The 121,896-nt window shown below is 42.9% G+C and overlaps 6 protein-coding genes across 8 annotated transcripts in view; 3 read left to right on the top strand and 3 right to left on the bottom strand.

Moving 5' to 3' along the window:
• The first annotated feature begins 1,585 nt into the window (after positions 1–1,585).
• si:ch211-156l18.8 (probable G-protein coupled receptor 179) lies at positions 1,586–20,923 on the top strand. The gene is made up of 12 exons (XM_034187686.1): positions 1,586–2,582; positions 3,550–3,658; positions 8,146–8,242; positions 9,069–9,289; positions 10,172–10,240; positions 11,167–11,276; positions 12,052–12,290; positions 13,279–13,417; positions 14,380–14,482; positions 15,308–15,454; positions 16,738–19,126; positions 19,250–20,923. The coding sequence occupies exons 1-12, from the start codon at positions 1,681–1,683 to the stop codon at positions 20,608–20,610; spliced, it is 5,886 nt and encodes a 1,961-aa protein (XP_034043577.1). The 5' UTR covers positions 1,586–1,680; the 3' UTR covers positions 20,611–20,923.
• A 1,493-nt stretch (positions 20,924–22,416) lies between these two features.
• mrpl45 (mitochondrial ribosomal protein L45) lies at positions 22,417–34,360 on the bottom strand. Its single transcript, XM_034187946.1, has 8 exons — positions 34,278–34,360; positions 29,942–30,137; positions 28,405–28,522; positions 27,663–27,761; positions 26,326–26,374; positions 26,098–26,247; positions 24,710–24,883; positions 22,417–22,807 (listed from the first exon to the last, which is right to left on the bottom strand). The coding sequence occupies exons 1-8, from the start codon at positions 34,338–34,340 to the stop codon at positions 22,709–22,711; spliced, it is 948 nt and encodes a 315-aa protein (XP_034043837.1). The 5' UTR covers positions 34,341–34,360; the 3' UTR covers positions 22,417–22,708.
• A 1,100-nt stretch (positions 34,361–35,460) lies between these two features.
• npepps (aminopeptidase puromycin sensitive) lies at positions 35,461–77,115 on the bottom strand. 2 transcript variants are annotated; one of them, XM_034187897.1, is made up of 23 exons: positions 76,778–77,115; positions 71,499–71,583; positions 71,240–71,317; positions 71,020–71,141; positions 61,543–61,650; positions 55,946–56,146; positions 55,752–55,848; positions 55,630–55,663; positions 53,509–53,623; positions 53,106–53,270; positions 51,773–51,877; positions 51,639–51,699; positions 51,445–51,554; positions 51,109–51,172; positions 50,379–50,515; positions 49,056–49,190; positions 44,922–45,141; positions 44,638–44,780; positions 44,468–44,524; positions 44,254–44,361; positions 40,865–41,020; positions 40,725–40,772; positions 35,461–39,091 (listed from the first exon to the last, which is right to left on the bottom strand). In XM_034187897.1, the coding sequence occupies exons 1-23, from the start codon at positions 77,066–77,068 to the stop codon at positions 38,945–38,947; spliced, it is 2,787 nt and encodes a 928-aa protein (XP_034043788.1). In that variant the 5' UTR covers positions 77,069–77,115; the 3' UTR covers positions 35,461–38,944. The 2 variants fall into 2 exon arrangements, with proteins under 2 accessions (XP_034043788.1, XP_034043789.1); XM_034187898.1 differs by having other exon boundaries at positions 51,109–51,176; positions 51,449–51,554.
• A 7,373-nt stretch (positions 77,116–84,488) lies between these two features.
• mrpl21 (mitochondrial ribosomal protein L21) lies at positions 84,489–85,221 on the top strand. Its single transcript, XM_034187875.1, has one exon. The coding sequence runs from the start codon at positions 84,521–84,523 to the stop codon at positions 85,109–85,111; it is 591 nt and encodes a 196-aa protein (XP_034043766.1). The 5' UTR covers positions 84,489–84,520; the 3' UTR covers positions 85,112–85,221.
• A 2,076-nt stretch (positions 85,222–87,297) lies between these two features.
• On the bottom strand, positions 87,298–93,202 carry c15h6orf120 (chromosome 15 C6orf120 homolog). Of its 2 annotated transcripts, none has more exons than XM_034189041.1 (2): positions 93,133–93,202; positions 87,298–88,315 (listed from the first exon to the last, which is right to left on the bottom strand). In XM_034189041.1, the coding sequence occupies exon 2, from the start codon at positions 88,266–88,268 to the stop codon at positions 87,711–87,713; it is 558 nt and encodes a 185-aa protein (XP_034044932.1). In that variant the 5' UTR covers positions 88,269–88,315; positions 93,133–93,202; the 3' UTR covers positions 87,298–87,710. The 2 variants fall into 2 exon arrangements, with proteins under 2 accessions (XP_034044932.1, XP_034044933.1); XM_034189042.1 differs by lacking the exon at positions 93,133–93,202 and adding an exon at positions 92,883–93,106.
• Positions 93,203–110,046: 16,844 nt separating this feature from the next.
• Positions 110,047–121,896, top strand: part of wipf2a (WAS/WASL interacting protein family, member 2a) — a 30,639-nt gene continuing 18,789 nt past the window's right edge. The window contains exon 1 of the mRNA XM_034188001.1: positions 110,047–110,458. The gene's annotated coding sequence lies outside the window, so the exon portion shown is untranslated. The remainder of the gene's footprint in view (positions 110,459–121,896) is intronic.

Genomic DNA, 121,896 nt, shown 5'->3' with positions numbered 1-121,896 from the left:
ACACACACACACACACACACACACACACACACACACACACACACACACACACACACACACTTCGTCATTGCCAGTGCACTCTCTGACCTCGAACCTAAAGCCATTTATGAAACCTGAAAATGCTTCCTGAAAAAGTGACGACCAGCCGCAATGTCCCCACTTGAGACAACTCGGTCCCCATAAAGACGTATAAATGAGCAGACACACACACACACACACTTGTCCAACTATCTTTGTGAGGACTTTAATTCATTCTCTGAGTTTATCTGTTGATTGCACATGCCGACTGCTGAATGCTGCTGCCACACTTTGGTTTTGGTCTTGAGTTTAACGGTTGTGTAATCGCGGTGCTGGCAGCTAGCAGCATCTTGCAAAATCTCTCAGATCTATTGTTACTAAGGAATTATCAAATGTCACAACTGTAAGGTTAAATTAATAAGTGAAAAAAATGAATACACCAATAGCAGTCTGGGAGATTTTCAGCTCACAGAGAAGCTCAAAAACCATTTTTATCTGTGTGCACAAGTAGCCAAGCTAGCCTGGGGCTCGGCTAGTTAGCCTTTTTAGTTAGCACTCACAGTCACTACCCAAACAGCCAATACCCAAAGCTAAGAATGATGTAACAGATGTGTATTTGTTGGGTCCAGGCTTTTGTTATGACAGTTTATGCTCCGGTTGGTAAGAATTTTATATCTATATAATACCATTTTATTTGTGCTGCCTCTCTGGTTAGCGGTAGCAGGATGGGTTGTGAACACTTACTGATGTGAAATGGTGATTAAAACTTCAAAGCTGAACCTGAGGTGAGAAGTTCACGTGGATCACCCAAATGTACAGAGCACTACCTAGGAAAACTCAGGGTGAATCCACAGAAAGTTACACCGAAATCTTTTTAAATATGGTCCTCATAAAGATGTGAAAACAGGTGTACACACACACACACACACACACACACACACACACACACACACACACACAGCGTGCTGCGGCGGGATGGTGTTGGGGGAGGGAGGGAGGATGGCGAGCATCACAAGCCACCGTCAGATGAGCTGGAAGCTCTTTGGAGCAACAGACTGCAGTGTCGGAGACAGAAGGACAAGAAGACCACGAGAGTAACAAATGTCTCTTTTTTCACTTTTGTTTCTTCTTTCTTGGATATCAAACTTTCTGGTTTCTCCTCCTCCTCCTGTCCTACTTGTTGGACACTCTGCTCTTGCTTGGATGCACCTTCTCTCACCCTTGCTGTCCCTTTTTGTGGCTCTGGTACCCCGGGCTGCTCTGGGTCCGAGGAGCCGGTCCAACACCACCTCTACATTGCTCAGTGAGTAAACAAAACCTGCTGGAGAGGTTCAGAAGAGAACCGCTGTCTCCATCCGTCACCACAACCTCCCACCTGCAGGTTTAATGATGTCACTGTTTGCATGTGTGCGTGAGTGCAGTCGGGTGCGTTCGTGCGGTGCACAGATGGAGCTGTGTGGCCATGTGCTGGAGTTGTGAGGGAACTCGCTTCTCCACCTGCTGCTGGGGAAATCTCAGACGAAAGACCACGTCTCCAAAAGCATGTGATGTTTTCTGTCGTTGGGCGAACTGTAAAGGGGTGGAGAGCCAAAAAAAAAAAAGTGACAGCATTGTTAGTTGAAGTCATTCCATCTCGTCATTGTTGTCTCCAGTGAATCCAGGATGGGTCCTGTTGGGTTTCTTCTTCTGCTTGTCCCGTCTGTCCTCAGAGCACAGGTGAACACAGAATTCTCATCAGGAGTCATGGTAGAGATGGACAACAGCACTGACTCCTTAACAAACAGCACTAGAACCTCAGGAATGCCCAGCGTTCCATCCAACCCCTCTAAGACTTCTGGGTTTGTAGTGACACCTTCAGAAGAGGACGACTGGTCAACAGCAGAGACCTTCCTTTACAGCGGAGATCCCTCTGATGTGGAAGGGGCCCGGTGCTCTCGGCCATACAGTCCACCAGGGAAACATGGACCTCTTCCTAAGACTTTTAGTGACCCACTCCGCCCAGCTCTGGATGCACTGGCCAACACCGCCAACTTCCTCAACATGATCTTCCAGGCTAGTGACTTGCGAGAAAGCACCGTGCAGGAAGACATGGAGTGGTACCATGCACTGGTCCGGGCCCTCTTGGAGGCCGACATACTCATCCAGCGGGCCCTACTCACCTTTGACGCTGATCCAACTGCCCCAGTGCCACAACTGGTGCTTTGTGCAACCCGGAACCTGACGGCTAAGGTTCAGACAGTGGTGCTTCAGGATTTATCCAAAGCCTGGGAGAGTCTCCATCCTCCAATTCCAGCTCCAGATGATAGCTGGTTCAGCAGCTTCAAATTCCCTCCATCTAACCAGCCACCAGCCGTCCTGTCCAAGAGGGTATTGCTCAATGACTTAAGCACCTTGGAAACACCGAAGTGGGCACATGGAGATGGGTACGTGACCAATCGTAGTGGGGTTCGCTGGGCCAGTGCCCCTTTTCTGGACTGTAAGGACACACGCTTTGTGCCAGGATGGCAGCTCACTTTGTCCACGTCATTCTACGGCCTCAAACCAGATCTGACACCAGAATTCAGGTTAGGACCATACAAACACAAACACACAAAACCAAACAGGTTTCAACAAACAGGTGGCAAGAAATGTTTGGTTGATGCTAAGAGACAGGTGGTCATTGTTTGAGGGCAAAGGTCAGTGCATTATGAGAGAAATCCAGCTCTGACTCAAATTCTGTTATCTGTTTCTTGATATGTCAGAACTTTCGTCAAGAATTGCAAAAGTCCATATATGACCTCAGAATTTGAATTAAAATCTCAGCCTGCCTTATAAAACATCCACTGTGTCTCAAACTCTGCCAATCACGATTTGCAAAGGAGATCTGGAACTTATGGAGTTTGTATCTGAAGCACTTATTTTTGTCTTCTTGGTTTCAGAGAAAGACTTACGCAGATTTATTGTGCTAGCAGTGTCAACTGTCATACGCGAATATCCGTCACCAAAACAGCAGGTCACTAAATTCGCCAACTGGATAAAAGGTTGATGTTACCTGAGAAGCACATGTTAAAAGAATAGATTGTTTGTTCGCAAATAGAGGTGTGTTAACTGACCAAGCTAGCATGGTGGTCCATTGTAGCGACTAGGCCAGCTGGGTAGCAAACTAACTACAATGATAATAACAGTTGGTTGAACATAATTTCTACTATACAGTCTGGTCTTCAACAGCTACAAACTCTAACTGACTGGTCTCTGGCACACTTTGTGGTTTAATAGAGCAGAATTTTATAAAATCTAGCTAGCAATTAATACGGTTCCTTCTGTTTTGGACATGGTTCAACATTCATAAGTGGCAGGACAACTTTTGACTGGACAGTGATGCAAAGTTAACATTCATCAATTGAATGTCATGAACTAGTTAAACATGTCAGCAGGAGATTACCAAATAGAAGAGAGAACAAGAAACAGATTGTTGAGATTCACCTTTGGAGCCTTAAAAATGGTCGACTTCTTTCACCACTGTACACATCTAATATTGTTTGTCTCCGGTAGGGGTGTGATCCGTGTGGACGTCAGGATCCAGGATATCGACGTGAACCAGTGTGCAGCAGGAGACAGCTGGTTTGCCGACACTCATCAGTGCAACCGCACCTCCATGGAGGTAACAAAAAAACAGTCTCAGTTCTTACTGCACAGTTCCTCACACTATGAGGCTTAGAGGTTGCTTCCTAAAAGACACCAGGTCTGGTCTGGGAGCAGTCACTGGTGCCGAGCGTCACAGCATCCACCACACAACACCATCACTTTGGCTCCCACCATGAGTTATATGGACTAAGATTATCTTAATCTAGGAAAAGCAAGTTCTTGGTCACAGTGGAAGGTCAGGTTGATAGCTGGATGAGGTTATGACTTTTTCGCAGTCCTGCTGCAGGTATCGTGTCATCAGTGTGGAGCTAATCATCACATAAATACGTCTGAAGACACACCGCAACATTCTGTAAAATCATTAACTCTGTAGGGGGTCATGGACTGGTGCTGCAGTCCTTGGAACCTCTTTGGGTCCTTGGTCCCATCCAGTGATGGGCATCCTAGTCTCACAAACATACAGTAAGACAGGAAGCAACGAGACACTCGGACCTTCTTTCTCCTGCAAAGTTATCAACATCAACACTAACCTCGGACCAGGGACCGAGAAAAGTTAAACATTTTAGTCACATCCTGTTGGCCAAGTACAGGAGGCCAATGAAAGCCCAGATCTTAGATCTTGATCTCGGTCACACACACACATATTAGTAAAATGCATCATTTGCTTGCGAACAACTGTAACAAGCTCATTTTTGAGTTAGCCACATGCTAACTAGCTAAGTGTAGTGGCTTGGCTAAGCTAGCTCAGTCACTACGCTTTTTTTCCTCCATCAGATAATAAATTCACAATTTAGCGGAAGAGAATTTTTTTTTTTACTATTATAACTGATGGCCAACTATATTAATCTGTTTTTGTAACACTTTAAATAACATAAAGTGAGAGAGGAACAATTCTGAGGTTGATTTTTAAAATCAAAACTGGTTCAGTATTTCTTGGGCGACCCAGTTTGTTAAAACTCTGCAACTATTTCTGACATTTGGTGGTCACATGACCTCGGCCCTCCTCGGACAGGTGGTGGGTTTCATTAAAGTCAAACAGGAAAACCCTCACATATCCATTTCCTCCTCGTTTTATATCTTCTGGCTTTGGTTTGTCTAAAAACACTCTGAACTCTGTCGTCACTCATAAAGTCAATCCCGTCTGCTCCGACTTTTTGTTCCCACTTTCAGTCACTTGTCCCCTTTTGTCCCGTTGCCTCCTAACTCAATCCTCGGCCTGCTATTTAGAGATGGCTCTGCTTGGTGGCGGCTTGCGGGATGATTTGATGGATTATGGAGATAATCCGCCCCACTGACATACACAAGAGGAGCAGCCAGTGAAAATCCTTTTGTCCCGCCTCGCACTACCTGGCTGACCGGATCGAGAGCTTCTGGTTGACTGGAGCGTGTTCCAGGTCACTCAGTGTCATTTTCCCTCTGGTCTTCAAAGATCACGTCCTTACAAATGACATCATGGATGGATCAGGAACTCCTGGATCTGTATCCGGATCTTGTTCCAATGTTGCCGACAAGCTCCATAAAAGTCAGTTTGTAACCAGTAAACTCGCCAACAGACAGTCAACGGATCTTATGTCTGATAAAAGATACAGGATGAGATTTGGATGAAAATGTTGATAAACACAACAGGTGAGGATCGACTTTTATACAATCATTATTTAGTTGTCAAATTTAAACTAGAGTGGCACTCGGTAGAATGTATTCTTTAACTTGAGACCCAAACCTAATGCCAATCTTTAGTCCACTCTGTTGGACCACACCCAGATGTTTCCACCAGATCTGGAAAAGGGGGCCAAGAATCAACAATCATGGATCCTGAACACTAACCTTTGATCCTGATCAATGAGTGTGATTAGCTGAACTGCAGAGTCATTTTAACATTTAAACCAGAGTGGCTCTGGGACAGGTCCAGCATCCTGGAAGTACCGTATTTGCTCATCGGAGATTAGACATTTTATGGTCATTCTGATGTTCATGATATTGGCCATGCTCGTGCATCGGCCCACCCCCTCTTCAGGCAGAATTTTACGTGGAGAACCCTGGGCCCTCTGATGGGAGAATGGGGGTAGTGTTGTAATTACTACATAGCAACAAAATGATAATATATGAATATGTACAGAAACCTTTTCTGGAACAAAATGAACCCAAATACAATATTTCAAAGACACAGCAATCACGACTGAAATCCAGTGAACGCACAGCTTAGCCTCTGGGCGAAAATCTAGCACCTTCAATTCCTGATGACATCACTTGTGGAGGGCTTCAAATTTTAAAGTCTTTCTATTCGAACTTGACAGTGGACTTGCAGAACTGTTGATGACCCTTTCAGCTTTTGTTTAGCCATGGCAAGAGGCACACTTTTTCTATGTAATATATGGATTACCATAATAATAATAATAATAATAATAATCAGTTTACTGAATAATTTCTTTGTTTTAACGTTTAGAATTTACACACTTAGCAACTTTATGAACATGTTTTTAAGACATTTAATTTTGTTCCTTAAATAATGAAAAATGTATAACTAGAAATCAACCCTTGTTTTCATTTATAATTTCTGCAAACGCAGTGGTCAAGTGGTTAGTGTGGTTGGTTTCAGTGTGGAAGGTTCCTGGTTCGAATACCACCCCTGCTGCATTTCTCCGTGTGATGTGGAGTTGTGTCAGGAAGGACATCCGGTGTAAAACTTGTGCCAAATCAACATGCAGATCCACCAAATGAAAACAAGGGAGCAGCTGAAGGGACTTACTTAATTTTTTTCCAGTACATTTTCCTGAAATATTTGAAAGCTTTTCTGTCCGTTTGCAGCACAGTGGCTTAGTGGTTAGCCATATTGCCTCACAGCAAGAAGGTCATGGGTTTGATTCCCACCTGCGGCTTTTCTCTGTGGACTTCGCATGTTCTCTCCGTGTTTGTGTGGGTTTCCGTCCACATTTAAAAGACATGCAGGTTAGGTGGAATGGAAGCTATTAAACTTTCCAGGTCTCCCTTGCAAAAGAGATCTCGATCTCAATGGAACTAACCTGGTTAAATAAAGTCAATCTTTTTTTTTTTTTTTTTTTAAATCATACATTGAAGAGTGTTAAGTCTTTCATTTTGGGTTTCCTCATAATGAGTTTTTTTTTTTTTGAGTATAATTTAATTTGTACTATATTCTGGTTTTAGATTCTGGTTTGTTCAAATGTTTCATGAGCTGGATGGTTTCAGTACTCCTTCCCACAATCCTTTGGGGCCTTTTTTGTTTTTGAGTAAACAACACACTGTAAATCTTTGAAAGTGGCCATTGTGTTCGTCTGCATGCTGACTTATACTATGACCAAACCGAGAAGAGAATTAAAGCCGTGCCGTCTGCTGGTTGGTGTCTGTGTGCGTGCATGTGCACTCAGCATGTGCACGACTGCAGGACATCCCCCGAAAAGGATCAAGCGCTCAGCTGAGGCATTATGTATCCATTTAGGTTTTAACTTATTAATGCCGAGAGCATCCGAGTGTACTGACGGGCTAAAGTCGAGCTAGCATCGTAGTGAGGCGGGAATAACGTGACCCCAATTTTAACCTTTGTTCACGTTAGCGTCACAGCGCTGCACGCCGCCGCGTTGAGCCTCGGCTCCAAAAAGCAGCTTAAAAGAGTCATAATGTGCAAAAAACAGCTTTTATATTTAAAAATGTCTGATTGCTAAACATCCTCAAAACGTCACTGAAACATGTTTTAGATGGAACGTTTTCTGTACCTGCCTCATCGTTTGAAGTGTGGACGTGTATTATTGTGTCTTTCAGTTTGTCAGCTTTGGATCCAATTTCAGCTGAAGAAGTGAACATTTGGTCAAACTTCAAGGATCATTTTCCTACAATAACATTTCTATAAATTCTCAGATTGATGTCAGTCATTTTGTACTTTGATGAAACAGCACCCCTACTGGTACTTCAAAGTGCTGCATCAATAGGGCAGATCTCCCAGGAAACAAACACAAACAAGATACAAAACATGTGGGTTTAAAATGTCAAAAAGACAAAGAATCAAAAGACTTTTTGTTTTGTTTTGTGTATTTTTAATTTCCAGTGTTTAAAAGGTCCTGATACGCGGGAGAGGCGGGTCTGTGATTATGAAGCAGGTAATTTAATTAAATTTTAATTTCATTTCATGTAATTTCAATTTATTTTCATTCATATAGCTCAAATCACAACAAAGTTGCCTCAAGGTGCTTCACACAAGTCAGGTCTAACCTGACCAACCCCGAGGGCAAGAACACGGGCGACAGTGGGAAGAAAAACCCTCTCTGATGATTTTAAAGGTACTGCAGAGTTACGAAGGTGCTGAAACATTAAAATTAAACGATCTGAGAATCCGCAGAGACGGCGCCTGTTACCAGCATCCTCTAGTTCTGGGATGGATGTAAAGGTTGTCGCACTTTGACCTTTACGTCCTTCACACTCTGTTCAAACTCGATGGATTCCAACTGAAAAAGAGCATTGTTACATCAGGCCTTGTTTGTTTGTTTTTTGCAGTGTGTACCAATTCCGGGTCGTGGCTTTCGACTGGGTCAATACTGTTGCCACTGCAAACAAGGCTACTACAACCCGGGCATGGCCGCTCAGGATTATGGTGAGTTAAGAACTAAGTACTAACCCTAACTTGTACCCAGAGCCGTCCTGAACAAAGTACCATAGAGCCCAGAGCGGCAATCACCCAAACATATTCCACGATATCTCCAAGACCTTTGGACCCAAACAAACTACATTTAGTACAAGGGTCATTCAAGTAGGGGGTGAACAGTAACCATAGCAACAGTCACCTGATTTGCATAATAATTAACTCATGGAGCCACTGAATGCAAAGTCACATTTTACGGCACAGTGGCCAAAGACCAAACTCTGGGTTCCAGTTTAAGACATAGAACTTATTGTAGCTTCATGTTTGCAAAGAAAACCAGCGGGTGCAGCTTTACTCAGCTCGTGTTTAATTTGAAATGCAGCCCCCCCCAACCACCACTTTTAAATATTCAGGAAACACATCACGAACAAAAACAACATATTCAAAGAGGACGGAATATTTCAGAAAGAGACAAACTGAAACACAGTGATTGACTGATCAGGAGACCATCATGAAAAAACAGGACGCAGGTGTGTGATTACAAATCTACTGCAGCTGTGCAAACAGTCTCACACACAGACACTAGAGGGAGACAGAGAGACACATCACAGTGATAGAACACACCAAAAGCCCACAATAAGTCCAAAAACAACCTAAAAATTTTACTAACAGACATAAACAGAGTGAGAAAACCTTGACTTTTTCTGATTTTAAACGACAAAAGATCATTTTTAAACAAATTGTTTTACGGACAATAAATGATGATTTTCCCAAATGGAGCTACGCGTTGTGTTTTTGGTGACGTGTCGTGACTTGGATTTGTCTCTTTGTGATGCAGATGGCGACTCGGTGAATGCAAGTGATGGCGACAGAACGTGTTTTCCCATCATGCCCGTGTGTCTGCCGTGCTGGCCGGGCTGTGCCAGCTGTCAGGATGCCACGCCCTGCTCAGTCCAGGAGGACTGGTTCCTGAGGAGCAGCGTGCTCACCGTCCAGGGCATCTTCATGCTTCTCACCTTTGTCAGCATGCTGGCGGCCTACTGCCACCGCCAAAACCGCGTGAGTCCGGCCTCCTGGCCAGTCAGGATGAGCTGGTTGGATGACGGGGTCGTGACATGGGGCACAACCTGCGGGAAAAGCAGTCCAACTGGAGTCATTGCACGTGTCGTGCACAGTATGCCTCTTCTGAGGACATTATTCCATCTCTCAAGCTTCTATTTTATCCAACTGAAGTTTTCCTGAAAATGACCAGAAATCCCTGTTTTGACCTTTGACCCCATGAATTCGTCCACTTAACTGATAAAGAAAAAGAAAACCATCTTTCTGGTTTGGACACTTTCCTCCCAACCCGCTGTGTGTGCGTAGGTTGACCCCAGAGTTACCCTTAAGGGGTTTGTTTTAACAAATATCAAGGTCATTGAGGTCAGAGGTCAAAATTTTGGTTGGCCTGTCAGGTGGTTACCCTGTTTCTTTCATGGCCTTTTGGCTTATTTCCAACAAACTTGATATGTGGATGACCTTCAACTTCAGAACCGCCATTAAAGGGTTTTTTTTTTTTTTTTTTGCAAAGGTCAAGGCCATTGGGGTCAAACATCAATATTGTGATTTTTAAAAAAAAAAAATTATTTTCTGATTTTCCTGATTTGGCACACATATGTAGATGGGTCCTGGAATTGCCCAGGTAACATCAAATTTACTAAAATAAGTCATTGGGTCAAAGGTCAGACAGCCATAGCTCTTCCCTAATGGTTTGAAATGAAGTTTTGAATGGTTTGAAAGAATTTGACAACACAGTTAAGCTGAAACAGTCAGTCTGAAATGATGCCTGACCTGCACGTTGTGGACCACAAGAACACTTCTGCCTGATGTGAAACGGGAGAGGACTAAATGTGTTGTTTTGTTGTTGTTTTTCTGTTCCTTTTCCGTGCCGTTGTTCCTCAGAGGATCCGAGCGTCGGGACTCATGCTGCTGGAGACCATCCTGTTCGGATCCCTGCTCCTGTATTTCCCGGTGAGATTAGCGCCCGTCACAGATCACTGCACATTATTTCATAACGGGCTGTCTGTGGGACGGCGGAGTGGGCGGGGTCACAGCCAAGGCCGCTGGTTTCATAACCCTTCTGCAATCAAGCTTCTCCTTCATTTGACCAATTAAACAGCTTTTTGTCCATCTGGCAGCAGTGAATAAGAATTCAGTGTCACAGCTCTGCGTGCGCAGGAAACGTGCACGCTCCCTGAAGGAGCCAGTTTATAAGATCCATTTAAACGCACATTAAATCCAGTTTTAATAATTACAATATTAATTTATATTGAGTGGGGGTGGTGACCAAGTGGTTAGTGTGTTTGGTTTCAGTGTGGAAAGTTCCTGGTTCAAACCCCTCCCCTGGCACGTTTCTCCATGTAATGTGGAGTTGCGTCAGGAAGGGCATCCGGTGTAAAACCTGTGCCAATTCAACATGCAGAACCACCTCAGATCTGCTGTGGCGACCCCGAGTGCAAACGGGGGAGCAGCCAAAGTGTCTTACTGTTGAGTGTCAATGAAATATTTGATTTTTCTCAGAGTGCTGCTTTGATCTGCCCGTTTATTTTCACATTGGGGCCGTATGAGGACTTTTTGATGGGGGCGGAGCTCTGCGCACTAACAGGCGGGGCTTAAAGCATTTTATGACACTTCACTTTCACACACCGAATTAGGGAGCTGGAAAAGCATCCAGCTGCAGACTGGGAGCAGGGGTGTGTCTATATTCAGGTGAAGAGGGGCTGGGGGGTTGAGGCGGTTCCTCCTCCCAACTCCAGATCTGCCACTGAGGAGCAAAACTTGTTCAAGGGCATAAAACCTATGACCCTCTGGTGCAGCACAGATCATTTCAACAGACGCATTTTGAAACGAAGCACAAACCACTAACGTGCTCTTACGTCCACGTTTTTCCTCTGCAGGTCTTCATCATGTACTTCAAACCCAGCACCTTCAGGTGTATCCTGCTGCGCTGGGTGCGAATGCTGGGCTTCTTCATCGTTTACGGCACCATCACACTGAAGATGTACCGGTCAGTCCATCCATTTTTAAGTAACTCCTCCCACTGCCACATCATAAAGGGTTTGCTGTTCGTCTTTCCGCTGAGTTTGTTTTGTGCATTAAGCAGCTCCAGGAGTTCCTAAACCAGATCTAAAACCACCTTCTGTGAGCATAACCTGAAGCCTAACCCCAGGTGTGTGCAAACTGACTTGTACACTCACTGGCCACTTCATTAGGAACACCTGCTCAACTGCTCGTTAAAAGCAAATGTCTAATTGGCCAATCACACGGCAGAAACTCGAGGCCTTTGGACATCTGGACACGGTGAAGATCTGCTGAGGTTTCAAACCTACGTGTTGATGGCAGAAGTCAGAGAAGAATGGCCAGATAAGTTAAAGTTCAAAGAGCACCAAGAACTCAACTAACCTCTGAAACAATGTCTGCAGAGGATCTTCTCCAAACAGCTTCAGACCACATCAGGTACCACAGAGTCACCAAAAACTGGACCATGTTACATTGGAGTCTAGAATTCTGTTGCCACATTCAGATGGTCAGAATTTGAAAGCCTGGATCCATTCAGGGTTTAATGAACAGTTCAGGCTGCAGATGGAGGAACTGTGCAGCATCATCATGTCAGTATGGACCAAAACCTCTGAGGAACACTTCCAGCACCTTGTTGACATTTAAGACCTTTCTGAAGGCAAAGGGGGTCAAAAGGGGGTACCAGCAAGGTGTACCTAATGAAGTGGCCGGTGTGTGTTTGTGTAGCACATTAGCTGGAATAAGAATCTGGATTTTTCCTGCAGGGTTCTGAAGGTGTTCCTTTCCCGCACGGCACAGAGAGCGCCCTACATGTCCAGCCTCCACTTGCTGAGGATTCTGGGAGTGATGCTGTTGACAGTCAGCTGGTTCCTGTGCGCATGGACCGTGGCCGTCCTGCAGAACCGAGACCGGAACATCCCAATATTCATCACGTCCACCACGACGGACGGCCAGGGGTTCAACGCCTGTTACCTGGACCGCTGGGACTACATGATGGCTGTGGGTGAGCAATGACGCTCACACTGACAGAGTCCACCTTCTGAAACTGTTTCCACTCGTTTCACGTAGGAAACCGGCTTGTCAATCCATCCCGTTTGTAGTGGAACGATCACGAGACAGTCAAGCTTTTTATTCTGTACCACTAGATGGTCAAAAGAGGTTTTGGGTGATGGTTGACTTCTTCAGCAGTCAAGCGTGATGGGAACAAACGGAAGCATCATGGGTAGTCATCAGGTTCTCTAGGACTCAGTCAGGGGGAGACACTGTACAAAACTAAGGGTATAATGAGAGCTGCACAAAGTGGAGCGTACGCCCGTGCTCGCGTGCTAAAGATGGCATTTGGTTTTACGGAAGACATGAAAATTAGGTCTGAAAGTTATTTCTATAGCAAAGGTCTGGTGCTTTAGAGATGATAAATGGTGGACACACCATATATCAGAAGAGACGTTCTTTAGTTACCGTGTGGAAACACAAAGTCTACAGACACCCTGGAGTCTGGACCAACGCAGTGAAAACGTAAATGATCCTGGATCTGCATCTGCCCCAAAAATAAGTCAACGGTTCATCAACATCGCTGCAACATCTCACTTTCAGCTGTCAGCAGTGATCACATGAGCTTGTTGGTGAAGATCAGAAGCACCTAAAGTGTCTTCATATTTGCAGGTCACCTAATTTTGGGCTCTGAAAAAAAAAATAGACAAAGACCTTAACTGCAGTCAGCAGGTTGAGAAAATGGATGAATCTGAACCTTAAGATGTTTCACCACACAGCCAATAAGAACCAAACACTACACGTGGACATGGAGTCAAACATCTTTAAGACCACCAACAAGTCCACATACTGGAATGAGCTTCTCCCTGGATGACTGAGAAGAACCTTCAGACCTGGACGAGAGAGAGAGAGAGAGAGAGAGAGAAAGAAACACGAAGTCCCGTCTGAACCTGTGACAGCTTCACTTTCTAATTGGTCCTTTTCTGTTTCTTCTCCCCCAGCTGAGCTTCTGTTCCTGTGCTGGGGCAGCTCTCTCTGGACCGCCGTCAGACCCGTCCCGTCGGCATTCCATGAGCCTCGTTACATGGGCATCGCCATCCACAACGAACTCCTCCTCTCCTTAATGTTCCATCTACTCCGGTAAACACTGAACATAAACAGGATTCTGTTTAAACCCCATCCACAGTCAAACGTGTGTAGACACGTTCTTACCAACTTATTAAAATAATTTTTTTAAAAACTTAAAGTTGTTGTCAGACTCAAAAATCAGTGGAACTATTCTGATTCAGTATATCGTATTTTCTGGATGATAAATTAGTGGAGGTGATGATCTAGTGGTTAAAGCGTTGGGCTTGAGATCAGAGGATCCTCGGTTCAAATCCCAGCCTGACTGGAATCGGGGTGAATGTGAGGCATTACTGTAAAGCGCTTTGAGTGTCTGATGCAGATGGAAAAGCGCTATATAAATGCAGTCCATTTACCTTTTATAAATTAAATGTCTCTTGAAGAAGAAAAACATACATACTGGAGTATAAATCACACTTTTTTTTTCCTGTATGTGGAACTCACTTTAACACAGCGTTTCTGAGTGTGAGTGTAACACCGGACAGGAGCTCAGTGTAGCACTTGTGCACACCATAGCATGTGCTGCTACGCAACATAAGGACTTTTAAATTCCAAAAGATGGATGAATAAAAATGCAGTGGACAACACTGGATGCTACGTGATGCGGATGCTGATCCACAGTGTTGGAAACACCTAAAAAAAAAAAAAAAAAATAGACTCCATTTGATTTTTTTTCCACCAGCTCTTTCATTTGGGATTTATGTGCATCATTTAGAGGCCTTTTATTATTGGAGTCTCTTTTGTTTTGTGCATTGATTCCTGGGAAAACCCAATATTAAAATGTCTGACTTTTCAGTATGTAATTCACACAAGCTGCAGGACCTCACAAACTAGTCAAAACATACAAACAAACAAAAAACTTTTGAGACCTCTACTACGGAAAATACGAGACCTCTGTGTACAGGGTTAGCAAAAATAACATGATAATGAAGCATTAAAAAGTACAAACGGAACCTGTTGTGTTTCCTGTCAATCAGGTTCACGTTCCCTCATCTCCATCCTGATTGGATGTTGCTGCTGTCCTTCATACACACCCACCTGACCATCACCATGACGCTGGCCCTGATCTTCATCCCCAAGGTACAATGCATCTGGGTTCACTTTACTACCTTTTTGTTCAGTTTTAAAGAGATCCTGCAGGACACTGAGGTAGAAGCAGGAAGCTGACCTCCTGGTGCTACCAGAGGAGATCAGGTGATCACGAAAACTGTGAGGGTTGACCCTTTGGGTGCCTGTGATGTATCAGGATTGGCTGGAGAAGCAGGCTGGGCACAAATGCAGGATGCAGGTACACAGCTCAGTGGAGTAACAGCGTTTACTTTGTTCGTTAGCTGGGGTCGGTACACAGATGGGCAGTCCAAAAGAAGCAGCAGTAACAAAATCATCAGGCTTAGGAGTGGTCGAGGTACACAGGCAGGTAATCAGAAAACACAATGAAGCAATCAAGGCAAGGCAAAAAACACAAGGAGCTGTGCTGGAAAGAGGCACAAGGCACATCGATCTGACAAGGGACAAAGACAAACAGTGAGGCTTATAAAGCACCCAGGTAATTAACTGCAATTCAAGAACAGATGTGTGGAGAAGCTCCCAGAACCAGGGTGTGGTCAGACAGAGAGGAACGCCCACCACCAAGAGCCAAGAGAGAAAAAAGAAAGAGCAGGACAGAGAAAACCTCAGCAGAAAGACAGAGCAAGAGAAAGACAGATCACAAAGACAAATCAATCCAGACAGTAAAACAGAACACATCCAAAACGGTTCCAAAACCTGACACGATGTCCGCACATTGATGTTTTAATGATAAATTAAAAGCCGACTGAGCAGATGGCTGTTTGAAGAAGATACTTCAGGCTACCATGAAATGCGTTTACGGATCCTGAACACTAACTTATTGTGTACTTTCCACAGTTCCTCTCTGTATCTGTGCCAGTGAAAGAAACGATTGCAGCAGAAGTGTACGAAGATGAAGTGGACCTGCGGCGCTCTGGCTCATGCCTCAACAGCAGTTTTCGCTCAGTTTGGAGTGACCACAGTACCGCCGCAGACGACCTTCGGGTATATTCGCTGAACTCCTCAGTGTACATTTCTAAATTTCCATAATTGCATATGTCATATCTCTGCAGATACATTTGCGTTTCTGAGTCTTTTTGAAATCGGGAGATGCATAGGAAGAATGGCGCCATGAGGTCACTGCACACAGGTGTTTGGTGATGATGACATCTTTGCAGGAGAACAAAGGTCCATGTCTTCAGGGTCCTGGTGCTTCCCATCTTACTTTATGGTCACCAGTCTTGGACTCTATCCAGTGACCTAAGACGATGACTGAATGTCTTTGGTACCAGGTCTCTTTGGAGGATCCTGGGGTACTGCTGGACGGACTTTGCGTCAAACAAGCGGTTACTTTGAGAGATGAGGAGTTTGAGACATGTGAAGTCTGGGGGAGTCGTAGACTGGCATTCATTTCATGCTGCAGAAGCAGAGATTAGCACCGACACCAATGGGCCTTAGACTCTTCACCTTTTGAGGCACCGGTTGCTGCGATTACTGGACTCTGTCTCGCTGTCTATATGTTTGCTTAGTAGCAATATTTCTGTCTTTGCATATTTCACGTTTCTTTGCTATGCTTTGTTATTGGTAGTTTGGCCAAATCACATGGTCACCCCGCTGAGTCTGGTCTGCCAGAGGTTTCTTCCTGTAATCAAGTAGTTTTTTCTGACCACTGGGCCAATGCGCTTACTCGAGGGGTGGGTAAGGTTTGACTTTACTCACGTAAAGCAACCTGGGGCAATTTATGTTGTGATTAGGTGCAGTATAAATGAACTAAATTGAAATCATTTATTGAAATTGCATTTCTCTGGGGACTGAGAACCCCAGAGACTGGAAAAACCCAAGGACCAGTTCCATTTTAAGCCTGGTTGTAGCTGACTGATCACCTGTTTCTGGATTGGCCAAAGCCTTGACCTGGAGCATTTTAGACTATAGTGCTGCTTTTTTTAACTGAACAATTTAACCTTGTAGTTGCCACAACAGATATTTGTGTCACATTACCAACACGTGACATCAAATTTAATCCCTAAACCACCTACCCGACCCTGCCCTGCAAATTCCTGTTGTGACCACAGCATTTCTCAAACAGATCTTAAATCATAACTTGTACTTCTGGACAATGAATGGACATTCTCAGCTGTAGAATGAATCCATCTTATATGATCACTCACATTTTATTATTCTGAATAAGTTTTCTAACAAACACACATGCCTTTTCCTCTACATGTCTTTTGTTATTAATCACTCCAACAGCTTCTTTCACCAAATGTCTCATCTCTTTTGTACACCAGGATGAACTGAAGAAGTTATACACCCAGTTAGAAATCCACAAGACCAAGAAGATGACTGCAAACAACCCTCATCTCTCAAAGAAGCGGAGTTCTAGATGCACATTGGGAAGATCACTTATTCAACGCATTGCTGAGATCCCAGAATCCATGAGCCGGCGGTGCAGTCGTGATGACAGAGAAGGTTCCATGTTCAGTAGAAGAGTCAGCCAATGTGACTCTTATAAAGCCCCTGACACCATTAGTATAAGCTACAGAAGTTCAGTGAAATCTCCTTCACCGGTGATGCGAAAGTCGCAAAGTGATCATCACTACATCAGAGAACAAGAATCTTCTGTACGCGACTCACTGTTGAGGGCTAATTCAGTGAAGAGATCCTCCCAACGATCAGAGACAGACTCCTTAGACATCACACCAGGGGTCTGCAAGTCAGTCAGTGCTCAAAATCTCACCATTGACACCAATCTCCTACATCCTGACCACACTAGGCTTCACAAGTCCTTGAGTTTAACCTCCACTAATGCCCATACGATGGAACATATACCCAAGGTCAACAGAGCCAACACAGTCCGGTCAAGGTCTAAGCAGAGTATCTCCATCAGTGACCAGATTATGAGCGCTCTCCATTCAGAGTCATTTGACAAGGCTGAAGTTTGTCCTTGGGAGGTGGCGCGAGAACAACTGGTGGATAAGAACCAGAAGCATGTCACCTATGCACCTTCTCAGGATGATGAATCAACAGGTCCACCAGCAATAGCACTTATCTGTCCTTGGGACCATTTACCAGCAGTAGAGAGGAAACAATCTGGAGAAAAAGGAACGGAAGCTGAATGTGAATCTCCCAAACTGCAAGCTCCTGTGTCTGCAAGTGCACCAGGTTCTCCAAGACCAAAGGTTACAAAAGATCAGCGCGTCTTCTCCTTCCACAACAGCAACAAATGGCTTTCTGTCAAAGCAATTACTCGTATGGCATCTGTGGATACAGGGAGTAAGGATAAGTCCAATAAGGAGAGACATTTTAGTAAAGAGGATTCGATTTCACAAAAAAGTAAAGAAAGTGCTTCCACAATGTTCAGGTCAACAACAGTTGGTAGAAATAGAAGTATTGAAAAGAAGACCATACAGAAAAGAAGTTGGACCACAACAGAGGGGAAACCATGTCTAGTAAAGCAACAAGCTATCAGGTTGTCCTCTGGAGATTCATCTGACAGAAGCCCCATAAGGCTTCGGATTGGAAAGTCTGTCATTTACCCAGGGGATGTGGAAGACATACAAAAAGACGGCACATATGAGAATGTAGTTTTATCGAGACAAAACAGCAAACGTAGTAGTATATGTTCTTGGGACACATTAAGCAGCAGTTCTAGAACTCCTTCAACTCACAGAAGAGGTAGTTATCGGATTACACAAGACCGCAATGTTTCTCATACAGATGCAGGTCCTAGGGATGGAACTGGGTCTTTACTCAAAGCTGAAGGATCAAATACGCAGCAATGCCTTGCAGCAGGCGTATATCTGAGGGAATGGCAGGAGAAAGGGAACGTAAAGGAGCAAGAAACTGCTCATGCTGGAGCGCATCCCTTGGAATCACAAGATGGGATTTCTAAACCAGCTCTGGCCAAAGATGCACAAATGGAACAACCTGTGAAGTTTGCAATAGAAATATGTCCTTGGGAATCAGAGGAAACGCCCCGATCTTCAAAAACACAAGATAATGACTATGCTAATATTTGTCCATGGGACGTTTCCAACAAGACTGAAGCTGTATATGAAAACCTAACTCCTTCAGATAAAGGATCACTGATGGTGCCAACGCGACAAGAAAATATGAAAGCTGCCCTCTATCCCAGTGTGTCTAAAGAGATTTCAAGCAATAAGCAACAAAACTTTGAAAAAACAACTGCCCTCCGTTTGGCTGGTTCCAAGACCAAGGGATCAGAAAGCTGTCCATGGGATTTCCCTGATCCCCCCAACATCACGGAAGTCATTTGTCCTTGGGAACAGAATGTCACTGATGAATCGGTGACTAAAATGAACACAGTGTCACAGACCACCATTAAAATCACCATCTGTCCCTGGGAAGCCGAAGATAAAGACAAATCAGAGAACTTGCCAACAACTGCCTTCCCTTTGGAAGTTGCAACAAAGACCCAGATGAAGACCAACTTGGCCCTTCCAAATGTCTGTCCATGGGACATGGTGGAAGCAGAGTCAGTCAAGTCTGAAGCCTCAAAAGGACCAGAGAACCTCCAAAAACAAAGTAATTTGGCCAAAGATATTTGTCCTTGGGAGACGACCAATGTTGCTAAACTACAAGACATACCTGAGAGCATTCGAGATGATGTTTGTCCATGGGAAACCAAAGAACTAAAAGTTATACCACATAAAGAAAGTACTGTGGCAGATGTTACTCCATGGGAGATAAAAAAGCCAAAACATGTCCAAAAGACAGACAGTACTTTGGCAGATTTTTGCCAACAAGAAACAAAAGAGTCAAATGTTGTCCAAAACAAAGGGAGCATTCGGCCAGATGTTTGTCCGTGGGAAAAAGAGAAGCCAGTAGGTCTTCAAAAGAAAGATAGCATTCGCTCATATGTTTGTCCGTGGGACGCAGAGGAGCCACAAGGTGTCCCAAAGAAAGACAGCATTCTGTCAGGTGTTTGTTCACAGGTGAAAGAGTCACCTAAAGCCATTACAAAGAAACACAACACTCGCTCAGACATTTGTCCATGGAATGCAGAGGAGACCAAATGTTCATCAAAGCGAGACAGTATTCAGTCAGGTGTTTGTCCATGGGAGTCAGAGGAGCCAAAAGGTGTCCAAAAGAGAGATGGCAATCAGTCAAGCATTTGTTCACAGGTGAAATATTCTCCAAAAGTATTCCAAAAGAAAGATGTTTGTCCTTGGGAGTCAGAAGATCCAAAAGATGCCCAAGAGGGAAAGAGTATTCGGTCAGATGTTTGTCCTTGGGAGTCAGAAGATCCAAAAGATGCCCAAGAGGGAGAGAGCATTCAGTCAGATGTATGTCCTTGGGAGTCAGAAGATCCAAAAGATGCCCAAGAGGGAGAGAGTATTCAGTCAGATGTATGTCCTTGGGAGTCAGAAGGTTCCCAGAAGAAAGATATTATTCGGTCAAACATTTCTTCACAGGTGAAAGATTCACCAAAAATCCAAAACAAAGACATTTGTCCTTGGGATTCAGAAGAGCCAAACGGTGTCCAGAAGAGAGAGCGTATTCAGTCAGACACTTGTCCTTGGGAGTCAGAAGATCCAAAACATGCCCAAAAGAAAGATGGATCCTGGGCAGATGTTTGTCCTTGGGATTCAGAGGATCCAAAAAATGTCCAGAAGAAAGATAGCATTCGGTCAAACATTTCTTCACAGGTGAAAGATTCATCAAAAATCCACAACAAAGACATTTGTCCTTGGGATTCAGAGGAGCCAAATGGTGTCCAAAATAAAGATGGTATTTGTCAACAACCAGATGTCCAAATTTGGGAGACCCAAGAGCCAGGAGTCATCAAAAACCAAGACCACACTGACAGAGAGAATCCACAAAAATCAGCTGAAATAATGGTTGATATGAGCAGCACTGATCAAAAGGGCGTCACTGAGAATCAGGAATCGGTGAACGTTGGAGCAGCTGCAGCAGATATCAGCACACAACTGTGTGTTGATGGCGATTTTAAATCAAATGTCACCCTGAGCCGGCGTGACGCTTTGTGTTCCTGGGAGATGATAAGGAGCAGATCTAGTTCATTCACGGACAATGTCTCAGATGTTTTCATGTGGGAACCTGAGAACATTCCAGAGGAAGATGAAGACGATGATGCAGAATGTGCTGCCGAGGCGCTCATATTCCCACCTGACTTATGAACCACATCTAGACTCCATCATCTGCTGCAGTATAGACACTAGAGAAAAAGTGATAGCTTGTGGAAAGATTCACAATCCTGCAGTCCACCAGCTGGTCAGAATTTACCATCAACTCTAAAACAGCTCCCCCTGCTGCTGGTCAAGAAGACAGGCCTTTGTGATGGACAAGACAGGGCCAATGGACATTCAGGCTCTCCAAAACTGGTTTTGGTCACCTCAGTGAAGCTGAATGAGTTGAACACTTGAATCACAGATTTATTTAAGAATCAGGTGGACGTCTCTTTCAGGGCAATAAATGACTCCTTCAGATTTGCTTGAATTTGTTTTTGTAGTGGCTTTTGTGGAAGTCTTGTGTGTAGATAGAAAGATCCCAAGTTTTGCAGTAACTCTGAATACCTGTTTCAAACTGGCAGTCATGTCTGGGCTTTGGGATCGCCCACATTATTAGCAGACCGACCAAAAGCCTGTTGCCACCCCCTGAAGACTTCCTAAGAAGTCCTCTTAAAACCTGTGGCGACCCCGTGCTATGCATGCAGTCACATCCTTGAATCAGCTCACCTTTTATGTCCAATGTAACTGGAAAAACAATATAAATAAATAAATAAAAATCTATAATTAGGATTATTTGAGTGCATCCTAGTTCAGCCAATTAGTAGTAATTTTGTGAATCCAGGCACAGGCGTCGCTTTTCTCCAGAAGGAATTGAGAGAATTAATAATACCACGAGTGTTGCCGGAACCTTAAGTCTCGGGTTAAAAAGACTTCATCCTACCCCACGTTGAAAAACATAGTAGCAGAAATTTTTTAAAAAGTAACAAAAACCAGAATTTAAATCAACTTTAATTATAGTCACACTCGGGGGGGGAGATCAAGCCAGACCTACCAATCAAATCAGGATACAATCATTTCTGCTTTACCAGCTTATGTTTTCATTTTAAGTGGAAGAATAACAAAATTAAAGGAAAAGAGAAAAACCATTCAGCAGTGGTGCTTTTTCAACTCTTCTTCTACTTATGAAAGTGTGGCAGAAAGGAAACTAACAAAGAAATTTAATAATCAGGCCACAGTTTAATCAGAATGCTTCTCCAAGATAGTATGAATGTTTATTCGGACAAGTTAACCAGCAACTGAGAACACGCAAACATTTAGCTCAGGATGATAAAAGCAGCAATCAACTCTCAAGCAGCCAAGAAATATGGTGAGAGAGTTTAATATTAAATGTTGGCAATCCCAAAAAGACAGACTTTAAAATGCTGTTTACTGTGGTCATAAAGGTGAGTGTGTCAGCACATGGTTGGAAAAAAAAAAAGAGGGATGGTGCATTATTTTCAAATAGAATTATTTTCTTCATTTGAAAAAGAGAGAAAAAAAAAAGGTATGCAGAAAGTATTTTTCCAAAAATATTCCATCGGCTACAATCGTGTTATATTCAGAATACAGTATATGGAACACGTTTATATTTAACTTTAATTTTGTTTTTTTTTGTACTTAAATACAAGAAAAATGTGATGTTCATTGAGAAAAGTCAAAACAAATGGGATGAAGCCAATCCTGTCCTTGAGTTTTATGTTATTTTTGCAAGGACCGTTTTGTTTGATTCTAAAAATGGTCCATTAGAGTAAATTATAAATTGTGCAACATTTTAAAGTAGTGTTTGTTAATGTGCTTTGAAAAACAAAACAGATGAAATTTGTGAATCACAGGTTGTATTTTCAAATATTTAGTGAATAAGAGATTTTAAATAAAAATAATAATAAAAAAAATCCACTAAACTCAGCTGTTGTAAAAAAAAAAAGACTGACTTTATTTTTTATATTTACTCAGGAGAAGAGACAGTGTATTTGTCACAGAAATAAACAAAAAGATTTTTGGAAATGCATCAAGTTTTTTCCTTTACATTTATCTCGATGTGAAAAGTGACTCCAGTCACGTGACCCCGGATGTCGGACTGCAGGGAAACAAGTGGCTCCGCTGGCTAAAGGTTTTTTCCAAAGTCACCTGCTGATTGCAGGAATTTTTCCCACACAGAAAAGAATTCACACAAAGCCCCTGCTGGCCCCTAATTGGTGGTTTTAAATCAGACCGGCCACCTAGTGGCCTATTTATGCCACTGCACTGCCTTTGGTTTGGGAACTTCATAGTTGATGGCCTCAAATTCTTCTCCTGGCTGCAGATCCTGACCAGGAATCATAACAGTCTGAAAGAGTGAAACACTTAAGTCAGGATGGTTTCCATGGAAACTGAGGCAGACATGAAGAAAATAATCTCAAATCATTAAAGTTACAGTGTGTAGGATTTGGTGTCCTCTACTGGAGAGGCTGCAGATTGCATAATGCTGTGGCTGGTCCTTATTTTAGTTTGCTTCACACATTTTCGTTTCCTTGGTGACGAAGATCTGTGATCACTTCCCTTCTCTTGTGTTAAGTGATAAACATGATCCGCTACTTCACAACCACGAGACGTCCTAAACACGTTAGCCTGCACGAGCTAACTGGGAAAAGGGGAGCAAACACTGATTCCTCTTGTCTTTTTTCTTCAGTCTTTCATCTGTGCTGCAAAATGCAACAGGAGTAAAGGTGTCCATTTGGGGTACACAGCGGTACAAACATGGTGGCCTCCATTGGGGAGGTGGTTCCCATGTAGATATGAAGGGTTCATTTTAAGCTTATGAAAACACACCAATTCATTATTACAGCTACTCAAGTAATGGACATGTGGTTATGAATGCTATAATCCAGTCATGCTAATCAATGCCCCAAAACCCTACACACTGTAGCTTTAAAATTATGACATCACAAAGCATCTCTAAATGATTATTCAGGTGGGCAGGATATACAGTAGTGTTCAGAATAATAGTAGTGCTATGTGACTAAAAAGATTAATCCAGGTTTTGAGTATATTTCTTATTGTTACATGGGAAACAAGGTACCAGTAGATTCAGTAGATTCTCACAAATCCAACAAGACCAAGCATTCATGATATGCACACTCTTAAGGCTATGAAATTGGGCTATTAGTAAAAAAAAAAAAAGTAGAAAAGGGGGTGTTCACAATAATAGTAGCATCTGCTGTTGACGCTACAAACTCAAAACTATTATGTTCAAACTGCTTTTTTAGCAATCCTGTGAATCACTAAACTAGTATTTAGTTGTATAACCACAGTTTTTCATGATTTCTTCACATTAGCGAGGCATTAATTTTGTTAGTTTGGAACCAAGATTTTGCTGGTTTACTAGGGTCATTATCTTGTTGAAACACCTATTTCAAGGGCATGTCCTCTTCAGCATAAGGTAACATGACCTCCAAGTATTTTGACATATCCAAACTGATCCATGATACCTGGTATGTGATATATAGGCCCAACACCATAGTAGGAGAAACATGCCCATATCATGATGCTTGCACCACCATGCTTCACTGTCTTCACTGTGAACTGTGGCTTGAATTCAGAGTTTGGGGGTCGTCTCACAAACTGTCTGCGGCCCTTGGACCCAAAAAGAACAATTTAACTCTCATGAGCCCACAAAATATTCCTCCATTTCTCTTTAGGCCAGTTGATGTGTTCTTTGGCAAATTGTAACCTCTTCTGCACATGTCTTTTATTTAACAGAGGGACTTTGTGGGGGATTCTTGTAAATAAATTAGCTTCACACAGGCGTCTTCTAACTGTCACAGCACTTACAGGTAACTCCAGACTGTCTTTGATCATCCTGGAGCTGATCAATGGGTGAGCCTTTGCCATTCTGGTTATTCTTCTATCCATTTCACTGACTGAATGTCACACTACTATTATTGTGAACACCCCCTTTTCTACTTTTTTTTTACTAATAGCCCAATTCCACAGCCTTAAGAGTGTGCATATCATGAATGCTTGGTCTTGTTGGATTTGTGAGAATCTACTGAATCTACTGGTACCTTGTTTCCCATGTAACAATAAGAAATATACTCAAAACCTGGATTACTCTTTTTAGTCACATAGCACTACTATTATTCTGAACACTACTGTATGTGTTTATTTGTTTGCAGCTGTTTTGCCTGAATGTGCCACTACAAAAAAAAAAATTAAAGAGAAAGTAAGTCCAGTTTAGATTTGATCTCACCTTAATGATGGGATCCTTGGGCGGGGCCCAGGACGGGACTATTTTTCCATGTAACCTCCAGCAGCCGTAGGGGTTGATGAGGTGGCGTTCCATAACCAGATACTCTAAAACGTCCTTTGGCTGCTCCTCGCTCCCCACCATCAGCCTCCCGAAGCGATCGTAAATGGCCAGAGTCTGCGGCACAACGTTCATTCATTCATCTCATCATATGTCAAAGTGTCACCGAATTTCAACACATTAACCTGACTCACTGGATGGGTTTTTTAAGCATGTGCACAGTTTTGGGACTATGGGTCTGAATTTTCTGGTTGAACACGGTTAAACTTCAGCTTTGATAAAGGGGAATTTCAACTGCAGTTACAAACAATCACTTCAGATTAACACAAAGAACAGAAAGGAAAAGTCAACATTTCCTCAGTAGGAAGTCTAACAGACAAACCCTCAACTTCAGTCTTCAGACCTTCTTCCTTTGGCTGCTCCCATTAACGGGCACCAGCTACCCCTCAGCCTCTGTGGCAGTGAAATCCCTGGGTGGTAGAATTCCTTTTGGCCTATGATCTAGACCTCAAGGTCATCCATCTTCAAAATTGACAGAGGTCTTGACCTGAAACACCTTTCCTGTACGTTTGGTGACCCTAGGCTTCTCTATTCCAGAGCAATCACATGAAAAAGCACATGTTGATGCCACCTGCCCACCTGCCCAGCAGCTGGGCTGTAACGACACACCGCCCGCCCGTTACAGGCTGAGGGGTAAAAATATGTGATAGAAACAATGCTCTGGTTATTTGCAGAGCTAATTTTAACTCCTGTCAGAAGATTTAACATAACCGCTTACTGAAACAACGTGTTACCAGTAACACACTCATCTTCAACTGCTTAGTCCAATCAAGGGTTACGGGGGGCTGGAGCCTATGAGGCGGGGTTCACCCAGGACAGGACACCAGTCTGTCGCAGGGCCACAAACAGACAAACAAACACATTCACACCCACTCGCACACCTACGGACAAATTAAAGATTCCAATCCACCCGCATGTCTTTGGATGTGGGAGGAAACCGGAGCATCCGGAGGAAACCCACACAAACACGGGGAGAACATGCAAACTCCACACAGAAAGGCCACAGGCGGGAATTGAACCCATGACCTTCTCGCTGTGAGGAAACAGTGCTAACCACTAAGCCACTGTGCTGCCGTGTTACCAGTAAGTACCTTATATTTTTTTTTGTTCGGGGGAATAATCTTTAAAAACCAGTGAAAGTGGGAAAAAAGTTCAGTGAGTATTTTACATTTCAATTTGAGTTTTAAACTGAGCTTCAGCTGATAAAACATAATCAAAATATAAAAGGAAAAAAGTGCCCAAGTTTGTGAATGGTGGCGGGTCGGACAAACCTGTCTGGAGTGCATGCGGACCGTGACCTGGCCGTACAGGTTGTCTTTGGAGAGGATGTCAGGACAGCGGGCGTGGACCACCTGGGGCGGCTCCAGGGACTCCACAAAGGTCCAGCGGATGGTCTTGTAGCGAGTCCCCCTCGTCATCTCCTGAACACGGACAGTGACGCTCATCAGAAAAAACATCAGACCAACAACCGAAGAGGCTCGAGACATCGTCTGACTTACAGGGTAACATCGCTCTGTCAGTAACGAGTGAAGCTTCTCTTTGTTGAACCTGAAGAAGAAAATAAAGATTTTTTTGTTTAATCTTCACACGTCATAAAGCCTGATGAGTTCATTAAAAAAATATAAAATATCACAAAACAGTTTGAGGAAAATGACTGAATTAAACCCTTTAAGTTCAGATAAATAAATAAACAAGGTAAGCAAAATTATTCTAATGAAGGACAACAAACCTGATGATTTGTGTTAAATCAACTTATTCCACTTGATGCAACAAATTTCAAACTTACTTGAAATATTTAATGCAAATTTTAAACAAACACTAGTGTATCATTTCTACAACAGCTCATTATAACCAGGAACAACCCCCCCACCCCCCCAAAAACTTCATTATTCATACATTTTTTTTTTAAATTAAATGCTCTTAAATGCTTCAAATTTCTTCTAGATCCTGGATCCAACATATGTTCTAGATCAAAATCTAAACAAAATCTCTAATTTTCTAGGACACTGTCCATCCGCTCACCAAATTTCATCAGCATTCACTCACAACTCTTTGAGTTAGATGTTGCTAAGTGTCAAACATTACTCCGGATCTCCGGCAAAGAATATATTTCGAATCACCTCCAAAATTGAATCACTTATTTCCCAGAACCTTAACTATCAGCTCACCACGTTTCACTGAAAACCGTTGTGTATTTTTTGAGTTAGCTTGCTAACTGTAAAAAACAACCAAACAGACAAACGTCTCTGAAAACATTACTTTCTTGGCAGCGGTACTAAAATTTAATTAAAGCAAAGCTCAAGTAGCAATATTTGGTGGATGTGGCAAAGTTGTACAACAGTTTGTACGTAAGAGAAAATAAAACCGGATTAAGACACAAAAACAAAAATGAGTCTGAATAATAATTAATCATGAAAAAATGATGCTGTGGATATAAAACTTAAATTTTTAAGACCATAAAAGGTATAAACTCAGACTACTATTTCCAATTTCAAATTATCTTGTTTGAAGAATATTGCAAAAAAATAAAATCCAGAATTGTTCAAACATTACATCATTCAGTCACAAATAAATAATTAGTTGTGTTCACGTCATTTTTACTGCTCGATTTATTTGAGTCAACTGAACTTCACAGATTTAACATGACTGATTTCCTCAAACTTTGACTTTGACAAACTGACTTGAACTAAAAATGATTGTTGTCATGGAAACAAACTGATGGACAGCCCCCCCGATGGGAGCCCCAATTTCACTTGTGCAACAAACACTGGAAATAAAGTTAAAAACGGGCCTGGAACAAAAAAAGAAAATGTGCCAGCGACTGCTGTGTTCTTACTGTGACAGAGCGTTGTGAGCCTCGATAAACATTTCTTGAGCTTGATGTGCAAACTCCTTTGTCTTGAAGAGAGGATCGTACTGTTTAATCTTACGAATCCTGTCGGCACAAAACACATCCTGCGTTAAGCACTTTTATTTATTTCAAACTGATTCAGTCAAAATACTGCAAAAAACATTTTCTAAAGGAAAAACTCAAACATCAGAAAACACACAGTGAACTTGTTTAAGGGGATTTTCCTGGTAAACAGGTCACTGCCTGGTTGAGACCTGACCTTTGACCCCAACTTTCACAGGGATAAGTGACCTTTGGCTGACCTTTGACAGGACAATGACAACGGACAATGCAAAGAGTTTTGGTCAAGTGTGGTCCAAAGGGAAAAGTCTAACTCTGTGACTTGACCAAAAAAATCCCTCTGAGGAGAATTCCGGGGGGGTTAAGCTTCATCATATTTCATACGTGTGAAGGCGGAGATCTCACGTGCAAAACGATCCGCATTCGTTTTTGTTGGACAGAGTCGGAATTTGATTAGGAATCCTCTCTGACGACGATGTCGTATTTAGTCCTGCTGTGGACAAATATTCAGATTGTGTACAGAAGTGAACAGCAGAAAAGGTTCCACACTGTTGGAATCTGCTGCTGTCCGCACCACCCTCCAAAAAAAAAAAAAAAAAAACTCCTTTGCAACAGAAAACTCTGCTTTCAGGAAGTGTGTATGTGTGAGTGAAACAGAAGGACTTACGCCAACTGTGAGGCAGCGGTTTGTTGCATCTGCACCATGCGCTGCTTCAGCCCCTCTTTGGACAGCGTGGACAGACGAGCGTCGCCCTCCGGAGGAACGTAGGCCTCAAAGATTCCCGCTGAAGACGGCAGAAACAACAGATTGATCAAACTGCTCAGACAAAAATAAAGCACTTGATAAAAATAAAGTACCTCCTGGTCGAGCGTCTGTTGCCGGGGGTAACAGAAGTACTGAATTTTTCAAAGTGCAAGTCGAGGCAAAGCAGTTAATTAAGTGAGCTTGTTTCCAGAGCAGATGATTACCGGTTCAAGGCCACCCAACGCCTACTATCCATGTAACGTGGAGTTGTGTCAGTAAACTCGCATGGCGTAAAATTTGTGCCAAATCAACAAACCTGGATCTGATGTGGCAACGTCGAGTGAAAAGAAGCTGAATGGACTAACTGTAAGTCATGACAGTGAAGTTTGGGAAGTCCTAAAACACACGTTCATTATGATTAAGAAGAATAAAAAGAGCGATTTCTACAAGTTTCCCAGGAACCAACGCACTAAACAAAAAAGTCCAAGAATAAACTCCAAAGTACACTACAGCAGTGCACAAAAATCCCAAATTACAGAGCAGATTAATAAATAAAATGTGCTCATATTTTTATTGTTTCCGACACATCTCCATTCATCATAACTGGACACAGAATTTAAAATAACCAAGTTAGATTCCTCCGTCTTACCACTGAGCTCTGATGAATTTTCGTCTACTGCACATTTGTTACAAAAGCAAAACAAAACAAAAAGCTACGTTAGCAAAGTGCACTGCAGTCAACGATGACAATGATCACGTTTTTCGTGATTTTTCATGCTGTGATGTGTGAGGCAGCAAACAGTTCCAGTTGCTGCATGTACATGTACCATGTTTTCAGGATTATAAGTCGCACCTGTAAAAAAAAAAAAAGCCTCTTGAAGAGGGAACCCCCCCCCCCCCATGTATAAGTCACACCTTTTTTCTGTGTTAGTAACTCCTTCATTTGGGATGCTTGTGCCCTCGTGTACTTTTCATGACCGGCATTTATTGTTTTTGCTAATGGAGTTTATTTTGTTTAGCAGATTAATTCCTGGAAAATATGGCACTTCATTAATGTGCAATAAACACATTTTAAACTAACAGCAGTGGTCCAAAGTTATTGTAAAACTAGAAATGCTGGAAAATTAAGCAGCTGGTTTGACACACAGGATACATATGTGACATAACTGGATAAGTGGCAAATTGACTAATGACCATCGCTGACAATTTTTGGATCCATCTCAGCACAGGAAGAGCAAAAGGCAAAAATTGAAGCATCCACCATCTCCATGTGGGCAAAGTAGACCAGCTGCTGATACAGTTTAGCAGGGAGCTGATTTGTAGCACTTCAAATATCTTAACATCTCTGTTTAGATGGTACATTCTGTGGTGGTTAATCTTCAAGTCATCTGTGAGGGAAAAAAAGCAAAGCAAAACACTTTCTGATGCACGGGTTGTAAACTGAAGCTCACGTGAGTACCAGTGCAGGAGATGTTGATGGGCCTCTCCATGTACTCCTGCTGGAACACTTTGCCTGCTGCTCGGGCTCTGACTTCCAAGTCTCCTTCAACCTTCCCTTTTGGTTTCAATGAATGAGGAATAAAGGCCCTCTTCTTGGTGCGGACTGGCAGTAAAAGGGGGCGGGGCTGACACACATCCAGAGACACTTCAGTGTTCTGACAGGAGGAGGGCGAAGAAGAGTCACAACAAAAATAAAACCCACTGCAAACTCATTTACATGGGAGTTTAACGTTACAAGGCAGCATTAACCACCCCCCCCTCAAAAAAAAAAAAAAAAAAACCACACAGAGAGGACATGTGGGCATGTCACATATTAAATGAGGGGGTGTGGCTCAGAAGGAGCATTGTTATATGTCACAGAGAGCCAAACTGGGACAATATGAACTATGATAATAGTCTTTCTGATTGTGAGTGTTCTTTATTCTAACTCTGACACTGTCAGAAAAGGCCACACTTTAAAAATAAAAAATGCAGTCATGCAGTTAAATATGACGATTAACTCCGTCATTATTTCAGATGTCAACAAGTTTTAAATTCAGACAGTGGCAGAATGAAGTGAAACTTTAGAAATGGTCTTAAAAATAATGTACCGTAGGAGCCTTTCAATTATTTACTGATTAGTTTTGTGTATTAAGGTGTCTCTAATACTTTGTCCTCTTAATAGGCAGATTACAGCAAAGACAAAACAACAGAAACACGTTAAAAAGACATTTCGTGACATTTTATTTGTGACATCACTCGGCTAGTGTCACTGCTAACATGAGCTAAACTAACCCCCAGCTAGCAAATTTGCGAAACGTAGTGTGGCAGGGGAAGGTTCCACCCTTTTCGCCTCTGATTGGCTAGAAGGTGAGCAACAGTAGAAGTCTGTTTTGAAATGTTATCTGATGCTGGAGCAGGACAGACTGACTGACTGACTGACAGCTGAGGAGAGATAAATGTTTGAAAAGTGGTAAATGTTTTAATCTAAGTGGTAAATATATCTGCAAAATAACTAGAAGGCTGTACTTGGATATCACAGGTGAATAGTTTATCAATGGCTGCCCACCATCACATCTTCAGTAAAGTTACTGTCCTCATAGTGAGCAAACTAACTTTATCTACGCTGACATTTCTGCTCGACCTCCACATGGCTGCTTGCAGCTATATATGTTTTTTTAAATATTTGTTTTTGGCTGCTCCTGCACCTTAATTTGAGTATGTGCACGATCCTAGATTAAATAAGATACAAGTTTATCAGTAGAAACAGTGTAAACAGTCATTTCTATATTGCAGTTATCACATTTCATGTCAACACATAAATGCAAGTGTCTGTTTTTCTTTGTTTCTTTTTGATATTAGAATTCTACAATCTAGTAATAAACTGTTACAAACTGGTTCCATTATACAAGTTCAGGCCTCATTTCCCTTATAGACTGTTGGTTTCTTCCTGAATGATGCCTTGAAAACGTTTCTGGTGACCCAGTGTATCTTACTACCAGTCACCTCCTTATTACTTCACATCATGAACCCATTTAATCCCACATCTTTACCAGACATGAAAATATGTAAATCATGTGCCATTAGTACTCTTTGAAATTATCAATTGTTATTTTTTTTTTAATTTTCATGGAAAAGCAGGTGAAAAGGTCGGTCACAATAGTGTTCAGTGGGATAATGTATTATCAGGGTTTTTCATGGACAACTGACACATTTCTCTGTGTCGTCCTCAGTATTTTAACATATTTCAGCCAGAGATGTTTTGATTACTTTGTCCTTGACCAGTTCTACATATTTACTTCAAAATATTAAACATTCCCCCTCCCACTAACTGGGTGGACCTAACATACGACGATGGGCGAATGGTGGATGAGGTGTGTGTGTGGCGTGTGTGTAATAAATATATAAAATGCAGTATGTTTGGTCCATTGGGGTGAAGGTGAGACAGTGGTAGTGCTGTAAAGTGTGTAAATATTGGGCTATTCTGACATGTTCGGCCCACTGGGGTGGGGTATGTTTCTGATTTTGATTTGAATGTGTTGAATTGAGCTGGGACAAAGTCATAGTAACATTTCTGAGTGAGATATGTTCGTATTTTGATGACTGCACAGAGAAAAGTGTAAATTCTGGAAAACTTGCCAGTCTTGGTGACATGCTTATTTTAACGAACCTTCCTAAAGGTTTTGTTTGAGAGCTTTGGTGGAACAATTTGATTCTGTCTGTGCCACTATAATGTAAACAGCTCTGGTCATGTGACAAATTGCACTACGCACTTGATATTGCAAGTACTTCATTCAAACCCTTCCATGTCTCCATTTTTGCTCTACATGTACTGATGATTGATTCAGTAACATTTTTTAAAGCCTTAAAAGTGTCCATTTTTTCCTGTCACAATTGTGACTGATGGGTTGAAATGGGTTAAGATTGGAGGGGATGGGTTATCACACTGACATTTATCACACTGTTACGACTGAGATAGATCGATGGATAAACAAGACAGAGGTTCTTCTAACCAAAGTCTGGTTTTTCCCCCCAAATTAAGTGAAACCTCCTGTGGAAAAATATGTTTTTGTTCACCACGTAAAAATAACAAAGCTATATGATCTCTTTTTCAACGTGAAATTGCTGTGAAACCTGATGTCATTTCCTACTGGAGTCAATTTGCTTGTAATGTTAATTGGGAAAAAAATAGGCATTACCTCATAAATATTTCATAACAAACAAAACTAAAGAAATCTATTTCAAAATTGTTCACAAATTCTACCCTGCAAAGCATTTCTTGAGCAGATTTAAAAAAGATATAGATACATATTGTTCATTTTGTTCTTCTCTCCCAGAAACTGTACCACATATTTTGTGGCATTGCTCATTTACCAAGAACCTTTGGAAGGACATCACCCATTTCATAACAACCCACTTTTATAAAAACTATAGAATGTTTTATGAACATATTATTTTCTGTTTTTTTTTTGCAAAAGACAATACAATAGAAAATGAAGTTTATATTATTAATCTACTCGTTGATGACCTTCGACTGCAGAGCCCAGCACAAGGATAATCTTGTTGTTAAGTTTGCAGACGATATAGCAGTGATCGGGCTCATTAGCCAAGAGGATGAGACAGCGTACAGACGAGAAGTGGAGAACCTGACACAGTGGTGTGGAGACAACAACCTCATCCTCAACACCCAGAAGACCCTTTACATCAACGGAGCAGCGGTGGAGATGGTCTCCTCCAACAGGTATCTTGGAGTCCACCTCTCCAACACTCTCACCTGGCACACCAACACCAAGAAAGCCCACCACCGTCTCTATTTTTTGAGGAAATTGGGAAGGGCTGGACTGAACACTGAGGTCCTCAGGGCCTTCTACAGCTGTGGAGTGGAGAGTGTCCTGCCCTGCTGCCTCCCTGTGTGGTATGGTGGCTGCACGGTGGCAGAGAAGAAAGCGCTGCAGCGGGTGGTGAAGTCTGCGCAGAGGACCATCGGATGCAGCTTACCACCCACTGGGGACATCTACATCTCCAAATGTCGAGACAAAGTCACCTGCATCCTCAGAGACTCCACCCACCCTGTGCACAGTCTGTTCACACCCCTTCCCTCTGGAAGGAGGTTGTGCAGCATCCGGGCAAAAACGTCCAGACTTAAAAAACAGCTTCTACCCGAATGCTGTCAGACTGTTGAACAGTTCAACATCCACCACCAAACTGTGAACATTGCACTACATGCACATTGTCACCTTCTTAATACTCTAACACTTTTGTTCTGCCTGTAAGAGTCGAGTGACAATAAAAGTGAGTCTGAGTCTTATTATGGCAAAATTTTACATACACAAATGTAAATTCTCAAAAAAAAAAAACATATTTTATAAGGAATTTGAAATTTCTATGAACAGTATTGAACCCTGTACAAATACAAAGGCTGTAAAAACATTATCAGCATGGACACACTGTATGAACTGTACCTAGTCATTTTATTTATTTTTATTATTGTTACCCCCTGGCAAATTTTTTGTTCAGTTATGTAAATGCACTGTACGTGTTGTGCAACTTTTCAATCAATTAAAAAAAACAAAACAAAAAAAAAAACAGCAGTTCCTGAAGGTAAGTGACGTTTTACCAAATCAAATAGCCAATCATGGTAGACACCTTCTAGCCAATCAGAGGCGTAAATGGGTGGACCCTTCTCCTACCACGCTCCGTTTCGTAAATTCGCCCCCGGATAACACAGAACAAGAGCCAATATTTACACTCCAGAAACGTTTAAGAAGCCTGAAACATCTACTTTATATTTTATAAGATAAAACTTTGAAGCAAACCTTCAAATTGCTGCAAACGGCTCGATTAAAAACCTCCGCCGCCCTTCTCACGAACATCGCCATAGTTAACGTTTCTTCTTCGGCTCCGGCTTTCACGCGAAGATTAAGTGGCTACCGCCATCTCCTGGCGGGAGTGGAGATAGCGCCAGGTAAAATAAATTCTGTTATTCGGATGGTTTTACATTTTAGGCCTAAATAAAGCGGATAAATCCTTGTGATTCTCAAAATTATTTTAGGATTTTAAGAGTCCTATTACAGAAAAAAGTACAACTGTATTCCAGTATAGTAATCAAGCTGAATTCATGCTGTTTGAATAAAATGAAAATTCACTGATACTACAGGTATTTAAAAGTATAACCATTATAAAGTCATCAGTTTGACAGAAAATTTTAACATTAATGAAATATTCATTGAGAAAACAAAATCTATAGAATATAATTGTATGCATTATTTAAATGTAGTTAGACCAATTCAAGGTGAGCGCATTTAATTCTGGTTCCGAATGCTTATCTAATTTTAAACCCTTTAAATTCATTTTTAAAGCAGATGGTTTGTAAACAGTTTAAGTTGACTGTTGAGGATTGAAGTGGCCAATATTTTTTATTTATTTTATAAGTCAACAGTTTAAATCCAGCCTACGAAAAAATAAAAATCCAGTGGCAAATACAGAATATGTGGAATAAATCAAAGCTGAGTTTTGAATCACAGCCACAGAAACCCCTCAACCCTTTTTTTTTTTTTTGACGGAAGAGAAAACCTGCTGCAGGTTCTACGCAGTTCTCTCAGTCTGAATGTAATTAGACTTAAATTAAAGATAACTGCATTCTTTATTTGTTTACATTAGTCAGGTCAGAGGTCAAGCGTTTCGGGTCTTTGATGGCAAAAATCCAGTCCATCTCTACTTTGGTAACAACATGCAAATTATGACTTATGTCTGCTTGTTCACATTTGTCAAAAGTCAGTCCTTGGGGTTAAGGTCAAGGTCATGTCCATCTTTGGTCTACTCCTCTCCAGTCCTTTGATTTCAAGCAGGCTTGCTTTGTGGATTAAGGTCCACAAAGTTGGCACATATATGTTGCCCTGGCAAGACCCGCCAAAGGTCAATCGCTTTGGTAAAGGTCAAGGTCACTTGGGGTCAAAGGTCAGATTTCCACAAAACAGCAAATTACGACAGACAAAAATCTAATGTCACAGCAGTTGTTTTAATTATAATTTTTCACTTTAATGAACACCAACGGTAGTTTTTAAACAAAGAAAAAATGTTGTGGGTACAAAGTGTCTCAATGAAAGGGTCAGAGCGACTCTGTGGGAACATTTGCAAAAAAAAAAAAAAAAAACCCCAAACATTGAATTGTAAAATTCTACAGATTTACTCGTTCAACAAGTCTGCTTTATGTTAGATACGATTGATGTGTGGATTTAACGATCAAGACGTCAATGTAATTAATAATAACCGCCCATCGGACGACCAGTTTAAGGCTTCCGAGCTCAAAGCAGAGTCGAGTCAATCCGCCACGTCCGCGAAGTCCTGAGTGAGCCAGACTTCACCCTACAAGGAATGACACCTTAAAAGAAAAAGGCAGCGAGAAGTAGTACTGTAGTCCTTTCTCCTTCAAAATAAAAGACTATCAACAATTAAACAGAATCAGCGCATGTTTTATAAAAACACGTTAAACAGTTAGCGTTTCGTTCAGGGCGCAAAATCATCAGATTTTTAGACGCTTCCTGAAGATCCCATCAACATTGCCATTTTTTTTTTCTTAAAGGAACACATTCTGGAAATAGTTTAAATTTTAGTATCTTGGTAGTGCTACTCGCCTCATCCTAACAGTTTATATTAGCAGTGCAGAATCAGCTCCTTTACCACCGAATTGGAAATTATAATGTAAGAGAATTAACAACTCCATTCTGCCAGATCCAACCAGAAACAGAACAAAGGATCCAGAGAGACCAACAGCCAACACAAACCACAAAACCTTCATAAAATTAATGTAAGCACGCATACTTTTACGAGGACGCCCCGTCAAACCAAACCTGCACCAACCTGGAACCTGGTGTGGTCGGCGCCAACAAGTACCGACACGGATTCTGTTACAGAGCCCGTACTGTAGACTAAAGAGGGATTAACTGTCCCGAGGTTTCAAGTATCGGCAAACTCATTTCATAATTAAGTTATTGAATGTCACAGTGAAATTAATCCATCAAGACTCAGCAAAGATTTTTTTTCTTACTTTTTAGTCTGGAAAATGACCGCCGGCACTGAACCGCAAAATGTGCACGTGAAAAAGTCTGAGAAGCCGACCGCGGCAGGTAAACGCCAGTGGAGCATTTCACACTGATGATGCGCACCCACCCCCCACCGGAAGGTCGTTACAAGAGGAAACGGGTGGAAATTTGTCCTCATCATTGTGATCCATTGATACTGTTGAATGCACCCATGAAGGAATGCGATAAAGTTCAAGAAAAGTTCTGTTAAACAAAATTATTAATTTCTTCGTATTAAAAAATAAATAAATCTGGTTTTGACATACAAATATTTTAAGATGTCCTGGGATCCACACCTTTGTTTGCATATACCCAAAAACATCATTATTCCAGATCACATACTTAAAATTTTTCAGCAAGATTTTGGGAAAATGGGCTCCAGGAATTAGCACTTTTCCTCACAGAAACACAAAAATTAAGTTTCCTTAGTTTCAAATAAATGTAATAGTTCCAGATCAGACCCAACATTTTCACAGTTATATACATGAAACTGTTTTACTGTAAAATGTTCTGGGTACACCCACGCCTACTTCCAAAACTATTCACAAAATTTTGCACAATTTCGTGCAAATCAGGATTGTTACCAATGATTTCATGAAAATTGGTTTGGCTGATTTGGATTGATTATTTTATTCTTTAATAGAATGCTCTCTAGGTTTCTTGGCTCTCTAATGATTTTCTTTCACATTTTTGGGCTCCACCCTTTTGTCCACAAGTCCACCCTAAATTTAAATTTCCCCTTAGGTGCAACCTGCACCCAAAGTTCAGTGAAGCTCAGGTGATCCGTCTGGGTAATCCTGCAAACCAAACAAGAAGAATCTTATTTAAAACGTGCCCTTAACTGCCTTTAATCTCCGGACTTGGATTAAAACAGCTGCCTTAAAAGGTGATGAATGTATGTGATAATAAAGTGTTAATGAGACAATTGCATTCAAATAAAAACACAGCTACAGCGCCACCTGTCTTCACCAACTTTGGGAAATAAATCAAAATAAGGATATGAAGGGGAAAAAAAAAGCTAAGCAAGCAGCATGTAAATCATTTCGTTTTTTTCCAACACCAGTTCATTCTGTTCAAGCAGAAGTGGGTGTGTCTTGTACCGGAGGGGGAGGTGCAGTTCAGTTTTTCATATTTGTCTCAGATGTTCCAACACAAAACAAATATGACCCGAGTGAGCAGGAGATGTTTGCAATAAATTTATTGAAGGTGAAGTTAAAGTTTAACCAGCAGCTGGGTTAGTTTGGGTTGCAGGTTGGATTCCTGCAGCTCCTCAACGTGAACGTCACTTCAGAAGAAGAAATGATCAAACAGACTGAAAGGGCCTCAATGAGCAGCACACGATGCAAAGATCAAAACTGACTTTTACAACAAATGGGACCAAAAAAAAAAAATTTGCAGTCTGCCTCAGTGACCTAAATAATACGGGGTCAGAGGTCAGGCTGTCAGTGTACTGATAAATCTCAGGAGACCCGTGTCTGGATTACATCTGGAAAAGGTGAGAAGGTCTGATCAGGTCCTGGTGCACCACAGAACCACAGTGAGAAGAACCATCATCTCTAAATGCAGAAAACATGAACCCAAAGCCCAGCGAGAAGAACACCTGAAGGACTCGTCCCAGAAACCACTGGAAGAAGAGCTAACGTAACCATGCAGGTTCTGTTACTGCTCCACCTCTCTGATGGAACCATAAGGTTCTGTTTGGTTCTACTCAGGTGTACACGGGGGTCATCTATATTCTAATAGAATCAAAAACCTGAAACACTTTAATTCAAGCAGTGACGCAACTCGACGACTTCAAGTGTACTTTTGGAGTTGCTGCTCAAAAATCTTTAATTGGAGGTTTTTTTTTTTTTTTTTTTTTAAATCGTTAACATTTTGCTTGAACATCTGAGACAAAGTGACAAATATAGACACTGATCATGAGGAGCAGTACTAGAGTTCACGCCTACCACAGCGCCCCCTTGCAGCTGATATTGGTACATTTGTAGTGCACCAAATTTCAAGCCCCAAATTTGTGTTAATATATTTTCTTCAGGTTAGAACAATAACGCTAAACCAGTCGGGTTCAAGAAAAACAAACAAAAACCTGCACATAAAAGAGGGAAATTCACAGTTTCCTGAACCTAGAGGCGGCAGTGGAGGGCGCAGTCAGGTTTCAGCGAGCGTTGGTGTACCTGGACAGAATTGGGGGTGGGGGTGTGTGTGTGTGTGTGTTAAACTACAATCCTGGTGTGAACTTTAGACGTAGAAAGTCTTTGAAGAGTTTGTGTATAGAAATGAAGCTTGCTGTTAGTGCACGCCGGGCTCCCACTCTGAGGGGGAGGGGCCGAGGCAGCTATAATGCTGGGAGGTCCGAAAAGGAGGGGGGGGGGGGTCGCGTGGGGGAGGGCAGTCAGGTCAGATCAGACGGGGGGCGCTTTGCGCTGCAGTAGATACTGGTGGATGTCGTCTGCGTCACGTTTGAGCCAGGCGGCGTTGAGGAGGATGTTCTCGCAGCACTGCTGCACCGTGCGCTCGGCCGACGGCGCCGGGTGGCTCTCAAAAAAACTCTGCAGGGAACAGAGACAGACTGTAAACTCAGTGCACACGTGTATATATACACACACACACACACACAAGTGACATTCTCTAAACAGCTTCAGCTTTCTACAGGTGAAAGAAAAAGATAAAAATGAGCAAACCGGGCACTTAAAAAAAAAAAAACGCTTGTGAGGGAAGCCACCAAGACAACTCTTAGGGAATTTACACACATTAGTGGATGTGACTGAAGACAATGTGCAACAACTTTTGTCTTTTGCTTCAGTTGCAGCTTCATGATGGATCAGAACACTTAAATTTTTACAAATACAGTAGTGTTCAGAATAATAGCAGTGCTATATGACTAAAAAGATTAATCCAGGTTTTGAGTATATTTCTTATTGTTACATGGGAAACAAGGTACCAGTAGATTCTCACAAATCCAACAAGACCTAGTAGGAGAAACATGCCCATATCATGATGTTTGCACCACCATGCTTCACTGTCTTCACTGTGAACTGTGGCTTGAATTCAGAGTTTGGGGGTCGTCTCACAAACTGTCTGCGGCCCTTGGACCCAAAAAGAACAATTTTACTCTCATCAGTCCACAAAATATTCCTCCATTTATCTTTAGGCCAGTTGATGTGTTCTTTGGCAAATTGTAACCTCTTCTGCACGTCTTTTATTTAACAGAGGGACTTTGCGGGGGATTCTGCAAATAAATTAGCTTCACACAGGCGTCTAACTGTCACAGCACTTACAGGTAACTCCAGACTGTCTTTGATCATCCTGGAGCTGATCAATGGGTGAGCCTTTGCCATTCTGGTTATTCTTCTATCTATTTTGATGTTTGTTTTCCATTTTCTTCCATGTGTCTCTTATTTTGTTCATTTTAAAGCATTGGAGATCATTGTAGATAAACAGCCTATAATTTTTTGCACCTGCGTATAAGTTTTCCCCTCTCCAATCAACTTTTTAATCAAACTACACTGTTCTTCTGAACAGTGTCTTGAACGTCCCATTTTCCTCAGGCTTTCAAAGAGAAAAGCATGTTCAACAGGTGCTGGCTTCATCCTTAAATAGGGGACACCTGATTCACACCTGTTTGTTCCACAAAACTGACAAACTGACTGAATGCCACACTACTATTATTGTGAACACCCCCTTTTCTACTTTTTTTTTTACTAATAGCCCAATTTCATAGCCTTAAGAGTGTGCATATGATGAATGCTTGGTCTTGTTGGATTTGTGAGAATCTACTGAATCTACTGGTACCTCGTTTCCCATGTAACAATAAGAAATTTTCTCAAAACCTGGATTAATATTTTTAGTCACATAGCACTACTATTATTCTGAACACTGCTGTAAGTAAAAATCTGTTTTAAAAACTTGAGCCTGGATTTCACACATCTTCCGGTTTACAGGCATCAACCTGATTTGGACGTAAGGACGCTCCATTTAAAGTTGACATTCTGCACCATGAGCTTTTAATGGCCACACCGACCGCCACCGCTTTGACTACCGCAGCCCTTTTTTTGCTCCTGTTATTGGCTAATTCTTTAAAATACGGAGAAGCATGAAACGGACTTCAGGACAGAATTCCTTCACAATAGTAGCCAGCTGTTGGAAATAAAATTTTCCAAGGAAGCCCGCCTGGAATCTCACCTTCACTTCAGCAGCCATTTTATCGACAGCGAACCCATCAACAGTCACCTGCAAAGACCGATGAAGAAAACAAAAGTTGGCTTCACTGAAAAGGAGGCGGAGTGTGAGGGTTCACCTGCGTACGTTGTGACGTCCTTTACCTTGATGAGTCGTGATATGAGGAAGCCGCCCTGGTAGCGGTTGTAAAGCATCTCCCAGTTGTCCCTGACAAACTTCCAGGCAGCTTTCCGGCCTTGTTTACTACTTCCTGCCACGCCACCAATGACTGACACCGTGTCCTGAGGGCGAACCTCCTCCTGCCGGGGAACGAGAAATAAAGAAATGATCCCACCTGTAATAAATCTCTAGAACCGACAACATCTAAAAACAACCACAAGACAGGAAATGACCTCAGCCACCCCCCCCCCCCCCACACACACACCTTCCATCAGCTGCAAACAAACTTCACCTTCATCGTGTTCAGAACGTAGCTGCTCATAGCCTCTTCCATGGTTGCCAGTTCAGGCGAGGGTGGATTTTAAAGGCACATTACTGACCTACAGCATTGGGCAGAGCAGGGCTCATTTGAGGGCGAGCGCTAAAGGGTTAAAGTATGACACAGGCACGAGAATGGAACTGCTCTGGTTAGCTTGTAGGCTAACGGTTACTGACACAACGTCTCCCATTTGCCTCATCTTCCCTTCACCACTGGGAAATGGGGAAACCTGCACTTTTCGCACTGGTTCGGTGATTGCAGCCGAAAACTAAACAGTGCACCATCTTTCTGTGTGAAGTGTTGCTGTTTGTGTTGTGCAACAGCAGGCTGTCCCCGGAAGTGGTCAAATCCCGATATCACGTAGGGGTTCGAATGACACCGCACTGCCCCATACAAACGCACTGTGTACCATCAAATGTGACGGCGCCAATTCAGCCACACTGGCAAACATGGTTTTTCAGTCGCTGGGAGCCGGTTTGGGTGGAACAGCCTGCGGGTGAAGATTACAGGCCGTCCAGGTCCACACAGGTTCTATTCTCGATGGTCCACAATCACCGACGCTGGGTAACTTGTGTCTTACTGGATTTAAATTTTGTTTCCGTTTTTACAGTTTTTTTGTTTCATATTTGTCACCTTGTATGTGTGTTGTTAAACTGTCTCTACTTTCATTTACGATTCCTCTCAACGAGAACACACACACACACATGGATTTTTCCACATTAGTTAGGTGTGTATGTCGGCTCACGCTCAGATGCTGTAATGACCTCACACACGTGGCCGTGACTTATCCAGTCACATATTTAACATTTTCAGAGGACGACTCAGTAAACTGTATCGGTGAACTCCACACAGAGGGTCAGACTTCAGGTTGCGTGCACGTTTGACAGCGAAAGATTGAGTTGAAAAAGTTCTGCAGCAGTATAAACCTGTTAGAACAACATTCCAGGGATGTCAGGATTCCGATCCGGATATTTGTCCAAGGTTTGGTTTGGACCGGCTTTCTAAAATGTGATCAAATAACAGCTGCTCGTCTGATTAGTTTATTAAATCTGTTGATGGCAGCTATAGAATAAGTTTCTACACGAGGCATTCATGATACATTTATTAATCTGCAGCCACACTTGTTTGCACATGATTATAGTTGTACTGGTTAAAACTAGAAGCACTCGGAGAGTGCAAACCTCCGCCAAGGCCATAGGGTCACTGACGTCACATGGAATACCTTTTGGCAAAGAGACTTATTCCACATCGTTTCACGCATCTACCGTCATGTTTGAGATTCAGTGGTTAACCCTCTGGGGTCCGAGGGCATTTTTTGGACAGTTCACTCGCCTGGCATAAATGTTTTATTGTTGCTGTTAACAGCTCTCCCTGCAGCCCACAATCAAGTTTTATGTCTCTTTTTTTCAGGACAACCTGTACTTTCAAAATATATATATGCTATAGTTGTGTTTTATAAGTGTAATAAAGGTTTACAATTAGAAATAAGAAAGGAAAAAATAAAGCGGAAAATTATTTTCCACACACATTTATTCAAAACACACAGCAAACTATAATAAACAACTGTATTGACACTTTATAAAGGTAATTTGGGCTCTTGTGTGAAAGACTGTACAACAAAAAGGTTCAAACAATAAACACAAATGCACATTTTGAGCAATATATACAAAATGGTCTATGCGTTTTGTTTGTCTTCATCTCAAAGCAATTTCTGTCTGCTATTACACAAAGGTCACATCACAAACCTCTACTATGAAGTTGACTGTGTTTGTTCTCTCCTGCTCTGAAAGCAACATTCACACTTCGAGGCTCATTCAGTTTCAGGAGCTACCCCTCCCCCTCATTCCACTGATGTGATAAACAGTGCTTTACGCCGGAGCAAGAGAGCTTGCCACATTTACAGGAAAACTAGTTGAGCAATCCTGATACTCACACACTGTTTGAGCACGTGAGATTGTAGGAGAGGTTCTCCGTCTGCTCATTTTCGCTGTGCATAATGGCGCAAAGCGTACTGGAGAAGCCAGGGGGCTATTCAAACGGGCCAACTAGTAACACATCACTCCTAAAAACAATCTTTGGTGTGTCACTTGAGGTGAATCTGCCCTACGATTGGATTTTGGAAAACCATGTGACGGTGAACCAATTCTGATTGGACACTCACATTGCTCACGTCATCACACAGCTTCTATGAGGAGTACAAAGATGGTGGACGGTGGCTCGAAAGTCCGTGGAGTTATCTTTTCAGCAAAAAAAAAAAAAAAAAAAGTAAGTTTCTAGCTCATATCATTAAAAACTTCATAATTTAGTAAAGCTTGGTCTCAGCCATCGTATACGACGCTGTCGGCCCCAGAGGGTTAAACCCTTAGATCTTCAGCAAATGTATTTATAAAGAGAAACTGCATGAACAAGTTTTTTTTTTTTTTTTCTATTAAGTTTATACCAGGGGTGGCCAAGTTCGATCCTCGAGAGCCACATTCCTGACACTCTTAGTTGTCTCCCTGCTCCAACACACCTGAATCCAATGAAAGACTCATTAGCAGACTTTTAATGAGTCTTTCATTGGATTCAGGTGTGTTGGAGCAGGGAGACAACTAAGAGTGTCAGGAAGGTGGCTCTCAAAGACCGAACTTGGCCACCCCTGATTTATTCAATGAGGAGAAACAAATGCTAAATTATTGTTGTGTCGTAACTTAATTTTTGTTCAGCCTTTGTGACCCGTCTTCATGAAGTTAGATGCAAAAATGTTGAAAGTGGCCCTATCCTGCAATGATAAAGAATCCTTCAAAAATTACTGGATCCGGATCATGTTCCGGATCATTACCAAAATTTAATTACTTCTAAGTTAGGCCAAGATACACCCCTGGCAAAAATTTCATTGAAATCTGTTGAGGATTTTTTGAGTAATCCTGCTAACAAACCAACCAACAAACAAACAAACGGACGCGACCGAAAACATAACCTCCTTTGCGGAGGTAAAAAGGTTGTAGTTTTGGTTCCTGTCAAACAACAAAAACAGAACTGTGACGAACACGAGGCGACGGGGTCCAAACCTACCGAGATGGCAAAGGTGAGGACGTTCTGGATGAGTTCTGGGGCAGAGATGGCACCCAGCACGCGCTCGATACGGTTCTTCTCCTCCTGCATCTCGGCCTGTTTGTGCAGCTGCAGAAAGAGAGCAAACACCGCAAGGAGATGAGGAGAGGAGCAACGAAGGAAGAACTCAACTCTAACAGAAGACAAACACGAGGGCCGACTGCTGCTGCACTACCTTCAGCATGGTGTCCATCGTGGCGGCGTCCCCGTGCTTCAGCACTGTTAAATACACCTGTCGAAAACACAAACCACGTTCACAAAGCCCACAGTCTTCCTCCCGCACAGATTTGTACAGTTACATCTGTGAATGTTTGGAGCCAACAGGCTGGCCAGCGTTTTCCGTACCGGGCTCCTGAGGTCTGCGGGAAGAACCTGCGTGCTATCCACGTGGTCTTTAAATCTCCGCCGCGCCTCCTCCAGCGTGGGTTTGTGTCCTGCCTTCCCCAGCTTCCCCAGGACCAGACTCCTCAAAAGGGCATCCAAGTGACCTACAGGACAACAGCGCCATCGTCAGGTTACTTCTCTCACAACAGCACTAGTGCTGATGAAGACATGAAAACCTCAAAGATTTGGGCAAAATAAGAAACAGGAAGAGCACGGTGGATGGGTCCAGTCCCGCCGCCGCTCACCTTCCCCTGGCTTGCAGTCCCAGCTCAGCTTGAGGCCGATGGGGGTGAAGAGGTCCCGAATAAACTCCTGGATGTCCTCGTGGAAGTCAGTGTGCGACAGCAGTGAGGACAGCACGCCCAGGTTGCAGCTGAGGTCGCTCCACACCGTGTAGTTCGGCTCATTCACAAATGCCTCCATCAGTTTGAGCACCTCCACCGTGCTGATCATTCCTGCACGGGACTGAAGTCACAAACAATCAGCCTTCACAAAGCTCGCACGGCCTTCAGTCCAACAGACCGACACCGATCATGACCTCATAACTATGGAAAGCCAAGAGTGCCACAAATACCCCACTTTCAGACACGTTTCACCAAAAATACACCATAAAAAAATGCCGTTTTGTCAGTTATTACGGCACTTTTTATGCTGTAATTAAAGATGGTGTCGTTAAATGCACCGTAATGTGTCAAAAAATACGCAGTTTTTCACACCGTAAAAAACAAACAAAAAAAAAAAACATAAAATACAGAGTTTGTGCAGTATGACAGTTATCTCCAGCCTCCTTTTCTCTCAGCCACTGAACTTGAAGTGTTTCTGCCCAATCGCTGATCAAGACGAGCAGACCGAGTCAGTCGAGCACAGATCTCTTTGTGGCAAAGCTTGCTCCAACTTACCTGTTGTGTCATTTAACATCGGCTGGAAAATATCTCATAAATTAACATCCACTTTTGTACATTGTTTCATTTTATTTATTTATTTTTTTTAATCAAACATGTTTCCCTCATTATTTATTTTAGGGATTTTACGCATTTATTATCTAACTGTGACTGTAGTGCAGCGGTAACACTCCCGTCTGCCATTCAGGTCTTTTCAGGTTCGAATCCCGCGAGTGATATTTTTTTTGTTTGTTTGTTTTGTTCTTTTTTAACCAGAAAAAAAAAACTCCCATTGAGATTAAGAACATCTTTTCCAAGGGAGTCCTGGCCACGATAAACAGCAGCAAATACAAAGCACTGTTACACATTTACACAAACAAAAGGCAAATAAAAAAGACGATAAAAAATAAAAATTATATGCATACTATAAAAAAGTGCATATTATGGAATTGACCTCAAGTGCTCTCAATGTGGATTTAAAAGCACTCAGTGAAATTAATACTTTTAATTTCCACTCCTCTTGCAAATTATTCCAGGCAAAACCTGCGGAGTGGACAAAAGCCCTCCTCTGTCCGGGCACATGGAACAGAGTTGAACCACAGCAATAAATAACTAACTGTGCCATCAGCATCAAAATGCAAAGTAGCATCTGACACATTAGAGCCCACAAAGTTGATATGATTAATAAATAAAAGAGGACCCAATACAGAACCCTCCGGCACCCACTTGTGGACAGTAAATTCAGAACACAGACCAACAGATTTAAAAATAATAATAACCTTTATGTAACCAGGTAGAATTCCATTGAGATTGAAGCCTCTTTTGCAAGGAAGATCTGACCAAGAAAGGCAGCAGCACACATCATCGTGGAGAGGTTAACATCAACAGGAGAATGATTGTGATAAATATAATACAATCAACTTAGTCATAATTAGGGTTGGTTATCGAGAACCAGTTCTTTTCGGGTATCGTTAAGAAATGATTCAGTCCACCGACATCAACAGCCTTTGTGCTTAACGATTCCCTTATCATTTCTTCAGAGCGGCCATTGTTTTTGGCGGTGTTTGTCAGGGAAATGGTCAACTCTGATTACAGAACCCCTGCAGGGTCTGTAATCAACAGTTTCTGCAGCGCAGCTCTTCTTTGAAGCAATGAAGCAGTGCTTCGATGTGTTGCTTCGTTGGTTCTTTGTTTTATTTCGCTTTATCTTAATTTTATCCCACTAAAACTCCAAAGAGCATATGTCTGTGAGTAATGTTTATCTTTTTTATGTTAAACCAACCTGTGATGTTCTTCTGAAACAGTTTATAGAATTTTTATTTTATAACTTAAAAAAAGGACCGATGCTAACGCTTTAGCATGTCTATGGCGTTTTCAATGTTAAAGTTCGCATTAAGCTGTTCACATCTCAGCACGTTTGTGGACATTTGTTTTCTGTATAATAATTAATGGCTCAGGGTTTGTTGTCATGAAAGAGTCAAATGTATTACAAATTGTAATTTCTTTTTAATTTATTTTTGTTTATATATTCAAGTTCAAGTTTATTCAGTTCAAGGAAAAGAACTTTGCCACAAAACAAAATAAATAAAAGATTTCTCAGCCAGTCAACTCATGCAACCGAAAGGGTGTAGGTAGAAGCAAATCTTATATACACCTACCCCTTTTACCGCAGCAAGGTTCTGTATTGGGTCCCCTTTTATTTATTAATCATATCAACTTTGTGGGCTCTAATGTGTCAGATGCTACTTTGCATTTTGATGCTGATGGCAGAGTTAGTTATTTATTGCTGTGGTTCAACTCTGTTCCATGTGCCCGGACACAGGAGGGCTTTTGTCCACTCTGCAGGTTTTGCCTGGAATAATTTGCAAGAGGAGTGGAAATTAAAAGTATTAATTTCACTGAGTGCTTTTAAATCCACATTGATAGCACTTGAGATCAATTCCATAATATGCACTTTTTTATAGTATGCATACAATTTAAATTTTTTATCATCTTTTTATTTGCCTTTTGTTTGTGTAAATGTAACTGTGCTTTGTATTTACTGCTGTTTATCTTGGCCAGGACTCCCTTGGAAAAGATGTTCTTAATCTCAATGGGAGTTTTTTTTCTGGTTAAAAAGAACAACACAAACAAAAAAATGTCACTTGCGGGATTCGAACCTGAAAAGACCTGAACGGCAGACGGGAATGTTACTGTTGCACTACAGCCACAGTTAGATAATAAAAGCGTAAAATCCCTAAAATAAATAAGGAGGGAAACGTGTTTGATAAAAAAATAAAATTAAAATAAAATGAAACAATCTGGGCGGCTTTGCTTGAGCTGCTGCCCCCGTGACCTGACTCCAGATAAAGCGGAAGAAAATGGATGGATGGATGAAACAATGTACAAAAGAGGATGTTAATTTATAAGATATTTTCCTGCCTAACCCCCAAAATATTAGCCGATGTTAAATGACACAACAGGTAAGTTGGAGGAAGCTTTGCCACAAAGAGATCTGTGCTCAACTGATTCAGTCTGCTAGTCTTGATCAGCGATTGGGCAGAAACACTTCAAGTTCAGTGGCTGAGACAAAAGGAGGCTGGAGATAACTGTCATACTGCACAAATGCTGTTTTTTTTTTTACACGTGTCATGAAGTGCACAGACGCGTGTATTTTACGCATGTTGTGGCGATTTGAACGGCGCTTTTTACGGTGTTTTTAAGGGCTCCATTGCGACGTGAAAAACGGCGTATTTTTTGACACATTACGGCGCATTTAACGGCATCTTTAATTAAGGCGAAAAAAGTGCTGTAATAACTGACAAAATTGTGGGTTTTTTACGGCGTATTTTTGGTGAAACATATCTGAAAGTGGCGTATTTGTGTTACTCTTGGCTTGCAATACATAACATTGCCCGTCCAGGCCCAGTCTGTCACAGCCCACACAAAAACAGGTGGTGGCATCCCAGGGTGGCAGCTAGCACCACGCAGGGGCCAATAAAGGATTACAGAGGGTCCCATCATATTGAAAAGTCCACCACATCATAATCAGATAATCCAGTCTCAGTCATGACTCATCAGATTTCAGTGGGTCTGTAAAATTTCTTAGTGACTTTGTAAAAATCCTGACATCTCAACGTTCTGCTAGTTACAGGTGAGGACCTGTGGTCCTCTTCTTCTGCTGTCATGTTGACAGCTTTTGACATGCAAAAATTACATAATAAAAAAAGACAGAACTGCATGTGATTAAATGTTTAGCCAGACTGTGGTATTAATCAAAAGGTTCTGGTGTCCACTAGAGGCCGCTGTTGCTAGTCAGCGAGACCGTCATTAAATCTGACGATGCTGATCCTTTTTTGTTTTTGATGCGCCTGAATGCTTTTGTATGCGTCTTAGTTATCGCATTTCCTGTGTCGTTGTCCTCTGCAACACGTCTGTGCACCAGAAGAGAGTCGGCTTCCTCTCCACACACAAACAACAACCACAAAACAGCTGGTCGTCTGCAGGACAGAGTCTCACCAGAGAGAAGAGGTCGTTCTGCAGGCCGAGCCGGTCCACAGGAGACAGGGACAGGTCTCTGATGCCAGGCAGCAGATTGTCCAGCATGGACGAACTGTACTGGATACGGTAGAAACCCACGGTGCCGGGGTTGACCTGCAGGAAGCAGCAGACGCAGAGCTGGGTCAGGGCGCTGTATAAAGACGTCAACTTCAACTGGCAGCCTCTTTGCACAGAGACGCAACTTAACGACACCCATCCAAATACACACACACACACACACACACACACACACACACACACACACACACACACACACACACACACACACACACACACACACACACACACACACACACACACACACACACACACACACACACACACACACACACACACACACACACACGGCAACTGTGGAAACCACACTTAAGTTTAGAAATTGTTTTAAAAACAAGATTTTTATTTTTGAATGACATCCTATGAAGCACATTACTCTCCTAAAAATACAACAGCGTGTTGTTTGTGTAACGTAATCCTGTCCATCATACAGCCGGCGACAAAGACTGACACATTAACAAACACCTTGAATAAAATGTTCACACTATTCTAAACTCTTCTCCCCAGAGAAGATAACAACTGAATAACCCGTTTCATGGACACACACACACACACACACACACACACACACACACACACACACACACACACACACACACACAGGTAGGACGACGGCAGGTATCACATCCGCCGTCGCACTTCCACCTTAACCTGAACTCTTTCCCACTTTAAACACAAAGGGAAGTGGCCGCGTCGGCGTCGTTCGTGACCTCGGGGTTGGTGCTCAGTCTGTCAGCTTGGGGATAACATTCAAACACTTCATTCTTTCCCGTGTTAAAACTGACCAATGCTTCAAGCTGTGAACAGTTTCTAACTGAGATCACAAGCTCCAGCACCAGACACAGCCCATGAAGTCAACACGGCACCGAGCCTCTGGGAGCCGGGAAAACTACCAGATGACACTCGGCAACAGATGGTTTGTGCGACATGATGAACCACTTTACAAACAGCAATGTGATCTCAAAGTCTTGTCAGACCGATGGGTTCAGATTTCTGTCTGAGGTCAATGAACAGGTCAATGTGGGTCAGGTAACCCGTAGTGACCTTGCTCTGGACTGGGTAAGACCAGGCGGGTGTGCCGGTGTTGACAGTCTGTGTGATCACACGTCTGCCAGGTGCAGAAAATGGAATCATGGCGTTTTTGCCCATGCGGTCTGAGTTTGGGATATGACAGCACAGAGGACGGACGGTGCAAACCCTGGAGGACACGTGATCTGGACTCACCTTCACCCACTGATCTGGGCCGACTCCACTCAGGTTAACCGTTGTCTCAGGACTGTCCAGCAGAACCTCTTTGCTGCATTTTGGATCCCCGCTGGTACAAATACTAATAGGAATCATCCAGCTGGGGCAGTCCTCTTCTGCCAGACAGACAGAGGTCAGAGGTGATAAGAAGACAGCTCACAGAGGAGCACTCGCATGTCTTTTTTACATCTGGTGCAAAGCTGCATTAATTCCAAATAGATGTATATTAAACTGTGTAGCAGTCTGTGACCTTGACAGGGGCTCAGTCACTTCCTACTACGAGTCTTTTCTCCAGTCTATCAGTTCAATATATAAGAGAAACCACGCAGACCGATGGGCTGCGTGTCTCTGATTCAACTGTTTCTGTACAGTTTTAGTTGTGTGTGTCAGTAAACACAGTCCACGTGTGTCCGTTTATCATAACAGAGCGGAAGTATGATCTTGCTCAAACAATACAGCAGATAAAACTTCTAGAAGAAAGTGTTAAAGCCAGAGATCACATCAAAACAAAGCATTCTACTCCAAGAGGGACAAAACTACAGCAGCAGTGGGGAGCTGAGTATGAACACAGCACTAAAGCTTTGTCAACGTTTTGGTTCTGCTGCTAAAAGCTAACCATCGAATCAGGAATTTGATTTATTCATCCGTTGTGGTTTTCAACAGGCTCAAGAACAATGATGACGTAGATGATGCTAACGCGAACACTCACCGTTGTGTGGCCCACTGGCACAGAATTTTTTTTGAGATATCTTAAGGACGCATTCGTCACCAACCTGTAAAAACACATCCGGGTCAGAACATGGAATCAAACCGTTTCTTCTGTAGGTGCACACAATGAAAGACAACAAAAACAGTATCATGACCAGAAACTGCTAAAAACACCTGCACGTATCCTCTGTAAAGAGCATAGAACATATATTTAGTCTGTCTGTCTGTCTCTGTGTGTGTGTGTCATCTTTAGCTCGCTGCGTTCTAAAAATAAGCGGCCATTGTGGCAGTTGGAGTTTGTTGAGCCTGAAAATGGCACTCGTCAGGTGAGGCTCACCCATTCCTGGTCGACCACTATGATGGGGAAACCCATCTGCTTGGTCCAAGAGTTCATCACCGCAGCAATGGGTTTTCCGCTCACCTCTTCCAGACACTTCCAAAGGTCCTCTGTGGAGACAGCCAGCAGGACTCACAACAATCGGAACAGCAGGACCACACATACAGCTGCTGCTTCTTCCTGCTGGTGCTTACCTGTAGAAGCATTTTTATGTTGGAACGTCAGGAGGTAAGCATTCATTCCTTTCCTAAAATCCTACAAAGAAAAAAGGGGAAAGTCAGCCCCAGAGCCAAAAAAACACTTTCAGGATTGTGTGTTCGCATCCAACCTCGTCTCCGATGTAATTGTGCAACATGCGGATCACAGACGCTCCTTTGCTGTAAGAGATGGCGTCAAAGATTTCATCCACCTCTGAGGGGTGGCCGACCTTTACCTGCACAACAAAACAATAGGGTTTTTGTTTTTATAAAGATACCGCAGTGTAGCATCACAAATGTTTCAGATGCATCATCTCACATGGTTTTTGGTTCATTTGTGTAGCGTTTTGGTCTGGAAGTGCATGTAATGTCGTGAACTGAGACTTTCCTTCTTTTTGCCAAAACTCCACCGTTTCTATTGTTAATGAACAGCAGCTGCAGAGATGAGAACACGAACCCGGGTACAGAGGTCATAATCCGTTTCTGCGCTGCCACGAGTTAAAAATTTAACAGCTGATGCCACATGTTTACATACACCTTTACTCAAACCTCCAAACTGATTTCTTCCCCAATAACCGCAGTTTTTTTTTAAAACACTGGGAATCTTCATTTAATGATAATGTCAACTTTACTTACACAAAAATTTAAAGTAAAACCTGGTTTAGTTCAGTTTTACTCATTATGACAGATTTCTAGTGGGTCAAAGGTTTGCATACAGGAAGATCGGCTGCCTCTTTAAACAGAAGGGAAAATTCCAGAAGTTGACAGAGCCACGTTTAAAAGCTTCTGAATGAATAACTGATGTAACAGGTTTAACCGAGAAGCTTCGGCTGTACTTACGGGCCTCAGTGAAGAACGATTTCTTACTTCAGCAGCAGGAAAGAAACGCCAAAGAATTAACATAAAAACCTCCGACATACAACTTTGGATCTCCACAACTCCAGTTGCTCCTCAGGAGCAATCTCAAAAAGATCTGTGGTACCACACGTAACGGTACAGTTTACTATACAAAAAATAAATAAGACACTTGTAACCACGCAGACGTCACATCAGTGAGGGAGGATTAACAAAATTAACACCCAGTAATCATTAAACTTTTGTTCTGAGGGTCCAACAGAACTACAGGATCTCAACCACAAAACCGGAGGCATCAGAGCGAAATGTGAACTCATTCATCACCGTGACCTGAACGGCCCTCGAGCAACGAGGAAGACACGAATCCAAAACTGATAAAGATGACGAAGAAGCAGCTCCAAACAAACAAAGGAAATGAGCTCATCTGGACTTGAACCCAAGACCTTCTGGATGAGAAACAAGAGCACCTACAACTGAGCAACCAATTGTCTGAGCAGTTTATGGTGTAAAATCAAGGGAATGTAACCAAAAACGGTCCAGACTGCCGTAAAATGACGTCATTATGTAAACTACAAACAGACTCCCTTCACCCGCATGTTAATAATGTACCTCTATGGGATGGCTGTTGTCCAGAGCGTCCAGGTCCAGCGCTCGGGTGTAGTCAGCCGAGACAAACTGGGTCCAGATGTCGTACTCTGGGAAACAGTGGTCCACGCACAAATACTCGATCCAGGATGCAAATCCCTCATTGAGCCACAGATGAGTCCACCATTCCTAGATACACACAAACACAGCAAGAAGACACTTCTCACCCCAAAAATATTACCACAAATAAATACTTGTAAAGGTATGTCACCAATTCCTCCTGTGCAGTTTCAACGGTACAGCCGACGCTCTGCTTTTTAACAGTGTTGTTAAATTAATGCATTAATGTTATTACTGTGACTAGGCAAAGCACGCATCATGCAAGATTTCCTTTTTCTTATTAACGCAGTAGCTTCGGGCTGGTTACCATGGTGACCAGATTTCCAAACCACTGGTGGGCCAGTTCGTGTCCGACAACCAAAGCCACCCACTGCCTGGAGGATGAACATGAGTTCTTCGGGTCAATCAGAAGCGCCGTCTCCCTGGAAAGACATGCAGAAAGTCCAATCGGGCAATGTTCCCGCTCTCGAACGCAACCGTTATGACACATAACTACCAATATGGGAAGGACAAGTTCACTTCTTTAAACAACCTTTGTCCTGTTAAAATATTACCTACCTCTGACACATCAAACTGACTATTTCTTCAGACATTTTGTAGCACAAGCATGGCGATAATTTAAAAAGTAGCTCACTAGCTTTACTTCATTGCTAGTTTGACTATATTGATTTTTAACTCCTGGTTTTAACTTTTCAAAAAGAGGATTTCTCACAAATTAATTATCAAAAAGTAATAACATTTTAATAAGACTATGGTTGTTAAAAAAACTAAAATTTCTCTCTTAATGATTTTTTGTTTTGTCTCATTTCTTCTAATAATGGCCAATAAAGTAAATTCATGCAAATTTCAGAACAATCATTGGCAGTTCTTTTCATCTCAGAGCAGATGTGCCACATTTTAAATCAGCCACATAATAATTTGTCATATTCAAGTCCCTGGTAACCCAGCTTCCATGATGCAGATCAAGCAAGCCACCTCTGATATGTCATCTGCACCAAGAGCCTTTCCACTCTTCTTCATCCCTACTAATCTGCTGCACATCATTCAGCCTTCTCTAACTCTCATGTTCTTCCTTTATCAGCTCCTCAAAGATCTCCCTCAACCATTTTAACACACTCTTTTCACTTGTCAGAACATTTCCATCTGCACCCTCTATTGCTCTAATCTGCTGAGGATCCTTTGTGCTCGATCCATCTGACCTTTTCTCCTTCCTTAATGTACTAGCAGAAATAATGTTCCACAATTTTAAGTTAGGTTTGAAGATTTGTTTGCTAAACATCTCTGTCAAATGCCACTGCAGCAACTCGACCCACATAGTTGGTAGGGGTGCCGGGGGAAAAAAAAAAAAAAAAAAAAAAGCCGATCGATTCACGTCCGAATCGTGATTCATATTTATTAAGATTCTGAATCGATCCAAAATGTCCAAGAATCGATTTTTAATTTTTTTTTCTTGCTTACTCGCTGCGTGTACCGTTTGTCAGGAAACGGCCTCCATACTGCAGCGTCCCCGCGCAGGGGGTTACAACGTGCTTCAAACATTCGTGAGCTGCAGCTTAGCATGGCAGACGAAGAGCTAATTCAGCCAGCAACGTCTTTGCTGAAGGCAAATATGTGGGCGCATTTTGGATTTTATTATTTGCTGCGTAAGAAGGAGCTTGACATGACTTATGCAGGGTGCAAAATCTGCAAAATGAAAGTCAAGTACTTTGGAAACACTTCAAATCCTCGAGCCCACATGCTACGCCATCACCCGGAGCTAAAAGAAGCAGAGCAGCGGTGTCTGCCGACTACTGACCAGTCCACACTCCATCACTTCGCTAAACTGCCAGCCAACTCTGAACGAGCAAAGCAGATAATTTACATCTTTAGAATCACTTGATTAACCTTGTAAAGCTGCATTTTCTTAAACATAAACATTTTTTAAGTAATTTAACTATTTCTCAGTGCTCTTTCAATTGAAAATCGATTCTGAATCGAATCGTCACCCCAAGAATCGGAATCGAATTGAATCGTGAGTTGTTGTAAGATTCACATACCTAATAGTTGGCCTTGTCGACCTTGATAATAAGGTTATTTTTGTCCTCCACTAATCTCACAACTTGCTGCAAACAATGGCTTTCTTTTCTTGTATGCTGGTAGAGCACATATTCTACTCTGGTCAAAACCAGCTTCAGTGCCAATAAATATATAAATAATTTTTTAAATAATTGCTCGTGATTAGGCATTGAAAATATGCAACGTTCAAAGCTGAACTCAATGAGAAACATGCACAAGTTTAATAACAGCTCCTCCAAAAACCAGCTGCCAAACAGTTTGAAGAATACTTGGACTCTTTCTAACTGTAACTTTCTTCAGTGTGATACTTGTGAATGCTGAACTCTGTACTTCAAAAGACATGGTTTTGAAACTGAACACAGGAAGACTTTACCTGTAGGTAACAAGGCCCCAGTTTTCCATGGCACCTACACGAGAGGAAACAACACGTTTGACCTTTACATAGAACATTTCTACTGGAAACACTTGGTGAACAGAATAGTGACAATTACCCACCAGCAGCAAAATCGGCGATGGCTATAAGATCAATTTTAGGCAAAGGATAAGGGACACTGAAGTAGTCCTTGTAGAACGGTAAGGTTTTTGTCGCAACCTGCAATATTGTTTAAACAATGTCAGAGATTTGAGATAAAGCCTTCACAAGATTTAGAAATTAAAAGCATGTGTCCTGATTTGAAGGAAGCGCTCACCTCCAGTGCAAATCTGCCTTGTTCTGCCTTCCCAACGGGCGTGTAGACACGGACCGTTACGCCGTCTGACGACTGGCTCTCTACATAGTCGTATTCGCCAATCACAAAAGCTACAAGGTATGTGGACATGATGGGTGTGGTGTCAAACTTCACTTCAATAAGGTTCTGGTCCTCTGGATGCGGCTTTCGTTCAATGACGTTCTGGAGGGGGAGAGCATGTCCAAAACAGATTTTACTGCATTTGACATAAAACACGGGAAGCAGAATTGCTCAGAAAACAAAGTCCATGGAACATTTAGCTTTAGCATGTCAAGCTATATTTTAAAAAGGGTTCGTTTTCAGTTTATAAGATAATTGTTCTCCTGGGGGATTTCAATGCCCACGTGGGCGGCAACAGTGGGACGTGGAGGGGGGTGATCAGGAAGCACCGCCTCCCCGATCTGAACCCGAGTGGTGTTCAGTTGTTGGACTTCTGTGCTAGTTACAGTTTGTCTATCACGAACACCATGTTCGAGCACAAGGGTGTCCATAAGTGCACGTGGCACCAGGACACCCTGAGCCGGAGGTCGATGATCGACTTTGTAGTCGTATCATCTGACCTTCGGCCACGTGTATCAGACACTCGAGTGAAGAGAGGGGCAGAGCTGTCGACCGATCACCACATGGTGGTGAGTTGGATCCGCTGGGAGTGGAGGAAGCCGGTCAGACCTGGCAGGCCTAAACGTATCGTGAGGGTCTGCTGGGAACGACTGGCGGAACCCTCTGTCAGCGAGGTCTTCAACTCCCACCTCCGGGAGGGCTTCTCCCAAATCCCGGGGGAGGTTGGAGACATGGAGTCCGAGTGGACCATGTTCTCCACCTCCATTGTTGATGCGGCCACTCGTAGCTGTTGTCACAAGGTCTCTGGTGCCTGTTGCGGCGGCAATCCTCAAACCTGGTGGTGGACGCCGGAAGTAAGGGATGCCGTCAAGCTGAAGAAGGAGTCCTACTTATCTTTGTTGGTAGGTGGGACCCCAGAAGCAGCTGACAGGTACCGGCAGGCCAAGCGTGCCGCAGCCTGTGCAGTCGCAGAGGCAAAAACTGGGGTCTGGGAGGAGTTCGGGAAGACCATGGAGGAGGACTATCGGTCGGCCTCGAAGAGATTCTGGCAAACCGTCCAGCGCCTCAGGAGGCAGAAGCAGCTCTCCACCAGCACTGTTTATGGTGTGGGTGGGGAGCTGTTGACCCTGACTAGGGATGTTGTCGGGCGGTGGAAGGAATACTTCGAGGATCTCCTCAATCCCATCGTCACGTCTTCTGAAGAGGAAGCAGAGACTGGGGACTCAGAGGCGGACTCATCCATTACCCAGGCCGAAGTCACCGAGGTGGTTAGAAAGCTCCTCGGTGGCAAGGCTCCTGCGGTGGATGAAATCCGTCCTGAGTACCTTAAGTCTCTGGATGTTGTGGGAATGTCTTGGCTGACACGCCTCTTCAACATCGCGTGGCGATCAAGGACAGTGCCTCTGGATTGGCAGACCGGGGTGGTGGTCCCTCTGTTTAAGAAGGGGGACGGGTGCTCGAGGGTTCATGGGAGTTCACCCAACCAGTACACGTGTTTTGTGGATCTGGAGAAGGAGTTTGACCGTGTCCCTCGGGGCACCCTGTGGGGGGTGCTCCGGGAGTACAGGGTCCGGGGTCCTTTGCTAAGGGCTGAATGACCACAGCAGGAGCTTGGTTCGCATTGCCGGCAGTAAGTCAAACCTGTTTCCAGTGCACGTTGGTCTCCGCCAGTGCTGCCCTTTGTCACCAGTTCTGTTCATTATTTTTATGGACTGAATTTCTAGGCGCAGCCAGGGTGTAGAGGGGGTCTGGTTTGGGAACCACAGAATCTCCTTTCTGCTGTTTGTGGACGATGTGGTTCTGCTGGCTTCGTCAAATCAGGACCTTCAGCGTGCACTGGGGCGTTTTGCAGCCGAGTGTGAAGCGTCCGGGATGAAAATCAGCACTCCCAAATCCGAGGCCATGGTTCTCGACCGGAAACAGGTGCTTTGCCCTCTTCAGGTCGGTGGAGTGTCCTTGCCTCAAGTGGAGGAGTTTAAGTATCTTGGGGTCTTGTTCACGAGTGAGGGACAGATGGAGCGTGAGATCGATAGACAGATCGGAGCAGCATCTGCAGTGATAAGGTCGCTGTATCGGACCGTCGTGGTGAAGAGAGAGCTGAGTAGGGGGGTAAAGCTCTCGATTTACCGATCGATCTACGTTCCAATCCTCACCTATGGTCATGAGATTTGGCTCATGACCGAAAGAACGAGATCGCGAGTACAAGCGGCCGAGATGAGTTTCCTCCGCAGGGTGGCTGGGCGTTCCCTTAGAGATAGGGTGAGGAGCTCGGTCACTCGGGAGGAGCTCAGAGTCGAGCCGCTGCTCCTCCACATCGAAAGGAGTCAGTTGAGGTGGCTCGGGCATCTTTTCCGGATGCCCCCTGGACACCTCGCTGAAGAGGTGTTCCAGGTACTTCCCACTGGGAGGAGGCCCTGGGGAAGACCCAGGACACGCTGGAGGGACTACATCTCTCGGCTGGCTTGGGAACGCCTTGGGATTCCCCCGGAGGAGCTGGGGGAGGTGTGTGTGGATTGGGAGGTCTGGGTGGCTTTGCTTGAGCTGCTGCCCCCGCGACCCGACTCCGGATAAAGCGGAAGAAAATGGATGGATGGATGGAAGATAATGAAAACTATTTTGAGCTGAAGCGCGTTATAGGATGTACTGAATTCATGAAAATGTCTTTGGAAGAGCAGGTGCAGACCACGAGCATCTAATGCCCTGAGATCATGTGATCTGCCATGTTTGTGGGCATGAAAGGTTCACTCCAGTTAGCGTGACAAGTAAATTAATCGTTTTCTCGACACCTCGTCACACCTTGATGATTTAACCTGCGTATGCCGATCGTATTAAAAATGCTGGTATATGTCTAATAAGTTACGGGTACGTTTTGTGCAAGTTAAGAGCATGTTGAAGTACGACGATATATGTCGTAATACAGCGAGGACGTCAAAAAACTTTGGACATGCACAATATTTTCGATGCATGCGAGCACGTCTCATACGACCTCCATATGCAGGACATAAGTTGCAGGTACGTAATGCGAATGTTGACACACGTTTCTTGTAAGTTACTCGTAAACCAAAATACGTCCATTAATGTTGTCTATTGATTGACAGACAGTCCTAATGTGAAAAGTTCAGACTGTTTCAAATATTAAAACCATTCAAACACGGAGTAAATATAAAGTCTTAATCTGACTGGTTACATCGTTTCAGTTGGATTCAGCATCAGAGCCTGACGAAAACGTATCCACATAAAGCCTCCTGATTTTGTAAAACGACGTCTAAAAATACTTCAATTCCTTGTTGTGGCTGAAGAAACATTCCATTGGTGGTTTGTCTGCTCCCAGTGTGTTTCTCAGCCTGAACCAGAGAATGCCTGCGCTTTCTGCTACAACAAGACAATTAACTCCTGCTATGTAGTGGCAGCAGCCTCACATTGGGGTGAATGTGAGGCATTACTGTAAAATGCTTTGAGCATCTGATGCAGATGGAAAAGCACTATATAAATGCAGTCTATTTACCATTTATCCCATGACAAAATTAAAACCAAGACAAAAATAAAATTAAAATTAAATTGCTATGGTTGGCCTCCATGTGGAGAGTCTGCGTGACAGTGTACGTGTGCTCAGTGACGTGCTTGTAAATATCTACGTACTACACTTGCCAAACAAAAGGGTTCTGCCGGCAACAGTTAACAGTTTTGACCCGGACCATACCAACCCAGACCCCCTAGGTGGAAACAAGGCTGGTGGCATACGCTGGCTAAATTGTCAAGGTGTGACAGGGCCCTAAATCAAATCAAATCAATTTTATTTATATAGCGCCAAATCACAACAAACAGTTGCACCAAGGCGCTTTATATTGTAAGGAAAAAGCCATACAATAATAAACAATAATAAATAAGAAACAATGTGGTTTAGCATGTGGCTGCACCAATTGTCATGGACAAGAGGTATTCTAAAAGTTTCCATCAAATCCAGGAAAACAAGCTACATGATTAACAGCAACACAGCACAGGACAGGTAGGACATTTAAATGGACTGCATTTATATAGTGCTTTTCCATCTGCATTAGACAATCAAAGCGCTTTACAATAATGCCTCACATTCACCCCGATGTCTGGGTGCCATACAAGGTGCTCACGACACACCAGGAGCAACTAGGGGATTAAGGACCTTTCACAGGGGCCCTTAGTGATTTTCCGGTCAGACTGGGATTTGAACAGAGGATCCTCTGGTCTCAAGCCCAACGTTTAACCACTAGACCATCACCTCCCCCACACATCACATTAACAGGTACTTCCCTGAAAGTAAATAACTCTTTGATTTGGGTGGGGGGGTGGGGGGGGGGGTTAGGTAAATTACATTAAACCGAAAGTTATATTTCTTGCTTTTTACACCTCGGGTGAATCTACAGGCATATAGTGCATGTGTTAGCACTGTTGCCTCACAGCAAGAAGATCATGGGATCGAATCCCACCTGTGGCCTTTCTGCGTGTTTGCATGTTCTCCCTGTGTTTGTGTGGGTTTCCTCCGGGTGCTCCGGTTTCCTCCCACATTTAAAGGCATGCAGGTTAGGTGAATTGGAAACTTTATAATTGTCCAGGTCTCCCTTGCAAAAGTGATGGTGATCTCAATGGGACTAACCTGGTTAAATAAATGTTTTAAAAAAGCTGATGATACAGGAAAAAAAGGTGCTTATACTCCCGAAAATATGGCAATCACAGTTTTTTTCCCAACAGAGTTACATGTTTTAACAAATAAATGACTGTTGAACAATCATACAGGCGTCAATGAGCTTTAAGGAGTTAGACATTTGTCATTTCAGCACGAAAAACTCTGTGGTTCAAACAGAATCACATTTTAGACTTAATGGTACTTAACTTTCATCTCCACATGAAAATGATTTTATACTAATGTGAATTTTAAGAAATGGTGATCAGCAGGTGTTTTATGATCTATTTATATTGCAACTTTTGACAATCTCACGGGCTGATGTCACGATTACGATCGCAATGCAATTAATTGTGGAGCCTGACTTCTTCATGTGTGATCAGAGAAACTGTTTAGATGCTGAAACCCAACAAACAAATGTTTTACAACAAATTATTCCTTTCTCTCATCATCAATGTTTTCAACATATTTACAGGAGGTGGTCTGTGCTTCGTGTCAGGCCTTTTTGTGCACTGATCCAGCGTCTTTTTTGCATGTAAACATACAGGCTTTAGCACTGACAGGCACGAGGCAGAACAGTTTTTGAAGTTGTGCTTTTTGGCCTCCTGTCAGCAGCATGAGTGAAAAATAAGTTACAAACATATCAGTATAGCTGTGCTTAGGTTTGAAAGGAAACGTTCACTTGTTTAATCTCTTCAATGGTACAGGAATATAAAATTTTTAAATTTGCTTCTACATCTAAACTGTGAAGAAAGGGACACGGTGGCATTTTGCACATAAACTCGTGACGTGAAACAGAAAGCAGCCCGCACACAGACAGCAGTGAATGAGTGACACGTACCATATTTGACAAGGCGACTCGATCCTTCGGCACTATCAGAGTGATGTCAAACGTGGCTTTGATGGCCGGCTCATCCCAACAGGGAAAAGCTCTGCGAGCATCCGTGGCCTGGAGAGACGACACAGAATCAGACCGTCCGCTGAGCTGTTCAGCTCTAGTTTGTTAGATCCAGATGTTTCCCAGCCTGGATCTAGATTACAACACTGCTGCTGCTATGTCATCACTAAACAGGTTTCTCATGGCTTCTCCCCATTTATGATTCTGAGGTCACAGACATGGAACCAAACGTTGAATTGGCACAAATTTTACACCGGATGCCCTTCCTGATGCAATTCTAGATATACAGAGCGAACGAGGCACGGGCGGGCATGGAGCAGGAACCTTCTGTTTTGGATGCAAATACACCACCTTCAAGCTAATCCTCTCGACTCTAAAATACAGTCTACAATTTATGCCCATTTTTGCATCATCTCCCACCTGCAGTGAAAATTTTTGAATCTCGACACAAACGTCTGTCGATATTTACTTTAATGCAGAAAGCACACTGATGTAAACCTGTAACATATCTCACAGATATCACACGTATGTAACAGGGCTGATCCACATCCGATAACAACACTGGATAATTAAGTCACATGAACAGCTTTAGCCTGGAGCACAATGGAAAACCATGAGGTGACGTGTTCCGTGCTGGCCAGTGGTGTCAAAAGTACACACATTTGTTACTTAAGTAGAAGTATAGATACTGCAGTTTAAAAACACTCTGGTAAAAGTTGAAGTATCAACTTGACCTCTTTACTCAAGTAAAAGTGAAAAAGTATGTGCTCCAAAACCTACTTAAAGTATAAAAGTACGTATAAAGTAACCTTAAAAAAAAAAAAGGTAGATGCCACTATATGAATTGAAAGCTTAATTTAAAATCTGATTCGTTCTACATGTGGCCCAAGACCCAAAACCCAAAATTACCCCCCAACACCACCTGCATGAAAATGTTTCAATTCTAGAAGCTCTGAAATGCAATCTGGGACTATTCCAGACAATAAACTGGAGTGAGTGCAGCATCCATTTAGTGAAGGAAAAAAAAAAAAACAACAAAAAAAAAACAACACAACTTTTCCTTATTCAAATTCATTCCAGTAGTATTCTGCTCTTACAAGGATGCAGCAGTTTTCTAGTTTGGCAGATAGTTCTGGAGAAAATCACTGAAGAAATTAACACATTGACAATATGGTTTGACCGAAACAAACTGTCATTAAATAAGACAGGGATGAAGTGGAGGTGTAAGAGTCACTAGGTGTTCACAGGAAACACTTATTTATGTATGTATGTATTTATGTATGTTCATTGTTAGTTGCTTTTATATTTTCTGTTGTGTTTCTATTGAGGTTCTTTTTGCCTCTCTCTAAAATTGTATATAATAATCATTAGATTATTGATATATAAACAAAAATAAATTTAAGAAATATTACAATTTGAAAACAAATGCACAAGAACGTGATGAGACCTGCAATTGCTTAATGCTTTTAACATTGAAAACGCCATAGACACGCTATTGCGTTAGCGTCGCTCCCGTTTTTAAGTTATAAAATACATCACCTGTTTCAGAAGACCATAACAGGTCGGTTTAACGTAGAAAAAGGTAAATAATACTCACAGAAGTATGCTCTTTAGGATTTTAGCGGGGGAAAATTAAGCGAAAGAAAGAAAGAATAAACGAAGCAATAGGTCAAAGCATTCAATCTGCGAACCACTGCTTCGATTGGTTCACGGTTCAAAGCAAAGCCGCGCTGCAGAAAAGTTGATTACAGGCGCACATGACGTGAAATATATATATATATAAAAATTAAACTGAAGCCAAGAGTAACGAGGCTGTTTGTTTTAAAAATGTAAGGAATAGAAAGTACAGATACTTGTGTGAAAATGTAATGAGTAGAAGTCAGAAGTAGGCAGAAAAATAAGTAATGGAGTAAAGTACAGATACCTAAAAAGTGTACTTAAGTACAGTAACGAAGTATTTGTATTTCGTTACTTGACACCTCTGGTGCTGGCCAGCTGTCACATTACAGCATGCATCACTCACTTTAACAAACAGCCTGTCTGCAAAAAAACAAAAAAACAAAACAAAACAGGAAGATGAAAATAAAATTTTGTTTTTGGATAACCAAAATGCAGGAAACATTAAAAAGCAGAGGTGCTGTGGATTAACGTCCTGCAAAGTCAATGAATTTTCCTACAGCGGTGGTCAGAGAGAGAGTTTAAGTCAAGAGAACTAACCTCAGCACTTAAACAGCCAAAACTAGTCAAACTATGGAAGCACAGAGGGACACATTACTGAGTAGTTTTTGTTGAAGAAATGTGGATCATGTCACCAATTTTAATTCAAGCTTTACTGTCCACATTTTACTTCTTCTTTCTGCAGGTGTATTAAACAATAATAACAACAAGAGAAATCATAAATTTCTGATGTCAGCCAATACGGATTTGATCACCTCCAAAATTTAATGAAGTCTTCCATGTTGGGAAAGTGTAGTGACACGGACCCACAACAGGGGGCGTAAATGAATGGACAATGACTGAGCCGAAAATAGAACACTTTACTGTTGTGAATGTGCACAACGAAATACAGACGATTACAGAATTTTGTATGTAGTCAGTCTACAAAGGTGACGTGTGGGCAAACTCGAGTATTGAAGACGTCCGTCCAGAGAGGAGCCGGAACCCACACGATTTCCACCGCCACCGAACCCGGAGAATACTGGAGCCGCCAAGTCCCGAGTCCCCAGGTGGTCACCGTCTCCGGCTGTCGGATCTGATACTGCTGGCAGGAAGCAGAAACAATCATGGGTGGGTGTGAGCACACACCCAGCAAACAGTCAGCAAAAAACAGTCTTTAGTTTCCAACGGAGGGAAAACCTCCACCTCCAATCCAGAAACCCGGCACGTGCAGTATTAGTGAGTACTTATCGAAGTTTGGCGTGGGGAGCGAAGACGTCAGCCCTCCACGAACCACAAACCCAGCCTCCAGCTGCAAGCACTCACAGAAACGACTGCAAACAATACAGAAGCAAAAACTGTCTGTGAAAGACTCAAAAAACGGCTGAGCAGTTTACCTTCTTGGCTTGAAGATATCTCGGCAGGGAGGTGGAGTTGCTGCCCGGCTTTTATGGAGATGGTGATGAATTGGTGATGAGTGACAGCTGTCAGGTGGTGATGAGAGACAGCTGTCATTCCCGGCTGCTCCCGTGAGGCGGCTGCGCCCTCTCGTGCCTGAAGCCCGCACTTCAGGCAGGGCGCCCTCTGGTGGTGGGTCAGCAGTACCTCCTCTTCAGCAGCCCACACAACATTCCATGCCCTTATATCTATCTGTGGTGAAAATTTTGTTAAAATCTCTGCAGTAGTTTTGACATATTCCTGCTAACAGACAGAGAAGTAAATAAACAAACACTGATAATTTTATTACATCCTTGGGGGACGTAATAATAATAATAATAATTTTACAGCAACAAAGACGTCACTCCCCCCCGAACAGATTAAATGTGGGGAGAAAAAAAAAACAAAAAACAAAAAAAAACACCGTAGTTTCAGGCTGAAGTTTTTCGCAGCAGCAGAAAGATGCGTTCAAACTTTCTCTCCTCACACTGAAGATATTTCTAAATACATCTTATTTTTACCCATTAATCATAAAGATTAGATGAACATTACCGAGTTACAAAAACAATCTGAAGCTGCAAACCTACCACACAGTAAAACACAGCTGGTGTCTGCAGTACATTTTTCTGGAGTATTTTTTGCATCCTTTGTGTACTTTTACACACTTATAACTGCTTCATATGTTTGAACCAGGTGTGACCAAAGTGTCAGAAAACCAGCACGTGAATATCTGGAGGAGTTTGAGGTTTGGCTCGTGATTCATGGCCAAGCTTCATCACAAACATGTAAACACAGCTGTATTTTAGAAAGCACACAGTTACTGCAGGACTTTATTTGGACAAAGTTTTGATTATTTCACAGCACATTAGAGCTGAAAGCACAATAAAGACGGGTTTGCAGACGAGAATGCATGTTTTAACCACATCAGAAAATAACAGCACATACTGTGCATGTGTGTGCGCACGAGCACTGATCCCTTTTCAGGAGGGACCAGAAGTAATTGGACATCATCTGTTGGGCCATTTCATGCCCGTTTGTTATTTATCATTACTAAAGTCAAGAAGTCAACAGATAAAAAGTCTGGAGTTGATTTAAAGTGACACATATCTCTTGAAGTTCAGTGTGGTAAATCTGCCTACAGCAGGCTGTCAGAAAAAAGTGAGTGTACATGAAGGAGACAAGTGAGGGGAGCCATCAAGACGCTGGCAACAGCTCCCATGCACCTTCCAGCAAACTTGTCAATAAAATAGTGAAAGAATGTCACACTTGGCCGTGACCAGGTGAGCAGACAATTGGATTTGGTACCGTTAAACTAGAGAGGACTCACAGAAAATGACAATGACCTTGTTTATTGTACGGATGTACTGTACTGCCCTGAATATAAGACTGGTGTCGTCCCCCCACCAAGAAATACATCTGGGAAATATGAGGTTGCCTTATAATCACTGACCAGTTGCAAATGCTGCTTCTCTGCATTTTAACACTCACTCACTTATCCGGGTTCAGGTGTTAGGGGCAACAGTTCCAGCAGGGGACCCCAAACTTCCCTTTCCCAGGGCACATTAAACACCTCTGACTGGGGGATACAGAGGCATTCCCAGGCCAGTGTGGAGACATAATCTCTCATTTTAACACTACAATCACTTATCTACACAACTTTAACAAGATCACCACAAGAACCAGCATAAAACATTCAAATACACGAGCAATCGGAGATTTCTGACATCCACCAATCCTTATCACCTCCAAAATTCAGTGGACTCTTCCATGGCCTAATATCGATCTGTGGTACAAAATTGGTGAGAATCCATGAAGTAGTTTTGAAGTAATCCTTCAAAGCCTATATAAAGTGAAAGCTTGATCCAGAATCTGGATCTGAATCACCTCCAAAATGTAATGGAGTCTTCCATGGCCTAACATGCATCCGTGGTGAAAATTTGGTAAGAATCTGTCAGGCAGGTTTGGCGTAATCCTTCAAAAAATATATAAAGTGAAACTTGATCCAGAATCCAGATCACCTCCAGAATTTAATGGACTCTTCCAAGGCCTAATATGTATGTGTGCTGAAAATTTCGTCAAAATCTGTCATGTAGTTTTGACGTAATTCTTCAAAGCATATATAAAGTGAAATCTTGATCCAGAATCTGGATTTGGATCCGGATCACCTCAAAAATTTAATGGAGTCTTACATGGCCTAATATATCTGTGTTGAAAATTTCAAAATCCGTGCAGTAGTTTTGACGTAATCCTGCTAACAGACAGACAGACAAATAAACGCAGGTGATTTTATTATGTCCTTGGCGAACGTAACAACAACAAATCACAATTATTTACCATTTTAAGTTCTCCCAGGAGCCCTTGCACTCCTGTTGCAATGTCAAAGTGAATTCTTTCTCTGACTTTGCTACCGGTACAAAGAAGCTCCTGTTTCACCAACTCCACATTCCCCCTACCTCATCCGTGGACCCCATGGGTATTTCTGCTGCTCAAACTGGATCAGGAGAGATTAAGAGAGCAGCAAAGTCACACCACGTCGTGCACAGTTTATTTCTGCCTTTGAAGACCGACTCTACGGCAGCTACTGCTGCAGAGTTCATGCACGTTACAACTCCTCCTAAGGGTGCAATCTAGTCCCTCTCCCTTTCACGGTCACTGTTTTCATTAGCAAATTTTCAAACAAAAGCATTTACTTTTTCAAAAAAATAACATTTGGTTGCAAAATATGTCTAAAGAGTGATCTTATAATCTGGGCCAACTTATATTCAGACAAATACAATAATTGCCATCAAATTAAAGATGACTATCTGTACTGAGTGTTCAGACTCATTTACTTTAAACTCTAACATACTGTGATTTCACCCGATTTTAGGGAAAGCTGTATCAATCAATCAATCAATCAATTTTTTTTATATAGCGCCAAATCACAACAAACAGTTGCCCCAAGGCGCTTTATATTGTAAGGCAAGGCCATACAATAATTATGTAAACCCCCAACGGTCAAAACGACCCCCTGTGAGCAAGCACTTGGCTACAGTGGGAAGGAAAAACTCCCTTTTAACAGGAAGAAACCTCCAGCAGAACCAGGCTCAGGGAGGGGCAGTCTTCTGCTGGGACTGGTTGGGGCTGAGGGAGAGAACCAGGAAAAAGACATGCTGTGGAGGGGAGCAGAGATCGATCACTAATGATTAAATGCAGAGTGGTGCATACAGAGCAAAAAGAGAAAGAAACAGTGCATCATGGGAACTCCCAGCAGTCTACGTCTATAGCAGCATAACTAAGGGATGGTTCAGGGTCACCTGATCCAGCCCTAACTATAAGCTTTAGCAAAAAGGAAAGTTTTAAGCCTAATCTTAAAAGTAGAGATGGTGTCTGTCTCCCTGATCTGAATTGGGAGCTGGTTCCACAGGAGAGGAGCCTGAAAGCTGAAGGCTCTGCCTCCCATTCTACTCTTACAAACCCTAGGAACTACAAGTAAGCCTGCAGTCTGAGAGCGAAGCGCTCTATTGGGGTGATATGGTACTACGAGGTCCCTAAGATAAGATGGGACCTGATTATTCAAAACCTTATAAGTAAGAAGAAGAATTTTAAATTCTATTCTAGAATTAACAGGAAGCCAATGAAGAGAGGCCAATATGGGTGAGATATGCTCTCTCCTTCTAGTCCCCGTCAGTACTCTAGCTGCAGCATTTTGAATTAACTGAAGGCTTTTTAGGGAACTTTTAGGACAACCTGATAATAATGAATTACAATAGTCCAGCCTAGAGGAAATAAATGCATGAATTAGTTTTTCAGCATCACTCTGAGACAAGACCTTTCTAATTTTAGAGATATTGCGTAAATGCAAAAAAGCAGTCCTACATATTTGTTTAATATTTGCATTGAAGGACATATCCTGATCAAAAATGACTCCAAGATTTCTCACAGTATTACTAGAGGTCAGGGTAATGCCATCCAGAGTAAGGATCTGGTTAGACACCATGTTTCTAAGATTTGTGGGGCCAAGTACAATAACTTCAGTTTTATCTGAGTTTAAAAGCAGGAAATTAGAGGTCATCCATGTCTTTATGTCTGTAAGACAATCCTGCAGTTTAGCTAATTGGTGTGTGTCCTCTGGCTTCATGGATAGATAAAGCTGGGTATCATCTGCGTAACAATGAAAATTTAAGCAATACCGTCTAATAATACTGCCTAAGGGAAGCATGTATAAAGTGAATAAAATTGGTCCTAGCACAGAACCTTGTGGAACTCCATAATTAACTTTAGTCTGTGAAGAAGATTCCCCATTTACATGAACAAATTGTAATCTATTAGACAAATATGATTCAAACCACCGCAGCGCAGTGCCTTTAATACCTATGGCATGCTCTAATCTCTGTAATAAAATTTTATGGTCAACAGTATCAAAAGCAGCACTGAGGTCTAACAGAACAAGCACAGAGATGAGTCCACTGTCCGAGGCCATAAGAAGATCATTTGTAACCTTCACTAATGCTGTTTCTGTACTATGATGAATTCTAAAACCTGACTGAAACTCTTCAAATAGACCATTCCTCTGCAGATGATCAGTTAGCTGTTTTACAACTACCCTTTCAAGAATTTTTGAGAGAAAAGGAAGGTTGGAGATTGGCCTATAATTAGCTAAGATAGCTGGGTCAAGTGATGGCTTTTTAAGTAATGGTTTAATTACTGCCAACTACATAGCCAACTACATAGCCAACTAACAAAGATAGATTGATCATATTTAAGATCGAAGCATTAAATAATGGTAGGGCTTCCTTGAGCAGCCTGGTAGGAATGGGGTCTAATAGACATGTTGATGGTTTGGATGAAGTAACTAATGAAAATAACTCAGACAGAACAATCGGAGAGAAAGAGTCTAACCAAATACCGGCATCACTGAAAGCAGCCAAAGATAACGATACGTCTTTGGGATGGTTATGAGTAATTTTTTCTCTAATAGTTAAACTTTTGTTAGCAAAGAAAGTCATGAAGTCATTACTAGTTAAAGTTAATGGAATACTCAGCTCAATAGAGCTCTGACTCTTTGTCAGCCTGGCTACAGTGCTGAAAAGAAACCTGGGGTTGTTCTTATTTTCTTCAATTAGTGATGAGTAGAAAGATGTCCTAGCTTTACGGAGGGCTTTTTTATAGAGCAACAGACTCTTTTTCCAGGCTAAGTGAAGATCTTCTAAATTAGTGAGACGCCATTTCCTCTCCAACTTACGGGTTATCTGCTTTAAGCTACGAGTTGTGAGTTATACCACGGAGTCAGGCACTTCTGATTTAAAGCTCTCTTTTTTAGAGGAGCTACAGCATCCAAAGTTGTCTTCAATGAGGATGTAAAACTATTGACGAGATACTCTATCTCACTTACAGAGTTTAGGTAGCTACTCTGCACTGTGTTGGTATATGGCATTAGAGAACATAAAGAAGGAATCATATCCTTAAACCTAGTTACAGCGCTTTCTGAAAGACTTCTAGTGTAATGAAACTTATTCCCCACTGCTGGGTAGTCCATCAGAGTAAATGTAAATGTTATTAAGAAATGATCAGACAGAAGGGAGTTTTCAGGGAATACTGTTAAGTCTTCTATTTCCATACCATAAGTCAGAACAAGATCTAAGATATGATTAAAGTGGTGGGTGGACTCATTTACTTTTTGAGCAAAGCCAATAGAGTCTAATAATAGATTAAATGCAGTGTTGAGGCTGTCATTCTCAGCATCTGTGTGGATGTTAAAATCGCCCACTATAATTATCTTATCTGAGCTAAGCACTAAGTCAGACAAAAGGTCTGAAAATTCACAGAGAAACTCACAGTAACGACCAGGTGGACGATAGATAATAACAAATAAAACTGGTTTTTGGGACTTCCAATTTGGATGGACAAGACTAAGAGTCAAGCTTTCAAATGAATTAAAGCTCTGTCTGGGTTTTTGATTAATTAATAAGCTGGAATGGAAGATTGCTGCTAATCCTCCGCCCCGGCCCGTGCTACGAGCATTCTGACAGTTAGTGTGACTCGGGGGTGTTGACTCATTTAAACTAACATATTCATCCTGCTGTAACCAGGTTTCTGTAAGGCAGAATAAATCAATATGTTGATCAATTATTATATCATTTACCAACAGGGACTTAGAAGAGAGAGACCTAATGTTTAATAGACCACATTTAACTGTTTTAGTCTGTGGTGCAGTTGAAGGTGCTATATTATTAACACAAACACTCGCATAACCCTCATACCCTCCTGCAGTTATGTTGCAACACTGCTGGCTCTTAAAGCTGCATCCAGCTTGATTAAAACAAACATTATTCCAACTAGGTTTACCTCAAATTGTGTGACCGCAGCATAGCGAGTTTCTCCTCCGGAGGTTGTGTATTTACTTCTATAGAACCCCTTCATTTTGTCATTCAGCTCCCCCACAAAGTCTATCTTCAATGTGCCGGAGCCTGGGGAGGCGTACACAAAACAAGGTTAGACCATCTGCTTAGCCACAAACAATGAGAGAGTCTTACCTCTGTATGTATGGCAGTAGAGCCAGTCTTACCTTTGTGCAGAGGGCTTGGAAAAGACAGAGTGACTTTCTCATCCTCATTCTGATAGTTGAATCCTGTCGCATTAATTTCTAGAAAGGAAGAAACAATAAAGAGACTCACTGAGACTCATGTGTGCCAGTACCAACAGGGATTTTATGTCAGGTGGCATATAATAAAATAATGATTAACATAATCTGTACTTTCAATTACAATTAAATTCAGTAATGAAGAAAGGGAGGGGAAAAAACGAGAAAATTAAATTGCGCTTACCGACTCCTCCCTGTGGAGCAAAGGAGGCTGTGATGATGTCGATGTCAGCACAGTTCATCACAATCTGATTTGTGGCTTGTGTAACCTGTAGACGGTGACAAAGGTGCAGAACAAATCATACAGTGACATAACAATTCATAATCCCAGTCTACACTGTAAAGATTATATGAATATAAATCTCACATGGGATTAGGCTGTGCCACAGTCTGACACAGCAAAAGAATTACTTATGTATTTAAATATTTTGTCCACTGGCAAATTGGTTAGTTTCCCATGAGTGGGGTGCTAATGGAAAATGTCACATTTCCACAGAGATCTGCGCTGAGCAGAAGGATTTTCTTAGTTTGCTGGATTTGAGTGGAGTTTGTCATGGTCAGAAAGCATGACACTATAATTCCTCACTTTTTGTGTGAGAACATCAAACAATGCCGCTGCACTGCCTCACTGAGAGAGAGAGAGAGAAAAAAAACAGTCTTTCTTAAAGACATGGAAGTGTGCTCCATGTTGTTGCTGCACTGGTCTTTTCTTGGCTTGTGCTGAAGCTTTGGCCAATCAGAAGCCCAGAATGAAATGTCAGATAGGTGCAGAAAAAAAAAAAAAAAAAAAAGACAAGCAGAGTACAAAACGGCAAACAAATGTGCAGGTAGTGGGAAAGCTCTCCACTTGGTCTCTGCTCAAAGTTTTTAACATGCACAAAACTTTCTGAAGAACTTAGCAGACATTACCTGACAAGGAACTCATTTTGCGGATGGGAAAAGGACTTGTTGGACAAAAACGAACCTCCGATACCTGTAGTATCAGATCCTCATATGTTTCCTTGATCAGTCAATGTGACCGGGGATTTTAAGACCTTGTTCAATGGCCATGTGTGAATGGTGAGGATTTGAAGTAGTAAGTAAGTAAGTACATTTAATTTATAAAACATTTAAAACACAGCTTCCATTGACCAAGGTGCTGTACAAAAAGTAGATAAAATAGTAAAACAGCTAAAAACATAAAATAATAATACTTAAAAAAAAACAGCAAGGGACAAACACAAAACTACAGAGTGGCACAAGAAATGAAAAGATTAGGAGGCTGGAAAGGCCAGAGAATACAGATGGCTTTTTAAACCTATATTTAAATGTAGAACTGGAGGGAGCACCTCTGGCATCTGAAGGCAACTAATTCCACAGTTGTGGGGCAGCAACTCAGCATCACCTGGTCTCAAGCCTGGAGCTGATGTTTTGTTTTGATATTTTATGTACAACTGTGCTGTAGTACAAATTACCTCGCTTGGAGGACATTAAAAGTTATCTCAAAGACGGACGTCACAATGTCAAAGCTGTAGGAGGCGGCAAGTGATGAATTTCAAGCTCAAAACTTTGTTCCGTTTTAGGGTCAGACATAACAACGGGGGCTGTACCAACAGCAATTCAGTTTGCCTATGGCAGTGCATCAGTGGCACCCCCCCCCCCCAACAGACACAAAAGAAGTGCCACTTTTGGTGTTCCAAATTTTTTTTTTGTTTTTATTCATTTGTTGGAAATTTCTCATGTACCACTTGAGGACAAATGTGTGTAACCCGACAGGTACACCTAAACTATGTTGTACAGCTTTACAAACTACCAATATAATAAACATTTAAAGTTGGTATTGCCTTCAACATATAGAGTTTACTATTATTACACTTGTTTAAAATGGCATTCATGAAATGCTGACATACAAGTTGTAAACACTTTTTATTTTACTTTCATTCTTGGTCAGAAGAGTTTGCAGTGAGTGAGTGAGTGAGTGAGGGCTGGGAGGGGGAGTTGACACAATTTAACAAAAACTGGCGAGCTAACTGGAACTTGTGTAGCCAAAATATGACAAACGCCATTAATTGAACTTTGAAACAGTTAGCAACAACTGTTAGTATATGTTTACCTGCTTATTGACTGCAGTTGGACAAAAGAATCAGGAAACATTCATATGACGATGACTGTTGGATGTTTACTGACAGTCACGACAAACTCATGGAACTTGGAAATGTCTATGCTTACAAAGTCGTGTGAAGCCAGATGCAGTGTCGGACAGCACCTCGTTATTCTCCGTGGCTGCTATGTGCCATCTGAGAAGTAAAATCAGCAGGCTGTAGTTGTGTGTTGCAACAGTTATTATTTATAACTTGGTTTGTCCATTCTGATTTTCACTTACTGCATGTAATTTTTATTGTTTGCTTCATAAACACACTGCCACTTACAACACATCCGGAAGCATAAGTGACTGTACATCTCAGCAACATAAGGCTACAAAAAAAATTATATATATATATATATATATATATATATATATATATATATATATATATATAGTGTGCCGGGGGGGTGTTGACACAATATGAAAACGTGTTGACACAATATGAAAACATGTGACAGGCTTACATACCACACAGATTTATGGCTGTGTGCACTAATCCTGACCTTCATGCTATGTGGCACTGCTGGTTGCACCACCCTGCTCTCAGCTGCACAAACACTAATTATAAAGCATGCTGAGCAAACGGATCACAGACATGCCGCGGTACATCCGGTCCACCCTGCTTCACCGTGGCTCATACAAACTGTACAACAACACAACCTCCCCTGTGTACAAAAATGTCACTTCTCAAGAATAAAAAAGTAGAATAATAAAAAAAAAAAATCATCAAAACCACTTTGAGAAGAGACGACATGTAGCACTTGAACTGTTCTGTGATCACTGCCCAAAAGCTTTTTAAATTATTTTCCACTAAGAGGAGGAAATGTTAACGCAGTGTTCACACAGTAAAGCTGAATGTGATTCAGTGTTTTATTGTGCATTTGATAAAGTTATGACACTTTTTTATTGAACTCGGCAGGTTTTAAGGTGCGACTGGGTGGAACGCTGAAATGTGTTCCTTATCTGCTGCTTTTACCACAATACCACAGTCTGCTAAGGTGGAAACAGATGAAGTACTTGTCACATTTAGCAAGTGTGTTTATTGTAAGCTGAAAAATCACAAAGGCCTTCTGTGCACTTCCTGATGACTCATTTCAAAGATTCTTTTTTTTCCCCACTTTCATTTCTCATTAGACTCAAGTTTTGGATGACATACATTATAACTTATTTAGAACTTGTAAACCCTGCTTGGAGTGCCACGGCAAGCAGAAGCCACAGTTCAGTGAACCACTTCTTTTTCCTACAAAATGCACAGACTACTACAGACAAGACATATTATTACCCTAATCTGAAGGGTTAGACCTATATGATGATTTTTTTTTTTAACCAAAATGCATACAAAGAAGAAAAAAAAAACAACAACAACTCTGTCATCTATAAATAATTACTCATACCTACTTATCCCAGAGTGTTGTGAGGGCTAAAGGCTGCAGAATTAATCAATAAATCCACACACATTTACAAGATACTACAACAACCTGGTATATAAAAATAAAAGGACTGCATCTTGCTTCATTATATGAAGCAGACAAGTGCTTTACAATGATGCCTCACATTCACCCATTCACACACCAATGTTAGTAAGCTGCCATGAAAGGTGCTGAACTGCACACGGGGAGAAATTTAGGATTAAGACGCTGCCCAAGGGCCATGAGAATGGTGGTGATTTGAGCTGAGTATCCTTTGGTCACAAGCTCAATGTTTTTTTGTTTTTGTTTTTATGTTTTAAGTGTCTGTGCTGCAATACAAATTACCTCATTTGGAGGATATTAAAAGTTATCTCAAAGACAGACATCACAGCATCGAAGCTGTAAAGGGACCTGACGAATCTCAAGATCAAAACTGTTCCATTTTAGGGTTGTGCAGTTCTAATAGCACTTCACGGTTTGCGTATGGTAAAGTGTCAATAGCCCCCCCACCACCACACCACACCCCACTTTAGCGCATCAAATTTTTGGCTGATTTCTTAGAAGTTTCTCCCCTGACATACACCTAAACCATGTTGGACAGCTGTATGAACTACCAATGCTAAGGCAGTGTAAGCAGAAATGAGCGTGTATTCTGTGAGTCGATGGAATAAAATTAGGCTGAGACTCTGTAGTTGTTACCACACTCAGTAGCTGGCAATCAATTCACCCTATTGAGGTTTCAAATCCTGCAAAATCTTGCAAGATCTCAGAGAGATGGCTGTCACTGCGAGATGTATATTATTATATATATATTATTACGTATATAATATTAAAGGATTATTAACTGAGCTTGAGGTCTGCACAGGAAAAATGACAGACCAATCTGTACAGACTGAGCAAGTGAGATTAATAATTAGTTTATTATATGGCTGTTGGGAGGTGTGTTTTTGTCTTGTTGGTCTTCATTTTGCATGTCCACTTCGAGCTTGTTTGCTGTTAATTCCTCCCATTCAAACTGGTCAGTGTAATAAAATTTGCTCTGAGAATTTGTCCTCTTCATCACTCATAATTTCTTTGTTTTATTTCGTGCCATGAAAATTGGAAACAAAGTTGCAAATCTGACCGATTGTCATGGAAATTGTCTGATACATAAAATATCAGACTGGATATCAGCCCAACAGAGTGCGCATACTGTCGTAACCACATAATAAACACATAGTGATAGATATATAAATAATAATAATTATTATTATTAGCCTATTATGGTTTCACGACTACAGAATCAGTTCCATAAAAATAATAAAGTTTACTATTATTCGGCTTGTTTAAAGTGCCACTCATGGAATGCCGACATTTAAGTTGGGAGCACTTTTTATTATTTTACTTTCATTCTCGGTCAGAGGAGTTTGGAGGGAGGGAGGGACGGAGAGAGTGAGTGTTGCCATGATTTAGCAAACATTGGCTAACTAGCTGCTACCTGTGTAGCCAAAATACAATATAACCGTCTTTAACTGGTTAGTTAACACAGCCTGAAAGTTAAGTAATAATGTTTGGCGACAATAAAGTTGAGTGACACACGACAGTTACTTTTGGCGACCTCTGAGCTCCTTGTGAAGTCGTTTAAACGCTGTTAGCAGCTAAAGCCCCACGACGGTACGTGACAGTCAGTGGAAGCGGACACGAGGGTGGACTGTAACTGTTAGCTTCAGGCTCGGCAGCATCGAATAACGCAGAGAAATCGAAACAGATTTTACTTCTCCTGCCATTTTGGTCTTTATAAAAGTTTTTTAGTAAAAACTCGTCAGCGGCTGCTAGCATGTCACAAACTAGCTAGTTCCGAAAGGAACACTGTCTGACAGATTACATAACAAAATAAATCTCTTTCCACGCACGGAGAAAACTCTCCCCGTGTGAGTGTGAGACACGTACCTCCACCTGAGCCTCCAGCTTGCCCTCGAACGTGAAGTTAATCAGGTCGGGTTTCAGGCACAAGCCGTAGTTAACGGGGCACACGTCGGTCGGTAACCGAACGAAGGGCCTCTTTTCGGTCATAGCTGCTGGATTTTGGCCCGGTACGCGGAAGAAAGCGGTGCAGTGTGTGCTAGTTCTTAAGTTTATTATGCTACAGGCGAGCCGAACGGGCTTCAGGACTGCGAGAGGACAGCGGACAGTGACTGTGTACAGCACCAACAGCGGAACCCTGCGACCCACGAACGACATCAACTGAACTGAACCCTCACAGGCTGCGAGCGGAGCGCCGTTACGTCTGAAGCTTCGAAACATGGATCGCACCATTGTGTCGAGCGCAGTTTCGTTTGTGTAAAATCTCTGCACCGCTCATTGGACGAAGAGAATGACGCCACGTTACCACGCCCTCTGTCAGTCATTATTAAATCTTTATTTTTCTGTGTGTTTTCATATCTTCAGAATCATATCTTCAGCATGGCAGTGGGTATTAGGACCATCCATCCATCCATTTTCTTCTGCTTTATCCGGAGTCGGGTCACGGGGGCAGCAGCTCAAGCAAAGCCGCCCAGACCTCCCGATCCACACACACCTCCCCCATCTCCTCCGGGGGAACCCCAAGGCGTTCCCAAGCCAGCCAGAGATGTAGTCCCTCCAGCGTGTCCTGGGTCTTCCCCGGGGCCTCCTCCCGATGGGACGTGCCCGGAACACCTCTCCAGCGAGGCGTCCAGGGGGCATCCGGAAAAGATGCCTGAGCCACCTCAACTGGCTCCTTTCAACGTGGAGGAGCAGCGGCTCGACTCCAAGCTCCTCCCGAGTGACCGAGCTCCTCACCCTATCTCTAAGGGAGCGCCCAGCCACCCTGCAGAGGAAACTCATCTCGGCCGCTTGTACTCGCGATCTCGTTCTTTCGGTCATGAGCCAAATCTCATGACCATAGGTGAGGATTGGAACGTAGATCGATCGGTAAATCGAGAGCTTTGCCCCCCTACTCAGCTCTCTCTTCACTATGACGGTCCGATACAGCGACCGCATCACTGCAGACGCACCGATCCATCTATCAATCTCACGCTCCATCCGTCCCACACTCATGAACAAGACCCCGAGATACTTAAACTCCTCCACTTGAGGCAAGGACACTCCACCGACCTGTAGAGGGCAAAGCACCTTTTTCCGGTCGAGAACCATGGCCTCGGATTTGGAGGTGTTGACTTTCATCCCGGATGCTTCACACTCGGCTGCAAACCGCCCCAGTGCACACTGAAGGTCCTGATTTGACGAAGCCAGCAGAACCACATCGTCCACAAACAGCAGAAACGAGATTCTGTGGTTCCCAAACCAGACCCCCTCTACACCCTGGCTGCGCCTAGAAATTCTGTCCATAAAAATAATGAACAGAACCAGTGACAAAGGGCAGCCCTGGCGGAGGCCAACGTGCTCCTGGAAACAGGTTTGACTTACTACCGGCAATGCGAACCAAGCTCCTGCTGTGGTCGTACAGGGACCGGATAGTCCTTAGCAAAGGACCCCGGACCCCGTACTCCCGGAGCACCCCCCCACAGGGTGCCCCGAGGGACACTGTCGAATGCCTTCTCCAGATCAACAAAGCACGTGTACTGCTTGGGCGAACTCCCATGAACCCTCAAGCACCCGATGGAGCGTGTAGAGCTGGTCCAGTGTGCCGCGACCAGGACAGAAACCACACTGCTCCTCCTGAGTCCGAGGTTCGACTATTGGTCGAATTCTCCTCTCCAGTACTCTGGAATAGACCTTACCGGGGAGGCTGAGGAGTGTGACCCCCTGTAGTTGGAACACACCCTCCAGTCCCCCTTCTTAAACAGAGGGACCACCACCCCGGTCTGCCAATCCAGAGGCACTGTCCCCGACCGCCACGCGATGTTGCAGAGGCGTGTCAGCCAAGACAGTCCCACAACATCCAGAGACTTAAGGTACTCAGGATGGATTTCATCCACCCCAGGAGCTTTGCCACCGAGGAGCTTTCTAACCACCTCGGTCACTTCGGCCTGGGTAATGGATGAGTCCACCTCTGAGTCCCCAGTCTCTGCTTCCTCTTCGGAAGACATGACGATGGGATTGAGGAGATCCTCGAAGTATGACTGGGGATGTTGTCAGTATTAGGACCATCTGAGATTAAAATAGGACGGCTTAATGAAGATTTCTGTTGCTTGTATATTGTGTATGGTAAATTGTGTGGTCCAAGAAATTTAAAAAGGGTAATTGTAATAAATATCTTGATTTTTAAGTTCAGCATGTAATCTTGACTTGAAGGTGTTGATGTTTTCAGCTGTTACTGTATGACAAGATAGCTTGTTCCAGATGGGGATGACTCAGGTGGCGAAGAAGTGCTTTCGTGGACCTGTTTCTGGTTGTACCTGTAACTTATAGGGGTGACCTCGTGTTGTTGTTGCCAGGCTGGTCTCGAAGAGCACCTTAACACCACACACCGAGCAGTCTGTGATGGTGGCCATATCGTCAATGCCTCTGATGACCTTGAAGCATTGCAGAAGGTCTGCTCTCTGACGTCTATACAGTTGCGTTGGTAGATTGAGGTGCTTCAGGCGATCCTCATAACTGACGTGCCGAATCTCTCATACCAGCTTTGTTGCCAGTCGTTGGATGCGCTCAATCTTATCCATGTCCTTCTTGAAGAATGGGGCGTGCTACAAATTACAATCCAGCTCTACAAATTTGTAGAGCTGGAGAAAGACTTTCATGTCAGGGTACCTGAAGGTACGGGCCAGACATCCTAGGATCCGGTTGGCTTTGACTGTGATCTCCTCCACATGAGCTGAAAAGGTCAGCTTGGAGTCAGTAATGACACCGAGGTCCTTCTCAGCGTCCACCTTTGTGAGTTTCTCCTCTTTTGTCGCGGGGATGATTTGCAGAGATGCTGTGCACCTGTTTTATCACATGCATTTTACTGCTGTGCTTCAATTATTTCTTGTCTTGCTGGTGCCAAACGTAATTTATAGTCTTCCTGGTATTTTAGATCAACTGTGATTCAATATTTGTAATAGATTTTTATTTTATGGTGCTTCATCTATTTTTATACCTTAGTGCGACAATGATTTTATAGAATTTAGTTTTTTGTATTGTATATTTATTTGCCAGCAGAAAAGTGTGATCAGTCAGTAAATAAATACCAGCTGTGCAGTGAGATTGAAGCTCGGTGTTCCTGAAAGCTGTCATGCTGCACGACTGAGCTGTGATTCTTCATGGTGTCAACGATCCTCTGTGAGTGCTCTTTCATTCATTCATTATCCATCTTCAGGTTGAGTTGATAGTAGACCAACCACCTCATCCCACACTTCCCTATCCTCAACCAATTCCTCAAACTCTTCTGGGCATTCCCAAGCCAGTTGAGAATTATAATCCCTCCAGGGTGTCCCGGCTCGGGAGCACAGAAAGAGGCTCTCTGGGGCTCCCAGGCTGAACTCGTGGGGTTATAATGTGGCATTCGATTATACTACATGAAAGTCAGGGGAAACTAGCTCAAACTAGGAAAAGTGCAGTTGAACTGCCATTCAAGTTGGAATCCAAGTCAGGAACCTTTTCTTTAATTTTTACTAGTATGTGGCATTTGATGGTGAGTTTATTCAACACACCTATCTGACTTCAGGTGTTGCTCTCAGTGCGGCGGTCGGTCACAAACTCATGGCAATCCCCCTCTCAAGATGGAGAATGAAAATATTGTAGAAAGCAGCTCGAAGCCCTTTTCCACAGAGAAGATACACTGGAACGTGTTTAGGCCAGACATAGGAAATACAGACTCTGAATAAATGACTTCCAACGTGCAATCGAATGCAGCATAAAAAGGGGTTCGTCAGAGGTCACAGAATCCAATGAGCAATGACCTTGTTTGACCTTTACTTTGGAAATCAAACATGAACACACTCAAAACTATTTCATTTATTAATCCTGTGTGCACAGCCAATAATTTGCATCACTTTTGGCCAAAACTGGAGCAACTTTTAACCTTTTAACTCATCATTTTTACTCCGTTTTTATGCCATAAGTCCAAAACATTCAGACAGTCCAAACTGGGGATTGGATTGTGGGTGTTATTTAGTTTTAAATGGCACCGCGATGCGTTAAAAGTTGTGTTTTTATTTTGCCTCAGTTTTCCAGACCAGAGTGCAGACAGAGGGAGTGGTAAGATGGCGACGCCGTGACGCAGAACTTTTTTTTTTTACAAAACTTTATTTCAACAAATGCAATAACAAACGAACCAAACACAAGGCAAAGAGATATACAAGAAAAATTAAAAAATGTTCAAGTTCCTTATGGAGGTGTCAACGTTTTTTGTGTTCAACAAAATAGTTCGTTTTCACTTCACACTTTCTTTACATTTGTAACTTTTTTTATGATTGAGAAGTTGTGCAACACAGTGCATTTTTTTAAGATTAACGATAAACACACTGTTGGGAAAGTGTAGGAACACGGACCCACAACAGGGGGCGCAAATGAACGGACAATGGAGAAAGTCAAATCAAAGTTTTACTGTTGTGAATTCACACAACAAACACAACAGATTACAAATACAGCAGTAACCGAATTCCAAAGGTGTCGTGTGGGCAGGCTCGACGATAGGAGACGTCTGTCCGAGTCGAACCGGAACCACCCGATTTCCTCTGCCACCGAACCCCGGGGATACTGGAGCCGCCAAGTCCCGAACCCCAGGTGGCCACTGCCTCCGCTCGTCGGATCCGGTACTGCTGGCAAGGAACAGAAACAGCACCCAGCAACACACAGGGTGGGAACACCACCTCCACCTCTTGTCAGGAAAATACTGGTGAGTGCAGGAGTGTGAGTACTTATCCAAGAAGTCCAATACAGTCTCCCGCTGTACTACTCACTATCTGCTATCCAACACACAAGCAACAAAGTATTATCGTCAAGAACACAATTGGCTGAGTACGTTACCTCCTTAGTAGAGCGATATCTCGGCAATGAGGTGGAGATGCCGTCCTGCTGATATACCTCCCTGTTGATTGATATCAGCTGTCTCAGGTGATGGGTGACAGCTGTCACCCTGGCTGCTCCTGTGAGGCGGCAGCGCCCTCCGGTGCCTGGAGCCCGCACTCCAGGCAGGGCGCCCTCTGGTGGTGGTGGGCCAGCAGTACCTCCTCTTCAGCGGCCCACACAACACACACAGTACAAAGGTATGCCAGGGGTCAACGAATAAAGAAAACATAAAATAAATAAATGTAAAAAAAGATAACCTGTCAGCACTTAAAATATTTTAGAGTATCAAGAGTCTTCACAGCTTTAGGGTTTGATGAAGACTGAATTGAGACTTTGTAATGTTGTAATTCAAGCAAGTACAGTTTGAACACGGGCTTTTTTCCTGAAAATTTACATTTATGAATATGAAATTTAGCAAATATAATTAAGAAATTTATGAGATAAAATTATTTCTTTTTAGAGTTACATACATTATAGAAACCAAAGAGCACATCAGAGTACATTAGACAAAAGCTACCAAGAATATTAGACTGTATAAAGTGAATGACATCTTTCCAAAATGCAGCACTTAGAGGGCATGTCCAAAAGAGATGGATGACAGTTTCATTGGCCTGAGAACAAAAAGAGCAGCTGCAGTCCATGTCCTTGTGAAGAGACTTTTTTGCAGGGTAGCATCTGTGGAGAAGTTTGAAGCACACATCTCAAACTTTGTTTGTAATCAAGTATTTATGAGATAAAGTCCATACAGTAGTCCAGTTAATATCAGGCACAAACTGCTTCCAATAATGAATAACATAAGGAATAGTAGCAATGTTTTTCTGGAATAAAGATCAAATTTTTTTGTTTCTCATGGAAGGGCTGGAAGAAAAACATATTTTGCCCAGAGATGATTCAAAAATTGGCAAATCAGGGGGCCTCGCAGAAGATAGCACCCCTCCCTTAAACAGCATCAACACACCTTGGGGGATTGCATCCATAACAACAGCGTATTCCTTTGGGGTAACTGGAATCTTGTAAGATGATAAAAATTCAGAGTAAGTAAGACATCAGAAGCCCCTGACTATTGAAAAGTTGCCAAACAAAAATGATGTTATTGTACCATTTAAGGAAAAATAGAGATTTGTTTTTATACAGTATATAACTATTGTTCCAAATTTGAAAAGTGTGGGGAGAGAATGAGTGTTTATACATATGACAGTGACCAGGCTAGAAGCATTTGTTTATGAAAATTGGCCGATTTTATGGGTAATTTGTCAATTTTGTAGTGTGATTTTAAAAGAAATGGGAGACCACCTATTTTTGAGAAAATAAAATTTGGAATGAAATTCCACATGGAATTGGGATTTAAGAAGAACTTTTTGAGCCAATTAATTTTAAAAGTGTAGTTGAAGGAGGTGAAATCTAAAAAGTTTAAACCTCCAGAGTCTAATGAATTCATTAGCACACTGTCTTTTATAAAGTGGGTCTTGTTTTTCCAAACAAATCTATACAGCAATTTATCAATGATTTTACACTTTGAAGCATTGACATTCAAAGAGAGAGCTGCATAGGTCAATCTAGAAATACCCTCTGCTTTAGATAACAGAATTCTACCTCTTAAAGATAAGTCTCTTTGAAACCAGTGATTCAGTTTCTTTTTGGTTTTATCAATGACAGGATCGAAGTTCAGACTGCATCTTTCTTCTATGTTTTTGGAGATAACTCCAAGGTAGGTTACTTGAGACTTGACAGGAATAGAGTAAAACGACGATTGACAACAGCGCTTAATAGGAAGGAGCTCACATTTATTTACATTAAGTTTAAGGCCTGAGGCTTCAGAGAACGCAGAACCATCTAGAGCTTTGTTTTCGTGACCGTGACGTGACATGCGGGGCTTTATGTTGCAAAACTTGGAACTACTTGTATCAGTAAACACTGCATTCAAGATGTCTTAACTCCTTTAATATTTTTCAATTTGATAATTATTATTATTTTTTATTCGGCCATGTCCATAACTCTCATTTAATGCAGTATGTTTGTTGATACAAGTTGCCAAATGAGAGTTATGGACACAGCGGCCACTTCCTTATGATATAGTGTCGGCGTTGTGTTCATCTGGCTAGGTAGTTCCAACTTTGGGTCTCCTTTTATTGTTAAAAGCAAAAAAGAAAGAGACCCGCACAGCCAGTCAGCTCCCAAGCAAACCTTTAATGCAGCACCAAAAAAAGTGACGTTTCGGGCCTCGCCCTTCCTCAGACATAATTATCTTGTCAGGATCTTGTCAGCATCTTACATAATTATCTTGTCAGGATCTTGTCAGCATCTTACATAATTATCTTGTCAGGATCTTGTCAGCATCCTGACAAGATAATTATGTCTGAGGAAGGGCGAGGCCCGAAACGTCACTTTTTTTGGTGCTGCATTAAAGGTTTGCTTGGGAGCTGACTGGCTGTGCGGGTCTCTTTCTTTTTTGCTTTTGATGCTATTTTTTTTACCCTGCACGCCAATACAGTTTGTGATGTGCGTGTCATTTCATGATTTTTTTGCTGTCCTTTTATTGTTGTCATTATTATTTTTGTTTTATTGTTATTATTTTGTATGTGCACTTAACACAAACGAAGTGTCTATGCATCCATTGACACACCCGGTACAGTAGGTGGCGCTATGGACCTGGTTGATGGTTGCCACCGCCAATCAAAGGAGGGAAGAAGAAGAAGTGACGCGACGCATCACGAAGTCAAGATGGCGCTGAGCGGCGGTTGGCCGTGTTTATGGAAGACGTGCCGAACCCTGCCGTCCAGAATCCGGATCCTGTACCCGGCGGGGGCGGCGGTTCGATCCTGCAGTTCGCGGAGCCTGGAGCTGGTGCCGCGGACCTCGCTGTCCAGGCCGCCGTGGCCTGAGCTGTCGCGCCTGGACCTGGAGGAGGAGCGGCGCCGCCACGCGGCCGTGGTAGTCCAGGTGAACCGGATCATCGCCCAGCAGGACTTTGGACGCCTGTTCGCTGTGGTTTTCTTCGCCAGCCGGCAGTGGAAGGTCACAGACGAAGACCTGATCCAGTTCACTGGCCACATCGACGCGGAGTGCGGGGACCGGATCCGGATGGAGAAGGTGCTGATGGTCGGGGCGCAGGACTTCAGCCTGATCGGCAGACCTCTGCTGGGCCGAGACCTGGTCCGGGTCGAGGCCACGGTCCTCGAGAAGACCGAGTCCTGGCCCCTAGTCCACATGTGCTTCTGGAGGCGGCACCGCTTTCAGCGCAAGCGGTTCATCGTCCGGCCGCAGACGGTTCTGAGGATCAACCGGATCGAACTGGCCCCGAACCTGGCCTGAGGATCCGGATTACAGACTATCGGCACAAATCGGAAAAGTGTTTTGGACTCTTTATGTGTCAGATTTGTGCAGTTTGCGTTTCTAACTGTAAATAAAGTTGTTTTCCTTATAATAATAAAAAAAAAGCAAAATAAAAGCTGCATAGTGTTTAAATTCAAATAAAACGGTTTCATAATCTGATTATTGATCTCCAGATTATATGTTTGTTTAAAAAAAAATTAAAAGATGAACGTAAACAAACTTGCAAAATCCAGATATTCAGTATTTAAACTATCATCAAGATTATAAATATCACCGATTATACTTTGGAACAATAAAAAAAATGGTTTCAAACTAAACATTTAAAAAGATGGCAAAGAAAGCTGTACTTAAAGTGGTCTTAAAACCATGGAAAAGGGTTATGTGCTAAGTTATCCGCATTTTTAAATTAGTTATGGGATGGGATTTATTTTAAACATCTTCCAAGTCCCACAGCAGCGCTAATCACAAACCCATCTTAATACGTATGTGGGAAAATGGAAAAGCGTGCAACTCTGTGGGGAGATGTGTGCGTTCAGCTGCAACCCTGCGGTGTTACTAAAATTATTTAAAGTCTTAAGTCAGTATGACTCATTTAGCCACTAATGTGATAGTTCACTTCAATCTTCAATGTTTATGAATAGATGCAAGCAGATGAAAGTTTAGTGCCACCAGGTGCCCTGCAGAGGTAATGACCAGCATGAGCATTGCATAAAGACTGCAATGAGAGCAGGTGAAAACACGCTTCCAGTGTGACCACACACACACACACAGTTTTTTTTTAAAGGAGATATCGCAGACGGGTTTTTACGACAACTTCAGTCAGAAGCAGATAGAATCCCTTTAAATGAATGGAGTTTGAAACGAAATTAAAACCCGTTTTAAATATTTTTAACGATAACATTTGCATAAACAAGACGTTAGAAATAATCTGTTTAAATGGGTCCATAGAACAGCGTAAAACCAGTTTCCCCAAGTAAAACAAAAGGACCAAAACATCAGAATCCAAAGATCAAACCGAAATCCCAGTTTGATGAGGTACCATCAATACCAAATCAAAAAAAAAAAAAAATCAATAAATAACATGGTTTATTAATGAGCACAGTTTAGCCACTCCCCCCATCATGAGACCTTCAATCATTTGGGAGGAGTTTCTGGTCATTTTTATACACATCAGTCAAAAACAGGAAAGTCACAATTCTGACAAACGACACAGACGTCATATTGCAAGTGTACGAAACAGCTGCTTTATTTTAGAACGTTGACGAGAAGGAAAGGCGGCCGGTGTGCCGGCAGAACGCCGAGCTGAAGGCACCATGGACAAACCTGAGTGGTGACAGTGAAACAGAAACCCTGATCCACAGGCTCCACCTTCACCCGCATGACCGACGTCTCAAACGCGTTCAGGCCACGTGTGAGTTCCAGGTCAGAACCCTTGAATGGCAGAGGGTACTAACATGAGAACCAAACACACACCGCCAGAGTCTGTCTGCTCATTTACAGATTCAAAACCAACTAAGTAATTTTCATAAGGGGGCCTTAGAATTACAAATCAAACTTTTTTTTTTAGGATGAGGCTATAAATTGAGTAATTTTTATTTATTCAGTTTTGGCACAAGATACACTGTGGCGACCATGAGCAAAAATAGCCACAAAACAAATACAAATCAAACTGATTTTTTTTTCCTGCTTTTGTACCAATTTTCTCCAAATTTTGTTGAAGAAGTCATTAAATTTTTGAGCTTCTCTGGTTTCAGAGATGGAGCCCAAACCTTATTAAAAATAATAATAAAATCAGATGTTGTAGGAGGGCATGCAGATTGCATATTGCCAAGGCCCAATAGTTCTGTCTGACTTCAACTGCCCGGGGGGGGTCACCAAAGTGTGATTAACAGCGAGACATAATAAAGAAAAGTTATCCTTGATCCATTTCACAGTTTGATGAAGATCTTCTTGGCTGAAAGCACCACATTTAATCATAATCTGTCTTTTGGGGGTCAGCGATCATAAAACCTCCTGGGTGCAATCAAACATGGCACAGTGTCGGGAAAAAATACCATTACATTCTACGGTGGATCCAATGTAACTTTAAATGTTTTACGTCCTGGCTGAGGCATGCACTCCGAGCGCCTGGATAAGATGCATTTTACTGAGAAAAATAAGATGCATAAAATTTAACTTCATTTATTTTGGCTCATGTTCTCTGAGAAACAAAATGGGGCCAACAACCTGAAACATGGAGAAAAAAAAAAAAAAAAAAAAACCACCACAAGTATGACAACGTGCACGAGGAGCCACATCTCCAGCCCCCCACCTGAATGTCCAGAAGACATTAAATGTGTGGATTCAGGAACCTCCCACGTGGATGTAAACAAACACGGACACCATTACAAAACCCAAACAATGTGATGGCACCATTCTGCACTTGGAGTTTTCTCCTCATCTTGAATTTGTGGATTATGACCGTCGTCTGCTGCTGCAGCTCGTTACTGCAAAGAACCCAAACCCCCGAACGTGTCAATCCCAACTGATCCACCAACATCGCTTGAAACACATTCAGTCCTCAAAGTGAAGTCCATTTTCAAAACAAAATTTCCAGTATAATTTTCAGAAGTCCGATGAGAATCGTCCAGAAGACAGACTCTTCTTCTTGAAAGCCCTCCTGTGGCACCTGGGGGGATTTCTTGTGTTGATGTCCGTTTTCTGACATGTACGAGCTCTTCTCGAACGGGTCCAGAGGCACTGTCTGATCGTAAAAAACCCTCATCTCAAACTCGCTCTCCTGGTGTGACGGGTGACCATAAACGGCGATGCCGACAGGCCTGCTGAAGTCCCCCGGAACCACCACCACATCCTGGCCACAGGTGGCCGACTGTAGCTTGTACGTGTCAAAACTGGGCCGCAGGGTTTTATCCGACACGTACAGGTCGGCATCACCCTGGAGGCTGCGCATGTGCAGGATGATTCTGCCGTCATGGTTAAGGCGCAGGTAGCTGTAGTTTCCAGCTCCAATGTGGCCCTGAACCATGTGGAGCAGCACCCAGTCTTCAGGGACACCGTCTTCATCCACGGAGTTCAGGAAGCTGCTGGCGTGTGACAGGAGGAGGGCAATGACCAGGGCGATGCAACCCGGCATCATGGTAAAGGCATCGGTCAGACAGTCACCGCCTGGATGACACCAGACATCTGAGGAAAAAAGAAAAACACAAAAACTTGAGCAGTGACCAAAAACACCAACAGAAGAAACAAGGAGCCTGTCAAAGTTTGCAAAAGAAATTTGAAGGATTTTTTTTTTTCCTTCTGAGATACGGGCATTTAATGTCGCAAGGGTGCACTTGTTAGCTGAAACTACAATAGCTTGTATTCCACTAATTATTATCATTTCACAATAACTTTAGACATTTTATGAGAGTTTCCCATGACAGAGAGAGAGAAAAAGGTCTCATTTCCATTCATTTCTGAACATATTTCAAATGCAGTCCTTAAATTTCAGGGCGACCAATAATTCTGACTGGGTGTCACCGACCGAACGGTCCCCCCCCTAAAAAAAAAAAAAAGTCGGTCTGCCCTGCCTTCACTGCGCATGTGTCATCAGCCGCGGTTCACGATTATCACGTTTCTGCTTCAAACTGCCTCCAGTCATCATCTATCTCAGCCACAGATATCTGAAGTGTTTGTACAACAATCATTTCCACATAAATTCAGCATTATTTCATAATAAAAGACAGAGGAAGTGATCAGAGTGCCGCGGCGACCTGAGCTGCTAGCTGATGCGTTCACTGGGCGCCAGTCATTTTAAAGCGTCACAGAGTATCGCTTCATTTCTGATAAACTGCCTCATTTCTACATAAAACTGACTTCAGAATGATTTAAGGGGTTTTACCTTTATCATCTGATGTTAATAATCCCATTAATCCATTTGATCACTTTGGATGAAGAGACTCCATCTCAGATGAGTGGCTGAGCTCTGAATTGACACATGCACAGTGGAGGCAGGGCGGGCCAATTTTTAGCGGCGGACCGTTCAGTCTGACATTGGACTGCGAGCTGAGATCCCAACACGTCCTGCAGCCGTTTAGCTGCATATTGCAGTCACAGATCACAAAGGTGAGTTTGATGGTTGATGGAATGCGATCTTCTTGCATATCTCGGTGGAATTCTGTCTTCTTGTAAATCAAGTCAACATGTTGAAGAACAGGTCAAAGCTCTGAAGAAATGCATTTATGCATTATATAGGTGTAGGATAGTGTATGAGAGAGAGTTCTTGCTGTCTATAAATTTTGTCGTAATGGATCAATTCTTGATGTAATGAATGTTGACAGAATTAAAGATACTCTGGATTTTTACTACATTGCCGTTTTACGTGTTGTGCTTTTATCAAATTCTCATTGCAGGTCATTTTAAGTACATATTCATCAATTTGTCTGTGATCAATCTTCTCAGCAGCATATTCTATTTATTAGAGCTAACTAGCCCTGTTTTATAATACTTGATGATTTATATCCACAGTGTTGTCGCCGAAACTCAAAACATTTCTTGCAGATGATGTCCTCGTTAATTCAGTTCGATAACTATTATTGTTCAGCACTGATCCGTATGATATCACTGTTTTTAATATGATGTTGATTCATTTTTACCTGTGTGTTTACATTTATGTTTCCAACCTGTGAACCTTTCTCTCTTCTTGGTGTTGAAGAACAAAGTCTTACACAGACGCTGAGGCCCTTTGGGGTCCCATTGAGGGAGACCAAACACATGCTACTTCCTCAACCAAGGGCGATATCTGTTTGAATAGCTGGCTGGACCGAGACCATGCAGATTAAGTGTCTTTTTCCCCAAGGACACAAAAAGCCTTCCTGATATCTTTATCCTGAATAGCACAGATATAGAGAACATAATAAAACAAGTTTCACTGAACTCCATAGGGGGCGCACTGAGATATGGCAAATGAAAATCGCCAAATATCGCATTCTTAATATAAAGAGCACCACCTATGCAAAAGCACCCTAACTAAGCCACCGCCACTGATGCAAATTTGGAAAGAACTTGTCCCAGTGTATCCAGATATGCATAAATGAGCAAAGTTTATTCAGGGTGCAGGCCCTGGGAGGGTCCCAAATGTAGCCCAAAATGCTAAAAGTTGTGACTTGAAGCGCCACCTCTCAGTTAGCCTTGAAAAATATAATGCTAAATGGGAGAACTCCATCCATACATTCATATACCATAAGGTCAATGAGGCTTACTGAGGGCGCACAAAGATATTCAAAGGTCAAAATCCACATTTTGACTATGTCACTGTTTTGGCCCCTTTAACCCCTACCCTAAAAAAGGGCCGTACTTTTACTCCCTAAGGGATTTTTGGATTGAAAAAACATAATTTTTGTCCATTTGGACAATACATCTTCCCCTAAAAAAAAAAAACTTCAGTGGCCTACTGAAACATGATATATCTCCACCCATTTGAAAGTTACAAATTTCGGCAGTTAATAAATAGTTCCCCTGAAGGGAAAACTTAAAAAAGAAAAAAAAAAAAAAAAGACGGCCTTGAATGACATAGTAACGACCTGTACAGTCTATGATAGCGACGTCGTCGATCATGTGGGGGCTTCCATGGACGGCGACAGCAAATCAGAATAGATAGGCACGGTGAGGTTAGCTGGCTGCACAACAGTGGAAAATGCTCCAAAACACCTTATTTCTGTATAAATCTCCTATGTTTCTCATGTCAGACCTCATATCAGAAATAAACACTTCTACATATAATAAAAATCCTGCTTATGAAACCATATAACACCTCTGAAGTGATTTACAAAACATGTTACAAATGCTAGAATGCGTCCATGTATGTGCATCATGGAAGGTCAAAGGGCATTTCCGGTAATCTCAAAACCTCATATATGCGCACACACGCAGACGGCGTTAAAAAGGAAAATAAAATATTCACTACAGAACCACCCCGCAAGATAAATATGTTCTCTTCATTAAAATGAGCTGCAAATTTGCAACACGTTTTAAAAATAAACTGACATTATAAGGCTTAGATTTAGGCAGAAACTAAGTTTTGTCTGTTTTGTGAAATTTGAAAGGCTGCACAACTTTCTTCTTCTTCCTCTCCTGTCTGCTGCTCCCGTTAGGGGGCGCCAAAGCATATCAATTGCTTCCATCTCACCCTGTCCTCTTTATCTTCCTCTGTCTCAACAACCACCTGCATGTCCTCCCACAGCACATCCATAAACCTTCTCTTTGTCCTCCGTCTTTTCCTCCTGCCTGGGTCCCTCCTCTGCACACGTCCAAACCATCTCAATCTCACCTCTCTGACTTTGTCTCCAAACCATCCCACCTGAGCTGTCCCTCTGATATGTTCATTCCTAATCCTGTCCATCTTCATCACTCCCAAAGAGAATCGTAACATCTTCACCTCTGCCTCCTGTCGTTTTGTTAGTGCCACCGTCTCTAAGCCGTCCAACATAGCTGGTCTCCAGGCTAGACTCAACCTGCTCTCTACTCTCACTACAGACCACAATGTCATCAGCAAACATCACAGTTTATGGACACTCCTGTCTGATGACATCCGTCAACCTGTCCATCACCATTGTTAAAGAGAAAGGACTCAGAGCTAATTCTTGGTGTAATCCCACCTCCACTTTGAATGAATCTGACATTCCTACAGCTCATCTCACTGCTGTCATACTGTCCTTGTACATGTCCTGCACTACCCTCACATACTTCTCTGCCACTTAAGACTTCCTCATACAATACTACAACTGTTCTTTTGGCACCCTGTCATAAGCTTTCCCTAAATCCACAAACACAATGTAATTCCTTCAGGTCTTCTCTATACGTCTCCATCAGCACTTTCAGAGCAAACACTGCATCTGTAGTGCTCTTTCTCTGCATGAAACCATATTGCTGCTTCATCTGTTTTCTAAGCCTAGCTTCTACTACTCTTTCCCATAACTTCATGCTGTGGCTGATCAACTTTATGCCTCTGTAGTTACTGCAGCTCTGCACATCACCTTTGTTCTTGAAAATCAGAACCAGCATCCTCTCACTTAAAAAGTTTTTATTAAACAATCTAGTTAGAAACTCCAATGCCATCTCTCCAAGACATTTCCATGCCTCCACTGGAATGTCAACTGGACCAACTGCCTTTCCACTCTTCATAGCTACCTTCACTTCATCCTTACTAATCTCTTGTACTTCCTGATTTACTCTCTCCACATTATCCAGCCTTTTCTCTCTCATTTTCTTCATTCATCAGCTCCTCAAAATCTTGCCTTCACCTTCTCAGCACACTCACCTTGCTTGTCAGTGTATTACCATCTCTTTTATCACAAAGGCTGCACAGCTTTAATGAAGGCAAGATAAATAAGTCAATCAAAGCATTTAAGATTTACAACAAACCAAAGTTCTGACCCAGATGACCTGCGTGCGCCCCGCTGTGCGCAAGCGCAGTGACGTCACTCATGTTGCTGACCAGTGACTTTGTACTAGTGGTCATAAAACTGCACGCTCGCGCGCTTCTGGCGTGAACGAGTGTAGGGAAAAAAAGGTTTCAAATGTTTAAAACTTTCCATCTCGAATAAAACCACGTCAGCAGATATAAACCGCTCAACTTCGTCTTCATTTTAACCTTTGATCCTAAAGATAAGCAGGTTATTATTTTAATGTGAACAAAATAAATCAACGAAACTAAGAGGAAGGAAAGAACCCAAGGTTCATCTTTCTGACTTCACGCACAAGCACACCTCACCTGCCCGAAAGGTACCGACCCACAGTGTGATGCGACGAACATAAAGGACGGAAAGTTAAAAATAGCTTTGAGTTTGAGCCGTTAGCTTTACGCTCAGCTAACGCTAGCGCCTTCAGTTTGACACACACTCGACAAAGATTTGGTCGTCCGACTTCCAGAAAAGACGAGTCTATTATGTATCTTGATAAGTACGCTTCAAGTTAATTAACAACTAGTTCATAATCGACTAGTTAATCATCGGTTTACTTACACAGCTGTCACTTCTAGACCTGCATTTTCCCCTAAGTTCACTTCTTCTGTTCAACTCATTGACACCGAGCCGCACACTGACGCCACCTGTCGGAGAACGCACTAACTACACGAGTTTGCAAACAATGAAATTGTGCAATAACGCCAACAAGTGGAAAGATAATTAAAGGCATCATCAGTGGCCTGATGAACACTGCAACTGGACAAACTTCCACCAACACTAGTTTCTAATTCCACAGAATTTCACCTTGGAAAAATTTATAAGCGCGCGCGCGCGCGCACACACACACACACACACACACACACACACACACACACACACACACACACACACACACACACACACACACACACACACACCAGTGAAACCAATACCCTGCTTTGCCACTTTGCTGATGTAGCAGGATGGATGACCTTAATGATGTTCAGCTGGTGGATTGAGTGCAGCTGGTTGTGGCAGAGGAGTGTTTGCGCTCTTCTTTCTCTTTCTGGAGACTGACTGCAGGTGTTTGGACGTGTTCACTTCCATGTTCCCGTGAAGACAGAGACCTCTGTGTGGGCTGTCGTTGGTGGTGCGCTGCTGAGTTTGTGGTGCTCTTGACGTTCGACGTTCTGGGGTGGTGTCGAGTTACAGCTAATTGCTGTGACGGACGGTTCGGATTTTGGACCAAGCTGTGGAAGGAGGCCCTGCTGCTTTGCTCTGGTGCTCTGCTGAAAGATTTCGTCCTGTGGGACCAGTGGATGAGCCCTGTTTGCTGCGGCGGCTTTGCGCTGAGTGTGGACATTTGGAAAACTCTGCCAGCTGCGCGTGCTGCCGGGCTGCGTGATGCAAGGGCGCCCTCATGTGGTCATAATTGGTGGTGTTTTAAATGAGTTTTTTAATAAGTTGTCTTTTTAACTAGAACTTCAATTGTTAATAAATTATTTGTTTGTATTTGGGAACCACGTTTCTTTCAATTACAACGAACATGTGTGTCTTAGGTTGAAGTTATTCAATTGTCGAATTCCCAGGGTGGTGTCAGAAGTCCGACATACCATGTTCATTCATGATTTCTAATTGCCTTGACGATTGAGGAGTAAATTGTCCGCTTTGCCACACTGACATGCAGGGTAATAAGAATTTTTGGTTGCTTCCTTTAGGGGGCGCCACAGCAGATCACCTGTGTCCATCCTGCTGCATGTCCTCCCTCTGCACATCCATAAGCCGTTCGTTGTCCTTGCGTTGGGGGTCGAGACAGGCCATCTGGGTTCCACTTCCAGAACGTTGAAGTCTGCACCAAACACAGCTAGTGTGGAACCTCTTCCTGTTGACAGAAATATTTTACGCTGGAGCAATGATCTTTATATGAGTGCAGTCAACTGCACCGACTGCTCCTGGAAAGACGGCTGTTTGCAGATTTGTGTGTATCTTCACTGCCGTTACCTGCCCCTAGTGGCACCATCTGGGGGGGGGGGGGGGGGGGCGCTGGAGATATCTCTCTCTGGGGTCCACAGACTTGCCGGTGCATCTGGGCCTTTTAATTGTACCTTCAGAAATTCCCCTTTTTAGGTGCTTGCATATAATGTGATGCCCATATGTTGCATATCAAAATGTTCAGAACAATCTATTTATATGGAACACTGTGCAGAAGATATAATTTGCATCTAAATCTGATCATATAAATGTGTTTTTAGAAATTCTTTGATTCCTTAGTGAATTACACACATTTATTGATGTAGACAAACTGTTTTGGTGTTAGAAATGCGTTTAGCAAAGTCTTTAGGTCATAAGTATTATAAAATATAAAAAAAGATGTTAAATAGATGCATAATAAATGTCCAAAAATAAAATATGTGCTGTGCAGTGCAGCAGTGCCACCCACTGGGAGCTGCTCACCAAGGAGCTGGTATACTGCAACGGAACTCATTGGTAAAATAAAAATCACTTACCACTGTAGCTAAATGTCTTCTCTTTTCAAATAAATCCTTATAGTATGAATAAAGTGGCTCAGTGATCAAAACACCAAGATCCATAATTGCTTTTTGATTTGATTTATTTTGAAATTCAACATATACTTAAAATGCAAAATGGGGGGGCACAACACATTAAATCGGTGCATGTAAAAAAATTGAGGATAACACAAAAAGTACAGGATGAATTTCCATTATGGACCTTAATAAAATAAATAAAACAAGAATATAACACAAGACAATAAGTGGCCTGATCCACCTGTTAGCCCCACGAGAGCGGAACTATGTGCAGAAATCCACATTTTAATATCTTATTTAATTCCTGTGATATGGACAATAATGAGTTTTAATGAATGACCTTGATTTGACCTTGACTTTAGACTTGTGACCTTTACATAACTGTGTCCACTTCATGCCAAGGTTAACAAATTTGGGAGCAATGAGTAAGATAGTAAAAAGATCGCTGGAAGAAGTGGTTTAAATGTAATGTGAAGAAACAGTGAATATAATATAATATCTCATCACTCACTCATCTTCAACCATTTAGTCTAATTAGGGGTCACGTTGGGGGTGGGGGCGGGGGTGGGGGGCTGGAGCTGATCCCAGCAGTCACAGAGCGTGAGGCCGGGTTCACCCCGGACAGGACGCCAGTCTGTCACAGGGGGCACATACAGACAAAACAAACACAGTCACACCTACGGATAATATAATATAATATAATATAATATAATACAATACAATACAATATAATATAATGTAATATAATATAATATAATATAATATAATATAATACAATACAATACAATATAATATAATGCAATATAATATAATATAATATAATATAATACAATATAATATATGATATAATATAATATAATATAATACGATACAATATAATATAATGTAATATAATATAATATAATATAATACAATATAATACAATATTATTTACACATTATTCACTTTGCGTGTTTTTAGGAATCCACTAGGTTGCGTAGCTACTAGCTTTTAGCCGATTTAGCATGGCGGCTTCTCCTGTCTCTCCTGCACTTTTCTGCTCTGGTTGTGAAATGTTTAGTTGTTCCTCGGCTTCCTTTAGCAGTAACGGTACTTGTAATAAGTGCAGCTTATTCGTAGCTTTGGAGGCCAGGCTGGGCGAATTGGAGACTCGGCTCCGCACCGTGGAAAATTCTACAGCTAGCCAGGCCCCTGTAGTCGGTGCGGACCAAGGTAGCTTAGCCACCGTTAGTTCCCTCCTGGCAGATCCCGTGCAGTCGGGAAAGCAGGCCGACTGGGTGACTGTGAGGAGGAAGCGTAGCCCTAAACAGAAGCCCCGTGTACACCGTCAACCCGTGCACATCTCTAACCGTTTTTCCCCACTCGACGACACACCCGCCGAGGATCAAACTCTGGTTATTGGCGACTCTGTTTTGAGAAATGTGAAGTTAGCGACACCAGCAACCATAGTCAATTGTCTTCCGGGGGCCAGAGCAGGCGACATTGAAGGAAATTTGAAATTGCTGGCTAAGGCTAAGCGTAAATTTGGTAAGATTGTAATTCACGTCGGCAGTAATGACACTCGGTTACGCCAATCGGAGGTCACTAAAATGAACATTAAATCGGTGTGTAACTTTGCAAAAACAATGTCGGACTCTGTTGTTTTCTCTGGGCCCCTCCCCAATCAGACCGGGAGTGACATGTTTAGCCGCATGTTCTCCTTGAATTGCTGGCTGTCTGAGTGGTGTCCAAAAAATGAGGTGGGCTTCATTGATAATTGGCAAAACTTCTGGGGAAAACCTGGTCTTGTTAGGAGAGACGGCATCCATCCCACTTTAGATGGAGCAGCTCTCATTTCTAGAAATCTGGCCAATTTTCTTGGATCCTCCAAACTGTGACTGTCTAGCGTTGGGACCAGGAGGCAGAGCTGTGGTCTTATACACCTTTCTGCAGCTTCTCTCCCCCTGCCATCCCCTCATTACCCCATCCCCGTAGAGACGGTGCCTGCTTCCAGACCACCAATAACCAGCAAAAATCTATTTAAGCAAAAAATTCAAAAAGAAAAAATAATATAGCACCTTCAATTGCACCACAGACTAAAACAGTTAAATGTGGTCTATTAAACATTAGGTCTCTTTCTTCTAAGTCCCTGTTGGTAAATGATATAATAATTGATCAACGTATTGATTTATTCTGCCTAACAGAAACCTGGTTACAGCAGGATGAATATGTTAGTTTAAATGAGTCAACACCCCCGAGTCACACTAACTGTCAGAATGCTCGTAGTACGGGCCGGGGCGGAGGATTAGCAGCAATCTTCCATTCCAGCTTATTAATTAATCAAAAACCTAGACAGAGCTTTAATTCATTTGAAAGCTTGTCTCTTAGTCTTTTCCATCCAAATTGGAAGTCCCAAAAACCAGTTTTATTTGTTATTATCTATCGTCCACCTGGTCGTTACTGTGAGTTTCTGTTGTGTGGGCCGCTGAAGAGGAGGTACTGCTGACCCACCACCACCAGAGGGCGCCCTGCCTGGAGTGCGGGCTCCAGGCACCAGAGGGCGCTGCCGCCTTATGGGAGTAGCCTGGGTGACAGCTGTCACCCATCACCAGACACAGCTGTTCCACTCAGCACAGAGGTATATCAGGAGGACGGCGTCTCCACCTCAGTGCCGAGATATCGCCTAAGACTGAGGTAATATTCTCTGCATTTATATTCTGAACAACCAGCTAAACTTGTTAAACCTTTTCAGGACTGTTGACTACTGATAGCTTCATTGCTTGGATAAGTACTCACCTTCCTGCTGTACTTTGACAAGAGGTGGAGGCGGCTTCTCCCCTCTCCGTTACTGGGTGCAGTCGCATCCACACCTGTGTGTTGTCGCTCTCTCCCGCCAGCAGTACCGGATCCGACGAGCGGAGGCAGTGGCCACCTGGGAATTCGGGACTTGGCGGTTCCAGTATTTCCAGGGTTCGGTGGCAGAGGAGATCTGGGTGGTTCCGGTTCGACTGAGACGGACGTCTCCTACCTTCGAGCCTGCCCACACGACACCAGCGGATTCAACCCCAAATTGTGATTGTTGTATTTATTGTGCTCGTTTCACAATAATAATCCTTGTTATTTACCTTCTCCATTGTCCGTTCATTGCGCCCCCTGTTGTGGGTCCGTGTTCCTACACTTTCACAACAGGATATCTCGGCCAGCGTCATGGACCCCGAGGGGCGTCAACCGGCTGTTGAACGGCCAATGGAAGACCAAGGCGCGGCGGAGGCTTCGGGAGGGGTAATCGGTGAGTTGCAGCGGATCCTCACCGCTTTCACCTCTCGGATCGATTTAATGACCGAGCAGTACGTTCTCCTAAACCGCAGGGTGGAGGCTCTCGCCGCACAAGTGGAGGCGCGCCCTTCGGGCGCCGCTGCGGCTCTCCCTCCCGAGGACCCTGCGCGCGAAAGTGACGTTCCACTGGTCGTTCAACGGTCCCTTCCTCCGTCCCCAGAAGCATACATAAGCCCTCCAGAGCCGTACGGAGGCTGTGTGGAGACGTGCGCGGACTTTCTGATGCAGTGTTCGCTCGTCTTCGCACAGCGTCCCGTGATGTACGCGACTGATGCTAGCAAAGTAGCTTATGTGATAAATCTGCTTCGCGGGGAGGCACGCGCTTGGGCTACAGCGCTCTGGGAGCAGAACTCGCGGCTCCTTCATACTTACGATGGGTTTGTACGGGAGCTCAGAACGGTGTTCGATCATCCCAACAGAGGAGAGTCCGCTTCAACCGCACTACTGTCAATGAGACAGGGGCGTCGGAGCGCAGCTGCCTATGCAGTCGCCTTCCGCATCGCGGCGGCGAGATCCGGCTGGAATAGCACTGCCCTCCGCGCTGCCTTTGTAAACGGACTGTCTCTGGTCCTAAAAGAGCACCTGGTGGCTAAGGACGAACCGCAGGATTTAGATGGGCTCATCGATCTAGTCATACGACTCGACAACCGGTTAGAAGAACGCCGTCGGGAACGAGGCGAAGGGCGTGGCCAGGCACGCGTCGTCCCTCTCCCTTCCGGGTCCGATCGAGCTCCGCCCTCCCCACGCTCCTCTGTTCCTGCGCTCCGTGCGCCTATGGCTCCCCCTGCTGACGAAGCTATGGACACGAGCAGGGCAACATTTAGGGCACCTGGAGCACAAAGGAGGCGGGCCCACGGAGCTTGTTATGTTTGTGGCTCGAGTGAGCATCTCGCAAACGACTGCCCCGAGCGGTTAAACTCCAACGCCCGCCCCTAGAGACTGGGCCAGGGGTGGGCCACAATATTCACGTGGGACACACCCACATTGCTACACGACTCCCAGTCACGATCCTGTTTGAGGATTCAACCCTGAAGGCCCCAGCACTGGTGGACACGGGCTCTGAGGGGAATCTGCTTGACAGTAGATGGGCCAGGGAGATAGGGCTCCCTCTGGTGGCTCTTACCTCGCCTGTGCAGGTTCGGGCGCTAGATGGCTCCCTACTCCCACCAATCACACATAAGACACCTCCAGTAACTCTGGTGGTGTCAGGTAACCACCGGGAGGTGATCGAGTTCTTTGTGACTCAGGCCACCTCCCGTGTGGTTTTGGGGTTTCCATGGATGCTAAAGCACAATCCCCGGATCGATTGGCCGTCCGGGGTAGTGGTTCAGTGGAGCGAAACCTGCCATCGGGAGTGTCTAGGTTCCTCGGTTCCTCCCGGCTCCCAAGCTAAGGAGGAGGTCCGAGTCCCGCCCAATCTGAAGGCGGTGCCGGCGGAGTACCATGACCTCGCTGACGTGTTCAGCAAGGATCTGGCTCTTACGCTTCCTCCCCACCGCCCGTATGATTGTGCCATTGATTTGGTTCCAGGCAGTGAGTTTCCGTCCAGTAGGCTGTACAACCTCTCACGGCCGGAGCGTGAATCAATGGAGACCTACATCCGGGACTCATTAGCTGCCGGGTTGATCCGGAATTCCACCTCTCCGATGGGTGCTGGTTTCTTTTTTGTGGGTAAAAAGGATGGCGGGCTTCGTCCATGCATTGATTATAGGGGGTTGAACGAAATCACGGTTCGCAATCGATACCCGTTGCCCCTGTTGGATTCGGTGTTCACCCCCTTGCATGGAGCCAATATCTTCACCAAACTTGATCTTAGGAATGCGTATCATTTGGTTTGGATCCGGAAGGGAGACGAATGGAAGACGGCATTTAACACCCCGTTGGGCCATTTTGAGTACCTGGTCATGCCGTTCGGTCTCACTAATGCTCCCGCGACCTTCCAAGCGTTGGTAAACGATGTCCTGCGGGACTTCCTGCACCGGTTCGTCTTCGTGTATCTGGACGATATACTCATCTTTTCCCCGGATCCTGAGACTCATGTCCGGCATGTCCGTCAGGTTCTGCAGCGGTTGTTGGAGAACCGCCTGTTTGTGAAGGGCGAGAAGTGTGAATTCCACCGCACTTCTTTGTCCTTCCTGGGGTTTATAATCTCCTCTAACTCCGTCGCCCCTGATCCGGCCAAGGTTGCGGCGGTGAGAGATTGGCCCCAACCTACAAGCCGTAGGAAGCTGCAACAGTTCCTCGGTTTTGCTAATTTCTACAGGAGGTTCATTAAGGGCTATAGTCAGGTAGTTAGCCCCCTGACAGCCCTGACCTCACCAAAAGTCCCCTTCACCTGGTCGGATCGGTGCGAAGCCGCGTTCAAGGAGTTGAAACGGCGCTTCTCGTCTGCACCAGTTCTGGTGCAGCCCGATCCTAGCCGCCAGTTAGTGGTTGAAGTGGATGCCTCGGACTCAGGGATAGGAGCGGTGCTCTCCCAGAGCGGGAAGACCGATAAGGTCCTTCACCCGTGTGCCTATTTTTCTCGCAGGTTGACCCCCGCTGAACGGAACTATGACGTCGGCAATCGGGAACTCCTTGCTGTGAAAGAGGCCCTCGAAGAGTGGAGACATCTGTTGGAGGGAACAGCCGTGCCATTCACGGTTTTCACTGACCATCGGAACCTGGAGTATATCAGGACCGCCAAGCGGCTGAACCCCAGGCAAGCCCGCTGGTCACTGTTCTTTGGCCGTTTTGACTTCCGGATTACCTACCGTCCCGGGACCAAGAATCAGAGGTCGGATGCATTGTCCCGGGTGCACGAAGACGAAGTCAAAACGGAACCGTCGGATCCCCCGGATCCCATCATCCCGGAGTCCGCTATCGTGGCCGCCCTCACCTGGGACGTGGAGAAGACCGTCCGGGAGGCCCTGACCCGAGACCCGGACCCCGGAAACGGACCAAAGAACAGACTATACGTCCCACCAGAGGCTAGGGCTGCAGTCCTGGACTTCTGTCACGGTTCTAAGCTCTCCTGTCACCCAGGGGTGCGAAGGACCGTGACAGTCGTCCGGCAACGCTTCTGGTGGGCATCCCTGGAGGCCGACGTGCGGGACTACGTCCAGGCCTGTACCACCTGCGCCAGGGGCAAGGCCGACCACAGAAAGACCTCAGGGCAGCTACAGCCACTGCCCGTGCCTCATCGCCCCTGGTCCCACATCGGTCTGGACTTCGTCACGGGTCTCCCGCCGTCCCAGGGAAACACCGTCGTCTTCACGATAGTGGACCGTTTCTCCAAGGCGGCCCACTTCGTGGCCCTCCCGAAGCTCCCAATGGCCCAGGAGACAGCGGACCTCCTGGTCCACCACGTCGTCCGTCTGCATGGCATACCATCAGACATCGTCTCCGATCGCGGCCCCCAGTTCACCTCACACGTCTGGAGGAGCTTCTGCCGGGAACTGGGGGCCACGGTCAGCCTCTCGTCTGGGTACCACCCCCAGACCAACGGGCAGGCAGAGCGGGCGAATCAGGAACTGGAGCAGACACTTCGCTGTGTGACAGCCGCGCACCCGACGGCCTGGAGTACCCACCTGGCCTGGATCGAGTACGCCCACAACAGCCAAGTGTCATCAGCCACCGGCCTCTCCCCGTTTGAGGTGTGCTTGGGGTATCAGCCCCCCTTGTTTCCGGTGGTTGAGGGAGAGGTCGGTGTGCCCTCGGTCCAGGCCCACCTACGGAAGTGCCGTCGGGTGTGGCGTGCCGCCCGCTCTGCCTTGTTGCAGGCCCGGACGAGGGCGAAGAAACATGCAGACCGGCGGCGAGCCCCGGCCCCCAAGTATCGTCCTGGGCAGGAGGTCTGGTTGTCCACCAAGGACATTCCTCTACAGGTTGACTCACCGAAACTCCAAGAACGGTACATCGGACCGTATAAGATCCTCAAGGTCATCAACCCCGCCGCAGTGAGGCTCCAGCTTCCGGCCTCACTGCGGATCCATCCAGTTTTTCATGTTTCCCGGATCAAGCCCCTTCACACCTCACCCCTCTGCACCCCGGGTCCGGCGCCGCCTCCTGCCCGGATCATCGACGGAGCACCGGCTTGGACTGTCCGCCGGCTCCTTGATGTCCGTCAGATGGGCCGGGGTTTTCAGTATCTGGTGGACTGGGAGGGGTACAGACCCGAGGAGCGCTCCTGGGTGAAGAAGGGTTTCATCATGGACCCGGCCCTCCTGGCCGACTTCTACCGTCGCCATCCGGACAAGCCCGGTCGTGCGCCAGGAGGCGCCCGTTGAGGGGGGGGTCCTGTTATGTGGGCCGCTGAAGAGGAGGTACTGCTGGCCCACCACCACCAGAGGGCGCCCTGCCTGGAGTGCGGGCTCCAGGCACCAGAGGGCGCTGCCGCCTTATGGGAGTAGCCTGGGTGACAGCTGTCACCATCACCAGACACAGCTGTTCCACTCAGCACAGAGGTATATCAGGAGGACGGCGTCTCCACCTCAGTGCCGAGATATCGCCTAAGACTGAGGTAATATTCTCTGCATTTATATTCTGAACAACCAGCTAAACTTGTTAAACCTTTTCAGGACTGTTGACTACTGATAGCTTCATTGCTTGGATAAGTACTCACCTTCCTGCTGTACTTTGACAAGAGGTGGAGGCGGCTTCTCCCCTCTCCGTTACTGGGTGCGGTCGCATCCACACCTGTGTGTTGTTGCTCTCTCCCGCCAGCAGTACCGGATCCGACAAGCGGAGGCAGTGGCCACCTGGGAATTCGGGACTTGGCGGTTCCAGTATTTCCAGGGTTCGGTGGCAGAGGAGATCTGGGTGGTTCCGGTTCGACTGAGACGGACGTCTCCTACCTTCAAGCCTGCCCACACGACACCAGCGGATTCGACCCCAAATTGTGATTGTTGTATTTATTGTGCTCGTTTCACAATAGTAAACCTTGTTATTTACCTTCTCCATTGTCCGTTCATTGCGCCCCCTGTTGTGGGTCCGTGTTCCTACACTTTCACAACAGTTTCTCTGTGAATTTTCAGACCTTCTGTCTGACTTAGTGCTTAGCTCAGATAAGATACTTATAGTGGGCGATTTTAACATCCACACAGATGCTGAGAATGACAGCCTCAACACTGCATTTAATCTATTATTAGACTCTATTGGCTTTGCTCAAAAAGTAAATGAGTCCACCCACCACTTTAATCATATCTTAGATCTTGTTTTGACTTATGGTATGGAAATAGAAGACTTAACAGTATTCCCTGAAAACTCCCTTCTGTCTGATCATTTTTTAATAACATTTACATTTACCCTGATGGACTACCCTGCAGTGGGGAATAAGTTTCATTACACTAGAAGTCTTTCAGAAAGCGCTGTAACTAGGTTTAAGGATATGATTCCTTCTTTATGTTCTCTATTGTCATATACCAACACAGAGCAGAGTAGCTACCTAAACTCTGTAAGAGAGTTAGAGTATCTCGTCAATAGTTTTACATCCTCATTGAAGACAACTTTGGATGCTGTAGCTCCTCTGAAAAAGAGAGCTTTAAATCAGAAGTGTCTGACTCCGTGGTATAACTCACAAACTCGTAGCTTAAAGCAGATAACCTGTAAGTTGGAGAGGAAATGGCGTCTCACTAATTTAGAAGATCTTCACTTAGCCTGGAAAAAGAGTTTGTTGCTCTATAAAAAAGCCCTCCGTAAAGCTAGGACATCTTTCTACTCATCACTAATTGAAGAAAATAAGAACAACCTCAGGTTTCTTTTCAGCACTGTAGCCAGGCTGACAGAGTCAGAGCTCTATTGAGCTGAGTATTCCATTAACTTTAACTAGTAATGACTTCATGACTTTCTTTGCTAACAAAATTTTGACTATTAGAGAAAAAATTACTCATAACCATCCCAAAGATGTATCGTTATCTTTGGCTGCTTTCAGTGATGCCGGTATTTGGTTAGACTCTTTCTCTCCGATTGTTCTGTCTGAGTTATTTTCATTAGTTACTTCATCCAAACCATCAATGTTTATTAGACCCCATTCCTGCCAGGCTGCTTAAGGAAGTCCTACCATTATTTAATGCTTCAATCTTAAATATGATCAACTTATCTTTGTTAGTTGGCTATGTACCACAGGCTTTTAAGGTGGCAGTAATTAAACCATTACTTAAAAAGCCATCACTTGACCCAGCTATTTTAGCTAATTATAGGCCAATCTCCAACCTTCCTTTTCTCTCAAAGATTCTTGAGAGGGTAGTTGTAAAACAGCTAACTGATCACCTGCAGAGGAATGGTCTATTTGAAGAGGTTCAGTCAGGTTTTAGAATTCATCATAGTACAGAAACAGCATTAGTGAAGGTTACAAATGATCTTCTTATGGCTTCGGACAGTGGACTTATCTCTGTGCTTGTTCTGTTGGACCTCAGTGCTGCTTTTGATACTGTTGACCATAAAATTTTATTACAGAGATTAGAGCATGTCATAGGTATTAAAGGCACTGCGCTGCGATGGTTTGAATCATATTTGTCTAATAGATTACAGTTTGTTCATGTAAATGGGGAATCTTCTTCACAGACTAAAGTTAATTATGGAGTTCCACAAGGTTCTGTGCTAGGACCAATTTTATTCACTTTATACATGCTTCCCTTAGGCAGTATTATTAGACGGTATTGCTTAAATTTTCATTGTTACGCAGATGATACCCAGCTTTATCTATCCATGAAGCCAGAGGACACACACCAATTAGCTAAACTGCAGGATTGTCTTACAGACATAAAGACATGGATGACCTCTAATTTCCTGCTTTTAAACTCAGATAAAACTGAAGTTATTGTACTTGGCCCCACAAATCTTAGAAGCATGGTGTCTAACCAGATCTTTACTCTGGATGGCATTTCCCTGACCTCTAGTAATACTGTGAGAAATCTTGGAGTCATTTTTGATCAGGATATGTCATTCAAAGCGCATATTAAACAAATATGTAGGACTGCCTTTTTGCATTTACGCAATATCTCTAAAATCAGAAAGGTCTTGTCTCAGAGTGATGCTGAAAAACTAATTCATGCATTTATTTCCTCTAGGCTGGACTATTGTAATTCTTTATTATCAGGTTGTCCTAAAAGTTCCCTAAAAAGCCTTCAGTTAATTCAAAATGCTGCAGCTAGAGTACTGACGGGGACTAGCAGGAGAGAGCATATCTCACCCGTGTTGGCCTCTCTTCATTGGCTTCCTGTTAATTCTAGAATAGAATTTAAAATTCTTCTTCTTACTTATAAGGTTTTGAATAATCAGGTCCCATCTTATCTTAGGGACCTCGTAGTACCATATCACCCTAATAGAGTGCTTCGCTCTCAGACTGCAGGCTTACTTGTAGTTCCTAGGGTTTGTAAGAGTAGAATGGGAGGCAGAGCCTTCAGCTTTCAGGCTCCTCTCCTGTGGAACCAGCTCCCAATTCAGATCAGGGAGACAGATACCCTCTCTACTTTTAAGATTAGGCTTAAAACTTTCCTTTTCGCTAAGGCTTATAGTTAGGGCTGGATCGGGTGACCCTGGACTATCCCTTGGTTATGCTGCTTTAGACGTAGACTGTGGGGGGGTTCCCATGATGCACTGTTTCTTTCTCTTTTTGCTCTGTATGCATCACTCCGCATTTAATCATTAGTGATCGATCTCTGCCCCCCTCCACAGCATGTCTTTTTCCTGGTTCTTTCCCTCAGCCCCAACCAGTCTCAGCAGAAGACTGCCCCTCCCTGAGCCTGGTTCTGCTGGAGGTTTCTTCCTGTTAAGAGGGAGTTTTTCCTTCCCACTGTTGCCAAGTGCTTGCTCACAGGGGGTCGTTTTGACCGCTGGGGTTTTACATAATTATTGTATGGCCTTGCCTTACAATATAAAGCGCCTTGGGGCAACTGTTTGTTGTGATTTGGCGCTATATAAAAAAAAAGTTGATTGATTGATTGAATATAATATAATGTAATATAATATAATATAATACAATATAGTATGATATGATATAATATAATATAATACGATACGATACAATATGATATGATATAATACAATACAATACAATATAATACAATACGATACGATACGATATAATATATTATAATATATGATATAATATAATATAATATATTATAATATAATATGATATGATATAATATAATATAATATAATATAATATAATACATTATACCACGGTCAGTGAGAATTCCATGTCTAACTGGCGTGCATTATTTTCGTATATACGCACACGTAGTTCGGCAAGTTAAATCACTGTAATAATCACTCCGCTCTGGTCGTCACCATAGCAACGGACCAAACAGTTGGCGCATATCAGCTGTGTTTTGACAAGTGAATGACAGAAACGCGATAAAACATGGATTTCCAAGTGAGTTTTAATATTGTTGGCCAAAATAAAACGTTTGAGGAATGGAAAGAGGAGAGCAAACGAGAAGAACAGCAAAAGCAACGGCGTAAAGATTTAACATCGGACGAACTTGACAAGATTGAAGACGGGAAAGAAGAAGAGAACGGTTCTATCCTTGCGGGCGGCCGAGCGCTCCGCATCAAAACAGCGAGCGCAGTTTCTGGACCTGTTTGACAGAGTTTGTCACAGCGAAACACAGCAGAGAGAGAGGAGGGGCGGGGTGAGCGGCCCGCTGCGGCGCGAGCCCACAGACTCGCGCGTCAGAGACAAAACATAAAATAGTCCCAAATACTCGCACATTTTTATCAAGTTCTGTCAACTTAAATAAATATTTGTGTGTTAGCTCACTGTGTGGGACCGTGGTGTAAGTGTTTCAGACTCCGCGTCGTGCATTCAAACCGTGTAATGCACGGCTTCTCGTTGTTTAATCCTTTCATATAATATAATATAATATAATATAATATGATATAATACAATATGATATGATATAATATTCTATTATATAATATGATATAATATAATATAATACAATATAATATATTATGATATGATATAATATAATATAATATAATACAATATAATATAATATGATATAATATAATACAATGTAATATAATATTATATTATATTATATTGTATTCATATAATATAATATAATATGATATAATACAATATGATATGATATAATATTCTATTATATAATATGATATAATATAATACAATGTAATATAATATTATATTATATTATATTGTATTCATATAATATAATATAATATAATATAATATGATATAATACAATATGATATGATATAATATTCTATTATATAATATGATATAATATAATATAATACAATATAATATATTATGATATAATACAATATGATATGATATAATATTCTATTATATAATATGATATAATATAATACAATGTAATATAATATTATATTATATTATATTGTATTCATATAATATAATATTATATAATATGATATGATACGATACGATACACTTTATTGTCCCCTCAGAGAAATTTGTGTTGGACTCATGCTAAGTGCCTTTACAAAAGGAAAACAAACAGATACAAGTAAAAACACAACCACATCCATAACAAATTAACATGACAGGAAGTCAGGAGAAACACCATAAGTATTGCACAATTCCAGTTTTTAGACATTATTGTTTAGCAGTTTGATGGACATGGGGACAAATGAATTTTTGAGTCTATTCAGTCTGCTCTGAGGGACTCTATACCTTCTCCCAGAGGGAAGGAGAGTGTCCTCTGTGTGAAGGACATGAGCTGAATCCATCAATATCCTCTGAGCTGCTTTCAAGACAGACTCTTCATAGAGTGAGCTGAGGGGCTGATATTGTTTCTTTCCAATTATCTTCATTGCATTATCAATTTGTCTGTTAAGTTTTGTTTTAAGTTGTACAGAGAGGTTGCCGTACCAGGCAGTCATGCCATATCTGACTAGACTCTCTAACACTGCCTGGTAAAACAACATTATTTTTTGATTGACTCCATACAAACGAAGTCTACGAAGGAAATAAAGTCTCTGATGGAGTCGAGAGCACAAACTGTCCACATATACAGTCCAGCTGAGAGTATTGTCTATGTGCAGCCCCAAGTACTTGTATAAGCTGGAGTACCATGTATGACCACAGGAGTATGGTCCCCAACAGTCCTTTGATCCAGAATCATTTCCTTGGTTTTATTAACATTTAAAACCAAGTGGTTGTCATCACACCACTGCACAAAGTGTTTCACTTCAGAGAAGTACTTTGTTGGACTTGAATCTTTGTGCAGTAGGCTCAAAATGGCTGTGTCATCAGAAAATTTAAAAACAAAGTTATTACAGTAGTTATTTGTACAGTTATTAGTATAAAGAGTGAAGAGAACAGGAGAACTGACACAGCCTTGTGGTGCACCTGTGCTTGATGATTTGAGTACCGAAAGAGCTCGGTTAACTCTGACTTCTTGTAATCTATTAGTTAAAAAGCAAATTGGAGTGGGTCAAGTACAGGATTAACATCTGCCTTGAGGAAAGATAGCATAATCTTTTCGAAGCACTTGCTTACAACAGATGTTAAAGCTATTGGCCTATAGTCATTGTTTCCAGATGAGCATGATTTTTTGGCAGTTGGAACAATAATGGATCTTTTCCAGAGGGTTGGTACAGTATGAAGGTCTACAGACTGCTGGAAGACAGGACACCAAGCAGGGGCCAATTCTTCTGCACATGCTTTTATAAGCATTGCAGAGATGCCGTCTGGACCGGTGGATTTTTTTTGTAGACACCTTCTTAAAGATTGATTGAACTCTCCATGGGTCGATTGCAATCCTGGTATTTTGGTCAACAGGAAGGTTTTCCAAAATATTCTTACAATCATCAGAAAAATCTTATATTTCAAACCTCAAAAAGAAGTCATTTAGCTCGTTTGCTTTTCCTTGATCATCATTTGTTGCAAGTGTCTTTTTAGCTGGGTTCATGTTTGTTATTGTCTTGATGTTATCCCACAGCCTTTTAATGTCTGATTCTCTAAAGTTCTTCTCAATAGGTTCCCTGTGTAGTATCCTGGCCTTTTTCAGCAATGTATTAAGTTCTCTTTGTACTGTTTCACACTCATTCTGTCTTTGTTCTTAAATGCTATTTTTTTTCCTGTTAATACACTCTTTCACCTGTTTAGCTATATACGGCTTATTGTTTGGATACACTGTAACTTCTTTCTTACTCATAACACTGTCTACACAAAATTTAATGTAATCTGTTATTGTTTCGGTGGCTTCATTTATTTCCATTTCATGGAATATTTCCCAGTTAGTGCAGAGAAAAGATCCTTTAAGCGTCTCCATATTGTCTCTGTCCCATAAAGTCACTGTTTTTGTTTGTGGCTTACTCCTTTTGAGAGCGGTCTTATAGAGCGGGATCAGCTGGACAATATTATGGTCCAAATTTGAGAGTGGGGGCTTTGATTTGGCTTATATAATATAATATAATATAATATAATATAATATAATATAATATGATATAATATAATATAATATGATATGATATGATATGATATGATATAATATAATATAATATAATATGATATGATATGATATAATATAATATGATATGATATGATATGATATGATATAATATGATATGATATGATATGATATAATATAATACTATAATGTAATATAATTTGAATGTACAACAGCACGTGAACGCAGCACTGGCTGCTGCCTCCATTTTGTGTGGAGGATCTGACTGACTTCGTTATTTCCGTGTTTCGGAGAAGGCAGCGGGGAGTTATGGCTCTGTTAGCCGAGTGTGGCTAAACTTTTTTTTGTTGTTTTTAATTAAGTAAAACTAATGTGCTGCGTTATCTTAGTTAAGTGTTGTTGTAGCCGTTTGCATGCAGCTGGACTGCGCTGACAGTAAAAAGCTAACCACAGCTAGCTTTAGCCAAACGTCGACATAAGCTAACTTTAGCCGGCTAACTTCAGAGAGGCTTTTTTGTTTGTTTGTGGTGTTAAATTGCATCGTCTTACAGAGTTCACTGCTTTCACTGCTTCTGGCTAAGTGCTGCTGCCAGGGATTGACACAAGCTGCACTTTATGTCGTTTTGGAGACTCGAACCAGGATTCTGAGTCTGGGTAAGTGGACCAAACCTGAGACTTTTAGTCCAGATCTTGATTAAGTCCAAAGGATTTTGACCTGGGAGAGCTTTGCTCAGAATTTATTTATTATGCTCTGTCCTCACTAATCCACACGAGCTGTTTTTGCTTTAGTCCACGTTCTTCTGAGTTAAAGTTTGTGTTGATGTCAGGAGTCGGTGGGTTGATTTGTGACAAACCTGACACACCCGAGAACGCTACGGGATTAGATTTCTGTCAAAATGTATATACTTTGTAAGTTCTTATGTCATATCTTTTAATATTTATCGTTGATTACCAGTATGTGTAAAAATACACTATCCTGAATTCTATGAAAATAAAGTGTTTCTTAAGATGTACACCACCTGAAGTGGATAATAAGAAGAGCATTTCATGTGATCAAATGTGATCCTTTGCAAAAAAAATAATAGTTTATGCTGCATCATCCATCACAATATTTCTGCTAAAACCTTTTTGCTGTACCAGGACTGTTACACTTTACACTCGGTGTTAACCAATCGAACGGTCCCCCCTAAAAATTTGTCCACCCTGCCTTCACTGTGCATGCGTCATTTTGGAGCGTCAGCACTCCAACTGCACTTCAGTCATCATCTATCTTAGTGACAGATTTCTGAAGCTGTTGTACAACAATCATTTACACATGAATTCAGCATTATTTCATAATAAAGATTAGATAGAACTTTTATTGATCCCTTGGGTAGACTCCCTCAGGGAAATTGAGGTTCCGGCAGCATTGTGTACCAGCACACAGGGTAAGAAGCACACAGAATATCAAAAGTGAAAGTAAAACAGAAAACGGTGTGCAATATACTGGCTGGTTTATTGGCTACTACAGGGGGACGATTAGAGTGTGACAGCAGCATGTCTGAGTCTGACGTGCTGCTACGCCTACGTCATTTTGGAGCATCAGCAGTGATTCACCAATTATTGCCTTGTTTCTGCTTAAAATGTCCTTTATTCTGCTTAAAACTGACTTTAGAATGATTTACGAGGTTATACTTGGTCATCTGATGGTTAATAATTACATTATTCCCTTTGATCGCTTTGGGTGTAGAGAGTCAGACTCAGAGAGTCAGTCTCAGGCATGCTGCTGTGGAAATCATTGTTGTACAAAAGCTTCAGATACCTGTCGTGTGAAATCTGTCCCAACTGAAATATTCGTGCCAAGATTTCGTGAGCATGGGGACAAATATGGAATGAGTTTGAATGCTGCCAAATTCATCTACATGAGTCCCCTAAGTCTTTTTTTTATATTGCATCATCTAATCCTCTGTTTGTGACTTTTGCTTTGATTGTTGTGCTAAAAAGATAAGAAATGCTCAATTTCGACCAACGTTCTGTTGCTTCGAAGACCATTGAATTCTCGAAGGAAGTCAAAAGGACTATTCTGGCGACTTTGTGCCTATATGCCAGGGGTCTTCAGCTGCAGTCCTCGAGGACCGGTGTCCTGCACCTTTTAGTTGTGTCCCTGGTCCAACACACCTGAATCAAATGGCTGAATTACCACCTCAGTATGCAGTCAAGTTCTCCAGAGTGCTGCTAATGACCTCATTAATTGACTCAGGTGTGTTGAAACAGTGACACATCTAAAAGTTGCAGAACACCGGTGTCGCAGACCGAACGGTCCCCCCGAAATCGGTCCACCCTGCCTTCACTGTGCATGCGTCATTAGCCGCTGTTCACCAGTTATCGCCTTGTTTCTGCTTCAGTCTGCCTTAGTTGTCATCTTTCTCAACGACAGATATCTGAAACTTTTGTACAACAATTTCCACATAAATTCAGCATTATTTCATAAAAGACGGAGGAAGCGATCAGAGCGCCACAGCTACATGAACTGCTAGCTGATGCGTTCACTGCGCGTTGGTCATTTCTAAGCGTTAGAGTATCACTTCATTTCTGCTTAAAACTGCCTTTAGAATGATTTAAGAGGTTTTACTTTGTCATCTAATGTTTAATAATCCCATTAATTCATTTGATTGCTTTGGGTGAAGAGACTCTGTTTCAGACGAGCTGCTGAGCTCTGAAATGACGCATACGCAGTAGAGGTAGGGGCCAGGGCAGAGCAATTTTTAGGGGTGAACAGGCATTTGCATGTCTGCTCCACTCGGGGTAGTGCTGCATGCTGTTCCAGTGAGTGCAATGTGGGAGAAGCCCAGGATACAAGAAGCTAGGAGATTTCAGCCTGTTAGTGTAGCATCTTATTTTTATACGCTGTTTTTCACAAGACCACCACTTAAATATTTGTGAGATGTTGAGAGACTATTCAGGGACATGTGTACAATGGGGAAATGCACCAAATCAGATGTTATTGTGCTTACAACACTCACTGTGATTACAGAAATCTATTGCAGTGGTCTTCAGGAATTCTCTGAAGAGACATGGTATCAAAGGCCTCCAGTCATTGCCTTATCAAACCGTTTAGCATCCAGATTTTGCCACCATACAATACACCTGATTACACCAGAACCCTGAAGACTTGGATGTTTTGTTTTCCTTCAAGATATTGGTATCACCAAACACCTCCAGTGACCTCAGGAGCTCTTTCTAGACATCTCTTGACTTCACAGGCTGAGCTTCCACGTACATGAATGCCACAGTTGAGATACGTGTGTCCCTCAGCAGTCGCAGCTCTTTCCCCACATAAAGATGCAATTCCATTGGGGAGTTCAGGATGTCATGGAAAGCATTGATATTTGTTTGATCCAGGACAATTGCAGCCCCAGATGGTCCGCTTCCTCACTCAGCTTCTGAAGTGCTGTGGTCAAAGCCTCGAGTCATTCCAGAGAGATCACAGCGTCATCTGTAAAAAGAAGCTCTGGAACTTTTCTTCACCTGCAAAAGCACCCAGTGCATTCCTTATGAAGATGAGAATTCACTAGGAGGAAGTTGGAGACACTGGCTTCAAGCCATAGAGATCACACTGCCTGTCTACAGGCCAGCTATGTGATGTGTAGTGACTTATTGGGAAACTCCTGCTAACGGTGATCTTGATGTCTAGTAGCCATGTTAAGTCTGGGATACAAGCAGCTGGAAGTTTGTGAATCCTTGAAGAAACTACATGTCTGTGATCAGAGTTCACAAACTCAGCACTTTTTTTTTTTTTAAGATCCTGCAGTTCTACAGGAGTCTCCAGCATCTTCCCATTAAAACAGGATGGGTCTTTGGTATCAGAGTACCCTGTCCAGCAGCACCTCTCAAGATGGTGGAACCAGGATCCAACATCCCATAGCCCCCAACTTCTTATAAAGTCAAGTAGCATTGAGACATTTTCTAAATGGTTACTGTCAGTGCCTGTAGTTGTCTTGAAATCACCCATCACCAGCAGAGAATCGCTTCTGTTTTTTTGTTGTTGTTTTTTTTCCTTCAAGACTTTTTCTTCTTAATGAACAAACCACCGTGATGACCTTCAGAGTTGGAAGAAAGAATGAGAGCTGTTCCTTTTTTTTATACTTAACACTATCTTAAAAAACAAAACCTAAAAGAAACATTTTTTCTTTTGGAATGAGGCTGATGTACCACTTGAACTATTCAGATATTGATGGATGACAGACGAAGGTGTCCTGGTCTGAACATAATTGGAGCTTGAAGGTGGATCCCAATCTGGTACAAAAATCTTCATTTTCTTTCATTTCTTTTTACCCCTTTCTTGATAGTTCAACAACCAGCTTTATGACATCACAATGATCCATAGCCTTGTGACACTCTGAGTTCATAATTTAATCTCAGCCTGCTTTATTATCCAACAAACCCCTGTTAGCTGGTGGAGGTGTTCGTGGGGCTGGTTGTTCTCGCTCCAGCAGTGGCCTGTGCTGTCTGAGGCCTTTCTAGTTTAGTTTGAACCCATAATGTTTGTTTAGATCAGGTTTCTCAGATGACTGCTGAAGTTATTAAAACACCTTTTCTAGGGTGGGTGTTTTGTTTTTTTTGGTTGAGAAGACAAACGGTTTGGCACATTCTGGTTGTTTAATACACACAAACTTGGGAAGAGACAGTGTGAGCATCTTAACGAGGTCAAACCTTGTCAGTCGTGATCCACTTTGGTCTTCAATTCACTTTGATCTTGGGCAGAAAGGATTAGTCAGATTCTAAGCGTCAAGGTCAGGATATGTGTGTAGTTGTAGCAACAGGCTGCCAGTTTTGTCGGTCTGTAGAGCAGGCCTCTACTCCACACAAATCTGTGTGTTTGATTTCCAGCTGTAGTCAGAAGTGTCTTTAATAGGCTTGTCACACCGTGATGATTTAGCCAGTATATTGTATGGCAAATTATGAAAAATTTGGCAAATACACTGGCTATGTCGGATAAGTTCTGCAGCTGTTACACCATGACGATTTAGCCAGCGTATGCCGACAGTCCCGTTTCCACTGAGCGGTTCACGTTGGTACAGCACGATATGGTACAGGTCAGAATGGTCTGGCTTGGCTGGCTTTTCCATCTCCAGCAGAACCTTTTCTTTTTTTTTTTTTGGCAGGTGGAGCATGTAGATATTGACATGCACGTCATCCAGCATGCGTATGCTGTTGCGCAGCCTCGCCCATTCACATGGAGGCCAAACAGAGTAATTTAACTTTTTTTAAAAATTTAATTTAATTTTTGTCTTGATGGATCATGGGATTTATTTTCATGAAATGCAGACTGTTGAAGAGTTGACTGATCTCTGTGATAAATGCTGATGTGAATGAATGAGGCGCTGTGACTCTTTCAGCTTTTAAATTAAGTTAATTTTCTTGTGGCACAAAGTGTCAGTGTTCTCTGGTTCAGGTTGAGAAATGCACAAAGCACAGGGACTTCTTTTAAAATGTTTTGTTTCTTCAGCGATGACAGGGAACTAAAGTATTTTCAGATGTCATTTGCCAAAATCAAGAGGCCTTATGTAGCTAACTTTTCATCAGGCTGTGATGATGAATCTGACTGAAATGTACAGGTCAGATTAAGACTTCATAGTTACTCCGTGTGTATGGTTTTAATATTTGAAACAGTCTGAACTGTTCTCATGAGGACTGCAGCTTATGAGTAACTTACAAGTATTGTGTGTTAACAATCACAGAACTTATCTACAACTTATGCCCCGCATATATGGGATGTATGAGCCATACGCTGGCTTGCGTCAAAAATATTGTGCATACCCAAAATGTTTCAACTAACTCGCCATACTATGACATATACCAGTGTGCATCAACATGCACTCAACTTATACAAAACTTACCTAGAACTTATTAGATGTATGCCAGCGTATTTGGTGTATTTCTCATATGTCGGCATACGCAGGCTAAATCATCAAGGTGTTTCAGGACCATAAGCAGGAATCTGAACCTCAATTCTGTGAACATATTATCTTCATGCACAATGCTAACCTGTGACCTAAGGTGTGTCAAACAAGTGGTTCCTTTGGGAGGCTTAATGACTGATCCTCAATTGTGATATTTTGGCCATGTGGGGCTTCTCTCTGGTCTGGTCCAGTGTATAGGTGCCTCAGTGTTAAGGACTTCAGTGACTGGAGTAATCCAAAGACACGCCTGTGTTTCACCTGGCTGCTGGAAATAGATGATTACATTTGAGAGGTGGAGATGGACCATGGTTTGTCTGGGTGGTTGCCATTCAGGGTTCAAGATAGTTCTGTGGTGTGGTGGATGCAGTGACATGCAGCACCAGCACACATTCCCAGATCTGAGTTAGCTAATTTTTAACCATAATGAACCACACACACCTCAGCTGATCTTTATTTATTTTATTATTATTTAGTCTGAGCCCCTCGGAATGTCAGTGCATCTCCTGTCAGGGGAACTCGTCTTCATATCTCAGGTTAATTTTTTCTCTGTACAGTGTTAGGTGCCCTGTCACACCTTGACGATTTAGCCATCGTATGCCGACTTGTTGAAAAATTTGGAGAATACGCTGGATAGGCCTACATCAAATACGTTTTGCAGCTGTCACAGCATGACAGTTTAGCCAGCGTATGGTGACAGCCCTGTTTACTCCGAGCGGTATGGGTCGGAACGGTAAATTCTAGCATTGGTTTGCATTTACTCTGCCAGCGGAACCCTTTAGTGTGGTAGGCAGTGCACGTAGATGTTGACAAGCACGTCATTGAGTGCGCGCACGCTTTCGCACAGCCTCTCTCCTCCACATGGAGGCCAAACTGTAATTTTAATTTTATTAATTATTTTGGGATTACTGGAAGTGCCCTTGCGTGGTTGAAGTCATACCTGACCAGTCACTCTTATTGTGTTTTGTAAAACAACCCTACTTGTACTCTTAGTGATATAAAGTTTGGGGTTCCACAGGGATCAGTTTTGGGCCCTCTGCTATTTTCCCTGTATGTAGCATCCCTTGGGCATATACTGCGGCGTTTTGGGATTGTCTTTCATTGCTGTGCCGATGATACTCAATTGTACATGCTGGTAATCTCAGTAAAATAAAATCTTTAGAAGATTGCCTTGCATCAGTGAGAAGTTGGATGCCTAGTAACTTCCTACTTTTGAACTCTGATAAGACTGAAATGATGGTTCTTGGTCCAGCGAGGCATCGGCATAAATTTGATTGGCTAGGGCTTTGCTTGGGTTCCTATGTTGTACATCATATGGACATAGTGAGGAATCTTGGGGTAATTTGTCTTGTCTTTTGACCTCCACATCAGGGACATCACAAGGACTGCTTTCTTCCATCTGCAAAATATAGCGAAGATTCACCCCATCCCCGTCTATGGCTGATGCTGACACCCTGATTCATGCTTTTGTTTCTTCTAGACTGGATTATTGTAATGTCCTATTTTCAGGATTACCGCAGTCCAGGGGTCTCCAACTTGTTCAGAATGCTGCTGCCACGGTTTTGACATGAAGCAGGAAATTTGACCACATTACATCCCTTCTGGCGTCTCTTCACTGGCTGCCTGTTTCTTTGAGAGCAGATTTTAAAGTTCTCCTACTAGTTTATACAATTTTTCATGGACTGGCACCTTCCTACCTGGCTGACTTAATAAAACCCTACGTTCCGGCCCGGGCCTTGCACTCACAGGATACAGGGCTATTTGTAGTTTAAACTGGTTATACGTAACCCGTTAACTGCTGCCAATCCAACAGTGAATAAGCTACTCGATTATATGTTTGCATATCTGATTATGATGAAATCAGTGCCTCGCCAGCCATGAACCTCACCACACGTCACTGGAGTAACTTACAAGAAATGTGTAAACAATCACATAACTTGCCTACAACTTATGTCCACGTATGAGCCATACACTGGCATGCGTCAACAATATTGTGCATGCCCAAAATTTTTCTACATACTTGCCGTATTCCAATATATACTCAACAAAAATATAAACGCAACACTTTTGGTTTTGCTCCCATTTTGTATGAGATGAACTCAAAGATCTAAAACTTTTTCCACATACACAATATCACCATTTCCCTCAAATATTGTTCACAAATCAGTCTAAATCTGTGATAGTGAGCACTTCTCCTTTGCTCAGATAATCCATCCCACCTCACAGGTGTGCCATATCAAGATGCTGATTAGACACCATGATTAGTGCACAGGTGTGCCTTAGACTGCCCACAATAAAAGGCCACTCTGAAAGGTGCAGTTTTATCACACAGCACAATGCCACAGATGTCGCAAGTTTTGAGGGAGCGTGCAATTGGCATGCTGACAGCAGGAATGTCAACCAGAGCTGTTGCTCGTGTATTGAATGTTAATTTCTCTGCCATAAGCCGTCTCCAAAGGCGTTTCAGAGAATTTGGCAGTACATCCAACCAGCCTCACAACCGCAGACCACGTGTAACCACACCAGCCCAGGACCTCCACATCCAGCATGTTCACCTCAAAGATCGTCTGAGACCAGCCACTCGGACAGCTGCTGAAACAATCGGTTTGCATAACCAAAGAATTCCTCCACAGACTGTCAGAAACTGTCTCAGGGAAGCTCATCTGCATGCTCGTCGTCCTCATCGGCGTCTCGACCTGACTCCAGTTCGTCATCGTAACCGACTTGAGTGGGCAAATGCTCACATTCGCTGGCGTTTGGCACGTTGGAGAGGTGTTCTCTTCATGGATGAATCCCGGTTCACACTGTTCAGGGCAGATGGCAGACAGTGTGTGTGGCGTCGTGTGGATGAGCGGTTTTCTGATGTCAATGTTGTGGATCGAGTGGCCCATGGTGGCGGTGGGGTTATGGTATGGGCAGGCGTCTGTTATGGACGAAGAACACAGGTGCATTTTATTGATGGCATTTTGAATGCACAGAGATACCGTGACGAGATCCTGAGGCCCATTGTTGTGCCATCCAAGAACATCACCTCATGTTGCAGCAGGATAATGCATGGCCCCATGTTGCAAGGATCTGTACACAATTCTTGGAAGCTGAAAATGTCCCAGTTCTTGCATGGCCGGCATACTCACCAGACATGTCACCCATTGAGCATGTTTGGGCTGCTCTGGACCGACGTATACGACAGCGTGTACCAGTTCCTGCCAATATACAGCAACTTCGCACAGCCATTGAAGAGGAGTGGACCAACATTCCACAGGCCACAACTGACAACCTGATCAACTCTATGCGAAGGAGATGTGTTGCACTGCATGAGGCAAATGGTGGTCACACCAGATACTGACTGGTATCCCCCCCAATAAAACAAAACTGCACCTTTCAGAGTGGCCTTTTATTGTGGACAGTCTAAGGCACACCTGTGCACTAATCATGGTGTCTAATCAGCATCTTGATATGGCACACCTGTGAGGTGGGATGGATTATCTCAGCAAAGGAGAAGTGCTCACTATCACAGATTTAGACTGGTTTGTGAACAATATTTGAGGGAAATGGTGATATTGTGTATGTGGAAAAAGTTTTAGATCTTTGAGTTCATCTCATACAAAATGGGAGCAAAACCAAAAGTGTTGCGTTTATATTTTTGTTGAGTGTATATCAACATGCTCTTAACTTACCCAGAACTTACCCATAACATTAAGATGTTAGCCAGTGTATTCAGTGTATTTTTCATATGCCAGCACACACTGGCTAAATCGTCCAGGTGTGACGGGCCTGTTAGACCTGGATGCTATGTTGCACGTTACCGCGTCCACTAGGCTGCTTTGAGAGTGAGCACAAACTGTCAGCCTTGTTTCAGCCCGTGCACACCGCATCTCAATTATTTCATATCCAAATAGACTTGCTGCCATCCTTGATTCCTGCTCTCTCTGGCTGATACTCCTTAAAGTATATATCCATCAGTGCTCAGTTTGATGTTCAGGGAAATCCCCAGCTCAAACAAATTCATGTTCGTTATAACGGGCAGTGTAATTGGTGTATTTATTCTGCATGCTGGGAAGCGTGGCATCCATGTCGTGATGTCAGTCAGCCATCAAAGCACTTTGAGCGTCTGATGCAGATGGAAAAGCGCTATGTAAATCCAGTCCATTTCCCATTTATTTGCCATTTGGTGAAATGTTAGTCTACAGATTAATGGTAAAAGTAATTATTAGTCGCAGTCTAAATTTCTGTTAGAAACTCCAGAGCTGAATCTGTTCACTGACCGACAGAATAATAACTGTCAGTAATTACGTTGGTCAATATATTAAGTTTAAATTTGTTCCCGCTGCTTGGATGTCATCATTCTTCTTCTGTTTTTGAAATACATGTCATGTTGTGCCCTTTAAAAAGACATTTGCACAGATGAGATTGTCTGACTTCTTCAAACAGACATGAACTTACTTAGCAGTGGCTTGAAAAGGCTTTAAACCAACGGTGAAAAGGTCTGAGAGTTTGTACCTCTGTTTTTCTGCTACGTCACTCACTCACTGGCGAGCTTGCTCGGTGAGATTCCTTTAGTTTTTCCTCATTGAAAACCTGCCCTGACACTTCAGCAGAGACCTGAGGAATGGAGCGGCAGAGATTAGGGTGGGGTGAGGAGCACAGCCTGTGCGATCCGCTGAGTCCACACAGCCAACTGGTTTGGGGAGATCCAGTGACCAACACAAATGTGAAGCACTCTCTGTTACACACAGGCACAAGGTTTACTTGTTTCTTCTTCACTTTTTGTCTTGCTGCTCTTTCATTTCAATCGAGTCAAACTGTTTCATTGAAACAATATTTATTGAGGTTGAAGTCCTCTAAAGTGGAGATAGGCTCAGCTACACTTTAGGAGAGATTTATGCATCTGTATTAATTTCAGTTCTCCAGGTTTGGCTTAAAATTATGTCCTTAATTTCTAGATATGCCCCACCACCACCACCAAATCTACACCCCCATCACCACATATTCACCCTCTATATTTCAAAGTTAGTGAAGGTAATAATACATACCAGGTGGCTCTGTGGGATCAGAATTAGACTACCAGAATATGGTCTGGGGTTTGAGTCCATGTAACTGGTTTGTATCTTTAGACAAGATATTTCAGGCCAATTCTCTCCATGTGCCCTACCACTTCATCCTTCCCCTTCATTTTGCATAGTCTGTGTAAAATGTAGGAAAGGGTGAAGTAGGCTAGATAGGGCTGTGTGACAGTTACTCTAAGCACACTGCTGCACTTCTTCCACATTTTTATAGAACATTTTAGAACATTTTTGTTATTTTATTTGGAGGCACAAATCTGGGGAAGGGTACAGAAACATTTCTGCTGCTTTGAAGGTCCCAATGAGCACAGTGGCATCCATCATCTGTAAATGGAAGAAGTTCAGATCCACCAGAACTCTTCCTAGAGCTGGCCGCCCGTCTAAACTGAGGGATCAGGGGAGAAGGACCTTAGTCAGGGAGGTGACCAAGAACCCGATGGTCGCTCTGTCAGAGCTCCAGCATTCCTCTGTGGAGAGAGGACAACCTTCCAGAAGGACAACCATCTCTGCAGCAATCTACCAATCAGGCCTGTATGGTAGAGTGTCCAGATGGAAGCCACTCCTTAGTAAAGGGCACATGGCAGCCCACCTGGAGTTTGACAAAAGGCACCTGAAGGACTCTCAGACCAGGAGAAACAAAATTCTCTGGTCTGACGAGACAAAGATTGAACTCTTTGGCATCATGTTTGCAGGAAACCAGGCACCATCCCTACAGTGAAGCATGGTGGTGGCAGCATCATGCTGTGGGGATGTTTTGTGGGGAACTGGGAGACGAGTCAGGATTGATGGAAAGATGAATGCAGAAATGTACAGAGACATCCTGGATAATAACCTGCTTCACAGCGCTCTTGACCTCAGACTGGGGCGACGGTTCATCTTTCAGCAGGACAATGACCCTAAACACACAGCCAAGATATCAAAGGAGTGACTTCAGGGCAACTCTGTGAATGTCCTTGAGTGGCCCAGCGAGAGCCCCGACCTGAATCCGATTGAACATCTCTGGACAGATCTGAAAATGTCTGTGCACCGACACTCCCCATCCAACCTGATGGAGCTTGAGAGGTGCTGCAAAGAGGAATGGACCAAACTG

The sequence above is a fragment of the Thalassophryne amazonica genome, chromosome 15 (genome assembly GCF_902500255.1).
Source record: "Thalassophryne amazonica chromosome 15, fThaAma1.1, whole genome shotgun sequence".
NCBI lineage: Eukaryota > Metazoa > Chordata > Actinopteri > Batrachoidiformes > Batrachoididae > Thalassophryne > Thalassophryne amazonica.
This window is presented reverse-complemented; position numbering and strand designations above follow the sequence as displayed.

Excerpts from the sequence above, each read along its gene's own strand:
- si:ch211-156l18.8 (XM_034187686.1), top strand. The coding sequence starts at position 1,681 with ATGGGTCCTGTTGGGTTTCTTCTTCTGCTTGTCCCGTCTGTCCTCAGA. Across the intron at positions 3,659-8,145 it reads GCAACCGCACCTCCATGGAG|TGTGTACCAATTCCGGGTCG; the intron begins GTAACAAAAAAA and ends TGTTTTTTGCAG. Across the intron at positions 9,290-10,171 it reads ACTGCCACCGCCAAAACCGC|AGGATCCGAGCGTCGGGACT; the intron begins GTGAGTCCGGCC and ends GTTGTTCCTCAG.
- c15h6orf120 (XM_034189041.1), bottom strand. The coding sequence starts at position 88,268 with ATGATGCCGGGTTGCATCGCCCTGGTCATTGCCCTCCTCCTGTCACAC.
- npepps (XM_034187897.1), bottom strand. The coding sequence starts at position 77,068 with ATGTCGTTCGTGGGTCGCAGGGTTCCGCTGTTGGTGCTGTACACAGTC. Across the intron at positions 71,142-71,239 it reads TCCAAGCCCTCTGCACAAAG|GCTCCGGCACATTGAAGATA; the intron begins GTAAGACTGGCT and ends ACGCCTCCCCAG. Across the intron at positions 55,664-55,751 it reads CATCGCCGATTTTGCTGCTG|GTGCCATGGAAAACTGGGGC; the intron begins GTGGGTAATTGT and ends CCTCTCGTGTAG.
- mrpl45 (XM_034187946.1), bottom strand. The coding sequence starts at position 34,340 with ATGGCGATGTTCGTGAGAAGGGCGGCGGAGGTTTTTAATCGAGCCGTT. Across the intron at positions 26,375-27,662 it reads GCTCACAACGCTCTGTCACA|GTTCAACAAAGAGAAGCTTC; the intron begins GTAAGAACACAG and ends TTTCTTCTTCAG. Across the intron at positions 22,808-24,709 it reads CCAAGGATCCCATCATTAAG|ACTGTTATGATTCCTGGTCA; the intron begins GTGAGATCAAAT and ends TCACTCTTTCAG.
- mrpl21 (XM_034187875.1), top strand. The coding sequence starts at position 84,521 with ATGGCGCTGAGCGGCGGTTGGCCGTGTTTATGGAAGACGTGCCGAACC.